Source organism: Rhinoraja longicauda, chromosome 3, assembly GCF_053455715.1.
Source record: "Rhinoraja longicauda isolate Sanriku21f chromosome 3, sRhiLon1.1, whole genome shotgun sequence".
Taxonomy (NCBI): Eukaryota; Metazoa; Chordata; class Chondrichthyes; order Rajiformes; family Arhynchobatidae; genus Rhinoraja; species Rhinoraja longicauda.
In genome coordinates, this window is record NC_135955.1 from 46,316,476 (window position 1) to 46,460,654 (window position 144,179).

Consider the following 144,179-nt stretch of genomic DNA (forward strand, 5'->3'; position numbering starts at 1 on the left):
GTCCTGCAAGCAGATATTAGGAAGGCAGAATAGAGGTTAAAAACACATCTCAAAGGTAAGAATCTTAGAATTGGTCCCAATGTCACCTCCAATAAGGACTGAAGTAAAAGGATAGAGCAAATTAACATGTGGTTAAAGAGATGGTGTAAGAACATTTTCATACTTTGGGGCAATTTCTGAAGCAGGTGGGACGTCCAAGTTGGGTGGGTTATGCAAAACAGAACTAGGACCAATATCCTTGCAGGAGGTTGCTGGAGCTTGTGGGGAGGTGTTAAACTAACTGAGCAGGTGTATAAGAAAAAAGACACAAAGTGCTGGAGTAACTCAGTGGGTCAGGCAGCATCCTTGGAGAACATGGATAGGTGATGTATTGGGTTGGGATCCTTCTTCAGACTGGTGTATGGGAATCTTGAGTGGTGAGTCAGGAGACAGTGAACAGATTTAGAAGTGAAAGTTGGAAACTTAGCAAGCAAAACAAAGGCAAGAAGCAAATGGGGTGAGAATGTGATAGCAATTAAAAGGCCGAGTATTAAAAGCATTATTTAAATATGTATTGCACCTGTATTAAAGGGAATGAATCAACATTACAAACAACTGTAAAAAAGTATGTTCCAATTAATATGGGCATAGGGTAACCAAAGCTGGGAACTACGTTTTCCAGGATATTGGATATTTAATAAGGATAAAGATGGAAAGAGGTGGGGATTGCTCCGTCAATAAGTTATTAAAGATGTGATAGCATCACATTTGGAAAGTGGGGAAATCATCGGACAAAGTCAGCATGGATTTACAAAAGGCAAATCATGTCTGGCGAATCTTATAGAATTTTTCGAGGATGTAACTAGTAGAGTGGATAAGGGAGAACCAGTCGATGTGTTATATCTGGGCTTTCAGAAGGCCTTCGACAAGGTCCCACAAAACTTAAAGCACATGGTATTGAGGGTTCAGTGTTGAGGTGGATAGAAAATTGGTTGGCAGACAGGAAGCAAAGAGTAGGAATAAATGGGTCCTTTTCGGAATGGCAGGCAGTGACTAGTGGGGTACCGCAAGGCTCAGTGCTGGGACCCCAGTTATTTCCAGTGTATATTAATGATTTGGACGAGGGAATTGAATGCAACATCTCTAAGTTTGCGGATGACACGAAGCTGGGTGGCAGTGTTAGCTGCGAGGAGGATGCTAGGAGGCTGCAGAATGACTTGGATAGATTAGGCGAGTGGGCAAATGCATGGCAGATGCAATATAATGTGGATAAATGTGAGGTTATCCACTTTGGCGGCAAGAACAGGAAAGCAGAGTATTACCTGAATGGTGAACGATTAGGAGAAGGGGAGATGCAACGTGACCTGGGTGTCATGGTGCACCAGTCATTGAAAGCACGCGTGCAGGTGCAGCAGGCAGTGAAGAAAGCGAATGGTATGTTGGCATTCATAGCAAGAGGATTTGAGTTTAGGAGCAGGGAGGTTCTACTGCAGTTGTACAGGGCCTTGGTGAGACCGCACCTGGAGTATTGTGTGCAGTTTTGGTCTCCTAATCTGAGGAAAGACGTTCTTGCCTTTGAGGGAGTACAGAGAAGGTTCACTAGATTGATCCCTGGGATGGCAGGACTTTCATATGAAGAAAGACTGGATAGACTAGGCTTGTACTCGCTGGAATTTAGAAGACTGAGGGGGGATCTTATAGAAACATATAAAATTCTTAAGGGGTTGGAGAGGCTAGATGCGGGAAGATTGTTCCCGATGTTGGGGGAGTCCAGAACCAGGGGTCACAGCTTAAGGATAAAGGGGAAGTCTTTTAGGACCGAGATGAGAAAACATTTCTTCACACAGAGAGTGGTGAGTCTGTGGAATTCTCTGCCACAGTAGGTAGTTGAGGCCAGTTCATTGGCTATATTTAAGAGGGAGTTGGATGTGGACCTTTTTGCTAAAGGGATCAGGGGGTATGGAGAGAAGGCAGGTACAGGTTACTGAGCTGGATGATCAGCCATGATCATATTGAATGGCGGTGCAGGCTCGAAGGGCCGAATGGCCTACTCCTGCACCTATTTTCTATGTTTCTATAAGGGATGACATCACTAGGCGGTTGGAAAGGATCTTGATTTAGCAGATTGTGAGACTGTTAGAATCAGCTTGGATGAACAGCAGAGGGCAGAACACATTGGTGGGAACTGTTCAGAGGGGGATACAGGACTGCAATTGTCATGTTGAGCAGGATGTAAATAAGGAAGTCGGTGCATGTAACAGGTAATAAGGTAATAATGGAGGATTTAAAAGCTACATGTAGACGAGGCGAATTACTACTAATAATGCACAGGATGAATTCCAAGAGCATTTAGGAGATGGATTTCTAGACAGTTTAAGTGATTTGTTTTTATTTGGCTAGATTATTAAATTAAATGTCACGACGTTTTAGTTAACAGGACTAAGTTTCTTTCAAAATGATTACTGTAGTGTTACTTCACGTACTTCTGCCGCTGCATTCTGTAACATCTAGATTTTGTGAGCACGTGTTACTTTCTCATCCAAGTTAGTGTAAGAAAATAACTGCAGATGCTGGTACAAATCGAAAGGCATTTATTCACAAAATGCTGGAGTAACTCAGCAGGTCAGGCAGCATCTCAGTAGAGGAGTGGGTGACGTTTCGGGTCAGATCCTTTGCCCTCTCATTTACTGGGTGATTACGTTTATTGCAACCACCTCCTATTAATATCGATGAACACAAACACATAAAATCACGCGGTTCGCAACACCGCCAACCTACAACGTGGGATATGTCTGGACTATCTCCCCAGTGCATCCTACCCACCTTCATTGTGGGTAGGAGGTGTGCATCCACCTCCATTTTTTTCAGGGGAGGGGAGGGGGGGGGGGATGAGGTTAAATCTGACTGCCAGACTCTCGTTGCATTGCTTCACATTGCATTGCTGGCAGTGATTCATTATGATCGATGCGATTTGTTTTGAGCAGGTTTGTTGAGTTGCAGGTCTGTGCTCGGCCCCGGTGCGGTGCGTGCAGGCGGTGCAGTGCGTGCAGCAGCCGGAGCCCGGGCCGGCGCGGGCGCGGGCGCCGCGTCACTGACACTGCACTGGGATGCTGTTTCCACCAGCAGGGGACGGAAGGTGCCAGCGGATCTCCCCGGCAAAACCCGGCGCTTCCGTCCTGCACAACTCGCTGCGCTGCTGCCTCGCAGGAGGCGTCGCGGTGCTTTTGTCTGTGCCTCGCCTGTTATGGCCAGCTCGGCGCAGCAACAACAGCAACAGCAACAGCAGCAGCAGCAACAACAGCAGCAGCAACAACAGCACAGCGTCTCCTTGTTCTTCGTCAAGGAGGATCCGAAGGGAGGAGTTCAGTTTTCCAATTCGCTGCGGAGTGAGCAGCAGCTGAAACTGCTGGTGGAAGCAGAGGAAGAGGGAGCGGAATTGCGGGTGATTGACGGTAAGTTTGCTCCTGTTAATTGCTGCAGGGTTGCAGGCTGCCGGCGCCCCCCCCCCCCCCCCCCCCCATCATAATCATCAGTAGCAGCGTGCAGCCTCAGCCTCCCCCCCAATCATCATCAGCGTGCAGCCCCCACCCCATCATAATCATCAGTAGCAGCGTGCAGCCTCAGCCTCCCCCCCCCAATCATCATCAGCGTGCAGCCCCCCCCATCAGCAGCAGTAGCAGCGTGCAGCCTCAGCCTCCCCCCCCCCCCCCCCATCATCATCATCAGTAGCAGCCTCAGCCTCCCCCCCTCCCTCCTGCAGACCTTCATTGTGTTTGTTCAAAGTGCTTATGAGGTGAATGAGGGCGGCCGCCTTAATCAATGTACGCCACTGCCAGAGGTTAGAAAGTTCCCATCTTACCCAGACAGAGTATTGCTGAGTCCACCTCACCAGGCCCCAGATAGCAGGAATGCCAACGGATTCTTCCCACCCCTAACTTTGGGAATCTCGACCAGTGGCTGAGCCTGGGTCGCTCATCCCAGCATAGCACATGGATACTCCCCATGGCGCCTCCCAGCTTTGTTGTGAATGAGTGTTGTCACTTCATGAGCCATCGGCCCACTCCAACATTTTAAGACACTTACACAAATTGAGTAGACTGCACTTAAATTTTTGGAAAAAAAAGTCACAAGATCATGGGACATAATGCTGTGGCTTTATACGGTACTGGTCAGACCACATTTGGAGTATTGTGAACAGTTTTGGGCCCCATATCTCAAGAAGGATGTGTTGGCATTAGAGTGAGTCCAGAGGACGTTTACCAGAATGATCCCGTGGATGATTGGGTTTAACATGATGAGCGTCTGAAGGCACTAGATCTGTAGGCTTGTATACACTGGAATTTAGAAGGATGAGGGGGGATCTTATTGAAACATAAGATAATTAGGGGATTGGACACATTAGAGGCAGGAAACATGTTCCCAATGTTGGGGGAGTCCAGAACAAGGGGCCACAGTTTAAGAATAAGGGGTAGGCCATTTAGAACGGAGATGAGGAAGAACTTTTTCAGTCAGAGAGTGGTGAAGGTGTGGAATTCTCTGCCTCAGAAGGCGTTGGATGCTTTCAAGAGAGAGCTGGATAGAGCTCTTAAGGATAGCGGAGTGAGGGGGTATGGGGAAAAGGCAGGAACGGGGTACTGATTGAGAGTGATCAGCCATGATCGCATTGAATGGCGGTGCTGGCTCGAAGGGCTGAATGGCCTACTCCTGCACCTATTGTCTATTGTACTCGCTGGCGTTTATAAGGATGAGGGGTGGAGACCCCATACTGAACATGGAAAGGCCTGGGTAGAGAGGATGTTTCCATAAGTGGGGGAGTGTATATCCAGAGGGCACAGCATCGGAATAAAAGGATGTACTTTTAGAAAGGAGATGAGGGGGAATTTCTTTAGTTAGAGGGTGATGAATCTGTGGAATTCATTGCTGCACACGGCTGTGTAGGCCAAGTTATTTGGTATTTTTAAGGCAGAGATGAACAAATTCTTGATTAGTAAGTGTCAAGGCTTATGAGGAGAAGGATTGAGAGGGAAAGATAGATCAGCCACGATTGAATGGTTGAGTAGACTCGATGGGTCGAATGGTGGAGTTCTGCTCTTATGACTTATGAACTTATGATCACATCAATAGGAGGTCATGAATCATCCTGCATTTGGGTACATGTTACAAATCCCCTTCTTCGCAGCCTCCCATCCACCTTTACTGAAACAACAGATTTGCCTTTGTCACGCTTTGCAGTTGTAATCACGACTAGCTCTCAGCTGCCATGGTGTGGTGAAACCAACAGCAACTTCTGCATTTCTGTGTTGAATGAGCACCTGCGGCCTCTGGGAATTGCTGTTAGTGATTCTCTGCTGCACCAAGATCTGTGCTCTAAACTATAATCTTCAGTTTCAGTGAAACATAAGACATTTATAAACTATTCATTTTGTTGAAATATTATATTTTAAATTGAACATAAGACTATAAGGCACACGAACAGACCTATTGGCCCACACTCTGCCAAACATGATGCCAAGACCAACTCTCATCAGCCCGTATATAATCCATAGCCCTCCATTCCCTGCCTGTCCATATGCCTACTCAAATATCTCTTAAATGCCATTGACATATCTGCGTCCACCAACATCTTCAGCAACATGTTCCACGTAGTCGCCACCCTCAATTTTAAAAAGAACTTGCTCTGCCCATCTACTTTTTAACTTTGCCCCTCTCACCGTAAAGCTATGTCCTCTAGTTTTTAGGTTTTAGTTTTAGAGATATAGTGCGGAAACAGGCCCTTCGGCCGTCCGAGCCCGCACCGACCAGCAATTCCCGCACATTAACACCATCCTACACACACTAGGGTCAATTTACATGTATACCTAGCCAATTAACCAACAAACCTGTACATCTTTGGAGTGTCAGAGGAAACCGAATATCTGGTTGGCGGAGTTCCCCAGGGGTCGGTGCTGGGGCTGCTACATTTCATGTTGTATATTAATGATTTGGATGAGGGGATTGAAAGCTTTGTTGCCAAGTTTGTGGATGGCATTTGACGACGCTGGGCCTGTACTGCTGGAGTTTAGGATGAGGGAGGACCTCATTGAAACTTATGGAATTTTGAAGAGTCTGGATAATGTTGATGTGGAGAGGATGTTTCCACAAAGGGGAGAGAGTTAAGACCAGATCAGAATAAAAGTTTGTACCTTTAGAAAGGAGATGGGGAGGAATTTATTTTGTTAAAGTGTGGTGAATCTGTAGAATTGATTGCCACAGAAGGATGTGGAGGCCAAGTCAATGGATATTTTTAATGTGGAGATTAACAGATTCTTGATAAGTATGTGTGTTTGGGGTTATGGGGAGAAGGCAGGAGAATGGGGTTGAGAGAGAAAGATGGCTGAGTAGACCAGTTTATGGAATTATAGACCAGTTAGCCTCACCTCGGTGGTGGGGAAGATGCTGGAGTCAATTATTAAAGAGGTAATAATGGTACATTTGGATAGCAGATAAAGGATTGGTCCAAGACAGCATGGATTTATGAAGGGGGAAATCCTACTTGACTATTCTTCTGGAACTTTTTGAGGATGTGACAAGTAAAATGGATGAAGGAGAGCCAGTGGATGTAGTGTATCTAGACTTTCAGAAAGCCTTTGATAAGGTCCCACACGGGAGATTGGTGAGCAAAATTAGAGCACATGGTATTGGGGGTAGGGTATTGACATGGATGGAGAATTGATTGGCAGACAGGAAGCTAAGAGTAGGGATAGACGGGTCCTTTTCAGAATGCAGGCAGTGGCGAGTGGAGTGCCGCAAGGCTCAGTGCTGGGGCCGCAACTATTTACAATATATATTGATGATGGAATTAGAAGTAACACCAGCAAGTTTGCAGATGACACAAAGCTGGGTGGCAGTATGAATTGCGAAGAGGATGTTAGGAGGTTGCAGGGTGACTTGGACAGGTTGAGTGAGTGGGCAGATGCATGGCAGGTGCAGTATAATGTAGATAAGTATGAGGTTATCCACTTTGGCGGCAAAAAAAGGAGGCAAATTATTATCTCAATGGTGTAAGATTAGGTGCAACGAGACCTGGGTATCCTTGTACACCAGTCAGTGAAAGTAAGCGTGCAGGTACAGCAGGCAGTGAAGAAAGCTAATGGCATGTGGCCTTCATAACGAGAGGATTTGAGTATAGGAGCAAAGAGGTTTTCTGCAGTTTGGAGTATTGTGTGCAGTTTTGGTCTCCTAATTTGAGGAAGGACATCCTTGCTATGAGGCAGTACAGCGTAGGTTCACGAGGTTAATCCCTGGGATGATGGAACTGTCATATGAGGAAAGATTGGAAAGACTGGGCTTGTATTCACTGGAGTTTGGAAGGATGAGAGGGGATCTTATAGAGACGTATAAAATGATAAAAGGACAGGACAAGCTTGATGCAGGAAAAATGTTCCCAATGTTGGGGAGTCCAGAACCAGGGGTCACAGTCTAAGAATAAAAGGGAGGCCATTTAAAACTGAAGTGAGAAGAAACTTTTTCACCCAGAGAGTTGTGAATTTGTGGAATTCTCTGCCACAGAAGGTAGTGGAGGCCAATTCACTGGATGAATTTAAAAGAGAGTTAGATAGAGCTCTAGGGCCTAGTGGAATCAAGGGGTATGGGGAGAAGACGGGTTACTGTGTGGATGATCAGCCATGATCACAATGAATGGCGGTGCTGGCTCGAAGGGCCAAATGGCTTCCTCTGCACCTATTTTCTATGTTTCTATGCAACCGAAAGAAGCAAAGATCTTTGGCAAGGCTCCCACAATCTCCTCTCTTGCCTCTCTCAACAATCTATGATAGATCCCATTATATCTTGGGAATTTATTTATTTTAATGCTCCTCAAGAGCCCCAATGCCATCTCCTTCTTTATCACAAGTTGCCCCTGTGTGCTAATATTCTCCACACTGACCTTGCTGTCCTCCTTGGTGAAAACAGATGCAAAGTACCTGTTTAGTATCGCACCTGTATCCCCAGTCTCCAACCACAAATTCACTCCATTTTCCTTGTGCGGTCCTACCATCTCCCTACTTGCCCTTATATTTCTCATGTAGGTACAAAAAACTTTTCCTCAATCCAACTCACCAAAGACATTTTGTGGACCATTTAAGCCCTTCTAGTTGCTGCATGAGTTATTTCCTCCTTTATATTCCTCAAAGGGCCTGTCTGATTCCATCCTCTTAAACCTTAAATGCACGTCCTTTTTTTTAAAACCAAATTTACAACCTCTGGTCATCCAAGGTTCCCTTACTTTGCCATCCTTATCCCTCCTCCTTACTGGAACATGCCAGTTCTGAACTTCAATGAACTGGCCTATAAATGACTCCCACATGTTAGATGTGTACTTGCACAATATAACCGCTCCTTCTCGTGTATCCTCCCGAGCTCCTGCCTAATAACGTTGCAATTTGCCTAACTCCAAGGTACCTTCCTGCAAGGTCCAGCCTTCTCCCTATTCAAAACAATCTTTCAAACTTATGGAATTGTGATCACTATTCCCAAAATGCTCTCAGTCACCTGGCCAGGCTCATTTCCCAACACATGGTCCAGCATATTACCTTCTCAGGTTGGGCTAGCCTCGTACTGTTTTAAGAAACTCCTGTATATACCTCACAAATTCTGCCCTGTCTAAGCCTTTGGCACTAAGGAAGTCCCATTCAACGTTGGGGAAGTTGAAGTCGCCCATGAAGATAACCATATTGCTTCGGCTTCTTTTGGTAACCTGTCTACATCTCTTTTCCTCTATCTCCCACATGCTATTGGGAGGCCTTGGTGGGGGGGGGGGAGGGGGGAGAATATAGTCAAATTCTATTAGAGTGCTTAAACGTTTCTTATTTCTAACCTCTAACCATATAGCGTCAGCTGACAAACCCACCAATCTACCCCCTCTGAGCGCCACCGTGACAATCTCTCTGATTAGTAGTGCAACTTCTCCACTTCCCTTGGCTCCCTCTCGATCACGTCTGAAACATTGAAACCCTGGAACATTAAAATACCAATCGTGTCCCTCTCGCAATGATGTTTCTGTAGTTGCCACGTCGTAGCCCCAAGCACCGATCGAGACTCTAAATTCATCTGCTTTTCTCCACAATACTCCGTGCATTAAAAGATCAGGTTAGATTTCCTATCATTGCATGCTGTTAAGCAAATTCCCTAGAATTGAGATATGAGATTTGTAACTTGTATTTTCAAAATGAATGGATTATAAATCTTTTTCAATTAGGTAATTGTTAGAATGTATTTCATCATTTGCCTAAATCTCTCACAACGTTCAATTCTTCAACCAACCTATTTGAGAGAATTATGTGTTGGAAGGAACTGCAGATGCTGGTTTAAACCAAAGATAGACACATAAAGCTGGCGTAACTCAGCGGGACAGGCAGCATCTCTGGAGAGAAAGAATGGGTGACGTTTTGGGACCTCCTTCAGAATGCAGTCTGCCAGTCCTGCTGAGTTACTCCAACTTTTTGGGTTTATCTTGAGAGATTTGTGTTGGGCTGTGTGCTGGTGAAGTGGCAATGTATGTGGTCAGATCATCACAATGCTGCTGATGGAGTAGGGATCCCAGTTCCGTTCAAGATCTTGCTTTCATGCATAAACAAGAGACAGCAGGTGCTGGAATTTGGAGCAATAACCTATCTGCTGGAGGAACTCTTAAGTGGAGTAGCAAATGTGGAAGGAAAGGAATGGTTGACATTTTGGGTCCAAATCCTGCATCATTTTACACACCTAGAATTGTTTCAGTTGGTCATTTTTCAGCTTGGATGTTTTTCTATTGTTATTAGAGTACAGAACAGCACCTTCCATTTGGAGACATTTGTACGATGTTGGAAATATATCAAGTGTGAGAGATAATGCTTAGAAGAGTAACATGGCTTTGTAATGCTTGGATAACACTGGCTGATGGTGAAAATTAACTGTGCCAAAGTTGCATGAATCAGATCTTGTATTGCGATTCTACAGTTTAATTAGGAAATTGTGGAGCTGATGGAGGGCGGGGCAAGTATCAGATCCTGTACTTAAAGAAGTTGTTAAAAACTATGAAGAAAGCTTTTGCTTGACCCTGTAAACCACTTATAATTGGCTCCACAGAGCTCCATTTTCTCGGACAGGATTGTATCTTTTCTTTCAATCGATTGTGTAATGGAAGCAGTCAATATGAGATTTAGAGTCGCACTAACTGCATTCTCCCTCAGCAAGTTTCATTACATCATATACCTGTCAAAAGATTCCCATTTGCTGGTATAGTCGAAATATAGGTACATAGCAAAGAGTTAAAAGCCATTGAGACAGATACATGGATCAGAGAGGTTCTAAATACATTTACACAGTACATAGATAGCAACGGTTTAAAAGAAATTGAGACAGGTACATGGATATGAAACGTTTAGAGACATACGAGCCAAACACTGGAAAATGGGACTTGCCTAGATGGGCCATCTTGGTTGGCATGAATGAGTTGGGCTGAAAGGCCTGTTTCCATCCCAGATGTCTCATCTCTTGATTTTTATCATCCTACTCTTTTTCTATGAATAAATGCAGATATACAATCATTAGAATCAACTTCAATAACTGACAATTAAACAGTAAAATGCCACAAAATTTTAGAAATAACAGTAAGTTTAAGTATTATTCACCAAAATACTCTGGTGTGAATACAAATGTTGTAATACTGCAGTCTTAATATTGCAAGAAATTTTTAGATGAAGCCCCTCTTAATATTTCAATTTACTGGAGCCTCCATAGAATAAATCAATGCGGTCTATTTAATCCATCACATGCTCCTTTTATTTTTCTTCAAATGCCTTGTGGAATTTCCAAATGGAATTCAAATATCTTCAATTCTTGTTGTGGAAATGTCAATTATTTAAATGAAACTTAATTTGATTCTAAAAGGTTTATTGATTCTGCTCTCCATATGTAAATTCAAGTTCAAACTTTCACTTCCTCCAATGCTCTTGCAGCGTGCCAGATATGTCTGCTCTGTTTTAGTGTAGGGAAGTCCAGCTGTTTCTCTCTTGAGCCTGCCCAGTGAGTGAAATATTGCCTATCTCTCTTCTCATGGAATGGAAGGAATATTTGAAATTTTCTGAGATTAATTTTCTCTTTTGTCTTTCAAGGAAAGCAATGGTTTAATTTTAAATTAATTTAATTTAAGAGAAAAGCATAGGATTAAAGCAAAGATTAATTGTCTCTTTAGTCAGAGGGTGGTGAGTCTGTGGAATTCATTGCCACAGACGGCTGTGGAGGCAAAGTCGATGGATATTTTAACGCGGAGATTGGTGGATTTTTTATTAGTATCGGTGTCGGGTTATGGGGTGAAGGCAGGAGAATGGGGTTCAGGGGGAAAGATAGATCAGCCATGGATACCAGGTCCTACCGAATAACACTGTTCTCACCGTTTTTAGACGTTTTTTTTCTCTATCAATTGTATAGCTTCACCGTTTTCCACATTATATTCCATTTACCATGGTCTAGTCCTTTAATCTCATCTGTCCATTATCATGTGAGGCCATTCTGCATCCTCCATGCAACCGATCGCACCCTGCTTTGTATCCTCAACAAACTTGAATTATTATATTTGGTCCACACACACAAATGATTGATATAGGCTTTGAATAAATATGCCTTGGCACCAGTCCTTGTAATATTTCACTGATCTCCTAAAATGACTACAATCAGTTTATTCCGTTTGATCATTTAGCCAGCCTTTAATTCAAGACAATATATTTGTCCAATCCCAAACGTTCTAATTGTGTTTAGTAACCTTCAGTGTGGCATGTTATGAAAGGCCTTCTGAAAGTTCAATTACACCACATCTACCCATTATCCTGCTCGTTAGAACATTTGGCAAGAATGTTTTCCCTTTAGTAACTCCATGTTGGCTCAGCCCAGTTCAAGTGGTATTTTCTAAACAGTACCAGTACAGGATCAGACACTTTGGCCCATGGTGTCTGTTTTTAACATAATGCCAAATTAAACTAATTACTTCTCCCTGTATGTGATCCATACCCCCTACATATTCATGTACCTATCTAAAAGCTGCTTAAATTCCACTATCGTATCTGCTTTCATCACCACCATTGACAGCATGTTCCAGGTACCCACTACACTGACCTCCCTTGCATTTGACGGAAAAAGTATCACACCTAGCACTGCGCCACGGCAGAAGGAAGACCTGGTGGGCTACCTGCGGCCAGGCCTAGCGACAGGCCTAGCTCGGGGGGGGGGGGGAGGAGCCTGCGAGCCTCCAAGCTCGACCCTGAAGACCAAAGGGTCAAGAAGGAGGGAGCTGCTGGTGACGACAGATGCGAGGTTTGGGCCGTAGGAGAGAGACCAGGGTATTGCCTCCAGCGCTGTCAAGGTCAGCTGCAGTGGGCGCCCCTGGAAAACAGGAGATTGGGCAAGGAGAGGGACATTGGTTTCTTGGGTTGAACTGGTCGAAGGCGACCGGCCGAGGAAGCATGGCGGCAACCTGGGGCTTACCTGGATCGGGAGCAACACCAGTACATCAAGCACGCGGACCAGTCTGTGGACTTTTTGGAAATGCAACCAAAATATGGGGATGTCCGTGTGTGATCTAGGCAAAAAGAATTTCACGTTGCAATGCACTCATGACAATTAAACTCCATTGAACTTGCCTGGACTAATCTCCACCTTTGTGACCAATTCCTTAATAATAATTCCATCATTTTCTTGACTGCTGATTACAGGTTTGCTAGTCTGTAGTCTCCTATTTATTCTGCACCTCTTTAAAAAAATAAAAATAAAAGTATGTTTAGAGTTTGAACATAAAATAGGTCAACCAATTTTTCTGGTTGGTGAGTAGCCAGGAACTAAATGAGCAGAGATTAATTTTAACATGGAATTCACTAAAAACTAATAGACAAATGCACAAAATGCTAGGAACATGTTTACTTTTAAGTCAATGCGGCTAGATTTCACAGCGGGGAGAGTGCATAACTAAAGCTCCACATGGGCCATATTTAGTGTTGAGATTGGAGATTACACCTCATGGGTGCTAAAAGTGTATTGGAGGGGAAACAATACAATCACCAGATTATAGACACAAAAAGCTGAAGTAACTCAGCGAGTCAGACAGCACCTCTGGAGGAAAGGAATAGGAATACTTTATTGTCACATGTGACTGGGCACAGTGAGATTCTTTGCTAATAGGCGACGTTTCGGGTTGAAATCCTTCTTCAGACTGTTACCTGGGATGACTGAGTTGAGTGAACGTGTATTGTTTGCGCAGACTAGCCTCAATATTCCTTGGTAGTCTAAATGACTAAATAAAGAGTGATCTCATCGAACTAGTTAATGGAGCTTAAAGAGTAGATCGAATCAAATCAATTGCCTTTCACATGCGAACCAAAGGGCCATAAATTTAAAGTTAATGGCAGGCTGTTCAGGGATTGTGACTGAAAGTACTTGAGGCACGAAAAACATGAAGAATTTTCCCCTTCCCACCAAAGTTAATTATTTAAGGCTCGAGGCCAATTGAAAACTTTGCTTTGGAGATTGATGGTAGTTTGGATCGATGGAATGGTGTAACAGTTTACAAAACCACGATGGGTACTGTGTTGCAGATGAGCCATAATCTAATTTTAAAAGTGGAATAGATTCACAAAGGGGCCTACTCCTGTTTCCATGTTATATTGGATTTTTCAAATTTGGTTCCGCCAGCAAGGACAATAAATTATTTAGCGTGGCAGTGGTTAGTTTTCCTTCATCAATCAAAATCCCAGGGCGAGGGGTTACAAAATGAAGCAGTTAGCATAAAATTGGTAACATCAGGTTCCTTGGCCACGTGTTTGATGATAAGATAGTTTGAATCACTTAATTTTTAATAGAATTAGAATTGTACAGAATTTATCACTCATTATTTTTGCCATACAGACTTCTTACCTTTATATCGCGCATCAAAAATATCCCTCTATTCGTTTCTCTGTCATCTGTTCACCTGGTTTAAACCTGCTATCCACCTCAGCTACTCCCTGCAACAATGAGTTCCACAATCACATCCCCGAGTAAAAGGTTTCTTCTGAATTTACTTATATAATTGTTAACGTTAATTTGCATATTTATGACATCTTGCTTTTGAACCCCTCTCGCCCCATCAATAGTGGATGTATCTTCACCATGACTATCCTGTTGAAACCCTAAATTTTAAGGGCTTTGATCAGTTTCGTCGGTGGGGGAAAAAAGCATAATTGTATCATTTATTGCTGCCCATCCCTTTTTTCCTTATTTACCAGTAGTATCTTCTAATCCATCTATTTTTCTCTGCAAAATGACTGGGGCACTGTATTCCACAACAAATAACACAAGGTGTGACTAAAACAGAAACTGCTCAGCTGCCAGGCAGCATCCGTGGAGAGAGAAACATTGTTAAGGTTCCACAAGTTAAGAGTTTTCTGATGAAAAGTCATCGACCTGAAATGTTGACGCTTTTTCTCACTCCACAGATGCCAATAGACCTGCTGATTGTTTACTACAGTATTTTAAATTTCAACTTCCACTTTTATTACTTTTTAACAAGGTGAGATGCGTTCCTCCGAGTGCTTTTCGTCATAGTTATAGAATCATACAGCGTATAAACAGCCCCTTTGGTCCAATTTGTCTGTGCCAACCAAGGTGCTTCTGACACACTTATTTGCCTGAGTTTGGCCCATATCTCCAAACCTTTCCTATACATGTAAGAACCTGAGTGGCTTTCTCTTTTTTCAAATTCATTTATGATCACATAAATTGTGCACAAAATAAAATCTTGACGAGGCACAGTTCTTTCATATTTCATTTTTCAAATATCCTTGACTGCCATGAATTAACACAGAATTAACATGATGGACACTATATGTCACAAATTCCTGGCTTGGATTTCTGTGCAATACATGGACATGCCACACATTAGAGATTATGTTTTTCTGATGATAGCTTAAGCCAACCGGTGATGAAGGGGGTGTAGGATCATATAACAGGCTGGAAGGAGTATTGTCTGGAATTAACAAAACACTGACACCCCAGTTTCTGTGCTGTAAACTCAGTGTGTTTTTCTTGTGCTTCAATTCATCTGTCGAGCTCCTGTGATTGACCTGGGCAATATCAATAACCAATATCAGCAAAATCACATCTGAAAAGTTAGATATTGCTAGCATGCCGTTTAAATGTCCACATTTATGGGCCATACTTGAGTACACCAGTTAATTGTGTGTATGAGAAATCTCCAAAAATAATATTTGAAAGAACAGTTCAAATGTTCTCCTGTGTCCAGCATTCACTTTTCTACTACTTATTTTTATTACGTATGCACTTGTGTGTTTCCAGCGTGTTTAGATACAGCAAATACAAAAGAGTGGGTAGATGTGAAGTGCAGATGCTGGAGTAACTCAGCGGGTCATACTACCGTTTACCCCAGTGACTTTCATTACTACATAACCTGAAAACCCTCAAACTAGGATTTTGCATCAGATTGACAGGAGGATATTTAGCACAAGCTTACTTCTATTTGTGGCTCTTGGGGATGGTGTGGATGTTTAGATCTGTGACTCATATTTTCTTTAAAATGCAATAAGGATAAAAATAAGAGCTATTAAAGCTCAAAATAATTTGATTACAGCTTTCGTTGTCTAGGTGGAAACGGGTCATAAAATGCCAAACAGGAGAATATCATTGGAGGGAAACGTATTCAAATAGGGAACAAAGTATTTTGACACTGCCATTTTCTGGGATTAGGATAATTCTTTCAAGGTTGATGGGCTGCTTCGGGAATTCTTTTATATACCCCTTGAGCTTTAGATTGGAAAAATTGAAAATGTCATTTAAAATATCTGTTTATAAAGAGAAAGAGCAAGGAAAACATAGCAGCCCATGTTCAATTATGGAGAAGTTGAATCCATCAGCAAAGACATATTGACAGGGAATTTGAAAGATGTCAGCTGACTAAAGAGTGCTCCCATGGATATGTTGCAGTAAGTCATGTTTGTTTGCTACAGTTTTATCTTTTTAGGAGGGTTTATAGCTTGATGAACAGGGCTGTGTGAAATTACAGGATGCATTGATTATGGCACCATGAGAAATTAATTATAAACAATAGACATTTAGCTACCGGTAGTAATTTTAATAAATGCAATTGGAAGGTCGGAGAGGAAGAATAAAGGGAATAATAATTCATCATTTAAATATTTATGAATGGACATTTGTTTATGTCACATTGAACAGTAGTTTGCACGAAAATGAGAAGGAAGTTGCAAGAGAACATAAACTATCTGAGTGGGAAAAGTTATGGAGCTATGATTTAATGTAAAGCATCAAGGCCATTCTCAATGGATCTGAGAGCAATATAGTGCATTTATTTTGTAAATGTGAGCCTCTTAGAACTGAAATTATTTGAGAGTTCACATAAACGATTAAAAGAAAGAACAGGGGTACAAAGAGTTTGTGGAGAGCCGTGTTTCAGAATTGGGCATCAAATCAAAAGAAAGATATAAATTCTAATGAAAGGTCCCCATCCTGAAACATTGACTCTGTTTCTCTTCCCACCTGCTGAGTGTTTCCAGCATTTTCTGATCTTACTTTGGATTTCCAGCAGCCTGCAGTTTTTTTGTGAAATTTAAATGGTTTGGGGAGAGTATTCACATAATGACCAGAGAAATATCAGGATTTGGAGCCTCGAGTTATAATGAAACACAGCATAAGCTTATGATGTATTTCTTTGAATTAAAAGGTTTGAAAGTTGAATCGGTAATGAGATTCAAGACAGAAAAGAAATGTCTCTTGCTCCATCAAGTTCACATGACATCAAACACCCAATTACACTAATCCCATTTAAACTGGTAAAAGGATTTGACAGACCATATGTGGAAAAGCAAGAGGGCACAATAATAACTGGAATTCTGCTGTCTGGGGATGAAGTCGGTAAGTGTTCTGTTTTAGCACTACCGAGTATTGAGTATCTGAAATACTCTGTATTCTGAGTCAATCGGCGTATTCCAGTTACGGTTGTTTGTTAATTAAGTTTATCAAGAAAAATGAAGTCGAGATGCATTTCAGCCATTTCCTAAATAAAAGAGGCATGATTGCTTGAGTGCACCATTTTAGTTCTGGTGTGAATTCAAATGACTTTGGACTGAAGTTTCCATATTGCTCGTTTGCGAGGAAGGGTAGCAAGGATCCAGGAATGGTGCTGGAAGTTTTATCTGTCGTTTTGTTTTGTATCTCACTCAATTGTATTTTATTTTGTTTCTGTTGCAAAATTATTCATTTCCTTTCTACTAGCTCAGAAGCCATATAAAAAGCTTGTTTGCCTGGAACTTTGATTTCTCGATCCAAGGTCACCAAACTACTTATTCATAAGGTCTGTCTGAGCCTTTCAACCTAAGCCCTGGACATTTACATTTTCAAAATGCTTGGAATTTAAAAAAAATCATGCTGACCACTCAGTCAGAATAAATACAACTTTCTGTCCAATGACAGATACCAGCTGCGTGGTACTATACTGTTCGAATGTGATATACACTGGTTTTCTGCAAGTTTTGTGCTGTGATTAGAGCTGCATGCCCCTTCTGATCTTTTAAATGTGGAGAAGATGAGATAAGCACATGGCAAATCATTAAAAAGGAAGGCACACCCTGCAATGATCCAGCAATGATCATGTGATCCAGGATGCTCACAACTTAGAAATACATCTCCCTGAATCAATGCTTCCAAAACCCGATGGCTACTTTAAATTCTTACCTCGACGGAGATGTACATTTTTTTTCCCCTATCGTATCTCCGTCCGCACGGCGGCCTAACATCGAGGAGTTGGTGGCCTTTGCTGGAGACCGACTTTGAGAGCTCCACTGCGGGAGCCTGCAGACTTAACATCACTGAGCTCACGCTCCCTGTCTGGGATCGATTTTGTGGCTCCAACCACGGGAGCCTGGGGACTTTAACATCGCGGAGCTCACGGTCTCTGATTAGAGACCGACTTCGGGAGCTCCAAGCTATGGGAGCTTCGACCACCCCGACGTGGGGGTTTCCACCGGTTCGACTGTCGCGACTGCGGGAGAATAAAAGAGGAAGAAGGTTGGACTTTATTGCCTTTCATCGCAGTGAGGAACATGGAATCTGCTGTGGTGGATGTTTATGTTAACTTTTATGTAGTAGTGGTTTTTTTAAAAAAAGTATGGCTGTATGGTAATTCAAATTTCACTGTACCTTCATTGGTACATGTGACAATAAACTGACCTTGAAACCTTAAATGCATCTTCAGCACTTGATAAGGAAGCTCTGTACCTCCTTAATTCCACGGTAACATATAATGTGGGTTTATGGTTAAGAATTGTCGGGATGCAGCAGTGCTTTGTGTGCAAATACTGAGATGTGTAACTTAACAAATAATTAGCAGAGAATTCCCAGTTCCCAGTATTTGCAGTTGAACATTAATTTTAACAGTGAATCTTGCAATAGAATGATAAATATATGTAGAGGAAAGATGAGAACAAAAAATCAAATTACTAAAGATTACGAGAGAACATTTAAAAATCAATTTATTTCATATATGATTTCATATTTTTAAGTATACTTAAGAAGATAGAGAGGGATGTTAACAATTTACATATTTTGCATTATTTTCTGTATTATGAAATGCATAATATTTATCTCATTAGAATTAAACTGAGGCAATTCATTCTCCAGTTGTAATGGATGCAATGTTTTGCAGCTTCAATCATGGATGTTAAATTTGCTTCATTTGGTCAGAGGAATGCATCCAAGGGTAACTGTAAAGTGGGTATAATCAAAAATGGTGGGTAATCTCCCTAGTTTATCATTTTATTTCCATACCAGGACAAGATTTTGGCAGGAGTTCTGTATTTCTTCATGTTGATAGAAAAGGATAACATTTTTTCTTGTGATCTTGGCTTTGTTTCTCTGGAGTGGCCCAGAATATGCTCTCAGTCAGGCAGAAACTAAGGAGTGGCAGAACTGTATAAGAAATAGGTTGATCTCGTAGGGCGAGTATACCTCTCACAAATGCTCACTTAGTTTGAATATAAGCTCTGAAAAATATTATTTTGGAATAAAATTGGCAGGTGTCAGTGTGGTCCTGCAGTGACATTTTCAAATGTGGGATGTCTGCAACTGAGTTCATTTCATTGCCCTCCTGGTAACTTAACAGCTATTACAGTGGGACAATGCCCATTTCATTAGACATTGAAATTAATTATTGATCATTTCTGATCTATTGGTAATAATGAGGCGGATTTTATAAACTGTGTGGATGGCACAGCCCCCCACTCAGCCTCGCAGGTTCAACACAAGAACGGGTTATTTTGTCCACCTTGTTCATCCTGTCCACATCAATACCATTTTCCAACATTTGCCCTGTACCCTTCCATGCTGGTGATGCAAGTGTCTGCCTTGGTACTTCAATATTATTAGAGTAGCTGCCTCCAGTTAATGCATTCTTCAATTATTTTCTGAGGAAAATGTCTTCTTCCTAAGAACGCCACTAAACGCCTTACCATTTTCTCAAATCTATGGCCTCTGCTTTTATACACCTCTGCTAAGGGGGTAAGATTCAACTAACCCAATCTCTACCCCTCTTAATCATCACAACTTATTTTGGGAACAGCTCTGTCCAAGATTGCAAGAAATAGCAGAGTTGTAGATGTAGCCCAGTCCATCACAGACCAGATATCCTACCATTGACTCCATCTAAATTTTGTGATGCCTCAGAAAACCAGCGGACATAATCAAAGACTTATCCCCCCTTGTTCATTCCACCTTTTCCCTGCTCCCATCAGACAGAAGGTACTGAAGCTTGAAAACATGCACCACCAGACCCAGGACCAGCTTCTTCCCTTCTATTATCAGGCTTCTGAATGATCATTCCATAAGCTAGGGTACTGTCTGATTTACCTTTACCGTATTGAAAACTTTTGGCTTTATCTATAGAGTTGATGCGCAGCAATGCCGAGAATTATATTCTGTATCTTCTCCTTTTGCTCTGGCTATTGCACTAGTGCTGGACTTGATTACATTTATGTATTGTATTATCTGATCTCTGGAGAGCATGCAATATAAAGCATTTTACAATAATAAACATAAACCTGGTAATATGTGCTTTCAATCTTTTGCCCGACGAGGGAGGATAGAAGATAGAACAATCGGTATAGTATTTGCTTTATTATCACTTGTACTGAGACACTGAAAAACTTTGCTTGTGTGCTATCCAGTCAAATCGTACCAAACATGAACACAGTCAAGCCATACACGAGTACAAAGAGTAAAATAGTCAGAGTGGTAGATTTTGTGTTACAGCTACAGAGGGAGCAGTTAAAGTACAGTGGCACAATGAGGTAGGCTGGGAGATCAGCACTGTGCCCTTAGTTTATAACAGAACCATTCAGTGTGATAACAGTGAGGAAGAAGCCCTGGTATTGAAGCTTTTGTATCTTCCACCTGATGGAGGAGGGAATAAAAGGGAATGACTGGGGTCCAGGCAATCTTTGATTATGTTGATGTTTTTTCTGGAGCATTGAGGATTTATACTTTCGATCAGGTCTACCTCTCTACAGTCTCTATTCCATGGAAAAGAAACATAATCTATTTAGCCCATCCTCATAACTGAAACATTCCATCCCAGGCAACATCCTGGTGAATCTCTTCTGAAACCCCTCCAGTACAATCACATCCTTCTTGTGATGTGCTGATCAGAATTGTACTCAATAGACCAGATGTGACCTAATCAATGTTTTATGGAGTTGTACCAAAACGCCCCTATTCTTCTGTGCAAGTAAGTATCCCGTGAACATTCTTAATCAGTGTCATCGTCTTCAGGGATCCTTGGATTTATATACCGTCTCCTCTGTTCCTCAATACCCCTCAGGGTATATTCATTGTATATCGCAATGAATATATATTCATTGTATGGTAACCATTCATTGTATATCGCATAACCTTATTAGTCCTCCTGAAATGCATCATCTTTCACCTATTGGGATTAAATTCCAAAGTCTGCCTGAAGAAGGGTTCGTACCAGAAACATCACATATTTCTTTTCTCCAGAGATGCTGCCTGATCTGAGTTACACCAGTATTTTGTTTCCATCTTTGATATAAAGAAGCTTCTGCAGTTCCTTCTTACGCAGGATTAAATTTGATCTGCGTTGCTTTGCCCTGATTATCAATTACTCAATGTTGTCCTGTAGCTAAAATTATGCTTCTAGCTATTAATGGCATCAGCATTTTGATGTGCCATCTGCAAACTTGCTAATCATACCTCCTGCATTCCCATCCAAATTGTTAATGTATTGGTGTTCAATCCCAATGGTACACTATGGCTTTTAATCACAATAGCAGCCTTCCAGAAGAAGGGCATCGACCCAAAACGTCACCCATTCCTTCTCTCCAGCGATGCTGCCTGTCCCGCTGAGTTACTCCAGCTTTTTGTGTCTATCTTCAGTTTAAACCAGCATCTGCAGTTCCTTCTTACACATTTCCTCCATTCCCCTCTGTCTCTTATTACCAAGTCAATTTTGGATCCAGTTTAATACCCCTGTATACCATGGGCTCTAACATGTTGGACCAGTGAACAATCTGTGAACTTATCAAAGGCCTTGCTGGAGTCAAAATAGATTACGTAGGCCACATTGCCTTTCTCAGTATACTTCGTCACCTCTTTGAAGAATTTAATTCTAACAAAGCCAGACTGACTGCATCTAATTAATGTTTGACTGAGATATCCTAAATAGCAACCCCTCATTTTGAACTGTTGGAGATTCTCCCACAAGAGAAAACATACACCTCATTAACCCTCAAGATATTGCATGTATTAATCAGATCTATTCTCTCACTTCTGAACTCCAAAGGTTTATAAGAATAGTCTGTCAAACCATTCCTCAGAGGAAAACTTGCCGATTCAAAGTATTATTCCAGTAAACGTTCTCTGAACTGTTTTCAGCAAATTGTTCTCAGGGACCAAGGTTTAATCCTGACTTTGGGTGCTACACATATGGAGATGGATACTCTGTCTGTGACTGTGTTATTCCCTTTGGGAATGAATGCATTGCTTGCTTACTAGCTTGGTTTGGGAACAGCTCCATCCAAGACTGCTAGAAATTGCAGCGAATTGTGGACGCAGCCCAGACCATCACGCAAACTAACCTCCCTTCCATTGACTCCATTTATACCTCCCGCTGCCTCGGCAAGGCCAACCAGTATAATCACCCTGGTCACTCCCTCTTCTCCCCTCTCCCATCAGGTAAAAGGTATAGAAGTGTGAAAACACACCACCAGATTCAGGGGCAGTTTCTTCCCAGCTGTTATCAGGCAACTGAATCATCCTACCGCAACCAGAGAGCAGTGCTGAACTACTTTCTACCTCAACAGGGACCCTTGGACTATCCTTAATCGGACTTTACTGGCTTTACCTTGCACTAAATGTTATTCTCTGATCACCGGGTGGCGCCTTATAATGGCTGCCTCGCCAACAGTCTGTCTCGTCCCTTTCTCTGTTGTTTTTTAGTCTAGTTAAATGTTGTTTGAGTGTATCTTTAGTTTTGTATTATGTGGGGGGGGGGACTTTTTAAATCTCTCCTCGACTGTGATGCGACTTTTTCCTTATATCTTCGTCTGCACTGCGGCCTAACATCGTGGAGCTGGCGGCCTCTTGCTGGGGATCAATCTTGGGAGCTCCAACCATGGGAGCCTGCGGATTTAACATCTCGGAGCTGGCGGTCCCTTTGCGAGGGATCAACCTCAGAAGCTCCAACTGCGGGAGCTTGCTGACTTTAACATTGTTGAGCCTGCGGTCCCTGGTTAGGGATCGACTTCGGGAGTTCCAAGCCACAGGAGCTTCGACCGCCCCGATCATGGGAGCTTCGAATGCCCTGATGTGGGAGCTTTGATCGCCGGCTGCGGGAGCTTCAATGGCCCCGACTGGATGGTTCGAGTCCTCCGACCGCGGTAGAAAAAGGAGGATAGAAGATAAGACGTTATGCCTTCCATCACAGGGAGAAATGTGGAGGAGCCGCTGTGATGGATGTTTATGTTACATTTTTATGTGGTTACATGTTTTGTTGCTTTTTCGGTATGATTGTATGGCAAATCAAATTCCTCGTATGATTTACATACTTGTTTTCATACTTGGCTAATAAAATCAATTACAATCATAATTATCATGTATCTGTACATTGTGAATGGCTCGATTGTAAACATGTATTGTCTTTCCGCTGGATAGTTAGCACGCAACAAAAGCTTTTCACTGTACCTCGTTACACATGACAATAAACAAAACTAAATTTCTACAGCTTGTTCACACGTGTCATTGGTAAGAACTGGGAACCGTGTTGTAGAGCTACAATATAGGAACAAATCATTCAGTCAATTGTGGCACATATTGCACTTTGTGCGTAATATATTTTGGTCCTGGTGTGTTCAGCATAATCTTAATGTGGTTTATTGGATGCATTTATGCTGTCTGCCTTTAAAAAGTTATTGTCATTCATTTTATAGTGAGTTCCACCGTCTGACTATGTTGGATAAAGAAATTGCTCCGGAATCCCTTATTGGTTTTGCTGATCTGTATTTATGACTTCTATTTGATTTTTCTTTAAGAAAACCTTTTTCTTTTTCATTAACCATTTCATAATCTCAAAAGCCTCTGGGCCTTCTCTTTACAACAGTAATTACTGGATTATGTGTTTTGTACAAAACGAATACTCCTCAGTCAACCTTACAGGAAGGCTCTATGGCAATTGCAAACATTGCTTTGACTCTGTAACAACATCTGCAGGGTAATGAGGTGCTAATCCATGCATGAAAATAAATATCCCAAATCAACCCTAAACTCCGATTTACACAAGAAGGCCACACAAATATTAGTCAGTCAACAGAGCATTTGTACAGTGGAGAAACAAGGAACTGCAGATGCTGATTTAACAAAGAAAATCCTGAAGGGTCCCGATTTGAATCGTCGCCTATCCATGTTCTCTAAGAATGCTGCCTGAACCACTGAGTTACTCCAGCATTTTGTTTATTTGATTTGTACAGGAGTTAGCCGTGAGGATGCCAAAGAAAATAGCCTGCTCTTTTGTTGAGATTATATATTAGCAAGATCTTGAATGGATAACAGGCATTGCAGCACAGATTCAAATGAGAACTGATGTTGGTGTACTAATATACGCTTGCTTTCTTTCAGGAAATGGTGTTTGTGTGTTTAAATGCTCCATCAACCGGGAGACGGAAAGCTGCCGGGTGGGGAAACAGGCCTTCCTCATTACAGTGGGATGCAACAGTGTGTTACTTCAGTTTAACTCGCTTAATGGTGAGTATGTGATGCAGAGCTTGTGTGGTCCAGTCCAACAGAGGTTAGTTTTGGATGTCTTCCTTGTAATGCCTGGGTATTTTACAATAACCTGAACCAATATATCATCCAATTGCTTATTTTACATGAATTGCTTAGTGCCTTTTTGGTTCTTCGTGTAGATTTGCTGCGACATCCTCAATTTGGATTCAAGCTAGTATCTTCTATCATATCATCATATCATATCATATCATATATATACAGCCGGAAACAGGCCTTTTCGGCCCACCAAGTCCGTGCCGCCCAGTGATCCCCGTACATTAACACTATCCTACACCCACTAGGGACAATTTTTACATTTACTCAGCCAATTAACCTACATACCTGTACGTCTTTGGAGTGTGGGAGGAAACCGAAGATCTCGGAGAAAACCCACGCAGGTCACGGGGAGAACGTACAAACTCCTTACAGTGCAGTACCCGTAGTCAGGATCGAACCTGAGTCTCCGGCGCTGCATTCGCTGTAAAGCAGCAACTCTACCGCTGCGCTACCGTACCGTACCGACACCTATCCTGGTGTCTTGAGTGTTGTGCTAATTTAGGGAATCATGACACCCAGTACAATTTATCACTGAAAATCTGAACAATACAGACTCCTAAGTGTTGTTCTTTGATGGTTCCCTCCTCAATATAAATGGACAAATATCTAAAGACATAGAATCTCATCAGCTTTATGGTGGAAGAGAAAAATGTTCTTTCATAACAAAGGCATGGGACGGTGCACAGGGTTGGCCCATTATTCCAGTCACTGAAATCGATCTCAGTCCCACACAGACCAAGAACTGTTGTTTGCAATTCCCCCTTGTGTGTGTTCGTCCGTCCTCCAATGTGGACTCCTTGGGAGAATCTATGTACTCCAGTCTGTTTTTTTCTAGCTACATCTCTTAGATATTGTGTCATTTCTTATCAAATACTTAATTAGTTTGCTTCCAAAGTAGTAAAAATCTTTCCCCCTATTTTGGTGATATCCCATGCTATAATATGGACTGGATTTTATGGACAATCAAAAGTAACTTCATACCATAAAATAAATCACAGTTGGGTTTGATGAAAATAGGCAATGTTTCATTAGAATTTGCTGAAATAATTTTTGGTTAGGTAGGTGGAAATGTTTGTGTAGTCCTGTTAAAACTTGGCTTTGTCATGACTTTTCTGGACATGAGAGTAGTGTATTTCTCACATTTATTTTATCATTTGTTTTTTACTTCTTGCATTGAAAACTATTTCTGCAAATAAAACAAATGTCACAACTTAAATGTCCCGGATATATTTATACAATTTTTATTTAATCTTCTGAAAGTTTACTTTGAAGAAAGATAAATTTCACTCTGCTTTATTTATATTTGTGTCTGTTCGTTTCCCCGAGGTACAGTGAAAAGCTTCAAGGATTGACAGGCAGTCCTTCAATTCACAAAGCTCTGTTTAGTTGTTCGGAGATGTCCATCTGCTTGTTCTTTCTCAGGTCAGCTGCTAAAGATAGTTGATATGTACAAATGGAAATGTATCACCTTGCAAAGAAACAGTAATTCCTGGGAGATGTTTGGACCTCTAGTCCAAAGTCTCACCATTACACCACCCTCTGCTGTTGCCTGAAGCCTGTTATGGACTCTTTGACAGATTGATTTTTATAATTAGCCAACACTTCCTTTGATACGTCATGTGGCCAGCAGATAGAAAGTAAACTAGATTAGTTATTAGTTGTCTTTACCGTTGCAGTTTCAATGTTCCTAGATTAATAAATGGCTACATTTTAAAACTACTTTTCATTCTATTGCACAAGCTAGCAAGTTCAATTGCAGTAAATTTGGGTATCTGTAAGGGGAGATGGATGATGGCTTTAGCGTGGTGAAGAATTAGTTTGGTTTTTCAAAAGTGAATTGGATGGTCAAGGAGGCAGATAATTCGTAGAGTGGCAGGGAAGAAGTAGGAGCATGAACTGAATAGATTTTTGTGTAGAGTGTGAACTTGGAACTGTCGGGTCAAATGCCCTCTTTGTGCTCCAGTGATTTCATGATCACATGAGCAAAATAATACTAGTGTATAACATGGTCTAAACTTCCTGGCCATGTACAGGACTTTCAATGTGCTGGTCTGTGGAGTGGCCCATGTTATCAGAAAATAATGCATCATGCACCAGTAACCATGCACGATGATGGGGTCGGCAGACCGTGCCCCTAAGCCCAGGACTTGAGATGCTGCTGGGGAACGTGTCCTTATGCCTTGAGCCATGGGAATGCAGTGTAGGTTCACCAGGTTAATATACGATGAAAGAATGGGTCGACCGGGCTTATAATCACTGGAATTTAGAAGGATGAGAGGGGATCTTATAGAAACATACAAAATTCTTGAGGGATTGGACAGGCTAGATGCAGGAAAAATGTTCCTGATGTTGGGGGAGTCCAGAACCAGGGGTCACAGTTTAAGATTAAGGGTAGGCCATTTAGGACTGAGATGAGGAAAAACATTTTCAGCCAGAGCGTTGTGAATCTGTGGAATTCTTTGCCACCGAAGGCATTGGAGGCCAATTCATTGGATGTATTCAAGAGAGTTAGATATAGCTCTTAGGGCTAACTGAATCAAGAGATATGGGGAGAAAGCAGGAACAGTGTACTGATTCTGGATAGACACAAAAAGCTAGAGTAACTCAGCGGGACAGGCAGCATCTCTGGAGAGAAGGAATGGGTGATTCAGGTTGAGACCCTTCTTAAGACTGGTTAGGGATAAGGGTAACGAGAGATGTGGACGGTGATGTGGAGAGATAAAGAACAATGAAAGAAAGATATGCAAAAAGGTAACAATGATAAAGGAAACAGGCCATTTTAAGCTGTTTGTTGGGTGAAACCACTTGGATGGGGGAGGGATAGAGAGAGAGAGAGAGAAAGAGAGGGAATGCCGGGGCTACCTGAAGTGAGAGAAATCAATATTCATACCACTGGGCTGTAAGGTGGCCAAGCGAAATATGAGATGCTGTTCCTCCAATTTGCATTTAACCTCACTGACAATGGAGGAGACCTAGGACAGAAAGGTCTGTGCAAGAATGGGAAGGAGAATTAAAGTGTCCAGCAACCGGGAGATCAGGTTGGTTCACACGGGCTGAGCGAAGGTGTTCCGCGAAACAATTGCCCACTCTGTGTTTGGTCTCACCGATGTACACATCTTGAACAACGGATACAGTAGATGATTCTGGATGATCAGCCATGACATATTGAATGGCGGTGCTAGCTGGAAGGGCTGATTGGCCTACTACTGCACGTATTTTCTTTGTTTCTATTATCTTAAAACCAGCATGTTTCAACAGCCCTCGATGGTCAGTAATTTACAAAATCAGTCAACTTAAATGCCAAGTAGAGCCCCTGGTGAACCCTGGGGGAAGGTGTTGAATGATGGGGAGCAGATTGCAGGTCTGGAACAGGCTGCATTGTTGAAATAAACCAATTTATTCCTTGCAGAAATAAAACAAAATACAGCAAATATTCATCAGGTCAGGCAGCATCTGTGGAGGCAGAAACATTTAACTTTTGAGTTGATGAAAGGCATTGGCCCGAAACATTCATTTTGTTTCTCTCTCCTGGGGTGCTGTCTATTCTGAGTGTTTCCAGTTTTTTATTTCAGATTTCCAATATCTGTAATAAAAATTGAAAATACTGGAAAAGAATAAACAAAGGATTTTTTTATTTTTAATTCCTTGGTATATCTGTCGACTTCTATGAAAATGATCAGTAGTGGTCCTGATGTGTAGGAAAATAACAGCAGATGCTGGTTCAAATCGAAGGTAGACACAAAATGCTGGAGTAACTCAGCGGATCAGACAGCATCTCAGGAGAGAAGGAATGGGTGACGTTTCGGGTCGAGACCCTTCTTCAGACTGACGTCAGGGGAGGGGGCGGGACAAAGATAGGATGTAGTTGGAGACAGGAAGACAGTGGGAGAACTGGGAAAGGGGAGGGGAAAGAGAGGGACAGAGGAATTATCTGAAGTTAGAGAAGTCAATGTTCATACCGCTGGGTGTAAACTGCCCAAGCGAAATATGAGATGCTGTTCCTCCCATTTGTGCTGGGCCTCACTATGACAATGGAGGAGGCCCATGACAGAAAGGTCAGACTGGGAGTGGGAGGAGGAGTTGAAGTGCTGAGCCACCGGGAGATCAGGTTGGTTCAGGCGGACTGAGCGAAGGTGTTGAGCGAAATGATCGCTGAGCCTGCGTTTGGTCTCGCCGATGTAGAGAATACAATAGATGAGGTTGGAGGAGGTGCAGGTGAGCCTCTGCCTCACCTGGAAAGACTGTTTGGGTCCTTGGATGGAATCGAGGGGGGAGGTAAAGGGACAGGTGTTGCGTCTCCTGCAGTTGCAGGGGAAAGTACCTGGGGAGAGGGTGGTTTGAGAGGGAAGGGACGAGTGGACCAGGGAGTTACAGAGGGAACGGTCTCTGTGGAAAGCAGAACGGGGTGGAGATGGGAAGATGTGGCCAGTAGTGGGATCCCGTTGGAGGTGACGGAAATGTTGGAGGATAATTTGTTGTATACGAAGGCTGATGGGGTGGAAGGTGAAGACAAGGGGGACTCTATCCTTGTTACGAATGGGGAGAGGGGGAGCAAAAGCGGAATTGCGGGATATAGAGGAGACCCGAGTGAGAGCCTCATCTATAATGGAAGAGGGGAACCCTCGTTTCCTAAAGAATGAGGACATCTCTGATGCCCTAGTATGAAACACCTCATCCTGGACGCAGATGCGGCGTAGACGGAGGAATTGGCAGTAGGGGATAGAGTTTTTACAGGAAACAGGGTGGGAAGAAGTGTAGTCAAGATAGCTGTGGGAGTCAGTAGGTTTGTAGTAGATGTCAGTCACTAGTCTGTCTAGATGGTGAGATCCAGAAACGGTAGGGAGATGTCGGAGATGGTCCAAGTATATTTAAGAGCAGAATGGAAATTAGTGGTGACATTTATGAAGTCAGTGAGTTCTGCATGGGTACAAGAGGTACCCATTAAGTCTGGAACTTTCAAGCACCTGTGTCTTCTCCCAGAATATAGAAGAAAGAAAAGGGAGTGGCCGGGTGGCAGGGATACTCGATATTTCCAGCCTTCCTGATGCGACGCTCTGTGAAGATCGATTGGATGGAAGGAAGTGACAAGCCTCTAACGGACTGGGTTCTGATTACCCCTCTGCAGATTCAGACAATCAAGAGCAATGCAGTTGTCACACCAAGGCGAGATGCAAATCTTTAGAATACTTTCAATAGCGCATCTGCAGATGTTGGAGAGAATCCTCATTGACATGCTGTATCTTCTTGGATGCCTAAGAAAGCTGATGTACTTTCTTAATCATGCATCAGTGTAAATGGAACAGGTGATATGGATGTTTAGGAAATTGAAGCTGTCGACCATTTGTACGGTAGCTCCGTCGATGAGGACATTGGACTTTGTCTATGGAACTGATGCACTGTAATGTGTTACAATGCTCAGAACTATATTCTCCACTCTGTATCTTCCCCTTTGTTTTATCAATTGTTCCCAAGTTTGATTTGATTATATTGATGTATGGCATATCTGTTTTGTTTGGATAGCATGCAAAACAAAGCTTTTCACTGTACCTCTATACAGTTGAGATTAATAAATGTAAACCCTGGGAGAACAACCATCTCTTCCGTTTTGCTGACTTTAAAAACTAGGTGGTTGTTCTGATACCGTGACACATGGTTCTTGATCCCTTTCCTATACTCGCACAAGGTTCCCAATCTTTTAATATGCAAGTTAAGTATTGTTTGATAGATCTGGTACGATTCCATTAACCCGAAAATTTATGCACCTACAGGTTTATGTTCATTAAAGGTCTTTGACAAATTTATGTTTAAATCTGCATTTTTTAATTTTGAAATTATGGGGCTGTATTCCCTTCCACAACCATCCATAATTTGATGGGATAGTGGAGCAGTATTGCAGTCTTGGAGCATGTAACTGTAACCAGCCTCTCATCCAAGACAAGCAGGCATGCAGCTCACTTGTAATTGAGCAGCCCTGAAAATTACGTCAAGCAGTCTGTGAATGCCGTTCTGCCTCAGGTGATCGAAGGCCTGCTGAATTTCAATAGCCACCTACAGATGACAAAGAGTGGTTGGCATGTCAGATTCACCCGGCGGATTTAGTTGGACTGTTCCATAGGAATGTCCTGTTTAAATCTATGGCTTCTGTGATTTGTAACTTTTTTTTTTTGCACTGAATTTTTTAACAAAATAGTTAGGAAAATAATTTGCCCCATTATGGTCTCTTTCCTATTTATTTGCATTAAATTCATCCAATCTACCTATTAACAAATGTTCTTTCAAACTTATCAAACAAGAGTAAAACAGTTTAAAAGGAAAATGTTAGCATGCATGTCAAGGCTGAAATGAGTTTGTTCAAGACTTGATAGTCCTTGGTTTCATAATGATAGTGCATGCAGACCTTACAGAGAGCAAAAATAACTTGTTAATCCTGTCCCATTGTGCAAACCTGCGATGTAATTTTATTGAGGTTAGTTTTATTCAACTAAATTGTGCTCTCCCTGAAATGACCTGACTGTTTGCATTTAATGGGCCTTCAAGCACTGAGCCGTTCCTAGGCCATTGATTGCGTACAAAAAGGAGCAGAAATCCTACAATAACGCATGCAAATAAATGGTGGTGTTTTCCAACTGGTGTATCCAACCAGGAGACCACCATTCCCGTGGTTCTGATGTGAACCTTATGACAGAATTAATGTTTACCTTTTATAACCGCCTTATCCAAGACAAATGAAAGTCAGTGCGTGCTTAATCTACGTAACAGGCAAAGGTGAGACAATGGGTCACTTTTTTAGGGCACTCCCATTTCATGTTCAAGGTTGCCGCTATCTTGCACTTATTGCAGACATAAGTTTTGGATCGTATGCTCCTTCTCCACTTTTCTCCTAAACGGGTAAATATTAGGCAATATGAAGCTGGTTTATTCAGTAATCAATCTTTTCCTCTCCTTGGTTCGTTCCTGCAACATAATAATAATAATGGCTTAACCTGTCCTTGAATGGTCTTGGCATATTACACATTAGTGCAGCTGATAGTGCTACTGCCTCGTCATGTCAGAAAGCCGGGTTTAACCCTGATCTCGGGTGTTGTATATGTGGAGTTTGTATGTTCTCCCTGTGACTGCGGATTTCCTCCAGGTGCTTTGGCTTCTTACAATGGCTCTAAGATGTGGGTTTGTATGTTAATTGGCCTCTGTAAAATTTCCCGTAATGTGTTGGGAGCGGATGAGAAAGTGAGATAACATAGAACTAGTGTGAACAGTGTATTGGTGATCAGCGTAGACTGAAGGGGCTGCTTCCATGCTGTATCTCTAAACTAAACCTGCAAATCTGAGCATTACCATCCAATTTTCTCTTTGTCAGCATGTTGTGAATACTTGCATGGTCTTTTAGCTAACAGAAATATGTTATTTTTATTTACACCCCCCCCCCCCCCCCCCAAGAGATGCAATTTTTGTGATCTGATCACGTTTCATCTGGCACCCAGTACCAAATGTGTCATTAATTTTCTTCTGGTCTCCACCTGATCACCGACCTTTCCTTTTGCTATCTTTACCACTATCCACGTTCTCAACTATTTTCAAACTTGTTTAATCCCTAACTTTTTAGGTCATTAACTCCTCTCTCCACTTATTGAATTCATATAACATTAAGAAACAGCTAAGAGAACTGGGCAGAATCCATCCCTGCTGTCATACAGAACAGGTCGAGCTGTGCTTCCAGCCAGGTCGTTCCAGTACAGTTGCAACACTGTCATCTACCCAACTGTGCTAGAAATTTCCCCGGTTTGTCCTGTTTACAAAGCAGGGTATATCCAAACTGCCCAATCAGTCGACTCTCAGTCCTCAACTGCCCAAATTTCTGAACCACACAGATTTCCAAACTGCACAAATGCTTGAAAATGCTCACATTTCCAAATTTACCTTCTGTCCTAAACTCCCCAAATTTCTCGGGTATAGCCTGTTTGCAAAGCTGGGGAAATCTAAACTGCCCGATCAGTCCACTCTCAGTCATCAGCAGAGTGATTGAAGGCGGCCCGTGCTCACCTGTTGACTGATGTCTGGTTTCAGTTTCACCAGGATCACCAGATTCCAGATCTGATAACAACCTCTGTGCAAACGTGGACTAAAGTACTGTGAGATAGAGTGAGAGCCTTTAACATCATGGCAGCATTTCTCTGCGTGTGGCATCAAGGGGCCCTGGTAAAACTGATTGGTGCATCAAGGGAATAGCACTCCGGTGGCTGGAATCATACCTTGCATGAGTGAAGATAATTGCAGGTGAATTACCCACAGCTCGCCTCAACTCACTACAGGAGTTCCTCTGGAAGGTGTCCAAGACCCAACCAACTTCACCTACTTTGTCATGGTCTTTCTTTTGATCACAAGATCAATGTTCAATTCCATCTGTGACTCCTTAGCAAATAAGACAATGTCATACAGCAAGACCCAAGAACAGGCAGACACTGCGGGGAGAGGGGGGAGGGGAGAGGGAGAGGCCAAGTGTACAGAGCGACGGCGTATGGAGGCAGCGGCAGTCGAACGGAGAGTGTACAAAGCCACCGCCAACAGCAAGAAGCAGCAATTGGTGAGAGGGAAGGGAGCCCCATGGTGACCGAATGCGTCCTGTCAATGGCAGTGACCTGAAGAAAGTGCTGTACCCAGAGGCTACCACATGAGCCGCAATAACAGCCATGTCACCAGACCATGCGGTGGGGGAAGAAGGGCTCGCTAGTGCACCTTGCGAGTCGGGGGTGGAGTTGGAAGCCGGGGATATAAGCGGCCACGAGCCGGGGGTGAATCGGCAGGTCCGTCCACCATATCCAAAATCTGGGAAGAAAAACTTGATTTTTCAGTTAAATAATTCAGTTAAATAAGATTTCATCAAAATGAGGAAAAGTTAGAAATCAAAGAAGTTCATTCAAAAAAGTTCATTAGATTTATTTGGTCAGAATTATTTATAAATCTCCGGATGCAGATTTTAACTGTTCCATGTTCCATCATTAGCTCCACTCCACCAGGAAGTCCAGATGAGACTTCTACTTGACACCTGAATTATCCAATTTGTCTGTTCATATTGAGCATTTGCCCTTTCAGGCATCACATCAGCAGCACTGCAAACCTCTGAGGGCCATCTAAATAGTTTTCCTTTCATTTGAGTCACATCACAATTGTTATAATGAGATTTCCCTGTGATGATGTAAATGTTAAAGATGGTCCATGATTCAACCTAGATGTGCAAGTTGATAATGCTTGGGTCAGATTGTACTATGTAATGTCAGGAGAGTGTTTCAAAGAATATTGTGCATTAGCAGCTATGAATATTTTACCCATCGGTTTTTATAGGTTGATTTGAATTATTTTGAAAGTAATGTTTTTCTTCTCTTGTTTTCAGAATTCTTTACCTTTCATAACTCCTTAAAGGTCTTCAAAAACTCCAATAAAGTTCCCTCAGCATTCAGTCGACGAACAGAAGATGCGTCTGCAGCACAGTACTTCCAGGTGAGATCTTTTCCTGGTTTGTCAGCTTGATTGTTGCTCATTCCTCGTCATTGAGCGAAACATTCAGTCAATCATTGAAGAAAAGCATTGGAAAATATATGCCTACAAATGAGCCACGTTTTGCCCTCAATAGATCAGGTGTCACTGTCCAATTTGCTGATGGGTAGTAGTTCAACTGAATGAGTCTATGACTCAATAACAGGGAATGGTTGCAAACAGTTCAAAGCATATCAAGCATGCTCTTTTGCAACCACTTTTTAATGTATAAATTATGCAAGTGTGTCTAGTTTCCATACTTTGTATGAATACAATTAGTTCAATAATGTGGATGAGGCCAGATTGCGACCTCGTAGGAATTTATAATTTAGGAACAGGAGCAGATCACGTGGCCCCTCAAACCCGCTCTGCCTTTCCTTTCTATCCACACCTTTGCTCATCCAGTGTTTGTCGACCTCCGGCTCATAAAGGACAATGGAAACAGAATCTTGGAATATTTGAGGAAGAGAATTTCAAAAACTTGCAAGAGAAAACACTTTGCTTCATCTCTGTTTTAAATGGACAACTGTTTATTTGTAAACAATAATCATTCATTCTAAGTTCATCCTCTACAATGCACTGACACCAATGGCATTCCACTGATTAAAATGGTTAGCAACCAGCACTGCTTTGCCAAGCACCTGTGCTTTGTCCACCATGGCCACCTGGAGCTCCTGAATGCTAGCCATTTCCATTCCATTCCCCATTACCAAACGTAAGGAACAACACCTCATATTCAACCTTGGTAGTCTAAAACGAACACGAACATTGAATTCTCAAATCTCAGGTAACCTCCTTATCTCTATCCATCCACACATGCCCTTCTTTCCCACTACAGTCCTGCTCCTGCTCACCTAGCTTGGAGTCATAGAGTGATAAAGCATGGAAACAGGCCTTCGACCCAACTTGCCCACACCGGCCAACATGTCCCAGCTACACTAGTCCACCTGCCCGTGTTTGATCCATATCCCTCCAAACCTGTCCTATTCGTGTACCTGTCTAACTCTTTCTTAAATGTTTGGATAGTCCCTGCCTCAAATAGCTCCTCTGACAGCTTGTTCCATACACCCACCAGCCTTTGTGTGGAAAAAGTAATCCTCTTCCTATTAAATCTTTTTCCCTTCACCTTAAACCTATGTCTTCTGGTCCTCGATTCACCTACTCTGGGGAAGAAACTCTGTGCATCTTCCCCTCCAACTCCATCTGCCATCACCCACTCTCTCTTGTCGGAGAAACTTCCCTGACTTCAAGTAACCCTTGCTTTCCCTCTCTCTCCATCCCTCATCCTTCCCAGTTCTCCGACCAGTCATACTGTCTCTGACTATATTTTATCTTTGTTTGCTTTGTTGTTACCTTGTCCCAGCTAACAATGATCTATTCTGCATTTTCTTAGATTTCCATTCCCTTTGTCCTGTTTTCATACCTTACACTTCATTATCTATGTACCTCCCTCTCCCCTGACATCAGTGAAGAAGGGTCTTGTCCCGATAATGTCACCCATTCATTCTCTCCAGAGATCAGCATTTTGTTACTACCCTCTCTCTCCTCCCATCGGGTCCCTTCTCATTGTCCCCATCTCCCAGCCTACCTCCTTTTGATTTCTGACAATCCTTCCCACTTCACAAAACCAGCTGAACATTCAATTGCAGCCTTAATCCCATTGCAATGTCAAGAGCTGTCAGTTCATGCTCTTTTATTTCTGTTTATGCCAAATAATTATGAATGCTGCATACCTTCAGGTAATGGGCGATTGGTTTTAGTAATTTTTTTAACTCTTTTCTGGTAACCTCTTACCTTTGTAGAACCTTACTCCTCCCTGATGCATTCTGGTCATCCTTCCCTGCACTATTCTCTTTTCTCTTTGCCTTTTCACATACCTTTTTGTTTGAACTGCTTTCTTCTATTTTTGGCTTGGCTTTTCTCTCTTAATGGAAAACAAGTGAAACCACAGATGCTGGAATATGAAACAGAGCAGGAAGAGTCCCTGACCAAAAACATTAATGAGTTTCTCTTTCCACAGATGCCGCTTGACTGACTTTCAGCATTTCTGTTTTTGTTTTAGCATTCCTCCCTACTGATTCTGCCTTTGGGTCCCATTGGGAAGCATTGAGATTTGAGCAGGGAAGAGCTAAAGATCTAGACCAAAGCCACATCTTTTTCAGTTGCCCTCTTTATATAAAAAGAACCCTTAATTATCCAATGTAAGGCTGTACATTTCAGCCACACAAATTTGACACACGAATTTATATTTTTATTTACATTGTAACTTGTTCTTAATACCCAAGTACTCATGAGAAATGCTGTAAATGTTCCTCAGGTTAGGCAGCATCTGGGGAGCAAGGACCAAAATGTTTATTCTGACGAAGAGTCTGAAATATTAACTTTTTTTCTTTTTGCGCAGTTGCCTAGCTGACCCACTGAGTGTTTCCAATGTTTCCTGTTTAATCAGAGCCATATTACTTATTCTTGGTCTATAAAGTTTCAGCCATTGCAACAAATTTCTGGATGTAAATCTGATACCTAATTACGGCTAAATTCCATTTATCTCCCTGGGGAAATTTATCCCTAAATCTCTTTCTGCCATCTTTAATGAAGGATAAAACGCTTGGGGGGTTGAGAGGAAAATTACAAATATTTCTTTTAAATTCCACGGGGAGAGTGGAAACGGAAAGCAGCAAAATTTAAGCACTTGCTTTCCTGAAAGTAAAACCATTTCAATTGCTATGATCAGTCGTGGGCATAACATGGAAGCCAATTTGAAAGATTTTCACTGGGAAAAGATCACTCTGTTGAATGGTTTGTAATACCCGACTGATCCTCTTTCTTATCACACACAAAAAAAAGCAATTCTGTGGAAAATAAATCTTTCATCTCTCAGCAAAATTTCCTTCAGATTAAGTGTTTAGCTGCGTATAAGAGAGGAGCATTTTTGTTGTATGATGCACTCAGAGTTTAATCAATATCCTTGTCATCTCTATCCATGAACAGGCCGACACTAAGTGAAAACAAGTGATAGAAATATAGAATATCCACGTTACTCCACTGTTTGCTCGGCAGCAACCTGGTAGCTAAAATTAGAACTCTGGATTCATCAACTCCTGACTAAAATCATGTGCTTTTGTTTTTTATTCAGTTTTATAGCAGTTTATCACAACAGCAGAACATGATGCAGGATTATATAAGAACTGCCACTTATCAAAGGGCAATACTCCAGAATCACGTCGATTTTAAGGATAAGGTGAGTGTTCAAAAGGTGGAGTTGGACAGGACTTAACCTCTTCATTATTATGTGATAGCATTTAACCCCTCAGTTTTCTCAATCCTAAATTTACTTTCAAATTGTAATCGAGTCCAATAGCAAATGAGCATAGTCGCCACTAAACGTCATCTTCTGCAAATTTGCTGCTTCAGAAAATTAAGTTTTTCATTTTAAACTCTTTATTATGAGACTCTTGTAGTCTAAAATGCAACAATTCGTAGCACTTAAAGAATGGCCACAGGCACTCAGATTGACTGAGATCTTAATGTGCAAATAGAACTCCAAAAATTGAGAAGTCTATACATCAATTCCATCATTAAAATGCTGGAACAATAATTGTTGAACATAACCAACAAAAAGGCAAGCTTAGCTCAGCCCCAGGTGAGTGTCCATGGCTACACCTTTAGTTTGAAAAGAGAAAAGTTATTGAGGGTGAGGACAGAGTTTTAGTAGAGGGAAACTGATTGGGTCTCCAATGGATCAAGTTTGCTCGAGGGATGATATGAGAAAAGAGGTAAAGTGCAAAGGTGGGGTTGGTGATAATGAGACCAGTGCAAAATTAATTTTGTAGTGGTGGAAACGAGAGCAACAAAATCACTTGGATAATCAAGAAATTTGGGAAATTCTCTTTTATCCAATAATCCAATCAAGAACTTGCCAACCATTCTCCATAAGGATTAATATGTTAAAAAATGATGCCTGAAAAATAAAGCCTGAAAATGTATCTCTCCTTAATACCCATGAATGTTATCTACCATTTTACTCTACTGCTATCATATCATCATATCATATATATACAGCCAGAAACAGGCCTTTTCGACCCTCCAAGTCCGTGCCGCCCAGTGATCCCCGTACATTAACACTATCCTACACCCACTAGGGACAATTTTTTACATTTACCCAGCCAATTAACCTACATACCTGTACGTCTTTGGAGTGTGGGAGGAAACCGAAGATCTCGGAGTAAACCCACGCAGGTCACGGGGAGAACGTACAAACTCCTTACAGTGCAGCACCCGTAGTCAGGATCGAACCTGAGTCTCCGGCGCTGCATTCGCTGTAAAGCAGCAACTCTACCGCTGCGCTACCGTGCCGCCCGTGCTGAAAATTGATTCTAGTGGGCAACATGAAATTGAATATTAGGAAGAGCAAATTCATTGCAAAAACTTACAATTTAATCTTGGTATGTCCACTAATTTGCTGGGCTCAAAATTTGGGGTTGGAGGCCCACTGCCTGTCCCTGAAGGACCTGTTCACATTGCATTAACTTGTGTAAAGGGCGCTTGGAACTCATTCTGCACACAAGCATTTCCTGTGACTAAAGTTTAGCACAATTGGGATAAATATAGGTTTTGACTTTATTCTTGTTGTTTAAAGGTTGTTCTTGATGTTGGTTGTGGCTCTGGAATCCTTTCATTTTTTGCCATTCAAGCAGGAGCACGGAAGGTCTATGCTGTGGAAGCCAGCACGATGTCAAAATATGCAGAGGTACTGCACAGATACACTACATGGATTACTTATTAAGTAGCACATGTGCTCTTAACTTCTAATTATTTAACTGCTATTTTGTAAGGACCATTGAAAGGCAGATTAATTTACAAGAATTTGTAGAAATTGTGAATGAAATTTTTCTACAGATTCCTTTGCACAGGCTAACTTGAAAATATCTCATTTCTGAATCAAGAGGTTATGAACCCAATGCCAAATCTAGGCTTGAGCACACTTAATTTGGTGCCCCTTATTACCCCTTATTACCGATTGTCCGCTATAACTCCCTATAAGGGAGTTAATATGTACATTACTATTGGAAAAGAAACAGCCAAAAAAACGCATTGCACAATAAACAGTAAAGGGCAAAAAATACACAATGGGACCACGGTAGAGTTGCTACCTTTCAGTGCCAGAGACGCGAGTTAGATCCTAGCTTTGGGCGCTCCCTGCAGCAGCATGGGTTTCCAAAGGGTGCCGGGTTTCCACCTGCATTGTGGAGACGTGCAGGTTTGTGGTTTGGTTGGCTTCTATGGGTTGTGTGGGTTCTGTGGGTGACTGGTGGAGCTGCTGCCTCACAGCGCTGAAGGCCCGGGTTTGATCCCGGCTTTGGGTGCTTCCTGTGGCCTCATGGGTTTCCTCCGGGTGCTCCGGCGTGCACTGGTTCTATCCTACACACAGTTATGTGTGGGGTGGAGCATCTGTGCCGGGGCGCCATGAGGGTGGGGCCCGCGGGGACACGACGGGGACCCAGGGTCAGGCCTGTATTGTAGAAGGAAATTTGATTAAAATGTTTGACTCGTCCACATGATTCCTCTCTGCAGTAGGCAGGGGGAATCTTTACAAAATTAGTTTGGAGGGTTGTGGTTCCCCAAGGGTTATCATTTGTCATAGTTTGGCATTATATTTGCAGTATTACAGCATTATTCAAGGAGAGGGGAGGAATGTCCATTGGATGAAATTGGAGTTCGCACTAGACATTGATCCATTAAATAATAATCCATTAAAGTACACTGAAGCTTTGCTGTGCATATTACATTTTATTAAAGTAATAGAAAAGATGAGTGCAGTACTTGTCATCCATATGTATTTTCAGAAGGAATATGAAAATCCTATGTAAAAAGCTGGTTAGCAAAATTTAAGAACCATGGAATGAAGAGATAAGTGACAGTGTGGATTGGAGAAAAAAAGCCTCAAGAACAGAAAGCAGACTCATGATAGATGGTTGTTTTTCAGATTGGAGCATGTTGGGCAATGCTGGGACTACCACCATTTAAAATAAAAACTGTGTGTTACAGCTAGTCTTTGAAAGAGGTCTGAGACTAATGCACAGCTTCACTCTTGTGAACACATTTTAGTTTCATAACTGTTCCCTTAATGCAAAGTGAGTCAACTGGGGTGGGTCAGTGTTGGCAATGTTCAGCCCCTTAGCAGCTACTGTTCTCTAATTGTGTTCATGCCTCTGACCGAATTGCAAGTGCTGAAGAGTCTTAATGCTGTTGAAAGAGCCTGGAAATACTGAACAGGAAGGGAAGGACATAATGCCTAATGAATATCTTTTGGAATTGTCCGTTCTGTGACAGTTCAGTCAATTGCATTTTTCAGATCTTTTCATATCCTGCTCTTTTCATTTCAATCATGTTTGCATCTTTCTTGTGCATCATGTTTATAAATGATACTTGGGTTATTCATAGTTTAGATGGCTGGGCTCATGGAAGACATGACCTCGCTAAGATGTGACTACTAATTAGCCACAGGACAGAAGAAATCAAACATGTAATGGGAAGATGATTGATGGTCGCAGATGAGTCAACAGGTAAAGTCAAAGCAGATAAAGAAAGAGCTGTTAGCATTGGCAATGTACAAGGAGGGTAATGAGAGTTGATGGTATCAAGTGGGTAGAAAGGATCTTGCTGCCAAAACAGTGCATGGTATAAATACTGTCATGAATGTCTTCAAACCACATTTTCCTCAGATGTTCTGTGACATAAAACCTGCCGTCAAATGTTTACTCCATTCCGTATCACGTATCCCACTGTTTGGGATTTGAAGAGGAAGAGTAAAACGGGACCCTGTCGAGTACGACAACAATAGAAGATGAGAGAGAACTGGATTTTTTTAAAAAAAGAATGTACAATTTTTTAAAATTCTAATACCACGTCCTTGACACCAAAGAAGTAAGATAAATGTATTACCTTGTTTTCACACCATACAGAGGAAATTAACATTTTACCAGGCTACAATTTTCCACCATGTGTTGCCAGCCACATGCTGTGTCCAAATCTAACCACTCTCTTCATGCAGTGAGTTAGAGGTTGCTGTATGTCACAGAGCAGCCTTTCCAATACTTGCACATTAAAAATGTAAACTACTCAGTTGTAGGGACATACGGATTGGCGGGGGGGTCTCGAGCCCTCGGTTGGGCTAACGGGTCACGTGGTGCGGGAGCGCGAGGTATAGGAGTGTCTGGCACCAAACTGGAGAGATTAGATTAGATTATATTAGCTAGTTAAGTAGTGTATGTCCAAAGTAAGTGCGTTGCGTTTTGTCACGGTTTTTACCAAGAATAAAGTCTTTTGATAACATCGCTCGATTTGGACTCACTACATTGGTGACCCCGAACGTAAAATCTGAAGCGAACACGCAGAATGTCACAGGTGGGAGCGAGCGCGGGCGAGGTTCACCTACCGCCGTTCTGGGCCCATCAGCCGCACCTGTGGTTTGTGCAGGCGGAATCCCAGTTCCATCTTAAGAGGGTGGAGAAAGACCAGGAGAAGTTCCACCACCTGGTGAGCTGTCTGCAGTCGAAGGTGGCTGCGCGGGTCAGTCAATACCTGACCAGTCCACCCCAAACGGAGCAGTACGTGGGGCTCAAGAGGCTCCTACTGAGGACTTTTGGCTGGAGCCAGAACCAGCGGGCTCTGAAGCTCCTCCATTTACCAGAGCTGGGGCAGCGGCTACCGTCGGAGTTGATGACCAAGATGCTGACCTTGGTTGCGACCATCAGCCGTGCATGGTTTTCGAAGCGGCTTTTCGGGAGAAACTACCCCGGGACGTCAGGCTAGTGTTGGCCGACGTCTCGTTTGAAGATCCGGTAGCGTTCGCCGAGAAAGCCGACGCGCTCGTCAGGGAGCGACACACCGTAGACGACTCGGTTAATTGGGTCTCGAGGCCCAGCGGCAGTCGGTGGAGCAGCCGAGAGAGCGACGCATCGGCCGCTATTTCGCAGTCAGCCCGCCAAGAAGGGGCTGCGGAACATGTTTATTGGTCGCGGGCTCGAGCAACAGGGCCAAATAGGCGCGGCTGGTGTTTCTTCCATCGGCGGTGGGGCAGTGAGGCTCGAAGCTGCAGAGCCCCGTGTTCGTTTCCGGGAAATGCCTGGGCCGATCGAATGTAGAGCCAGTCTCGATTGGCCGTAATTGCCGCCTCTATGCGACGGACCAAGGTACCGGGATCGTTTTTCTGGTGGATTCGGGAGCGGTTGTGAGTATTGTGCCCCCCTATGACTGCGAAGTTCAAGCGGGGGGGAAGGGGCCGCCCCTCATTGTGGTGAACAGTAGCCCCATCCGCACTTACGGTAAAAGGGCTATGTCCCTGTCCTTCGAGTCCAGGACCTACCGTTGGGATTTCATCGTTGCGGATGTGGGCCAGGCCATTTTGGGTGCGGATTTCCTATGGGCGTTTTCGTTGGTCGTAGACGTCCGCGGGTGGGGCCTGCAACCCTCGGCTAGCGTACGGCCCCGAGGTACGGGGCCTGCGGCCCCTCCAAGCGCCGCCCCACCCAGTTCAGCGATCCAGGCCATTACCACGGCCCCCGGTCAGTTCGATGCGGTCCTAGCGGTCTTCCCGCAGCTTCTCGTTCAGCGGTTCGATGCACCTTCCGAGAAGCATGGGGTCGTGCATTTCATACCGACCGAGGGGCCGCCGGTTTTTGCCTGGGCACGGCGCCTCCCACCCGACAAGCTGGCCATGGCTCGAGAGGAGTTCCTGAACTTGGAGAGGCTGGGAATTGTGCGGCCTTCGAGTAGTCCGTGGGCCTCCCCCTTGCATATGGTTTCCAAAGCATCTGGGGGTGGAGACCATGTGGGGATTTCCGACGACTTAACGCGGCAACATGGCCGGACCGCTACCCGATTCCGCACATACAGGACTTCTCAGCCAGCCTGGAGGGGGCTACAATTTTTTCTAAGATCGATTTAGTGCGGGGATATCATCAGATCCCGGTCCACCCGCCGGACATTCCAAAGACGGCTACCATTACTCCGTTCGGGTTGTTTGAGTGGTTGCGCATGCCTTTCGGCCTTAAAAACGCAGCTCAGGCATTCCAGCGTCTGATGGACCGTGTGGGTCGAGGTTTGCCGTTCGTGTTTATTTACCTCGATGACATTTTGATTGCCAGCCGTTCGGTCCAGGAGCACTTAGTCCACCTCCGCACTGTATTCCAGAGGCTGCAAGACCACGGCCTGATTCTCCATCCGTCCAAATGCCAATTCGGCCTGTCGGCGGTAGATTTTTTGGGTCACCGGGTTACACCGGCCGGTGCCACTCCTTTGCCAGCTAAGGTGAACGCGGTCCGCTCTTTCCCTCGCCCTACTACCATCAAGGGTTTGCAGGAATTCGTGGGCATGGTGAACTTTTATCACCGGTTCGTGCCTGCAGCAGCTCGTGTCATGCGCCCCCTTTTTCAATGCCTCGCGGGTAACCCGCTGAGTTGGTATGGTCCGCAGCTGCAGAGACGGCTTTTGTCGCGGTCAAACAGGCCCTCGCCAACGCCACCATGCTGGTGCACCCGCGCTCCTCCGCCCCCACGGCTCTGACGGTGGACGCCTCATCCTGGCAGCCCCTGGCGTTTTTCAACCGGCAGCTCTCGCGAGCCGAGCTCAAATATAGTGTGTTTGATAGGGAGCTCCTGGCCCTCTATTTAGCAGTCTGCCACTTCCGTTATTTTTTGGAAGGCCGCTCTTTTGTGGCCTACACGGATCACAAACCTCTGACATTCGCTTTTGCTAAGGTTTCTGATCCGTGGTCGGCTCGCCAGCAGCGGCACCTCACCCTGATTTCGGAGTTTACCACCGATGTCCGTCATATTGCGGGTAGGCTTAATGCCGTTGCTGATGCCCTGTCCCGGCCGGCCATTCCCTCCGTAGCCGTGGTAGACGGACAGGTGGATTTCCAGGAGCTAGCGGAGGCTCAGCGCCTGGAAGGAACTGCCGGGGTGTACGCCTCCACAGCCTCGGGACTGCGTTTGGAACAGGTGGAGTGTGACCCCACAGGTACCAAGTTGTGGTGTGCCGCAGGGCGTAAGGTTTTTGAGGCCATTCATGGCCTGGCACATCCGTCCATCAGGGCGACTTCAGCCATGGTGGCCGCCCGGTTTGTCTGGCACGGCCTGCGGAAGCAGGTGGCGGCCTGGGCACGTGCCTGCATTCCGTGCCAGACCTCCAAAGTTCATCGCCATGTCCTGCCCCCATACCAGAGATTCGAGGTTCCCCCCATTCGTTTTTTCCACATCCACGTGGATTTGGTGGGTCCATTGCCCTATTCCAGGGGTTATACTCATCTGCTGACGGTGGTTGATCGGTTTACACGTTGGCCGGAGGCGCTCCTGTTGTCGGACACCTCGGCGGCCTCCTGTGCACGGGCCCTGGCGTTGCATTGGTTGGCCCGTTTCGGCGTCCCGGCTATCATCACCACAGATCGGGGAGCCCAGTTCACCTCCTCCCTCTGGGCCGCGTTGGCACAGTTGTATGGGTCTCGCTTACAGCAGACCACCGCCTATCATCCCCAATCCAACGGGATGGTTGAGCGTTTCCATCGGCAGCTGAAGGCGTCCCTCTGTGCCCAACTGACCGGCCACGATTGGGCTGACCAGCTGCCTTGGGTGCTCCTCGGCATTCGTACGGCCCCAAAGGCTGAGCTAGGCACATCCTCGGCTGAGCTCGTCTACGGTTCGCCCCTGCGGGTGCCGGGTGACATTCTCCCTTCCGCCCCCGCCTTGCCGCCGCCCGTCACGTCGGTGTTGGGTTCCCTCCGGGCACGGGTGGGTTCTCTGGCTCCAGTCCCGACCTCCAGGCACGGAAGCACGGCAGTCCACGTCCCGTCGGACTTGCGGGACTGCGATTTCATGTTCCTTCGGAAAGATTCCCACCGCCCCCCTCTTCAGCCGGTTTACCAGGGCCCATTCCAGGTGCTTAAAAGAGGGGCTGTCACCTTCACCTTGCAGGTGGGAAATCGCCAGGAGCTCGTTTCGGTATCCCGGTTCAAGCCGGCCCATTTGGACCAGGACCTCCCCGTGTCGGTGGCCCAGCCAGCCAGCGGCGCCCTGTTTGCCACCTCTCGGCCCCCCGCCGCCTATGGTTGGGCTCGGGCCGCCGTTGCCGATCAAGCGCTCTCCGTCACCTACACCCTCCGCTCCCGTGGCCCCTCCATCGCCGCTAGCGGCGGCGCCCTCCCCGCCTCCTGTCACGTTGGCGGTGTCGGTTTCCCCCCCTCCGTACGCGTTCCGGGAGGGAGGTCCGGGCGCCCGTGAGGTATGGTTTCGAGGGTTCTGGGGGGGGGTCATGTAGGGACATACGGATTGGCGGGGGGGTCTCGAACCCTCGGTTGGGCTAACGGGTCACGTGGTGACGGAGCACGAGGTATAGGAGTGTCTGGCGCCAAACTGGAGAGATTAGATTAGATTATATTAGCTAGTTAAGTAGTGTGTGTCCAAAGTAAGTGCGTTGCGTTTTGTCACGGTTTTTACCAAGAATAAAGTCTTTTGATAACATCGCTCGATTTGGACTCACTACACAGTTGTGATTTAATTTCACACAGTACAGGGTGTTGGCCTAATAAATAAACTGAATTGGATTTTTTACACTCAGAATTCTTAGTTTTGCTTTCTTTCCCCACCAGAGAGCAATGACTTCATTCACTGGCTTTGTGAAGACCAGTTGTTGGGAAATGGCATAATTGGTCAATTAGCTCCAAGTAAACATTCATGAGTGGATGATAATTTATCCTAATGTAGCTGAATGGAACCTGGATATTTCACAAACAGGGTTCTAGTAGATAGGGTATTAATCAACTAATGCAAGAATTACATTTTATAATTTTATTGAACTACGGTCAATGTTGGGAGAAAATCAGCCCCATGTATGCTGCAAGTTAAAGTTACATGTTCTTCAGTAACTTTTTTTAGCAAAGAAGGGATTTGCTTTCCAGATTAGAGTTTGAAAATGCAGCAGTTTATCTTGGATTGCAAAGAAAACTTTCAAATTATTAATGTTGACCTTCAATCGGTAATCACATGTCAGCAATGGCCTGAGCAAAATACAAACTGCAGGAGGAACTCAGCGGCTCAGGCAGCATCTGTGGAAGAAAATCGGGTCCCTCCTTCAAGATGGGCAGCATCCTCCACAGCTGCTGCCTGGCTCAAGAGTTCCTTCAGCAGCTTATATTTTTGCTCAAGATTCAGCATCTGTGTCTCCAGTGGTGTCACTGTGAACAATTCTGACTCATCTACAAGACGGCAACAGCTTATATTTATTTTCTGACTACCTTTATTCCCATGTTCTTTTTTCTTTGACTGAATGTGCTGCTTGAACGGATCGGTACGATGACTCATTCCATGAATAAAAGAGCCAAGTAATCCAGGACAAAACATGCAAGCATTTGAATAAACAGGAAATGGATACATGGGAGGGTTAATTTAAGGCCCAGGAGAGACATTTTAGCATTGAATCACTGACATAAAACAATCAAACCTTTCCTGAACCAGGTCTAATGTGAGTGAAGTTCAGAACATGTCTTCAACTAAAAGTAAAGGAACATGATAGATTTATTACGAAAACAAACTGCAGGGGCTCTGCTGTCAGAGCAGTGCAGTTAGTTTTGTTGCCTGGCATTTTCCCTGCGGTGATGCAAATTTTGTTTCACATTCTGATCCAATTTTGTTTTGAAAACCATGCTTGTCAGGAAGAGAATTCCTGATCAAAACCTCTTGCTCTGTGTTGAGGTTTTTTTCAACCCATCTTATTTTGTCATTATCTTAAATTTGTGTCCTCTAGTCTTCTGCCATTTGGAACAATTTGTTTTCAATTACTTTGAACATTTTTACTCAAGAGAGAATAATTCTAGCTACTTCAATCAATTTATTCAAATTATGTAAGATTTCGAAAGATGTAAATCTGGGGAGAAAAACAACAGAAAATGCTACAAATACTCAGCAGGTTAGGCAGGATCTGTGGAAAGATAAGCGATGAACATTTCAGGATTGAGACCTTTTGTCAGAACTGGGAAAGAGATAACTTAGGTATTTTTTAAATTGCAGAGAAGGTGACAATAGAGTGTGATTAGGTCCATTCGATTTTGCGATGGTTAATGAGTGATTATGCTGTTTTATTTACATTATGTTGCTGATGCCAGGGCTGTAGGAGGTGTCCCCGGTAGCTTAGACATCAGTTACTGAAGTAAGCATGCAGGTACAACAGGGGGATGAAGAAAGCAAATGGCATGGTAGCTTTCAAAGCCAGAGGATTTGAGTTTAGGAGCAAGAGCTGCCAGAATTTCAGGTTCGATCCTGACTTCAGGTGCTGTCTGTGTGGAGTTTGCACATCGTCCCTGTGACCACGTGAGTTTCCTCTGTGTGCTGCAGTTTCCTCCCACATTCCAAAGATGTGTAGGTTTGTAAATTGTCCCCAGAGTGTACGGAGTGGATGCAAAAGTGGGATAACATGGAACTAGTGTGAACGGATAATCAGTAGGCCAGAGGGCATGTTTCTATGGTGTCTTTCATTTCAATCAATTCAATGCACCAGTATAAAGTAACCAATTCATTTTGCTCATTCATTCTTCTCTGCTGTTAATTCATTTTATAACTATAATGTGTTTTGACCCATAAGAAGCCAGAATGTTTGTGATATATCTGTGCTAAGATCTTGGTTTTTGTTTATACCTTCAGATTCTGGTGAAAAGTAACAATCTTTCAGAACGGGTAATGATCCTGGAAGGGAAAATTGAGGAAATAACTATTCCTGAGAAAGTGGACATCATTATTTCAGAACCTATGGGATATTTGTTATTTCATGAGAGGATGCTCGAAAGCTACCTCCATGCAAAAAAATGGTTGAAGCCAAATGGTAGGTCAACATATATTGAAGCATACAACTTGTAGTCAGACTGTTTACAAGGCTGTCTGGGGTGAGGTTTGAGATCAGTGGCGATGACATTAGTGCCAATGATATTGAGAGTTGAATAATCAAAAGAATTTGGCTCTTGTAAATATAAAAATTGATTATTTGTACATCATGGAGCAAAACAGCAATACTTTGAAGGAGGGTGGTTTTAATATTTTTTGTAGCTATATCTATATGTTGAGAGTCATTTTGTATTTTGACAACCCCTGAAGGCATTAAGAGCTCTGAAATCATGCCAGGAATTAGACTGGCTGCAAAGTGTACGCTGTTTTGTCACAATAGCTATCTTTTTAATGGTTGAGAAGAAATAAACCTCATGATTTCTTTACCCAACAGCCATGTGTGCATTCCTTAGGAAAGCCATATAATTACAAAGTTGTGTATGGTTTTATATAATCTGACTTTTCTAGTTTCAAAAACAGTTGAGTTCACCATATTTCATTTCACTTAGGACCCTTGCAGCGGGTGGCAACGGGTAAGCTTTAAGTGTTGGCTTCATTAAGGCAATCTCACAGATGAAAGTAGAATATTTTAACCAATGCTAACCTCAGAGTCCATTCTTCAAAAAGGAACCAGTCTGAAAATGTCACTTCTTGCAGAACATAAAATATTTGTTTGCAAGGATTGAGCTTTAACAAAGGCAAACTTGCTTTTCTTTATAAAAAATAGAACTTATGACCTGCTGTGGCACTGGAGCTCCGTAATAGTACCCATGCTTCTACCCATGACATTTTTTTAATGGCCAAGGAGAAAAGCCAAGCAACCTGCTCATTCATGAGAAGGCATCAGAGGAATCAGATGTTCTGTTTTCCCATACCTTCATGCCTTAGTGAAAACAATGAAAATGTTAGCCATCCCTTTAAAGTAAGGCACTATTTATTATTTATCACTATTATAGCCCTGTTTAAGATGGCGTGTTTACCCCACTACTGTGTATGTTTTCTTAGGGATGATGTTTCCTACTTTTGGTGATGTTCATCTAGCTCCATTTTCTGATGAGCAGCTTTACATGGAACACTACACGAGGGCAAATTTCTGGTATGTCCTCAAGAGACTATGGCAATGCTTGGTATCACCATCTGTAAACCTTTTGGGTACGACTTGTGTTCTAAGCAACATAGGCAGGTTATTTCTATTTCAGTGGATTACCAGAGAGAAATGAAATATGTTTTGTTTTAATTTATCCCACCCAAAAGCATTATGTAATGATCTTGGAAGATAAGATGCAGTTATTGTTCATTTGTCTGTTTAAATGAGGACACTTTATGACGCTGATTTGTGGTGACAGCTTTGAGCAGGTTTCCCAGTATCACAACACCACAGTGCATTTTGTTTGTTTGTTTGGAGACAGCAGAGGCTGCAAATGCTGGAATCGAGCAAAAGACACACTGCTGGAGGAACTCAGTGGGTCAGGTAGCATCTCTGGAAGGAATGAACAGACAATGTCTCAAGTCGGGGCCCTCAATGGATAGTCTGCAGAAGGTTTCTAACCCAAAATATCGTTTCCTCCATTTCCATTTCCCTCCACAGTTGCTGTCTGACTCACAAAGTGCTTCTTTGTGCGCAACAGGCGTGTTTGGCACCAAGGCATCAAACAACAATACTATGCCACTGCAAGCATAGTGTGAAGACCAAGACAAACTTTCCAAATGTAGGGATTAGAGAGCAATGATAACTGGTTCCAGATGAAAGAAAAATAAAAGATGAATATGGAGAGGGACAGAGAGGAAGAAGTAAGACTACAGAAGAGCAAGAGGATGGGAAGGAACTGCAGAAAATAACCAATTGGTGCATGGCATATAAACAGAAAATGCTGCAAACACCCAGCAGCTCAGGAACCAGGAACAGAGTTAATCTTTTAGGTATTTAACAGATGGGAATGGGTGCTGCATTGTTGAGGAGAAATTCGTTTTTACAAGTGTGGGAAAGGAAAATTACTTCTTGGTGGGAGTAAGCTATTTTGTACTCGAAGGTGATGGCGCTGGTTACAGCTGGACTAGAGGAGGCTGAATGGTGGTTGTTATAAGATGGTGGAGGACAAGGCTAGAAATTGGATTTGTAATCATGATGATGGGAATAAGTTTGTTTTTTTCCAAATCCTATTCCTTTGTAGGAAAGTATTCCTTTGTGGAGGAGAAATCTTAGTGTTCAGATGTTGGGAATTGAGGGTTGTCCAAACAAGGGTGATTGGTGGCGGTATTTTTCACAGTAAAAGACGAGTTTTCATGACCTTCATGAGTAGTTTAGAAACAGATTGGTAGGTGAGAGGTATTTAGGTCACAATTTGTTTAATAGATTATTAACAGGCCTGCATTAAACACCAAGTCTGATACATGACAGGAAGAAATAAATTATCTAAAAACTATTTCTTCTGCTGTTTATAAGTTGGCAACACTATTAAAGATGTAAAAGAGTGAAGCAGGGTAAATGATCCATTTCAGGAATTCAGTTTCTGAACAGAGCATGGTAGGCTCCACATCACTTCTATCCACTGGAGCAGAAATTTCTAGCATTGCAAATATTCCAAATAAGCTTTTCATCTCCTTATGACTGACATTGTACGCATTTAATGCTCAAAACTCACACCACTCCTCAGGATTATGAATAACTTAATTTCATTGGTATCATCTGCAAGCTCAAGAAATTCTAATATAATAAGCTTGTCATTTAGATTATCATCTTTAAACAGAATTTTAACAGTGAAACTATATCCCGCATGTGAGAGGCCAGCTATAATTATTGTCCTTTTTATAAGAGAATACTAAGGGTGCTGATGGTCTCTTCCTATCTCGAAAGTCCAAAATCCTTGTGATAATAGTGCAAAAGTTTTTTCATTGTCTTTTATGGAAAAAAATTGGAGAAAGATGCAAACGAAGCTGTCAACTCACTTTCATCCGTATTACTTTATCGTGCACAGGCAAAATCTCTAGAGATCATTGTCGAGGACTAAGTTGTGAACGAACAGGCATGTATAAGTGATATTAAACACATTCTGCTGTCTCTTTGTGTAGTGGTTAATAAAATGTTTAAAAAATGCCAAACCCATCTCACAGGCGTCATCTCAGGAAGTTTAGTTCAGAGATATAGTACGGAAACAGGCCCTTCAACCCACCGAGTCCGTACCGACCAGCGATCTCCGCACATTAACGCTATTCTACACACACTAGGGACAATTTACACATACACTAAGCCTATTATGCTACAAATCTGTACGTCTTTGGAGTGTGGGAGGAAACCGAAGATCTTGGAGAAAACCCACGCGGTCACGGGGAGAAACGTACAAACTCCGTACAGACAGCACCCGTAGTCGGGTTGAAATCCGGGTCTCTGGCACTGTAAGGCAGCCGCTCTACCGCTGCGCCACCGTGGCCGCCCAGTGGTAAAAGAGAGTCATGGAGAAATTGCAATTAAATTATTTTTGTTTTTAAAGCCATCAGTCCCGGTGACCTCAGTCATTCTTTCTGACATCTTTGTAAGATTGGCAGTGGATGTGAAATACGTACCCCCAACAATCGTCCACCAAACTTCTGACAATCAATCTGAACATCGAACAAGAAATTCCTGAAGTTGGTTAAACAAATAAATAATTTTATACAACACGTGTCATAGGAAGCTCTTATCAGGCACAACGCATAATCTTGTACAGTAAATAATATTTGGAAAACATATTCCTGAAGTTAATGCCATAATTTAAGTTTATCTGAATGACTTAATGCATTAATGTTTTGTGAGTCTGATGTCAGATTATGTAAATGTTTTGGAAGGAACCTTCCACTCGATTTTAATATTTTATGTTAGGCACTGATTGTTACCAGATGTGATTGTGCTATGCATCTTGCATTTGCTTTGAAAGATTTTCTGTGAAGCATGAAGCAATTGGTGAAATGATTTCAAACTGCCTAAATGAAGGTTTGTTTGTCTACCCTAATGGCAGAAAGTTGTATTTTAAAATGGGTCAAGACGGAGATTAGGTGTGCTGAGGGTGAACCAGGAAAGAAATTGGGAACAAAAGTGAAACATAATGTGAAATCATTTTTATGCATTATTGAACTAAATGAATTAAAAAAACTCATGAGAATTGAGTATGAAAGATTAGGTTGGATTTGTAATTAGTCATGGGGATAAAGTTCATGGTCATTACAGAGGGAACTGTACCAAAGTTAGGATAGTATTGGTCTGCACAGGGTGCTTTGGGGTTGTTAGAACCCTTCTAAAAGGAAGGACCTGCAGGGTTTTTCAACTTTGAAGGGAGGTATTTCAAAGGTACATTTAAAATAGTGACCTATCATCTTTACCAGCAACAACGGTTTCAGAAATTCCAAAGCTGCCTCACGTGAGAATGCTGATGTTGGAGGGATGAAGGTTAGGCCTCAAGACATTTCTTCACAGATAATTATTTTCTGGAGGTGGTTATGCTTGGACTCTGGACCCACTCTCAAAAGAAAATCACACGGAGATAGGAAAAATTGCATTTTGAGTAAATGGCTGAATGGTTGGTTGTTTTGTCACAAACATTTTGTGCAGCTTCGCAGTGCCTGTGGCATTTCCTGTTACTTCATTACCAAACTCGAATGCTGTTTGCTGAGCTGCTACGTAAGGTTTGATCCAAAATCTGGCTCAACTCAGTTGTGAAAATACCTTAAAATGGCTTTTTGCAAGGCATGCCTTTATTATAATACCTCAACAAGATATCTCGGGCATCTCTCAGTGCCTGTGAGAATGCTTGCACTCACTGATTTAATTGCAGTTATTGAAATATTTTCTTTAATCTATTGATCTTCCTTCACTCCAGGTACCAGCAGTGTTTCCATGGGATTAATCTGACAGGTCTTTGCAGGGCTGCTATGGATGAGTACTTCAGGCAGCCAATTGTAGTAAGTGCCACTGTCAATCTCTATGAACAGCATGAATGCCAGGGATTTTTAATGCCAAACTCTTGGGACTGATATTTCTTTTAAACAAAGTTGGGAAAAATTGTGATGAGTTTTTGGCTGAAGAGTAAAATAAGCTTTCCTGTCGGAAAACATAGAATTAGTAATTGACCAAATTGAACATGCGAGGGATTAAAGTTATTAGCCCTGGATCCTGATTCAGAAAGTTACTCCCACTAGTTTGACCTGATGCCTGAATTCGTGCTGCCTGCCCTCGTTAATGATTTTTGATGTGCAGCCAGAGCCAGGCGTGACATAAAGTGCTCCAACCTGTCAGCACAAGCCTCAGTTTTGTAAGTCGTTTGCACCATTTCAAAGCAACGTACTCCTTGAAGTCAGCCTGAACCTAATAAAAGAGTGATGGAGCAGGTGCTTTAAATCATTAGTCTAAGAGTGATACAGTGTGAAAACAGGTTCTTCAACCCAATTTGCCCACACCGGCCAACATGTCCCAGCCACACTAGTCCCCCCCCTGCCAGTATTTGGTCCATATCCCTCCAAACCTGTCCTATCCATGTACCTATCTAACTGTTTCATAAATGCTGGAATAGTCCCTGCCTCAACTACCTCCTCTGGCAGCTTGTTGCATACACCCACCACCCTTTGTGTGAAAAAGTTACCCCTCAGATTCCTATTAAATCTTTTCCCATTCACCTTAAACCTATGTCCTCTGGTCCTCAATTCACCTACTCTGGGCAAGAGACTGTGCATCTAGAGACTCTGTGCATTCTGGTGAAGGTGTTGGTTTGCTGAAAAAGTGGCACAGCAAGGGGAGCCCCAGTGTTGGTTTGGGTGATTCCATGTGAAAGAGGAACACTTTATTTACATTTGATTGCTAAACTGCATATTGACACAGTTCACAACATTCTGCCAATGCACATCATTTTCCCATTAAGTTATATTTCAACATTTTAATCTTCAGATCGGAAGTTAAATTTACTGTACACTACAAATTGCTGAAAGTTACAAATTACTTTATGAACTTTAGAAATAATTTGTGCCTTCTCATGAGCTTAAAAAGATTTGAATAAATATCAGGCCATTGGCTAAACATGTTTAAAATTTCCTGTCTTAGGATACCTTTGATGTAGTCATTCTGATGGCACGGTCTGTCAAGTACACTGTGAATTTTCTGGAAGCTAAAGAAGATGATTTGCATCGGTGAGTTGATGATGTAGTTAGTGTTCTAACTTTTTCTACAATAATTGTTAAAATTAATGATTGATATTAATCAATGGAAATTAATAATAATGATTGCTAAAGTTAAGATAAATGTGCACAGAGTATTGAATGCATTGGTGAGTTACTAGGTTGAGGCAATAGAAATGAATTGATTCCTTTCTCACAGGTAATGTCATCGATGGTGCTTTCCATATTTTGCATCCATTGTCAACATTTAATGTTAGATGCAACATAGTGCTCCTTTTACCTTGCCTTGCCATTCTTAATGGTAGGTAATTGACCTATAGATAGACACAAAATGCTGGAGTTACTCAGTGGGACCGGCAGCATCTCTGAAGAGGAGTGCTGGCTGTCCCGCTGAGTTACTCCAGCATTTTGCGTCTATCTTCGATTTAAACCAGCATCTACAGTTGCTTCCTACATGTAATTGACCTGTATCTGTGTACGAGTGAGATTATCAGTTTAAAATCAGCTTTAAACCTTTTTGTTCTACATGCACATAGAGTGGTCGAGTCAAGGAGTGATACAGTGTGGATACCGACCATTCAACCCAACTTGCCCACACCGGCCAACATGTCCCAGCAACACTAGTCCCACCTGCATGCATTTAGTCCATATCCATCCAAACCCGTCCTATCCATGTAATGCATACCAAGAATTAAGTTCAAGACTATGCAATTTCAAAAAGAAAGATGCCCAGGGTCATTTTATACTTCTCCAACCGTTGCTTTGCTCATCAGAATAGCAGAATAGTCTTGCTAAAATTGTGCCAAAGTCACAAAAGACTTTCAAGCTTGTTTGTAAATAGCCAGAAAATCACATGCATAATCCAAACAAATTTTTGATATTTCCTACATGGGCCCAAGTACCTAACATGAAAAAGCCTTTTGGCATTTGGCATGCTTGCCATCATCGGTCAAGGGAGTAAATGCAAGATTTGGGATGTCATGTTACAACTATAAGATTGGTGAGATCACTCTTAGAGTATTGTGTGCTTTTCTGGCCATCGAACAATAGAAAGGATGTGACTAAGCTGGGGAGAATGCAGAGAAGGTTCACAGGCATGTTATAGACAATAGACAATAGGTGCAGGAGTAGGCCATTCGGCCCTTCGAGCCAGCACCGCCATTCAATGTGATCATGGCTGATCATTCTCAATCAGTACCCCGTTCCTGCTTTCTCCCCATACCCCCTGACTCCGCTATCCTTAAGAGCTCTATCTAGCTCTCTCTTGAATGTATTCAGAGAATTGGCCTCCACTGCCCTCTGAGGCAGAGAATTCCACAGATTCACAACTCTCTGACTAAAAAAGTTTTTCCTCATCTCTGTTCTAAATGGCCTACCCCTTATTCTTAAACTGTGGCCCCTGGTTCTGGACTACCCCAACATTGGGAACATGTTTCCTGCCTCTAACATGTCCAACCCCTTAATAATCTTATACGTTTCGATAAGATCCCCTCTCATCCTTCTAAATTCCAGTGTATACAAACCTAGTCGCTCCAGTCTTTCAACATATGACAGTCCCGCCATTCCGGGAATTAACCTAGTAAACCTACGCTGCACGCCCTCAATAGCAAGAATATCCTTCCTCAAATTTGGAGACCAAAACTGCACACAGTACTCCAGGTGCAGTCTCACTAGGGCCCTGTACAACTGCAGAAGGACCTCTTTGCTCCTATACTCAACTCCTCTTGTTATGAATGCCAACATTCCATTGGCTTTCTTCACTGCCTGCTGTACCTGCATGCTTCCTTTCAGTGACTGATGCACTAAGACACCCAGATCACGTTGTACCTCCCCTTTTCCTAACTTGACACCATTCAAATAATAATCTGCCTTCCTATTCTTACCACCAAAGTGGATAACCTCACACTTATCCACATTAAACTGCATCTGCCATGCATCCGCCCACTCACACAACCTGTCCAAGTCACCCTGCAACCTCAGCATCTTCCTCACAGTTCACACTGCCACCCAGCTTTGTATCATCGCCAGATGCAGTGGCACAAGCTGTAAAGAGAGACTGAATAGACTGGGGTTTTTTTTCCTGGAGCATGGGAGCCTGAAGGGTTACCTGAAAGAGGTAAATAAAATCATGAGGGGCATAGGTAAGGTGGATGCTTACAAACCTTTTCCCATGGTAGGGGAACATTTTCACACAGAAGATGGTGGGTATGTGGAATGAGCCGCCGGAAGACATGTGTAACATTACAACATATGTCCTTTATTTGGATTGAGAGATATGGATTAAATGCAGGCAAATAGGACTAGCTTGGGTAGGAAATGTGGATGGCATGGATGAGTTGGGTTGAAGGTCCTGTTTCCATGCTGGATAACTATATGATTATCTATGAAAGGTCAACAGATTGACAATAAACAGCACTAATAATGATCTTTAAATTTGCCAATGTAGAATGGAGATCCCTTTTACCTTCCGAATTCTTCAATCTGGGCAAGTCCATGGCTTGGCATTTTGGTTTGATGTGGCATTTGTAGGTTCACAGTAAGTATATTTTAGTTTTCCCATCTCCCATTATGCTTTGTGCTTGCATATATTCTCCATCTGTTTTTTTTTGTGAAGGGATCTTCAAAATTCTCTCTTAATATCTATAAAGTTTTGTATTTACATTGCCTCTTCAGAAAAAAAAACACCAGCTGCAATAGCTTCAGGTTTTACAGAGATTTCTAATAAGAAGGCAAAGGAATTTTGCAAACTTGGGTCACGTTTTGAACCAAAACATAGTCATTGGTCATAGTGCAAGAGGGTGCAGTGGATGGAACACAGGTATGGTTGCAGGTGGAAAAGAGAGCAAAACCTGGATCAGAGGAATATACATTTCCTGTAGTCATTGGAGAATTGGAAGAGATGAGAGATTATGATGGAGCAGAAAATGAAGGAATTTGTGCACTAAGATGAGAATTCCATGTCTCTGCAGTTAGGACAAGATTAATTGGAGGTACTGCATAAACAGGACTTGGTGAGATATAAGATATGGGGTGAGGAGTTTTGTACAAGGTAAAATCTCTTGTAGAAGTCCAAAAGAGCAATGAAATAATCATGATTGATAGGAAAAAAGTCCTAGATGAGTATCACACCTCTAGACAACTGCAGGTAGACAGGCAGTGAGTGTACAGTGCATGCAGAAAGTATTCAGACCCCTTCACTTTTTCCACATTTTTGTTACGTTACAGCCTTATTTTTAAATGGATTAAATTCATTGATTACTTTGCAAAAATTTCTAAACACCTGTTTTCGCTTTTTTATTATGGGGTATTGTGTGTAGATTGATGATTTAAAAAAATGAATTTAATCCTTTTTAAAATATGGCTGTTATGTAACAAAATGTGGAAAAAGTGAAGGGGTCTGAATACTTTCTGAATGCACTGTATGTAGAGTCTTGAAGCTCAGATCAGTATCAAATTGAATGCTGAAATTGTGAGCAGTCCAGATCAGTCTGAAAAACAAAAAATGGCATTGAGAGTGCAGTGTTTGTGGCTGGGGAAGAAGTCGCTGCCCTGAGTAAAACTGGTTATTGAACTGACTACCTGAAAGCATAAGGATATTTGAAAATAATTGGTGCAGTGATGGAACAGAGTTTTTGCATTGTTTATTTGGACTTCATATCTGTGCATTTTTCTTATTCGTTCAGGAGATGTGACGGTGACTGGAAATGCCAATTTTCACAGTCCAAGGTTGTAGTTAGGTGTAGGGTGAGAAGCCATTTCCGGATATGCTGTTGGTATAATCACCGGCTAATTGTGAAATCAAGCAAGGAAAATTCCACCATTTTGGATGACAAGAAAACATTTGGGAAGATGATGAAGCAGAATACCTTATCAAAGATTGCAGATGCAAAGGATAAAGATCACTAATCATTTGTTATTTGATGAGGAGAATTTTAATATAGCAGCTTGTATGAAAATCTTATTAGCATTTCAGATATGTAATTATAGGAAAGATGGCAACACATTTGAGAGGTGATAATACTGAAAGATTTGCTGAGTGCAATCTTTTCTATTTACTTTGTGGTCAAGTTTTGCCCTTTATGTATATGGATTAATGCAAAACATAACCTGGAGAAGAATGTTTACTTACAATTTAGCTATGGAGCTGAGAGACATTGCCCATCCTCTTCATTAATAATCTGTAATTGGATATGAGCCAACATACACTTCAGATACACTTAATTGACTATGAAACCGATTGGAGTGCCTGAAGTTAAAAAAAAACTTTATGCATGAACATTTTTAAAGTATTTTAAGCATCTTTAATGAAATGTTATTTCCACCTCGCATTTGCATTTTTTTCCCTTTTTTCCTCCTATCCCCTTTAAAACCCGTGAGAGAAACTATAATCCAAAGATTAGAGAGAATTGAAGAAAGAATGATGTATTTCCTCTTCCACCACTTTCTCCAGTGCTCTCCGTCACTTCTGATTGCTCCACACAATGCCACCACTCACTTGGCTCATAATTTATCTTTAGTATTCCACTTTATTTTCATTCTCTATATAGAAATTACAACACATAAAACAATCATACAAACAAATTACAGAAACTTGTGCTAGCTCTTCACTGAAGTTCTTTACTCGCAGCCCTTAATATTTTTCTCAAACTTGCTCCATTGGTTTTCTCTGCTATCGCCGTATCAAATTAAGTCTACGTTCAGATTTGTGATTTAATGTATTTTCAAAAAATCCAAAATACTGTCTCTTTCAGAAAAACAATTTGGCTGTCGACTTCTCCTGCTGAACCTTTGACACATTGGTACCAGGTGCGCTGTCTCCTACAGACCCCGCTGTTTGCTAAAGAAGGCGAGACATTCTCAGGGAAAGTTTTACTCGTGGCAAATAAACGGTGAGGCGTAAAATGCACTAGATTGTAATGGCCTTGATGTGTCTTATCACTATTTGATATAGACAGAATTTAAGATGAATGAGTAACAAATAGAAAAGGTGGATCTCCTAGATGGAAGATAGGGAAAAATGCACCATAATCAGCTTAAATGTGAGACATGTGGAGAGGGGAAGTGGTTTGCCTCAGCTTAGCCAGAGAAATAGAAAATTGCATTGACGCCCAAGCTTACCTGATGTGATTTACAAGTGGGCCTGTAAATGGACAAGCATTCTTCCCATCTGACACAGGCTGCTTAGTGTGCAAATTTGGACTGTGGGCTTACTTTCATTTACATAGTGCTGAAGGAGTTGCCTGAAACATTACCAAAAAACATAGTTTGTCTTCCCATATACATTGGCAACAACATGTACTACCACAGAAGCATCTGTGTTGATGTATCTGTCTCCAAATTCTCTGCCACCCTTTGATGGATAAATCACCTCCCATCGATAGTAAGGAGGATATGAGCCATTGTCACCTGTCCTCACCACAACCCCATTCCAAATCTATCAATTCTATCGAAAGCTGGAGTAACTCAGCGGGTCAGACAGCATCTCTGGATTAAAGGTGTTTCGGGTCAAGACCCTTCTTCAGACTGAGAGTAAGGGAAAGGGATTATATCTCTCTCTGGCAACCAGACTGTTTACAAACGTGAAGGTCTTTTTGACCACAAAGATCGCTTTTGGCATGAGACATCTGCACCATTTTTGCATTGTATTACTACACGACCCCCAGTTTTAAAAACTGGTAAGTAACCTGACTAAATATTCACCCATCCATGGTGATGCTTCATCAGCTGAATGAAAGAAATGAACACTCCTTTAAATCACTTCTGTTGACAGCAGTGCCAGAGATCACCTTGGATCTTATCTGTCCAGATGAAAATGACAATATATGTTTTTAAATCAACTGTGATATACAATCACGAAATCTTGTACGATGGCCCACAGAATTACGCGCTGTCTCTCGAATATATGAATGTAATCATCTTCTGTATCTTGCTTTACAAAAAAGAACTCAGTGTTCTCACTTGAGAAATGAGGGTGAAACAATTCTTCCACATTTGTGTTATTATTGTTAGTAGTTGAAATGTTTTTCTTTAAATTGTAATTATTTTGAAGGTCTTCATTCTTAATTAGTACGGGTGTCAGAAGGCAGGAGAATGGGGATAGGAGGGAGAGATGGATCAGCCATGATTGAATAGGCGGAGTAGACTTGATGGGCCAAATGGCCTCATTCTCCTATCACCTATGACCTTAAGGTCCTTGTTAAAAGAACAGACATGCTTTGTTGGCGGCGCGCACGGACGCAGCGGCTCACAGCTCTCCCTTTCGGTGCGTTTTATGTGTGTTATCTGTGTTATGTCTGTTAGTCCATTTTAGTCATGCAAACCAGGAAAATCAGGCAAATCCTACCTACAACCGAAAGGACCTTCTGATCATCGGATTCCAGTGCAATCGGGACCTTGTGCGCGAATTTCCACACCCGCGAAATATACCGGAAGAGATAGCCAGGACACCGGGCGCTCCGTGGATAGTTGTCGGCGCGAACAGGCGTCGCAGGCGGAGGAGAAACAGGAAGCAAAAGCGAGGATGCCGGTCCGGTATACTTGCCAAGCTAAAGAGACAGCCACACAAACCACCGCTACCCAGCATGTTTCTCACCAACGCCAGATCCATCATCAACAAAATGGACGAACTAAAACTACAGATATCAGCAAACAAACTCGTGGAGGACTGTTGCATTCTCTTAGTAACAGAGACATGGCTTCATCCACTTATCCCAGACGGAGCCATTGAGCTAGCCGGGCGTACAGCGTTTCGTTGGGACAGAAACATCGACTCCGGTAAGAGCAAGGGGGGGGGGTTATGCATTTACGTGCACAACAGCTGGTGCACTAACATCCAAATCATAGATAGCCACTGTTCTCCTGATCTGGAGTCCCTAACAGTTAAATGCAGGCCTTTTTACCTTCCTCGCGAATTTACAGGGGTTATAGTAACAGCAGTCTACATCCCACCGAATGCTAACGCTAGCACAGCTTTAGGCTACCTGCTCGGTGCAATAAACTCACAACAGAGCACATATCCAGAAGCAGCCCACATCATAGCCGGGGACTTCAACCATGCAGACCTAAAGTCAGTTCTCCCGAAACTTGAACAACACATAGGTTGTGCTACCAGGGGGAAAAACACACTAGACAAGGTTTACTCAAATATTAAGAAGGGTTTCAGGTCAGCACCACTACCACGATGGGGCAGTCAGATCACCTGTCCATATTCCTAACTCCAGCATACACCCCACTCAGGAGGAAAGCTCCAGTCACCATAAAGACTGTTAAGACATGGCCTGAAGGAGCTTCCTCGCAGCTGCAGGATTGCTTCGAAAGGACCAACTGGGATATTTTTGAGGATCAGGACTTGGAGGAGTACACATCAACTGTACTTTGCTACATCCAAAACTGTGTTGACAATGTCACCGTCGACAAACGCATCCGGTTGTATCCCAATCAAAAACCCTGGATGACAAAGGATGTCAGGTCTCTCCTCAAGGACCGTAACACCGCCTTCAGGTCTAGTGATAGAGCTCTATACAGTGCTGCTAGAACCAACCTGAAGAGAGGCATCAAGGATGCCAAAGCGTACTACAAGAGGAAGATTGAGGACCACTTTTCCAACAATGACCCACGGCGGGTATGGCAAGGCATCCAGCACATCACCAACTACAAGACCAGCAACCGCACGACTGCCGACGGCGACGCCTCGCTGGCTGAGGAACTTAACTGTTTCTTTGCTCGTTTCGAGGTGAAAGCTACAGTGGCAGATATTACACCCTCTCCAGCACCTGACAGCAACACCTTCACTGTGCAGGAGTATGATGTTAAGCGCGTGCTCAGAGCAGTGAATCCCAGGAAAGCTGCAGGCCCCGATGGTGTGACGGGCAGAGTGCTGAGGGAATGTGCAGACCAATTATCTGAGGTCTTCACAAAAATCTTCAACCTGTCCCTTTTAAAATCCACCATCCCTCCCTGCCTGAAGTCCGCCATAATCATCCCACTGCCGAAAAAGTCTGTCATCAGCGGTCTTAACGACTACCGTCCGGTAGCACTCACACCGGTCATCACAAAGTGCTTCGAGAGACTGGTCCTGCAGCACATCAAAGCCAGCCTCCCACCCACCTTCGACCCACACCAGTTTGCCTACAGAGCAAATAGGTCTACAGGGGATGCCATCGACACTGCTCTTCACACTGCACTGACCCACCTTGAACACCAGGGGAGCTATGTGAGGATGCTCTTCCTCGACTTCAGCTCTGCCTTTAACACGGTCATCCCGAGCAGACTGGTCACCAAACTTTCCGACCTTGGATTTTCCCAAACCATCTGCCAATGGATCAAGGACTTCCTGACCAACCGCCCCCAGACCGTCAAAATAGGCCCTCACCTCTCCTCCACCATTACACTGAGCACCGGCTCACCACAGGGCTGTGTGTTGAGCCCCATCCTTTACTCCCTCTACACTCACGACTGCGCCCCCACCCATCCCACCAACACCATCATCAAGTTCGCGGATGACACGACTGTGGTTGGACTCATCTCAGAAGGAGATGAGACAGCCTATAGGGATGAAATCCAAAGGCTGGCAGCATGGTGTTCAGTGAACAATCTGGTCCTGAACTCCTCCAAAACAAAGGAACTTATAATTGACTTTAGAAAAACCAGTGGAGATTACGACCCACTCTACATCAATGGGGTCTGTGTGGAAAGGGTACCAGCTTTCAGGTTCCTGGGTACGCACATCGCAGAGGATCTTACCTGGTCTACCAACACCATCACCACAGTAAAGAAGGCACAGCAGAGACTCCACTTCCTGAGGATCCTCAGGAAAACCAACCTGCAGGAGAAGCTCATGTTGTCCTTCTATCGCTGCTCCATCGAGAGTGTGCTGGCATACTGTATAACCACATGGTATGCCAGCTGCTCAGAAAAGGACAGGAAGGCCCTTCAGAGGGTCATCACGACGGCCCAGAAGATCATCGGCTGCTCACTGTCCTCCCTGGAGCACCTGTTCAGCCTACGCTGCCTCAGTAGAGCAGGCAAAATAATAAAAGATCCATCCCACCCCGGCCACCGTCTGTTTGTTCATCTGCCCTCTGGTCGACGTTTCAGGTCGATCAAATCCCGAACAAACAGACTTAAGAACAGTTTTTACCCCAGGGCCATACGAGAACTGAACACTACCTTTGCACTAGGCAACACCGTTAAAAAATCTTGTACTTAATATAATTGTATTTAATTGTATTTATGTATTTATTTGTTTTTGCATTTATTGCATATATGTTTGTACGCACCGTCAGGATTGGCTATTTTTTAAATTTCGTTGTACTCGTTGCAATGACAATAAATGAATATTATTATTATTATTATTATAACTGCATTTTTTACATATTTTTGACGAGTGAAAGTTGTCTTATGGTTCTTTAACATTGGGTAAGCAGTGAATGTGAGCTACGTTCTATGGGTACAAACTAATAAATATTCCCACCTGTGCTTCAGTCCCTGTTTCCCAATTCGAACCATGTTTTGACCCTGACCTCTGGCAATGCTTCTTGGTTCCACTCCTAATTCCATTCCCCAACTCCTGACTAATCTTTGGCCACTAACCTAGTCTCATTGCAAACTGCATCTCATCTGCTCGCCTGATCATGTTTTTGAGCACACTTTTGTTGTGATCCCACTGTCGGAGGGGTAGGAGTGTACCCAGCCACTTGCTGAGGGTGGATGACTAGCGTAGAAGCAGGTGTGTCGCTAGCTAACTGGGTTTGAGCATAGTATGTACATAGTTGTTCAGTGCAATGGTCTTTCAATCTATGGGAAGAAATTAACCATCATTATTATACAATAACCATCATTATTGTACTGATTAATAACCAAATCAGGTTATCCTTTTTAGTGAAATGTGACTGATGCCAGAAGAGTCATTGGATAAACCTTAAGGAAAGTTTATGGTAGGATTTATGTTGCACAACCTGCCAATCATGGGAGGGTCTAGGAGAGGACTTTTTAAAACTAATAGAGACTAAGGTAACAAAAAATGCAGACTTTTGTTGAATGTTAAATTATTTTGCAATGGATACAGCATCCAAATATCTCAACTACATCATGAAAGGGTTGAACTATCTGTATGAAGCACTATTGGTATCTTTAGACATAGATCAGTAATAACTCAACGTGCATTGTGACCATCAGTAGGTCTACTATGGAGATGAGACGACAGTCAAAAGGTTCTTATAAAAACGTATTGCTATCAGTTTAGTTTAGTTTAAAGATACAGTGCAGAAACAGGCCCTTCGGGCCACCGAGTCCACACCGACCAGAAATCCCTGTACATTAGCACTATCCTACACACTTTTACATTCTTTTCCAAAGCCAATTCACTACATACCTGAGCGTCTTTGAAGTGTGGGAGGAAACCAGAGCACCCGGGCAAAACCCACGTGATCACGGGGAGAACGTACAAATTCCACACAGACAGCACTCGTGGTCAGGGTCGAACTTGGGTCTCTGGCGCTGTAAGGCAGCAACTCTACCGCTGCACCACCGGTTGTATATTTCCATCAATGTCCAGGCTCTAATAAATAGATCAGGGAAAATGAGTTTGGTTTACTTGGGTTTTCTTCTGCCTTCACATTGCAGGCAAAGTTACGACATTCATATTATGGCTATGGTAGACCAGACAGGCTTCAAGTCTGGGAACCTACTGGACTTAAAGAATCCTTTCTTCAGGTAAGGCATTCAGTTCTGCACGTTTTTTAAATTGCTACGGTCCAAAGTTATAGTATTGATCAATATTATTGCCCTATAAAGCATGGGCGCTTGAACATGATTAGATATGCACAGTAATGCTTTGTGAAGATAGACATATCTTTGGGAAGATATAGTCGTAAATACAAGATTTTGAATTTTAATGAATCAATGGTTAATGATGCTTGTATTGTGATATAATTAGCCAGTACACATTCAAACATACAAGAATGATATTAATCATTACTCATTTTCTTTTCTACTTTTTCTCGCATAACTAATGTTTATATTCTGGTGCGTCACCTGTGCCCAGACTTCTATCAACTGTTCTTTGGTTTCAAGAATGCAGATATTTTCCCCCTCCCTTTCCATCTCCATCTCTGAAGAAAATATTATATTCCCACAACCTCTAGTCTGATACCTCTTCCTGGGATCTGATGCCTTTGGAGTGCAAATTGTATCAGAAAGCTTCCAAGAAAAGGTGTGGATCTAAGTCCTGCCCTGAAGATGGGAACCTACTGGACTGATATGTGAAGGGGAAAAGATTAGTGAAGACAAATGTAGGTCCCTTACAGTCAGAAACAGGTGAATTTATAATGGGAAACCAGGAAATGGCAGATCAGTTAAACATGTACTTTGTTTCTGTCTTCCTTAGTGAAGACAGAACCAATCCCCCAGAAATACTAGGGGACCGAGGATCTAGTGGGAGGGAGGAACTGAAGGGAATCCACATTAGTCAGGAAATTGTGTTAGGTAAATTGTTGAGACTGAAGGCAGATAAATCCCCAGGGCCTGATGGTCTGCATCCCAGAGTACTCAAGGGGGTGGCCCTAGAAATCATGGATGCATTGGTAATCATTTTCCAATGTTCTATGGACTCTGGATCAGTTCCTGTGGACTGGAGGGTAACCACACTTTTTAAGAAAGGAGGGAGAGAGAAAACAAGGAATTATGAACCAGTTAGCCTTACATCAGTAGTGGGGAAGATGCTTGAATCGATCATTAAAGATGTAATAGCAGCAGATTTGGAAAGCAGTGATGGGATCGGTCAAAGTCAGCATGGATTTATGAAGGGGAAATCATGCTTGACTAATCTGGAATTTTTTAATGATGTATCAAGTAGAATGGATAAGGGAGAGCCAGTGGATATGGTGTATCTGGACTTTCAAAAAGCCTTTGACAAAGTCCCACACAAGACATTAGTATGCAAAATTAGAGCACATGGTATTGGGCGTAGGGTATTGACATGGATAGAGAACTGGTTGGCAGACAGGAAGCAAAGAGTAGGAATTAACGGGTCCTTTTCAGAATGGCAGCCAATGACTAGTGGGGTGCTACAAGTCTCAGTTCTGGGACCCCTGTTATTTACAATATACATTAAAGATTTGGACAAGGGAATTAAATGTAACATCTCCAGGTTTGCGGATGACACAAAGCTGGGTGGCAGAGTGAGCTGCGAGGAGGATGCTTTGAGGCTGCAGGGTGACTTGGATAAGTTGGGTGAGATGGCAGATGTAGTACAATGTGGATAAATGTGAGGTTATCCACTTTGGTGTCAAGAACAGGTAGGCAGACTAATATCTGGATGGTGTCAGATTATGAAAAGGAGAAGTGCAATGAAACCTGGGTGTGCACGTGCATCAGTCACTGAAAGTAAGCATGCAGGTAACAACAGGCAGTGAAGAAAGCTAATGGCACGTTGGCCTTCATTGCGAGAGGATTTGAGTTTAGGAGCAAGGAGGCTCTAGTGAGACCACACCTGGAGTATTGTGTGCAGTTTTGGTCTCCTAATTTGAGGAAGGACATTCTTGCTATTGAGGGAGTGCAGGGTAGGTTCACCAGGTTAATTCCCAGGATGGCGGGCTTGACATATGATGAAAGAATGGGTCGACTGGGTTTGTATTCACTGGAATTTAGAAGGATGAGAGGGGATATTATAGTAGAAACCTATAAAATTCTTAAGGGATTGGACAGGAAAAATGTTCCCCATGTTGGGGGAGTCCAGAACCAGGGGTCACAGTTTAAGAATAAGGGGTAGGCCATTTAGGACTGAGATGAGAAAAAACGTTTTCATCCAGAGAGTTGTGAATCTGTGGGATTCTCCGCCACAGTAGGTAGTGGAGGCCAATTCACTGGATGTTTCCAAGAGAGAGTTAGATTTAGCTCTTAGGGCTTACAGAATCAAGGGATGGGGAAAAAGCAGGAATGGGGTACTGATTTTGGATGACCAGCCATGATCATATCGAATGGTGGAGCTGGCTCAAACGGCCGAATGGCCTACTCCACCTATTTTCTATGTTTCTATGGAACGCAATAAATGAGGGGGTGCTGTGTGTATAGAGATTGGTTTCTTTTAAATGGGGTAAAGGAGTTATTTCCAGTCTTTTAGTTAATTAATATTCCTAAAAATAAATACAGGTTGTTGTATTGTTTTTTCTTACATTTTGTGGCCTTAGAATTCCAACAGCTATATTTGGAATTTACTTCATCTATAGAGCACCCGGGATCGATTATGCTGGACGTGTTCAGTTTAGAGATACCATGTGGCAAGAGGACCTTTGGCCCACTGAGTAGACCAGCGATCATCCCGTACACTAGTTCTGTCCTACTCACTCACAACAATTAACAGAAGCTAATTCATCTACAAACCTGCACGTCTTTGGAATGTGTGAGGAAATCAGAGCACCTGGAGGAAACCAATGTGGTCACAGGGAGAACATGCAGGTCTCTGGCGCTGTAAGGCAGCAACTCTACCAATGTGCCACCCTTTTGTGTAAAAAGTGATGCAAGCCCTTCTTTTAAATGTTAGTGGCATTACAACTTGAGTCATAACCAAGAATTCCAGATGAGAGGAATTTTGGACAGAACATAAGCTGGGAAAGAATAACAAGTGACATTGTTTCCCCTTTAGCCCTAACCTTACGCTCTAGTTTTGGACTCCATTCTCGGGGGGGAAAGAGTGGACTGCTTGATTTTTCAATAACATAATACTGTCAAGTTAGTTTGCACCAATCTCCAGGGAGAGAGAGAAGCAAAAGACTGCAGATGCTGGAAGTTGGAGAACAAAACGACTTGCTGGAGAAACACATTGGGTCAGGTAGCATCTGAGGAGGCAAAGGCATGGTCAATGTTTTAGGTCAAGACACTGCATATCCCTTTGCTGCCTGACCCACAGAGTTCCTCCAGCACCTTGTTTGCTGTCTAAAATCTCAATATATAAATAGTTCAAATGAGTAATTTTATAAATGAACACATATTTACTGTATCTTCGTGCATCAAGGTTGACATTATAGACCCTAAAATTATTTTGTATTCGCAAAGGAAAAGGAAAAGGAGAATTTGAGGTGTTGGAGACTGAAAGCATATCTTGAAAATGATGGTGAAGGACATGAGTAGAGATCTGTTTGAATATTTTATGTCTGTCTTTGCAAAACAGGTGATCAGTACTAATATTAATTGTTAAAGAGAAAGATTGTGAAATATTGGTAATCATATCCAATATGAGGGGGAAGAGCTATTAAAGTGAAGAGTAATAACAGAAATTTTAGTGCCTGGTTTTAATGCAGTGATTCTATTGCACTATTAAATTCCTTGCATCTTGTGGTAAATATTAATAATTTGCACTTAAACAAAAGGGCCATAATTAAGAGATTTATAGAGGATAACAAAATCGATCAGAAGATTAACGGTGAGGAAAATGCGGCAAAGTGGCGCAGCAATAGAGTTGCTGCCTTACAGCGCTTACAGTGCCAGAGACCTGCATTTGATCCTAACTACAAGTGTTGTCTGTACGGAGTTTGTACATTCTCCCTGCGACCGCGTGTGTTTTCTCCGAGATCTTCGGTTTCCTCCCACACTCCAAAGATGTACAGGTTTGTAGGTTAATTGGCTTGGTGTAAATGTAAATTGCCCCTAGTATGTGTAAGATAGTGTTAATGTGCGGGGATCGCTGTTTGGTGTGGACTCGGTGGGCCAAAGGACTTGTTTCCGTGCTGTATCTCTAAACTAAACTAATTTAAAAAAGTTCTGGACAGCCAGAAGATATTGGTCAGATGGGTGCGACAAAAAAAGTTGGTACCGTACTTCCATCCCTACATGTACCTTTACCCATTCTTCGGATGCTCCTTCATTCATAATTCTCCGACTAAGCTTGTGGCCATCTGTCCTGATATCTGCCGATGTAATTTGATGATATATTTCACCTTTAACCTCGCTTGTGAATCATCTTCAGATATTCCTGAAAAAATCATTTGCACCTCACAGAAACTAATACGATCTTGCAATATATGTGTCGGAGATACAACTACATTTTTTTTTTAATGAGTTCATTTGGGTATGTGAAAGAAAAAGTTTTACAATCTTAACTTTGAAAATATGATTAATCGTTGCATAATAAACATTTTAGCCAAATGTAAAAACCAGATAAATACTGATGAAGGATCTGATGAAAATGTTAGTTCTTTTATTTTTCTATCATTTTTCATTTTATCCTTTAGTTTTTACGAATGACAAGTTATGAAAAAGCTCAGTCCAAACTGACACCAGCATATCTTCTGAACAAGATACTCAGGTGACTGCAATGCAACAATATCAAGGTGGAACTTGAATCAGCATTTTTTGATGATGCCTCCTAATTGCAGTATCCCCTCTCTAGAATATTTTATCAATCTGTATTAATGAATGAATTAATAAATGCACAATGTGTCAACACAAGTGTTAACAATGTGCGAACACTTGTGCAAAACATCAGATACAGCCTGAGATTTTGAATTGACCAAAAGCAGCCAGATATACATCTGTTGTCAGCTGCATGGAATAAGAATAATATCATAACTGTGTAGCCTGTTTTATACATGTATATGGTATATATGAGTGTGTACATGTAAGATGTTACTGTGTAGTAGGTCAGATACAATTAAGAATATTGTGTAAATAGAACAGTCATATCAACTTTAATAATGGTTAAATTGCAACTTTAATGGATAAATTGCAAGAAATCGTTTCAATACTTGCCTAAAAGAAATTATTTTAGAATTAAAACGTTCAATAAGTATGGCTTATTTATATCTCCAGCATTCTATATGAAATGTAAAATATATTTTTCACTGCTCCATGACCTGCAACCAAGAATTATTAACTATTTTCACTGATTAAATTGCAATTTCTCCATACTTGGGCCTGTAGCATTGTTTTGCCCAATATCGAACTTGTATCTGGATTAGATGTAAAATAACAATATAGCGGACAAAACTCTTTACTGTCCAACAAATGAGCCAAAGTTGAGGATGATCTCCAAACACACAAGCTGCTGATTGCTTGTTCCTGACCAGTCATCTTTGCAGTATTTTTAAACTAATTTTAGTTCTAGCCTGTATCAAGTTATGGCTGGTGACATTGGACACTGCCACGTCTGTGAGAAGCAAATGACTACATCAATCATCTCTGCCAACTATGCCATCAGTATAGAATTATTCCTTTATTGTTATTTTTGAAAGTTATTTAAATGTTACCCAATTACACACTTCAACAGGAAACCAAGTTTTTAGTAGGTATTTAAATGATTACACATGTGAAAGAAAAAGAGAGGCTTGAGACGAGTGGTGTTCTTTGGAAAGGGTTTTTTAATAAACTTTCCAACTATGTTTATAAATCATACCTCGTAATATTTAGCAGATTCACAGTCCCAAACCAATCCATGAAGCATCTGCAAGAATCTGCTCCCAAAAGGATCAGATCCTGCTCTGAATTAAGCACACACATTAATGAGGAAGGAATCCTTAAGACCCTGCTACACTTTATTTTCCACAGAATTTTGCAATGAAAGGATCGGAGTTTGCTAGAATACTCAAATGCCTTTCTGGAAAGATATGTTGTACTCCAACTGCACAAAAAAAGATATTTCCTGGTAAGTGAAGAAACAAATATTAGAACTGAAAATTTAACTCCTGCAGGTATGATGGCACAATTGTGCCTAGTTCATAGAATGGAACATTTATATTCAGACTAGCCTAAGCTGCAACACACCTGTTTAGTGTCAGGACAGATGCCTGCTTCTCACTAGACAGCAGCAAGCTATTTCAGATTCGTCTGTGAACTGAATGATCTGTGGAAAAAGCTACCTCTTACACCGTGGCAATGGTAATACCAGTTAATAGGAAGAAAATGAACTGTGGTCTTGGATTGTTAGGGTTGTTTTATTGTCAATCGGAGAGACACAACACACAATTTAGAACCAAAAAACACACAGTTGGAAAAACTCAGCGAGTCAGGCAGCAACCGTGGAGGGAAATGGATGGACGATGTTTCGTGTTGGTACTCTTCAAGATAAGCAGCATCTGTACATTTCCCTCCACAGATGTTGCTGACCCGGTGAGTAGAGGGGAGCTAGTTGGGAGAATGAAGTGAGAGTTAGGGGTAGTGCAGGAGCTGGCAAGTGATAGGTGGATGTAGGCAAGGATGAGTTAATTGGCCATTGGCTCGGGTGGGGAAGTGAAGGGTACAGACAGTCACACAGGCTTGAAGTGCAGAACCAGAGATCAGGATGATGGGTAGAATACAGGGGGGGGGTTGGAATAGATAAATAAAGGACCCTCGGTAGGGAATAGTGGATGATGAGCAGATGGAGGATGGGACAGAAAGTGCGTGACATAGGCAGGGGGAGTGGAAAGAAAGATGTGCAAGGGAGAGGAGCTGGGTAGATGTGGATGGGGTGCAGTTAACCCGGATTTGTAGAATTCAATGTTCATGCCATTGGGTTGTCGGGTACCCAAACAGAATACGAGGTGCTGCCCTTCCAGTTTGCATGTGGCCGTGGAGGAGGCCAAGGCCATATGGTCAGAATGGGAAGCGGAATTAAAATGTCCAGCATCTAGGAGCTCCAGCTGGCCCTGATACGCAGAGCGCAAGAGTTCAGCAAAGTATTTTCCTGATCTATACTTTCATCTCACTGATGTGGATATGGTGACACGGAGAACAATTAATGCAATAGACAAGGTAGGAGGAGGTGCATGTAACCTGTCTCACCTGAAAGGGCAGTTGGGGTCCCCAGTTGGAGGTGAGGGAGGAATTACAGGGACAATTGTTTCATCTGCGGTTGCAAGGAAAAGTGCCTGGGAACAGATGAGCAAACCAAGGAGTTGCAGAGAGATGTCATTAGTATTTACTTGACAATTGCTTAAATCTGTGTTTAACATTAAAGATGTACCTTTTTATCAATGTCAAAGTGTCAGCATCTGGATGATGAGAGTTTTATATTCCATACATATAGCATGTATAGTTTGCCTTTAGTTTGAGTATAGAGTTATATATTTAAAGTACGTCTTATTAACCTTTGAAAACCTAGGACTACCCTGTCCCTACAGGAAGTTACTTTCCCAGTGACTTAGCTAAGCTCCTGACTTAGTTAAAAGTAAATTTGTTTAAATGTATGAGACAATCAAAACCCCCCCAAAATAATGACAATGCAGGAAAAAAATCATAATGACACACTTTAAAAAAAATTAAAATCTAAATTTAATAATACTTCCTTGCAGTCATTCTTCATTGTAATGGATGAATTTGCAAGCACTCCATGGGATACTCTTACATAAAGCGTAGCAGGAGCCGACTAAAGTCAGTCATATGAAGTCGAGTTTATTGTCAGATGCTCAAGTACAGTGAGGTATAGGTACAATGAAAATCTTGCATCACAGGCCCACAGCCTCAGACAATACACAAAACATAACATATAAGACCGTTGCTCCTGCTCTTTCTGAGCACTTCGACCAATATTTCTTTTAGCATGTTTTACCCAGGTGCTTTACTTTCGAGGCAAACTAAAGGACACGATTTGGATCCCAGTGCAAACAGCTTTATTCATGCATTCTCATACACGGTTAATCGTAATACTTAGGCTCTAGTGCGTGATCGGTCGAGTCCCAATCACTATCTATTGCACTTGCTCATCGGTGTCTTCACTGGGCCCCTGGAGTCCAGGGTTTTCTGCTCATCACAAAGGTTGGGCCCCTGCCTCGTGTGGTGCCAATGCTGTCTTCACTCCCTTGGCTGGAGCTTGCTTTGGCCTGTACTGACTGATACTCAATGGATTCACAGGCTGCTGCCAAGGTTCTGCAATGCTGAGCACAAAATGCAGTTAACATTGCCCTTGGCTTGCTGATGGGGAAGCAGTTAGTTATACTGTAGCCGTGGCCTTCCAGAAACCTGTCAGCTTGACCAATTAGACGTCAAGTTGGGAGGACCACTACTCATCACTTTAAAGGATAATGAATTTGGGTAAGTCTTTGAAAGCAATCCTCCAAATAAGGTAGACACCAGGAACTGCAGATGTTGGTTTACCAAAAAGGTTTCAAAGTATTGGAGTAACTCAGCGGGTCAGGCAACATCTCCAGAGAACATAAATAAGGCAACATTTTAGTTTGGATCCCTTCGAGTCTAAAGAAGAGTCCTGACCTGAAATGTCCACCTATCCATGTTCTCCAAAGGGTACTGCATGACCCGCTGAGTTACTCCAGCACTTTTTCTCCAAATAAGGTCCAGACATGAAACCGAGATTCCACACCATTCATTCTGTGTCTCTATTGTTGCTCTTTCTGCGGACTGACGTCAAATATTCGTTCACTGATCAATGGGTCTACAGGAGGTCAGTAACACCAATTCTTCCACAGTATCATGAACCTGTGAGCTCAGACTGAATGTCTGGCCCAGCCAGTTTTGAGGTGGATTAGATCTTCCATTTGTCCAATATCAGTTTGGCCAAGCCCCCATGAATCTCAGCTTCTGAGAGCCGCTTGCCCACAGTGAAAAGAAAAACAGGTGTTGATTTGTGCTATGAACAACCACTTGAAGCACTTCACTACAGTGTGAGTGCGACTGGACGGTAGTCATTGAGGCAGGTCACCATGCTCATCTTGGGCACCAAGATGCCTTTTGAAACAGGTGGGAACCTCCGAAGCAAGAGGTTGTGTAATACTTCAGCCAGTTGATCCACACAGGTCTTAAGCACTTGGTCAATATGCCATCTGGGCTGGACGCTATGCATGGATTTAGCTCCTTGAAGGATGCTCCGACGTTGCTTCAGAGACAGATCTCAGGGTGGAAGCACATGCAGGTATGTCATTTTTCTCCTTTTCAAAGAATGCATAAAAGGCATTTAGTTCACCTGGAGGTGATTCATCAGGGTGTGTAGGGGATTGAGCAACATACTTGAGAAGAACATCAGGAGGTCAAAAAGAGGACATGTGATAGTAGTGGGAGATAAGATTAGGAGAATCCAAAGCGATCTTTTAAGAACATTAAGATAAAAGGGATAATTAGAGAGAGAAGGGCAGCACGGTGGTGAAGAGGTAGAGTTGCTGCCTTACAACACTTTCAGCAGCACAGACATGGATTCAACCCCGAGTACAGGTGCTGTCTGTGCGGAGTTTGTATGTTCTCCCTGTGACTGCGTGGCTTTTCTTCGAGATCTTCGGTTTCCTCCCACACTCCAAAGACGTACAGGTTTGTAGGTTAATTGGCTCGGTATGAATTTAAATTGTTCCTAGTGTGTGTAGGGTAGTGTTAATGTGCGGGGACCGCTAGTCAGTGCGGACTCAGTGGCCAAAAGGCCTGTTTCCGTGCTGCATCTCTAAACATAAACTGAGCTTAAACTTAAATAGGGCTCCTCAGAAACCAAAGTGGTCATGTATGTTTTAGTCTTAGTGATACAGCACGGAAACAGGCCCTTCAGCTCACCGAGTACGCACCGACCAGCGATCCCCACACGTTTACACTATCGTACACACACTAGGGACAATTTACAGATATACCCAGCCAATTAACCTGCAAAACTCTACGTCCTTGGAGTGTAGGAGGAAACCGATGATCTCGGAGAAAACCCAATGGGTCACAGGGTGTACATACAAAATCCGTACAAACGGCACCCGTAGTCAGGATTAAACCCGGGTCTCTGGCGCTGCAAGTGCTATAAGGCAGCAACTCTACCACTGTGCCACCGTGCCGCCCAAATGTGTGGAACAGCAAAATCTTTTTGTTATTTTTTAAGGGCCCTGCCACCAATATCTTAATAATGGATTCCAGAATTTCCCCCACTATTGATGGTGGGCTAATTTGCTTTCTGTTTCCCATTTTTGTCTATCCTTTCTTTAAGTTCTAAGTTTATATTTGCTACAAATCTGAGGGATCCAATCTAGAACGATGGCAACCAGTGCACTCGGATAGCCAAATCTTTCAAAACTGATGCGATTCAGTCGGTCCTGGGGATCTAGAAGTTTTTCGTTCTGTACATTTTTTGAATTTTTATTTAGAAACTAATGCTGGCTTTTTTCAGCTGTTTGTTCATGCCAGACTTTTTTTTTCACTGCTTTTTCTATAAAGTGGAGGAATGATGGAGACATTTACTTTCGTATAGTTTAAGACGTACCTAGATAAGCACTAGAATTGTTGAGGCACGGAAAATAAAGGACAAGATAAGTGCTCAGAGAACAACCTGTCCCTAAACACCTCTAAGACTTCAACTTCCGAAGGTCACATAATGGGGAATACGCTCCGATCTTTATCAACGGGGACAGTATGGAGAGAGTGCCCAGCTTCAAGTTTCGGGGCACTCACATTTCGGAGGACCTCACATGGTCCACTAACACCGCTGCACTGGTCAAGAAGGCGCAGCAACGACTGTTCTACCTGAGCACACTGAAAAAGACTGGTCTGCCCCAACAGCTGATGTCGACCTTCTACCGCAGCATCCTAACGCATGGCATCTCTGTGTGGTATCTCAGCAGCACGGAGGCAGAGAGGAGAGCTCTTCAGCAGGTAGTCTACAGAGCTCAGAAGATTATCGGGACACAGCTACCAGCCTTGGAGGGCATCTACAATACACAATGCCTCAGGAAAGCCACCAGCATTCATAAAGACTCCTCACACCCCTGCAATAGTCTGTTCGAACATCTACCATCTGGCAGACGCTACAAGGCCTTCTACGCCCGCACCTCCAGACTCAGGAACAGCTTCATCCCCAGGGCCATAACTGCTCTGAACCGCTCCTTCTGAGTCAGATGGTCACGTCGCACATTGACCCAGCACAGACCTATTTGCACTTTATTCTGTATTAACTTTTAAATTTTGTTTCTCTGGGTTGTCTAAATTTCTGTTGATTAGCTAATTAATTTATTGCATCGTATGGAAGTCGCATTAACAATCTCGTTGTACCCCTGTACAATGACAATAAAGATATATTGTATTGTATTTTGTATTGTATTGTATTGTACAAAGTGCTGTTAAATGGGGTTAGTAACGATAGGCATGGAATTGATGGCACCGAGGGTCTGATTGTGTGGTATTAGATTCTATAACTTGGATTTTTTGTATTTTCCAGGAAGACGGACATAAAATCTCGCATTTATCTCGAATTTACTAATTTTCCAATATAATTTCTCCCATTTCAGTGGACTCACTTTCATTTTTGCTAATCTTATTTCCTTTATGTAATTGTATTTGGTTCAATACAAATTGCTTTTTAGAAGTAAATTCTGAAGAAGTCAGCAAGTACAAAATGTTGAAAAGCTGTTATTACTGGCCTATAATAAGAAACACACAAAATCAGGAACATCACATGAATCTTACATTGCACATGATCCTTTGCAAATCTGACATCTTCATTTATATAATGTTTACAAGGTCAAGGAAAACCAGAAACTAAAAGCAGAAAATGCTGGAAATATTCCTTAGGTCAAGCAAAATCTGTGGTGAGAGAAATGGAGATCAGATTTCAGATTAATTACTTTTTGTCAGATTTAGAGTTCAAGAAAATGTTATACAGAAAGGGGAGAGGCGAGAGAAAACACAAGGGAAGGTCTGTGTTGGTGTGGAGATCGGGTCTGATTGCATGATATGGTGACAGTGTGGGCTGAAAGAGAATGATAAAGGTTATTGGATGACTCAATGTATGTCTTGAGGAGGAGTAAACAGGAGAAAATGAATGAAATATGAAATCAGGAGAGAAAAAAATTAAATGTTGAAAACTGATATGCAAGATAGGAAAAGCTGATTATCCGAGATTGTTAGATTCATTCATGGCTATGGAAGGCTGGAATATGATATTGAAATCAATAATAAAAAGGAAAAAATAATTGAAATATGTGAAGTTTTCATGAAGAAAACAGTAATTGTTCTAGTTATGGACTCCTATATATCGGCGAGACCAAACTCAAACTGGGTGATCGTTTTGCTGAACACCTGCATTTAGTCCGCCTTGGCCTACGTGATATCCCGGTTGCCAAACGCTTTAACTCCCCTTCCCATTCTGAACTTTCTGTCTTTGGCCTTCTCCACTGTCAGAGTAGGGCCAATTGCAAATTGGAGGAAAAGCACCTCATATTTTATTTGAGCAGCTTACAACACAGTGGTATGAATATTGATTTCTATAATGTCAAGTAATGCTTTCATCCCCTCTCTCTCCGTTCCTCCCCCACCCTAGTTGTCGTATTAGTTTCACTTTCAGCTGAGTTTCGCTGTTTGTATCACTCGTCATCACCTTCCCCACAGCCAACAATGAACCATTGTGGGCTCTCATTGATCGTCGTTGCTGGCTTTGATTTATTCTATGTATCTTTTCATATCACTCATTTCCCTCTTCTGTGACTCTCAGTCTGAAGAAAGGTCTCAACCTGAAACGTCATCTATTCCTTTTCTCCAGAGATGCTGCCTGACCTGCTGAGTTACTCCAGTTTTTTGTGTCTATCTTCAGTGTAAGCCAGCATCTGGATTTCCTTCCAACACAACTTTGTTGTTGAGCTTTGAAAGACTCCCTCTCGTGTTTGATGTTGGAACTGCAGCCATCAGTTCTGAATGCCCTGGCTTGTTGGCACACAAAAACCTTTTATCATGGCAGTTAAATTCTTTGATCAGCATCAGTAAATCCAGGCACCCATCTAGGTCCTTGTTAGGTTCAACCATAACTCTACAGGTGTAAAAAGGTTGTATAAAAATGTCATGTGATTGTTTCCAGTGATCATTTTTTCAGCTGGAGCCATGACATCAATTAGTGCTCATTGATTTCAACAGGTTTTATTTATTCAGTCACGTCATGTGTATGCCTTGGCAAAATCTGCATAAATTAACCACCTATAACTGCCTCATCAATTCAGAGACAATTCAACATCAACTGCATAAGCCACACCAGAATCATATACTGGCCAAATTATGTCCCTTATGTGAACCAGTTGCACTTCTAAGATAATTCCATGATTTCATGATTATCATTACAGATATAGGAATTCTGGATTCACATTGCACATGAAATTACAAGATTTACAAGAACTAATGAGTGGAATTAATACGATTTGCATTCAAATAGAGAATTATGGCACATGCCCAGAAAGAGGCGCTTTGGCCCATCAAAGTGGTGCTGACTCAGTAAAGTAGACCTGTCAGTCTCACTAATCTGCTTTTTCCCCACAATCCTGCGTGTTAGCTTCTCTCACGTCCAATCTAATTTGTTATTGAACGCCATGATTTTGTACTGTTTCCACTGATCTTACAGGAATTGCGTTACAGACACATGAAAGAAGGCTCTAAGTCTGTAAATAAAAACAGAAAATGCTAAAAAAAAAAGTCAGCAAATCCGGCAGCATCTGTGGAAAATTGAGTTAATTTTTTAGGTCAAAGACTCTTGTTCACAGGTACAAAGAAAGCAAGCTACAAATATAGTGGGGGTGTGATCGTCAGGATAAGGGAATACCTTTGATAGAGTGAGGTCAGGCGTGGCCAGGTTTCTTCAAATGTTTATACAACCATATAATAGGACAATGAGGGTGGTTGAGAAGAGAGCAAATAAAGTGGCATGTAAAAGTTGTGAAATGCATGCCAGGACTTTTGCTAAAACCTGAAACCAAAAGGATAATCCTGAAAATGTCCAATGAATCAGATGGTGTCTGTGAAGAGAAGAAAAATGAATTAATATTACAAATAGGTCATCCCACAGCAGAACTAGCCTGTTCTGGTAGTGAGGAAAAGCAAATTCCCTGAAATTATTGAGAATAATATTCAGTCCTGAAGTCTACTATATGCCCAGATGGAAGACATGGTACTTTGTTGGTAGACACAAAATGCTGGAGTAACTCAGTGGGACAGGCAGCATCTCTGGAGAGAAGGAGTGGGTAACGTTTCGGGTCAAGACCCTTCAAACTGATTTCAGAGGAATGGGTGGGACAGAGATAGAATGTAGTCGGAGACAGTAAGACTGGTAGGAGAACTGGGAAGGGGGAGGGGATGGCAAGAGAGGGAAAGCAAGGGCTATTTGAAGTTAGAGAAGTCAATGTTCAGTCAATGTTGGGTCAGTTTAGAAGATCACAGATAGATACATCTCTGGTCTCAGTCCTTGAACATGCTGCTTATGAAAATAGCAGCTTCCAATTCCCCTATCTGAAACAGATATATTAAACTCTTCAGTCAAATATCCTCTGGATTTTCATTGCTCAAAGATATCAAAGAAACACAGCTTCTCCAGCTAAACCTACCACTTATCTCTTGTATAAGAGGTATGAATGGGAATTGTTTTCTAGTTCAATACCATTTCATACTTGTTTCTTTGGTTAGCACATTTCTAGCTCACATCAAAAGCTCGTCAGGTGGTGTGTAATTGAGTTACTGAAACAACTGATTAGATTTAAATTATTGTAATTCCTTTTTATGCAATTTGGATGTTTATTGTTTGTGTCCCTTCCAGAAAGAGAACCTTTTTCACGAAGCTACATTTATTGCTCTGGAAACTAGGACACGATAATCCATCTTTAACTCCATATATTAAATATATATATATAATCACCGGAAAATATTAATAGATTCGAGCTAAAATTGTGATTGATTCGAAATTTGATGAAACAATTTGTTATTATTATCGGATAATCTTAAATTCTAGAACAAATTGTTTGAGACGTGGTGGGCTTTATTCTCCGATTATAATAACATAATTGACACCAGGTTTGGGACTCTGTGACAGAGAAGGGGGTTATTAGCCGGATACTCTGCCCGAGTTACCTGGAGCCAGTCGGACCATGAATCTGTTGCACCAATCTCGCCCTCTGTCGGGCGATCGCGGCGGCAGCGCTGGTTTATTTCCCATCATTGCCACTCGGGGTTCATTTCAATGCGGACGTCGCCGCCTGGCGACAGAGGAGAAGAGAGGAGAGGAGGGAGGGCATGACGTCACGTTACGTCGCCGGCGATTGCGGGTGCAGCGTGCTGACGTCAGACAGACTGCGACCGGCGGCGACGACACGCGGAGCGGGTGAGCGAGAACATGGGGGGGAAGATAGTGACACGGGGGGGGGGAAAGATAGTGACACGGGGGGGGAAGATAGTGACACGGGGGGGGGAGATAGTGACACGGGGGGGGAAAGATAGTGACACGGGGGGGAAGATAGTGACACGGGGGGGGGGGAGATAGTGACACGGGGGGGGGTAGAGACACGGGGGGGGGAGACGGGGGGGGGATAGAGACACGGGGAGGTAGAGACACATGGGGAGACAGAGAGAGTGAGGGGGGGAGCAATGAAAGTGGTAGAAGGGATGGTGTCGGGGGGGGGCAGTGGCGACTTCGTGGGGGGATGGGAGGTAGAGGCGACAAGGGGGAGGGGGGGTGAAAGGGACCAGTTGGGGGAGGGTAGAGGGAAGGGACCGGAGGGTGAGAGGGGACCCAAGGTCCGGTCCCCCCCCCCCCCCCCCCTCCTCCAGACGGAAAGGGGTGGAAGGGACTGGAGGGAGCGTGGGACCGAAAGGAGTGAACCAGAGGATAGGAGCTGGTGGGGTAGAGCGGACTGGAGGGGGGATGTGATAGGGACTGGAGGAACGGGAGTGGGTAGAGGGGACCCAAGGTGGTGGGGTAGGGGAGGTAGAGAACCTCTGGCACTCCTACACTCAACCTCTGACAAACCAGAAAAAACATTACAAGTTTTGTCAACATTTCCTTATAACTAATACCCTCTAACCCTGGCAACATTGTGGTGAACTGCTTCTGCACTCTCTTCATAGCCTCCTGTAATGGGGTGATCAGAAATGCACAAAATACTCCAAATGCGGACTAACAAATGGTTTATAAAACTGCAATGTGATTTTCTGACTCTTATATTCACTGCCCTAACCGATGATGGCAAGCATACTATATTGCCGTCTTTATCTCTCCATCTACTTTTGTTGCCATTTTCAGGGAGTTATGAACTTGGTCCGCAAGATCCTGTACACCGATGATGTTAGGGTCTTTTCAGTGTGAAAATGGGGCTTTGCAAATGCCTAGCAAGATGCCTATCTAAACAAATCCATTTGCCTGTGTTTGTCCAGATCCTTCTAAACCCTTTCTATCCATGTTCCTGTCCAAATATCTTTTAAACGTCGCGGAGCCCTACACCACAGAAACTGGCCCTTTGGCCCACTTTGCCCATATTGACCAATGTAGCATACTGGCCTAGTCCCATTTGCCAGTATTTCACCCATAACCATCTAAACTCTTCTTATACATTTATCATATAAATGACATTAAAATGTTTTTGTAGTTGTATCCGCTTCCATAACTTTCTCTGACAACACATTCCAGATGCAAACTATTCTCCGAGTGGAAAACGTTACCCCTGAGGTCCCTCTAAAATCTCTCCCTATTCACCTTAAGCCTATGGCCCCTCGTTTTAGAATTATCTACCCTTTATAAAAAGACTGAATAGTCACTTTATTGATACCCCTCATGATCTTGTACACTTCTGTTAGGTCACCTCTCAGCTCCTCCACTCCAAAGAAAAAAGTCCCAGCCCATCCAACCCTTCCCTGTAAATCAAGCCCAAAAGCTCAGGTAATATCCTGGTGAGCAAACACAAAGTGCTGGAGTTGCTCTACAGGTCAGGTAGCATCTGTGGAGGGAATGGATTGGCAAAGTTATGGGCTGGGACCTGTGACTTGACCTGTTGAGTTACTTCAGCACGGTGTTCTGCTCAAGATTCCAGCATCTGCAATTCCTTGTGTGCAACATCCTGGTTAATCTCTTCTGAACCCTTTCCAACTTAATGATATCCTTTCTGTAGCTGAGCGAGCAGAACTGCAACTATTTACAATATATATTAAAGATTTATATGATGGGGTTAAACGTAGCACTAACAAATTTGCAGATGACACAAAGCTGGGTGGCAGTGTGAACTGCGAAGAGGATGCTAGGAGGTTGCAGGGTGACTTGGATAGATTGAGTGAGTGAGCAGATGCATGGCAGATGCAGTATAATGTGGATAAATGTGAGGTTATCCACTTTGGCAGCAAGAACAAGGAGGCAGATTATTTCCTCAATGGTGTCAGATTAGGAAAAAGGGATGTGCAACCAGACCTGGGTGCCCTTGTACACCAGTCACTGAAAGTAAACATGCAGATATAGCAGGCAGTGAAGAAAGCTAATGGCATGTTGGCCTTCATAATGAGAGGATTTGAGTAAAGGAGTAAAGAGGTCCTTCTGCAGTTGTATAGGGCCCTGGTGAGACCACATCTGGAGTATTGTGGGCAGTTTTGGTCTCCTAATTTGAGGAAGGACCCCTTTGCTATTGAGGCAGTGCAGCATAGGTTCACGAGGTTAATCCCCGGGATGGCGGGACTGTCATATGCGGAAAGATTGGAAAGACTGGGCTTGTATTCACTGGAATTTAGAAGGATGAGAGGGGATCTTATAGAAACAAAATTATAAAAGGACTGGACAAGCTAGATGCAGGAAAAATGTTCCTAATGTTGGGGGAGTCCAGAACCAGGGGCCACAGAATAAGAATAAATTCTCCTTTGACTCCTCCCACTTCCTCCAAACCAGAGGCGTAGCTATGGGCACTCGCATGGGTCCTAGCTACGCCTGCTTCTTTGTCGGGTACGTCGAACAATCCCTGTTCCAGACATACACTGGCCCCATCCCTGAACTCTACCTCCGCTACATCGATGACTGCATTGGTGCTACCTCTTGCACCCATGCAGAACTCACTGACTTCATACACTTCACCTCCAATTTCCATCCTGCCCTTAAATATACCTGGACTATCTCCAACATCTCCCTCCCGTTTCTGGACCTCACCATCTCCATCACAGGAGACAGACTAGTGACGGACATTTATTATAAACCCACTGACTCGCACAGCTATCTGGACTACACTTCTTCCCACCCGGTCCCTGCAAAAAGTCTATCCCCTACTCCCAATTCCTCCGTCTACGCCGCATCTGCGCCTGGGATGAGGTGTTTCACACTAGGGCTTCCGAGATGTCCTCGTTCTTCAGGAAACGGGGCTTCCCCTCCTCCATTATAGATGAGGCTCTCACTAGGGTCTCTTCTACATCCCGCAGCTCCGCTCTTGCTCCCCCTCCCCCCACTCACAACAAGGACAGAATCCCCCTCGTTCTCACCTTCCACCCCACCAGCCAGCGGATCCAACATATCATCCACTAACATTTCCGTCACCTACAACGGGACCTCACCACTGGCCATATCTTCCCATCCCCTTCCCTCTCTGCGTTCCGCAGAGACCGTTCCCTCCGTAACTCCCTGGTCCACTCGTCCCTTCCTACCCAAACCACCCCAACCCCGGGCACTTTCCCCTGCAACCGCACGATATGCAACACCTGTCCCTTTACCTCCCCCCTCAACTCCATCCAAGGACCCAAACAGTCTTTCCAGGTGAGACAAAGGTTCGCTTGCACCTCCTCCAACCTCATCTATTGCATCCGCTGCTCTAGATGTCAACTTATTTACATCGGCGAAACCAAGCTGAACACCTGCGCTCGGTCCGCATTAACCAAACTGATCTCCCGGTGGCCGAGCACTTCAACTCCCCCTCCCATTCCCAGTCTGACCTTTCTGTCATGGGCCTCCTCCAGTGCCATAGTGAGGCCCACCGGAAATTGGAGGAACAGCACCTCATATTTCGCCTGGGCAGTTTGCAGCCCAGTGGTATGAACATCAACTTCTCGAACTTTAGATAGTTCCTCTGTCCCTCCCTTCCCCTCCTCCTTCCCAGATCTCCCTCTATCTTCCTGTCTCCACCTACATCCTTCCTTTGTCCCGCCCCCCTGACATCAGTCTGAAGAAGGGTCTCGACCCGAAACGTCACCCATTCCTTCTCTCCCGAGATGCTGCCTGACCTGCTGAGTTACTCCAGCATTTTGTGAATAAAAATAATAAAGGGGAGGTCATTTAAAACAGATGAGAAAAAACTTTTTCACCCAGAGAGTTGTGAATTTGTTAAATTCTATGCCACAGAAGGCAGTCGAGGCCAATTCACTGGCTGGATTTAAAAGAGAGTTAGAGCTCTAGGGGCTAGCGGAATCAAGGGATATGGGAAGAACGCAGGCACGGGTTACTGATTGTGGATGTTCAACCATGATCACAATGAATGGTGGTGCCGGCTCGAAGGGCCAAATGGTCTCCTCCTGCATCTATTTTCTATGTTTCTAACCATTCCTCACCCCACCTGGCCAATCGATTAAGATCCTGCTGCAATTTTTCACAACCATCTTCACGATCTGCAAAACCACCCACTTTTGTATCATCTGCAAACTTGCTAATCTTGCCGTGTATGCTTTCATCCAAATCATTGATATAGATAACAAACAGTAACGGGCCTAGCACCAAACCCTGTGGCACATCACTAGTCACATGCCTCCAGTCCGAGAAGCAACCTTCCACCATCACCCTCTGCTTCCTTTCATGAAGCCAATTTTCTATCCATACAGTAACTCTTGAATCCCATGTGATCTAACCTTCCAGAGCAGCCTACCACGCAAAACCTTGTTGAATGCTTTGCTGAAGTCTTATTTTAGATTTGCCGCATCTGCCCTTTTTCAGTTTCTCTATCTTTCTTTGTACATAATGCCGGTGTTACCAGCTTTGTTCATGGTTTTAGATCAGTTTTATAATCCAACAGCACAGAAGCTCTAAGTTTCCAATGTAGACTGAGGAATGTCTGAGGAATGTGTACAAACGTTACTCTTACTCTACAGTTAGAGTTCCTTCTTCATTTAATTTTTTTGGTTTTGTTGCTAAAGCTGTTGATGCTTCATTTAATCCCAGGGAAGATTCCCAAATTAATTTTGGTCATTTTCAATTATGCAAGTATAATTGTGCCATTTTTGTGCATTTTTGCATCGATCGTATACTTTAAAAATGTATTGTTATTTTATAATATTGCAAAGCTTTATGCTGGTATTGATTCAGTGCTGTATTCCATTTGTTCTTTCAGGTTTCTTTGAGCTCAGTGACAGTATGGTGCTTAAAGGTAAAAAGTTTTCTGGAAAAAGTGGAGGTGCCCCATCTAGGAAGGGCAAAGTTAAAAAGTTTGATGGATCTAAAAGTGTTTCAGCAGGTAAGACCTTGATGTCACTAGAAACAAATGGGTGAATTCATCTATCCATTTTAATCCAGAAATCAAATTTATATGCTCCCACATTCTTATTATACGAAAGAGCTAATCTTAAAAATAAAATCTCTACATAGAAAAATGCCAGCTGCTTTCACGAACACAATGTATCAAAAAAAATGAAGTGTCCTGAAAAAACCCTCAATCGTTGCAGCAGTGGTACGAGAGGTCAGAAATACAGAAACCATAGTTGGCAATGTCTTTTATTTTAAAGGCATATTACCATTCTTCAACTCCTATTTGCCATTGTGTAGTTCTTCAATTACTCACCAAATCCAGTTTCCTGCTCAAATATTTCCTAATTCCTAATTCATCACATCATTCTCTGACATTTTCGAGATCCCACCACCAGTCACATCTTCCCGTTCCGTTCTCCTTTCCGTAGAGACCGCTCCCGCTGCAACTCCTTGGTTCACTCCATCCCTTCCCACACAAACCAAGTCCTTTCCACTGCAACTGTACCTACTCCTTCACATCCATCCAGGGACCTCAGCTGTCCTTCCAGTTGCGACAGAGGTTCACATGCGCCTCAGATAGATACAAAATTCTGGAGTAACTCAGCGGGTCAGGCAGCATCTCTGGAGAAAATCAATGGATGCCGTCTGAAGAAGGGTCCCACCCAAAATGTCACCTATCCATTTTGCTGCCTGACCACCTGAGTTACTCCAGCATTTTGTCTACCTTTGGTATAAACCAGCATCTGCAGTTCCTTTTTGTTTCACATGCACCTCCACTAACTCATCTGCTGCATCCAGTGTTCCCAATGTAGCCTCCTGTACACTGGTGAAACTCGGCGAATGTTTCATGAAACATGTGCTTGATATATCAAGGCATACAACATCTCCTGGTTGCTTTCTGAGGCCCAGGATTGAAGTCAGTATGGGAATGGGGAGAGAAGTTAAACTTTTTTATTCTGGGCCTCCTCCATTGCCAGAATGAGGTAACACGCAAACTGGACGAACAGCACCTCATATTCTGCTTGGGTAACGTACAACCCAATGGTATGAACATTGCATTCTCCAATTTTGGGTAACCCGCAACACCCTTCTTTGGGCCATGTCAGTGCTTGTGCTCCTCATGAGCTTCTTTCCCTGCTTCCTCATCCTATCCAATGAGTATAATCAGATTTGTTTTTAATGCACCTTCCTTCACTTTGCTATAATCTTGTTAACATGTCGTAATAACTGGCCACAATAATCCATAAATTGGGAGGTTCACATGTACCTCCATAAATCAGAGTCTAATGCTTTATTTCCCAAATTTAATTTTGAAATTTGTAATTAGATTTATTACAGCAACTACAGGCATCTGTGTTAACGCCCTGTTCTTTTTATTGGGTTTTAACACAGATGAACCCGGGAAACACAATTCAAAGTTCAAATTTCAAAAGTTGGAGAACAAGGCAAAGTTTAATGGCAAGAAGTTGGCAAACCCTGGTGGAAAAATGGAAACATTTAAGGGAGAAAAGCAAGCTGCAAGAAAAAGGAAACAATTAGGTGGAAATGAAGACGGTATGTAGCTTTTAGTTTAAGAGAAATGTAAGCTTCATTTGTACACATTTTAAGCAGTGTGTAAAAGTAATCATGGAAATTATTTCTTAGATTTCTGATAAATTTAAGCCATTTGTCTAATCTACATGTAATAACAGGTATAACAGGTATAACAGAGCTTTATTTGTCGTTCGGTACCGAAGTACCGAACGAAACTACATAGCAGTCATAGAAGAAAAAAAAACGAACACAAGACACATAACCCCAACACAAACGTCCATCACAGTGACTCCAAACACCCCCTCACTGTGATGGAGGCAACAAAACTTCCACTCTCTTCCCCACGCCCACGGACAGACAGCTCGTCCCCGACCGACCCGCACAGTCCCCGCACCGGGCGCTGAAACGTCTCGCGGCCGAACCGGGCGATGAAAGGCCCGCGACCAAGCCTTGCGCAGCTAAGTCCCGTGGTCGAGCCGCACCGGGCGATGTCAAGTCCGCAGCCGAGCCGCACCAGCGATGAAAAGCCCCGCAGCCGAGCTGCACCGGGCGATGTTAAGCCCCGCGGCCGAGCCGCACCGGGCGATGTTAAGTCCCGCAGCCGAGCCGCACCAGCGGTGAAAAGTCCCGCAGCCGAGCTGCACCGGGCGATGTTAAGTCCAGCGGCCAAGCCGCACCGGGAGATGTAAAGTCCAGCGGCCAAGCCGCAGCGGGCGATGTTAGGCCCCGCAGCCGAGCCACACCCCGCGCCGTGAGGAAGAGAAAAGTTCCCCCCCCCCCCCACACCCACCCACCCACACCCACCCACACCACCACCCCCTCCCACACATACACAACCAAAAAAAATATATAAAAACCATCCCAACACCGACACACAACAAAAAAAGGGGAAAAAAAGACGGACAGACTGCTCGTCAGCCGCTGCCGTTAGGCGCCGCCACGTGATCGTAGCTACAATTTATCAGTAAGTAAGTCAAATTTTCTTCATATGTTTTAGTTCATCATTTTAGGCAATGTTTTAATATTCTATACTAGACGACCAGTGGACCAGACCAGTTGGGTTCCCATTGTGACGCCAGTGATCTCAAAATGTTAATCACATCATGTATATATATATATATATGGACGACCCGTGGGTTCCCGTTGTGACGCCAGTGATCTCAAAATGGCGATCGCATCTTGTGTGTGTGTGTATATATATATAAACATAGCACAAAAAGTAAGGAAATTTGTGTTTGGTAGATTATTTCTTTGTTGTAACAATGCTTCTTGGCAATAAATCTTATACCGTTGGAAAGCCTGTTTATTTCCCTTTTAAATGGTGCCACATTTGTAAGGAACATGCATTTGTGGGATGAGCAGCAGAGCTGAGTATATGGGTTGCGCCCTTGAAAAATTTACCAAATCTTCTCTGCCAATGCCAAACATTCTGCTGTTGCTATTGACTCTTGTTTTGAGCTTCTGGTACCCCCAGGTGCTGACAATCTGGTGCCTGATTGGCACCTGATTGGCAGCATCTGTGAGCATGGGCCCTGCTACAGTGGTCAGTAGGTGTCTGCTCCAAGAATCGGCATGCCACGTTTGACTGATCTGGATAGGGCCCGTGCGATAGGGCAACTTCAAGCTGGTGTTCCGCAAAACCAAGTTGCGGCATTATTTGGAGTGAGCCCTAGTACCATCTCCAAAGTGAAGGCCAAGTTCCATATAACGGGGGATGTCAGACACAGGCCGCGAAGTGGGCGTCCCAAGAAGACGACACCCGAAGAAAACCGTTTCCTCACCCTGTCAGCACTTGGGAACCATAGGCTGTCTTCTACAGATTTGTAGTCAAGGTTTGCAGGACGATATGGCCGACGGCTCTCTGCCCAGACAATTCGGAACAGACTGCACGCAGCCGATCTCCGGTCTCATAGGGCTGCCAGGAGGCCTGCCCTTCACCATCAGGCCCGTTTGCGCTGGTGTCGGCAACACGTGCACTGGAACCTGAACATGTGGAGGAACGTTATGTTCAGCGATGAGTCCAGATTCTGCCTACGGCAGTTGGATTATAGGGTCAAAGTGTGGAGAAGACGCGGAGAACGCTATGCTGATTGCTGCACCGATAGAGTAACATCTTTTGGTGGAGGCAGTGTGATGGTGTGGGGCGGCATCTCCCTCACTGGAAAAACAAGGCTTGTCATCATTGGAGGCAATCTCAATGCAGAGAGATATCGAGATGAGATTCTGCAACCAGTGGCAATCCCATATCTCCACAGTCTGGGACCGAACTCTATCCTCCAAGATGACAATGCTCGCCCCCACAGAGCAGGGTTTCTCAGAGACTACCTCCAGAATTTGGGAGTGGAGAGGATGGAATGGCCTGCCAGCAGTCCTGACCTCAACCCCATTGAACACTTGTGGGATCAGCTTGGGCGTGCTGTTCGTGCCAGAGTAACCAACACAACCACGTTGGCTGACTTGCGACAAATGCTGGTTGAAGAATGGGATGCCATCCCACAACAGTGTGTGACCAGGCTGGTGACCAGCATGAGGAGGAGGTGCCAGGCTGTTGTGGCTGTGTATGGTTCTTCCACACGCTACTGAGGCTCCTGTTTATTAAATGAATAAATTGTTAAATTGCCAATATGTCTTGTTTCTTCAGACTTCAATCATCCAATCCACCAAACAACACCGAACAAGAGTCAATGGCAGAATAAGCTGTTTGGCATTGGCAGAGAAGATTTGGCAGATTTTTCATGGGCGCAACCCACATACTCAGCTCTGCTGCTCATCCCACAAATGCATGTTCCTTACAAATGTGGCACCATTTAAAAGAGAAATAAACAGGCTTTCCAACGGTATGAGATTTATTGCCAAGAAGCATTGTTACAACAAAGAAATAATCTACCAAACACAAATTTCCTTACTTTTTGTGCTATGTTTTAATTCCTGGAAAGTTCGATCTCAAAATATTTTGGAGTACCCCTACCAGAGGAATTGCTGTGGTACAAGATGTTGGCACACCATCCTCTTCTCAATGGTTAGTAGAAATGGTTGCCTCACTGGAATAGCACAATGCATGACTGGATTACAAAGACAGCATCTTCAAATATTTAATTTATAAGATATAATCTTTTCTGGCATTTATTGCCTATTCCTAATTACCCTTGTGAAGGTGGTTGTGAAACACTGTGGTGGAACTGCTGTTGTCCTTCCTGTGCAGGAATGTCTATAGTGCTGTTCAGGAAACAGTTCCAGGATTTATTCCCAACGATGATGGAGGTGCAGCGATAATTTTCCAAATCAGGATCGTATGCTACCTAGAGAGCAACTATCATGTGATGCTTTCATGCATGTTCCTTACAAATGTGGCACCATTTAAAAGGGAAATAAACAGGCTTTCCAACGGTATAAGATTTATTGCCAAGAAGCATTGTTACAACAAAGAAATAATCTACCAAACACAAATTTCCTTACTTTTTGTGCTATGTTTATGTATGTTCCCGAAATACAGCCAAAATGGTACACAAAAACGCAATAATTTGAACGAAACTTAATACTGCACACTGCAGGCGAAAGGTGAGTAAGGTGCTCCTAAAATTGTTGCGCTATCGTGTACCGTTTTGCCTGTATTTCAGGAACATACATACATACAAGATGAGACTTTCAGTTACATCTATCTATATACTAGAAAAGAGTGGACCCGTTGAGCCCAAACCTATCCTGCATTGGTCAAGTACCCTCCCCTCCCCCACTCCTCCTTCCCCTCTTCCCCCCCCACTCCTTCCCCCCTCATCCCCCACTCACCCACTCCATCCCCTTCAACCCCCACTCACCCAATCCATCCCCCCTCAACCCCCCTTAAAACTCCCCCAAACCTCTACTGCATTGGTCTATCACCATCCACTTCCCCTCCCCCACTCACCCACTCCACCCTCACTCAACCCCCCTTATCTCCCCCCCCCCCCTCCCGGGTCGCTGCCTTTTGCACCATCGCAAAGTCGAAATATTGTAAGTGGAAGCATCGTAAGTCGGGGAGCATCTGTATTAGATCAACGGGCCCCAACTGTGCAGGCGCGGACCCGTTGGGTTCCCATTGTGACGTCGAACAGGGAGGTATTACTGCGCAGGGCAGGGCAAGTGGAAAAGGGATTTATTAAAGTTTAAAAAGTGATTTTTAAAGTTTAAAAAGTGAATAACTTTAAAAATATAACAACAATTTGAACCGCAGGCCAATGGTGAGTAAGGTGGGCCTAAAATTGTTGCGCTATCGTGTACTGTTTTGACTGTATTACGGGTACCTACAAACGAACAAATATGCAAGACGAGTTTTAGTAATTACAAGTTGGGCCCGTTCCTCGTAGACAGGGGGGCAGGGTAGGGGAGAGAGTGTGAGTGAATGAGTCCTGGACCCAAAGCCTCTCCTGTATTGGTGCAGCACCCTCAATCCCCTCACTCAATCCCCCTTATCCCCCATTCTCCCCACACTGACCTACACCATTCCACCTACGAGCCCCCACTTGCCCCTCCCCTGCGCCCATCCCCACTTGCCCCTCCCCTGCCCTCACCCCCACTCCCCCCAGCCCTGCCTCCACCCCCATTCCCCCCTTCCCACCCCTATTCCCCCACTCTCCCCACCCCAATCTTCCCTCCTCCCCACCCCCACTTTCCCCCACTATTCCCTCCACCCCACCCTGCCCTCCTCCCCAGCCCCACTCTTCCACCACCCCCACTCTCTCAACCCCCACCCCCTCCTCCCGTTGGGCCCATTCCTCTTAGAGGGGGGCAGAGAAGGGGGGAGAGTGTAAGTGAGTGAGCCCTGGACCCAAAGCCTCTCCTGTGTAGAGGGGGGACAGGGAAGGGGAGAGGGTGTGACTGAGGTGGCCATTCGCTCCTCCCCTTTCCCCCACTCTCTCTTCCCCCCACCCCCCCATTCTCTCCTCCCCAGCCCCACTCTTCCCCCACCCCCACTCTCTCAACCCCCACCCCCTCCTCCCGTTGGGCCCATTCCTCTTAGAGGGGGGGCAGAGAAGGGGGGAGAGTATGAGTGAGTGAGCCCTGGACCCAAAGCCTCCCCTGTGTAGAGGGGGGGCAGGGAAGGGGGGAGGGTGTGACTGAGGCCTCCCCTTTCCCCCACTCTCTCTTCCCCCCCACCCCCCCATTCTCTCCTCTCCCAGCCCCACTCTTACTCTCCTCCACCCCCCCTTTCCCCACCACTCTCTCTTCCCCCCACCACCAACACCCCTCCCCCCCACCCCTGCTGTCCCCACCCCAGTCCCACTCTCCCTCCCACCCCTACTCTGTCCTCCCACCCTCCCCCCCACTCTTACTCTCCCCCACCTCACCAGCCCCCCTCTCTCCTCCCCCACCCCCCGCCTCCCCACTCTCTTCTCCCCCCTCCTACCCCCATCCTCCCTTCGCCTCCCACGCCCCCTCCCCTCCGTGGAGCCATTGGCGGCGAAAGGGACTTACCGAGCGTGCAGGGAGGAGGAGGGAGCGCCAGACTGCTGGAGACGGGCAGCGCGGCGGCGGCTGTGGCCTAGCCGAGCTGGGATTACCCGCGGCGGTTGTGGGAGAGAGGGGAGAGAGAAGCGAGGGGAGAGAGGAGAGAAGCAAGGGGAAGAGAGGGGAGCCCCTGATTGCGGGAGGCTCGGCTAACGGCGTCCATCTTGTTTGTGCGAGTGAAGAGAGAGTCCATGCGTGCCCTCTGGTGATGTCATACGCACAGCAGCCCTTGGAAAATGTGTTTAGAAATGAGATTTTTGAACTTTAAAATGTCTCTAAGTTAAATATAAGACCAATTTAAATAAAAGTTATAAAGAGTCATCGCGAGAGTGGTGATTAAGGTGGCGCAAAAATGGTGGCGTTTTGGCAAAATCACAGAAAAACATATTTACATACGGATATATATATATATATAAGATCTGAGTTTTAGTAGTAGTAGTAATAGGGATGGATGGATGGAAAAAAAAGAAATTTGTGGCTATTCATTTACTTCTCTTTTATACAAATTCCATGAGTGAATTTTATTCAGAATCTCAAATTTCGTGGTAATGATTTGACATCATTGATGCTTTTCTCATATTTTCATATTTTCTTTTGATGTAAAAAAGGCTATTTGATCCCTCAAGCCATTAGCTGTTTCAGCAATCCCATTCCCCCACTTATTTTCTTGTAACCTATCCCTTTCATATTCTCATAAACTCCATTCTGATTTTGTTACTACTCACCTATACTGCTGAGCCACAGGCTCACCCAGTAGATTATAGATTGAGCGTGTTAATGACATGGTGTATGGTGCACCGTCCATCGATTTTTAAGTCCATGTGATAATCAGTGCATGGTATTTTAATGTATTGAAGCTGTTATTTCTGACGGACATCATATGAAACTAACATGATTTTGTCATCTCAGGCACCATTTTGAAGAAACCTAAGTGGGATGATTTCAAAAAAGAAAAGAAAGAACTAAAACTGAACAGACAACAGGACAAGAAAACTAATTATGATTTAGTCATTCGATCAAAGCAGATCTGGGAAAGTGTAAGAAGGTATTTTTAACAAAGTTAAAATCAAATTTATCTTTTACACCTGCAATAGTTGGATGTCCACTTACAAAAGCAATGTAGCCTTATAGAAAGCAGTCTTAATGGCAGGTTGAAGACTACACTCCCCATGCACACCGCATCCCAATTCATGTACATCAAGCATAGTCTGCTTAGAAAGCATATATATGATTTTCATTATTGAACTTATTTGCACACTTTTCCATAAGATTTCTTGGTGCACTAGAAGAAACTAGAAGAGAGGTTACCTCATTTCACTTTAATTCAAATAGGTTTAATTCCGTAGATCCATTGTCGTCACTTTTTGAGATATCATTCCTGAATATCTGAATCAATCCAAGCCCACCTATGATTTTTTCCTCAATATATAAGCACTTAAAGGAAAAAAGGTACGGGCGGCACAGTGGTGCAGCAGTAAAGCTACTGTCTTTGGTATCCTCCCACAATCCAAAGACTTACAGGTTTGTAGGTTAATTGGCTTGGCGTAAATATAAATTGTCCCTAGTGTGTGTAGGATAGTGCTAGTGTGCGGGGATCGCTGGTTGGTGCAGACTCGGTGGGCCGAAGGGCCTGTTTACGCGCTGTATCTCTAAACTAAACCAAAACCAGAAAAGGTCGGGAGCAGAGCAAGGACGATCGTTGGCTGAGAGCAAAGTAAGTGTTAATTGCAGTGTGAAAAGGCAGTTTAAAAAGAGCGCCAAGAGGACGCTAGTAGTCAGTCAGAAAAGCGCATAACTCCAAGCTCGTCAGGAAGGCAGGATAGAAGTGAGTACGTGGATTGGTTGATCAATTAAAATAGAAGTTTGGTAAATTGGCCAATTAAGTAATTTAGTGACTGATATAAGCAAGACTTGCACAAGGGTTGCAGCTCTGTCCGGGTGCAGCCCTGTTGAGGGAAGTGCCCTGTGAGAAAAGTGCGAGTCTTTGGCTGCAAATCTAAGTGCCCTGTGAGAAAAGTGCGAGTCTTTGGCTGCGAGGCTTCAGCGAGGAGGCTGAGGTGAGGAGGCTACGCTTGTTTTTGAGCCTGAATTGTTTTTTGACACTAAAGTAATGGCGGACAAGTTGGTGTTGTGTGTTTCCTGCAGGATGTGGGAAGGTAGGGACTCAGCTGGAGCTTCTGGGAGCTTCACCTGCAAGAACTGTGTCCAGGTGCAGTTCCTGAATGGACGTGTGGCGGAGTTGTAAAAGCAGCTGGATGACCTCAGGGCCATCCGGGAATGCGAGAGTTTCCTGGACAGGACCTACTGTGAGGCTGTCACGCCAAGGGTCCAGGTCGAGCGAAGGGGGGAGCGAACTTGGACTACAGGAGACACCGGTGGCTGTGCCTATAGGCGAACAGGTACACCCTCTTGGGAGCTGTCGGGGCAGAAGACGCTTCCAGTCCAAGCAGCAGACATGTTGGCAGCTCTAACGCAAGCAAGGAAACTCGACCGGGGAGACCGAAGTCAGGAAGAGCCATAGTAGTGGGTGACTCCATTGTCCGAGGTACGGACAGTAGATTCTGTGGCGGCAGGCGGGACTCGAGGATGGTCTGTTGCCTCTCTGGTGCCAGGGTTCAAGACGTCACGGAGCGGCTTCAGAACATCCTAGCGAGGGAAGGCGATCAACTGGAAGTAGTTTTTTATCTTTTTAAGAAAGTATCTTTTTAAATTAGCAATTACATCTGGGTTTGATGAAGATTCATCGCCTAAATTTATCACTCTGCTCCTCCTCAGCTACTATCTACAGTGCCCCCCATAATGTTTGGGACAAAGACCCATCATTTATTTATTTGTCTCTGTACTCCACAATTTGAGATTTGTAATAGAAAAGAAATCACATGTGGTTAAAGTGCACGTTGTCAGAAATGGGGGACTATGTATAAACACTGCTGTAATTTCTACATGGTGAAACCAAAATGTGTAAAAATGGCCTTTATTAAAATCTGACTCAACTTTCTGAGTATTTTGAATGTTTTCAGTTGTATAATTTTAAGTGACATTGAAATTGATTTCTAACACTTTTTTAATGTTTCTATTCTTCCAGAAAAGACTGCAGTAAAGAAAAGAAAGCAGAACTTATGAAAGAATTACAGAAGCTTGTCCATGGAAATATTAAAAATGTATGCTGTGTTTACTTTTAGCCTTTCATTTCTTGACAATTAGTTAAGATCATATCTGTAGTGTTGAACACATGTCAGACCTCTTGTATCATACTTAGTATCAAAATATTTATAATTATCTTTACAGTTTTTAACCTGCAGTTTGACTCGTATATCATACCAGTACTTATTCCACCAATTATAGACTAAATACGTGGTGTGCCCTAAGCATAACATTCTTTACATTTCATCACAGATTAATACAATGGGGCAACATTTCCATAAAGTCCACACAAATGTTCAGTGGATATCTTCTTAATAAGACAGATCATAAGTGGAGGCTATGGGGCAGTGTCCCATGCAGCAGGAACTCCAGGATTTCGACTCCTTGTGAAGTCTAACAGGGCATTGTGAATCACCTCAGATTTCACATCGCTCTAAGTGGAAAAATGCTTGCTGGGGTCCTTCCAGGTTAACTTCGTGCAGGTATAGCAGGGAGTAGATTGCTGTCACAGGAGACCCATTGGCGTATGTGATTCCCAAAAGTACTTTACAAATTGCATTATTTTGGGAGAAAATGCAATTGAAAGTGCAGTATTCATTCCCTTTTTGATTCTTACTGGGAAATGTATGTTGACATCTTATTAATTCATAATAATCCAGCTTCAATAAACAAAAATTCTGCTATAATTATGTAGCTGGAGATTTTTTTAACAAATTACCTTATCTTTTCCAGATTGCATTTTCACACGATTCTGCCCGAGTAATCCAGTGTTACCTTCAGTTTGGTAATAAAGAACAAAGGGAAGAAGTCTTTGTGGAATTAAAAGGTACTTTAAAGCTTTGTGTGCTTTTCAATAACCTACTCGTTGACAATAGTTTGTATTTGCCAGGACCACTTGGTTCCAGTCTGGGTCCATATATTGATCAGAGAACTGAATTGCAGTGGTGATGTGTAAGTGTGTACCCTTGACAACAAGGCAGCATTTGCCCAAGTGTGGCATCAGGCTGCCCTGGTAAAAGGAGTTAATCTTGGTCCATTGTCCGAACCCCAATTATTTTCTGTGCTTCATCAGAGCCATGAGTGGAGATGCTGACGATTCCACTATATTTAGTTCCGTTCGCAACTCCTTAGCAAATGAAGCTGCTTCTGCCTGCATTCAGCAAGATCTAGACAATGTTCAGAAACGTGTTGATAAGCAGCAAGCAAAATTATTTCCACAAAAGCACTGGGGAATGGCAATGTTGGTTAAGAGATAGCCTAAGCACCTTTAAAACCCGGAGCGTCTACTACCAAGAAGGACATAGGCGGTAGTTGCATGTGAACTGCAGGGCAGCACAGTGATGCAGTAGTAGAGGTGTTGCCTTACCAGCGCCAGAGACCCCGGTTCGATCCTGTCTGTGGGTGCTGTCTGTACGGAGTCCGTACATTCTCCCTGTAACTGTGGTTTTTCTCCGGGCGCTCCTGTTTCCTCCCACATTCCAAAGACGTACAGGTTTATAGGTTAATTGGCTTCTGCAAATTGTCCCTACTGTGTAAGATAGAACTAGTGTATGGGTGATTGTTGGATGGCGCAGACTCGGTGGGCCACAGGGCCTGTTTCCATGCTGTATTTCTAAAACTAAAACCTGCGTCTACCTGACTTGGATATGTATTGGTGGTCCTTCATTGTCACTGAGTCTAAATCTTGGAACTGCCCAGCAGCACTGGGCAAGTACCTTTAACAGAAGGACTGCAGAGGTTCTGGATTATGGTTTCCCATCTTATCCTCAAGATCATTTAGGATTGGGCAATGAATCCTGGCCTAACCAGCAATGTCCAGATCCTGGAAATGAATATGAAAAAAAAAAAATCCTCTTGGGTTAATTTCACCTGGTAATTTCATTTCAGAGCATCTGGTTGAGTTGAGTAAATCCAAGTACGGCAGACATATTGTGAAGAAAATTCTAATGTATGGGTAAGTACAGTGTTGGAGATTAATTGTGAGGTAGTAGCAAAACATTTGCATTTGGTTGTTTCTGTAGGTGCAGGATTTATTTGTGTTCTTTGGTTTTAAAACACTGCATTAAATTGTGCTACAGACATGCTCTATCCAGATACTTCCCGACTTATGTAAGAGTCACGTTCCATAAACCCTTGTGCAAGTCAGATTTTAAGCAAATCAGAATCACCTTAAAACTGGATAGAAACAAAGAATTGTAGAAGCTGGTTAATACGCAAAACGACTGAATCAGTCTGAAGAAGGGTCTCAAACCAAAATGTTGTCTATCCATGTTCTCCAGAAATGCTGCCTGACCGGCTTGAGTTACTCCAGCACTTTGTGTAGTTTTGCCATAAAACTAGGTGCCAATACACAATAGGTGCAGGAGTAGGCCATTCGGCCCTTCGAGCCTGCACCGCCATTCAATGTGATCATGGCTGATCATTCACTATCAGTACCCTGTTCCTGCCTTCTCCCCATATCCCCTGACTGCTATCTTTAAGAGCTCTATCTAGCTCTCCCTTGAAAGCATCCAGAGAATTGGCCTCCACTGCCTTCTGAGGCAGAGAATTCCACAGATTTACAACTCTCTGACTGAAAAAGTTTTTCCACATCTCCGTTCTAAATGGCCTACCCCTTATTCTTAAACTGTGGCCCCTGGTTCTGGACTCCCCCAACATTGGGAACATGTTTCCTGCCTCTAATATGTCCAATCCCTTAATAATCTTATATGTTTCAATAAGCTCCCCTCTCATCCTTCTAAATTCCAGTGTATACAAGCCTAGTCGCTCCGGTCCTTCAACATACGACAGTCCCGCAATTCCGGGAATTAACCTAGTGAACTACGCTGCACGCCCTCAATAGCAAGAATGTCCTTCCTCAAATTTGGAGACCATAACTGCACACAATACTCCAGGTGCGGTCTCACCAGGGCCCTGTACAACTGCAGAAGGACCTATTTGCTCCTATTTGCACGGTAGCGCAGCGGTAGAGTTGCTGCTTTACAGCGAATGCAGCGCCGGAGACTCAGGTTCGATCCTGACTACGGGTGCTGCACTGTAAGGAGTTTGTACGTTCTCCCCGTGACCTGCGTGGGTTTTCTCCGAGATCTTCGGTTTCCTCCCACACTCCAAAGACGTACAGGTATGTAGGTTAATTGGCTGGGTAAATGTAAAAATTGTCCCTAGTGGGTGTAGGATAGTGTTAATGTACGGGGATCACTGGGCGGCACGGACTTGGAGGGCCGAAAAGGCCTGTTTCCGGCTGTATATATATGATATGATGATATGATAAAGGCCAACATGCCATAGCCAATGACCCTGGTCTGCTCCAGCGAGACCTTCTTCACCAGCAGCAGTAGTGTCTAGTTGACGCAGCTGTTGTTGCGGTTCATTTGTCGACCCTGGCCGACAGCGCTTTCTTCGACAGGATGCGCTTGGTCATTGTGGACTCCCATACCCACCAGCTGCTGCTTCTTCCTGTTGGCCAACACTTTGTCCGCTCTCCACTGCCATCTCCACCTTGTCCCCCGGTGTCCGAGGTGGAAGATGTCAGTGACTCTGGGGAAGGAGAGAAAGGACGGAGTGGACTAAGTGACGGGTAATAGGAAGAAGCGGCAGCTGATGAGGGGAGGGTGTCCCACGGTGACTGAGCGCATCTTGTCGTTGGCGGCGCCCTGAAGAAAGTGCTGTTGGCTAGATTCTACAATGTGAGCCGCAAGAACAGCAGCATTAACTGGACGATGCTGCAGCTGATGAAGATATCGCGGGTGCACCTTGTGGAAGCTGCCGACCACTTGGCCGGAGTTGCTCTCCATCGCCTCCCTCATTCTTGCTCACTCTTCTCAGTATTGCTGGAAGAGCAGCGAGACCTGGCGATACTTTTATATTTATGAAGCTGATGGCAAGCCTTTGTCAAATTCCCGTTGCAATGACACAAATCATTCAGGAAACGGAACCACCTATTGTGGATTGTTTAAATGTCGTCCATCACATACGTTGGAGAGTGCCTGTACTTTGAGTTTTGTTTGGGCCGTAACCGCAAGTTATTACTCTTGGTTAGGTGCTAACTTGCTGAATTATGGAGAATGGGAATGGTCTCTGCAAGTGATTACCAGATGATAAGCCTTTTTTAATATCACACCAGCAAGTTGTACTCCTGAGAACCTAGGACCAATAGTTCAGATGCAAGTGAAGCTATAAGTTAGAAAGTAATTTGAAAGTACGACCAAGGCTAACAAATAGCATTTACATTTTTGTGTTGTCAGAATTAGACAACTGTTATCCACGTTTGTTACTTTCAACTTTATCTTGATTCATTGCTACCAAGTATATTTTTTCAGTTGATTTTAATTCTTTTTTAACTATTTCGAAGTGTGAAATTATGAAAGAAAAAAAGTTGTTGCGATGTGATTATAGCGTAAGCCTAGATTTCAAGTGTGATTTTTTTTTGTTGCTAGAAATAAGCAACAAGTAGCAGAGGTAATTAAAAGTTTCAAAGGTGAAGTGAAGAAGTTACTGCGGCATTCAGAGGCATCAGGAATTGTGGAGTACGCATACAATGACAAAGCAATATTAGAACAGAGGAACATGCTGACAGAAGAGCTATATGGGAATATGTTCATGATATGCAAGGTACGTTTTGATCCATATGAAGTTTGTCAGTCCAGAAAAAAAAGATGCCTATTGTTTAATTCTAATTTGTTTTTAAACATTAACTAAAATTAGATTTTCTCCAAACATGATTTCTTTTTTTTCCTGAGTTATTATGGTTAAATATTTCGATCTATGTTATTGACCTGTGTGACTAATACCCATATTGGAGAAATTGGAAGCCAGTGCAGAACATTTTTTTACAGGATATCTAGATAAAAAATCATAGAAATTTATGAGGGCCAGTCTGAAACATGTCTCATGAAACGCAGCATGTGACCCGGAAAGGGCTTGTATTTGTAAGGTCCAGTCACTATTCAGTATAGAATGAAAAAGACAGTGTGGAATCACTGAAGCAAGTTACTTGCCTATGAACCACAGTCACTGAGCCTCCTCCGGATTGAACCATTACAAGGGGAAAAAATATTTTCCTGAGCAATTAATATTGCACAATCTTGCAGATTTTGTGAATTGGACAACATTTTACACAAACTGGTTAGAATCTGCAGGCTGTTGTGCTTCTTTAGTTCAATTTAGATTGGCTACAGTAATAAATGTGACCAGTACAAAGATTCATTTTCTACATTGTACATGGAAAGGTTGCAGCTTGTTGCAGATCATGATTAAGGATGGTGATTTTAATCACTATCACAATAGTGCGGCTTATTCTCAATGCGCTTAAATAACATTGAGTTTTTTCGATGTGACATTGTCTGGTTGCAGTAAGTGTATTCTCCTTAAGATCAAAATTGGAAATATCAGCATCCATAAAGAATTTTTGTTTATATAGTCATACAACATGGAAACAGGACCTTTAGTCCAACTCGTCCATGCCGACCAAGATGCCTACCTAAGCTGGTCCCATTTACCTACATTTGCCCCATGTCCTTTTAAACCTTTCCTATCTAAACCTAGAGCTCATCTACTGTATTTGTTATTTTTGGTGTGAACTTTCTATATATCGGCAAGACCAAGCGCAGACAGGGCAATCGTTTCACTGAACACCTACGCTCAGACTTCCTTGACCTATATGATCTCCCGGTTGCCAAATATTTTAATTCCACTTCCCATTCCCATTCTGACCTTTCTGTCCTGGGCCTCCTCAACTGTCAGAATGAGGCCACATGCAAATTGGAGGAACAGCACCTTATATTTTGCTTGGGCTGCTCTCAACCCAATGGAGTAAATATTAATTTCTCCATTGCATTCCCTCTCTCTCTCTCTCTGCCTCTCCCCATCCTAGTCATCCTGCTGGTCCCACTGTTTGCATCCATATATCCCTTCAATATCACCTCTGTCATAGCCAACAATGGACCAATGTTGGTTCCATTTCCTTGCTCATTGGTGCCGGCTCTGATTTGTTCAGTACCTTTTCATACCTCTAGTTTCCCTCTCTCCCGACTTCCCCGCCTGAAGAAAGGTCTTGACCCGAAACATCGCCTATTCCTTTGCTCCAGAGATGCTGTCTGACCCGCTGAGTTACTCCAGCATATTGTGTCTATCTTAGAATATTTGGACCAGCCATCTTGTCCATAACTGTGTTAAAGCTAATAGAACTATGGTCACTGGTCCCAAAAGGCTCGCCCATTGACACTTCAGTCATTTGCCCTGCCCAATTCTCTAAAAGTAGATACAACTTTGTTCTCCCTTGTATGGTTCGTTAGATATTACCTGAAGAAATTTTCCTTTATTGACTGGCACTATGGCAGTCCCAGTCTGTATTGGGAAAGTTAAAATCCCCTATTATGACAACACTATTTTTTAGTTTAGTTTAGAGATACAGTGAGATACAGGCCCTTCGGCCCACCGAGTCCGCACCAACCAGCGATCCCTGCACATTTATACAAAGCCAATTAACCTGCACGCCTTTGGAGTGTGGGAGGAAACCAAAGATCTCGGAGAAAACCCACAAGGTCACGGGGAGGACGTACAAACTCCGTACTGAACAGCATCCATAGTTAGGATCGAACCTAGGTCTCTGGCACTGCAAGGCAGCAGCTCTACCACTGCGCCATTGTGCCGCCCTATTAGTCTCAGTTGTCTGAAATCTCACAGAAAATGTGTTCCACTAATTTCCATTGACTACTTTGGGTCCAAAAGTACACTTCAAACAAGATGATCACCCCCTTGCAAATTTATTCAGGTACTGCTTTTTACTGTCCATTATTTCTTCCAAATTCAAAAAATGTCTTTTTCCTGGTGGTCAGATTGCTGCTTAAATGTGCACAAGTATTAAACCAAGTGTAAAACTTTAATGGTCTACATATGGAAATTCAAAAAGCTGATAAAGCAAATCTTTTGTCATAATTAAAAAATATCTAAAACTTTCCTATAAAAATTGTCAAAAGCGATTTCACGCTTTTGAAAAATAATATTGTGTGTGTTGATTTCATTATTAATATTACATTGTACCTTATACAATGTGACTTGGGCTCTATTTCTCTGGGTATTTAATGGTCTTCTTGAACTGGCTATATTGCATTGTACAACAGCATGTTTCCCTGCAGGAAGGAGAAAATAATAGCTTCTGTATTAAGTTTTATTCTGAATCTGATTCTTAAAAATTATTTTGGTCTGTTTTATTACAAAATTGTGAATTTTTTGTTTGTTTGTTTATTAGTCGTCTTTTTGTCCAACGTTGGATAAAGTTCTTGAGTCTAATCCTAATAAGCGAGAAGGAATAATGGGAGAAATTAAAGAGATCCTCACACCTATGGTACAAAAGTAAGATGACTATTAATGATTGTACGTTATGTTAATTAAATGTCATTGAAATCAGTGACCCACCTGTACTACTTTGCAAAATAATATTTTAACATATTAACGATGCATGTGAAATAACTTACTGACATTTGCTAATTTAATCCTGTTGACCAGCTGATCTAATTTTACCTTGTCTGGCGTGAAGATTTAAAAAAATCTAGCTCATAAGAGTCATAAGGTCATAACTGATAGGAGCAGAACTAGGCCATTCAGCCCATCAAGTCTACTCCGCCATTCAATCATGGCTGATCTATCTCTCCCTCCTAATCCCACGCTCCCTTCTCCTGCCTTTAATACTGCCTTTAATCCTGCCTTCTAGAAACATAGAAAATAGGTGCAGGAGGAGGCCATTCGGCCCTTCGAGCCAGCACCGCCATTCATTGTGATCATGGCTGATCGTCCACAATCAATAACCCGTGCCTGCTTTCTCCCCATATCCCTTGATTCCACTAGCCCCCAGAGCTCTATCTAACTCTCTCTTAAATCCATCCAGTAATTTGGCCTCCACTGCCCTCTGTGGCAGAGAATTCCACAAATTCACAACTCTGGGTGATAAAGTTCCTTCTCACCTCAGTTTTCACCCCATAACCCATACTAATCAAGAACCTATCTATCTCTGTCATAAAAATATCCATTGACTTGGCCTCCACAGCCTTCTGTGGCAAAGAATTCCACCGATTCACCACCCTCTGACTAAAGAAATTCCTCCTCATCTCCTTCCTAAAGGAACGTCCTTTAATTCAGAGGCTCTGACCTCTGGTGGAAACATCCTCTCCACATCCATTCTATCCAAGCATATATAATGTCATTTTGACATAAAAAGGTGAAGGAAAAGGGAAATCAGGAATGCTCATTTCTATAACGTTTGGCTCTTCTGTATGCTGTAACCATCTATTTTTGGAGTTCTAATTTCATGCTTTATTAAGCTAATAAGGAAATATGGCAAGAGCCTACAAGCAAAAAAAATCTGACCAGTCATTTTGTTTTCCAATTTTTTCAGTTTGCTAATGTAGCCAGTAATTGGACATACATACTCTATCACCTTGAATACCGTGTCAAAACAATCGTAAAGTTGTAAACATTTATGCCACAGAAGGGAGCTATTCAGCCATTTGTATCGTGGTGGCTAAAATGCCTTATTGCACTTTCCAACCCCTTGAACACATGAAGTGCTTAGCTGAGTGTTTTACTTGGTGTTGTGTATGTTACATCTTTGTAAGTGTTTTTTGAAAAGTGATTTTTCAGTTATGTCTTTTACTTGCACTAACTTCACTCCTTTATCTGATTCCAACGCTAATGCTTATTTGCTATTTTAGTGGCTCCCTGTTATTTTAAAGACCCGAAACATCACCCATTCCTTCTCTCCAGAGATGCTGCTTGTCCCGCTGAATTACTCTAGTTCTTTGTGTCTATGTTTGGTTTAAACCAGCATCTGCCGCATAGTCTTTCCACTGATTGGTTAACAGGCAACAAAAAGCATTTCATTGTACATCGGTAAACATGACAATAAACGAAACTAAATGTACCCAATATTCCATCCAAATCAGTGACGCAGGTGTGGTTTAACTAAATCATTCTTTTTGGTGATTTCTAGAGAGGCAGTAATAAAGCACACATTGGTACACAAAGCATTTTTGGATTTCTTCACGTACTGCTCTGATAAAATGAGAATGGTAAGTGTTGTTTGCATAACCAATCATGCAATTTTTTAAGGTTACTCTGAATTTACATTTAATCTGGAAAGAGAGACCAACTTTGTTAAACATGCAATTTAATCATGTGTTTTATATGGGTAAACGTTCAATGACCCTTTGTTTTAATCTTATTCAAACAAAATAATTTCAGATTGTGGTGGATAGGTTTTGAATAATTTTGAAGCATCTCCCCACCCCCTCTGTTTCCATCATCACATAGAGCACCCTGCTGTATTAAACAGTCTGGATATATATATATAGTAGAAATTCTGAGTTAACAATAGACATGTTTTAATTGTAAACTGTTCCTTAAGTAGGGTTCAGTGATGTAATATTTATGGTTGTCTTTCTATGTTGCCCTTTTTAAAATTTTGTATGGCAAGTGAGCCTTGACCATCCCTAAAGGTGCCTGAGGAGGTGCTGTTGAGCTGTATTCTTGAATCCCTGCAGTCTTTTTGAGGATATGCAACACTTAAGTCGGGAGTTCCAGTATCTTGATCCAGTGACCATGAATGATCAGTGGTGTATTTCATTCAATTTAATGTGCTATTAGCGAATACCTGCCACATTTGTCCTGGGCAGGAGAAGCATCGTGTGAAAGCCATTGTCAAAGAAGCCTTGCATTTGTTTGTATGATGTCTCCTTCGCCCTTTCAGAATGTCCCAAAGTGCTTAACAGCCATTAAACAATACTCACTGTTGCAATGAAAGAAATACAGCCAGCAACTTAGATGGAATAAACTCCCACAGGCAGTAATGTACATAAAATCTTTTGTTTTAAGGACTGGTGATTTTGATTTAATTTTTTTGTCCAAAAAAAGTATCTTCAATGTGCTGCACTGGAATGTGCCTTTGTTTAAAATCTCTGAAGCGAAACTGAAATGAGAATATTCCTATATTATAATAGTGACTGCGCTTAAAGGGTAATTGTTATAAAGAAAGACATGTCCCTCGGGATATACTGACAGGGATATGAATGACACTATTAATGCAAAGTTGCCTTTTCTAGCTGGGCGAGTGCCAGCTGTCACGCCACAAGTTTGCAGAGTTGCTGCAGTGGATATTGTCAACAATAGCCAACTATTGCCCTTTTCAAATGGAGACTATTTCATTACACTCCTGGTTTTTACGCAGTGCATTGTGAAAAGCTTTGAGGAGTGAGACAAGTTACTCTCCACACAATACCTAGTCAACTGATGTGGGTGACGGATGTGGTGTTGATTATACTGTGGAATGTTTGAAGAATATGGTTAGGCTCTTGAGGAATGGGCAATATCCAGCACATGCCAGTTATTAGTCCAAGTCTATTCTTGCTGCCTTATAGGCATCAACAACTGATAAGCTACTACTTTGAGGAATTGTGAATCTCCTGGACTGCACTGATTGACCTCTGCAAATATAATCTTATTTCTTTATTCCTTAATTTACCTCAGCCACCACAGAGTCTTCCTTTAGATTGCCAATGGCAGTTTAGTCAGGCTGTTTAATGTCAATGTAGTCAAATAGTAACTTGACATTAACAGAAGTTATTTTAATCACATCTTTGAAATTCAATGCTTTGGTCCAGTTTTATAATGGGATCCGATGCAAAGTAGTCCAACTAAAATCCAAAGGGAACAATCTTTAACTTGTTTTTGCGTCCTTCATGATAGTATTGTTTGTCAGCACCATCATCGCATTGGTGATTGAAAATAGTGATAATACTGTAATTTGCTGGTTTTGATTTGATTGCTTTGGCCATGCAATGAGCATTGAACAACACATCCAATCTCTTGCAATAATTTAAAACTTCGTCTGAGTCAATGCCTGCCTTGGCATATCTGCTGCAGAAGCCCTCAACAATATCTCTTGGGTGTAGTTTGGACTATTCGATCTTACTGGCAAGCTTAGCTTGTTTTAATATCCATAGCATGAGGTTTAAAGCTCTACTGGTATTCTAACTCGGGTCCCAATCATTCATCATCCCTTGCATTCTGAATTGCATTGTCTTTTAGACAGTACCCCAATTTTAAAACTATCATTCTTGTTTTGCATTCCGTATATGGTTACCCTTTGTAACATATAATTTTGTAAGAAAAGCAATATACTGCAAGGCAGTAAATCATTTAAACATTTTGGTTGCTTGACAAGCTATGAATAAATCTAAAGCAGTCTCAAATGTTCATTTGATGAGAATGCAGTCTTAAATACACTCAGAAATCCATTCTGAGCTTTTTTTTTTTGCCAATTTTTTTTTGTTTTACTCTGTGGCATGCATAATGATATCCAGAGTAAAGTATTAATAATGGTAATGTCATTATTATATCAATTTGTAACATATTTTCTGATTTTAGGAAATGATTGAATCAATCAGAGAAGCAGTGGTCTACATGGCGCACACACATGATGGGAGCAGAGTAGCCATGCAGTGCTTGTGGCATGGCACCCCTAAAGTAAGTCAAGCACAAACAATCTTTTGGCATTTATGTTACAGCCCTTTTGGACTTTGGAAACAATGAATTATTCTATAGAAGAATCTCATTGCATCCAAGGATTAAAAATATCAGAGGATTGTTCAAAAGATGCTGATTGCTCAAGAAAATATTATTTAATAGTTTACCTTCTTTTTAAATTTAGTTACATATTTTGGATTGCATTTTTCTAATCTAAATTTTAAATTTCTTGTGCAAGGAAGAATAATACGCTGTTATTTGCAGCATGTAATTGGGTAATAATCTGAGGAATTGATGAGGAACCTCCTGAAGGCTCAGTTGCGCTCCACCTTATTTAGAGCAGTAATATCCCACGTTCAATTCCCAGTTTCTGTTGAGATAGTTATCTTTCAAGATGATGGTGAGCATATGGAGATGGTGGTAGACAAATTACCTCTGATGCCTTGAGTTAAAGGTAGAATCAATGGCTTTCGTTGGATTTAGATATCCGTGGAGTTACATGTATTGGAATGTCTGGCAGGAACTCTTGATGAAATGCCTATTATCTTGTTTCAGTGTGGCCTGGTGATTCACCACTTGGGGTCAATGGCAATGCCATTCACATCACATGCAATTCAGAAGGGGGGAGGGGGGGGTATTCAATAAGGTAGAATAATGTATAACTGGAATAAAATCACATTGTTTAAAGTCCCGATAGGAGAAAATCTTGGGGGGGGGGGGGTGGAATAATTGATGGGGTAATTTTGATCACCGATTGAAGTTGATTTACAGTTCTTTATAAAATGTTGCTTTTTTCCCCCCTCAGGATAGAAAGGTTATTGTGAAGACAATGAAGACCTACATTGAGAAGATTGCTACAGTAAGATGCAAATCTATTTGATGTAAAATGCCAAGAGTTCAAACTATAAAAAAAATTTAGTTTCAAATTTTGAGGTGAAGTTGGAAAAGGTCAATCGGTCAATTGCAGGATGATACATTTATTACCTGTTATTTTATCAAAATGTAACTGTCTGACATGTTAAATATGAAATAATAATGGGCTATATTTGTTTGTTGTGCTGAACTGGAAAATATAGTTTGCCTCTCATCTATGACAGATCCTTGCCAGTACTAATTTAAAATTAGTTGCCAAAATTGAGTATGAGAATCAGCTAAAATGAATTTTCTACCCATGAGAATTTTAGCCCTCTTTGTTGAAGATTGAAAATATTGAATATGACAAATTTTTAACTCTAGATTTCAGGTCTTTTGCTATTACAAGGCAAATAATATTTCATTCTGCCCTGCATTTTTATTTTTACTGCTTTTGTGGTAATTTTAGGCTTTGTTTTTAAGCATTAATATTTATTAGAGTACAAATTGGGTTACTCTTTCGGTGTTATTTTTTAAAATGGTGGCGAGTTAAGTGTAGATCAGTGCATGTTCCTTTAACATAGTGACCTCACCACTACTAACCACTCCCCATTGTCTTTGGTATAATTGTAACTTCCCCACCTCCAGCTCGCTCTCTAGTGCCAGTGATGACCACGGACAGCTAGGGCATAATGTATGTGCAGTGTTATGAATAAACTTATATATATATAGTAAAAGACTCTGCCTACGAGTGGCATCCTTTTACATGGTGTCAGATCGGTAGACTTGCGCCTCCTGTTTATCGGTTTTTATTTTATTATTTGTTTCTCCCAATTGTGTCCCCTCCTTCCACTTTGCCATGTCTTCCTCGTGTCGTCGTCCGGACACGCTCGTTTTCGATGAGGACATCGTGCACCGCTGGACTGTCTTCCAGCGGGACTACGAACACTATATAGCCATTGCCCATCCTGATGCGACTGCTGCGATAAAAGCCCACCTGCTCCTCAACCTGGCTGGTCCGGAGGCAATGGAACGCTATGCGTCGTTCCAATTCGTCCCTCCAGAGGACCGCAACGACCCGGTATGTCTCATTGCTAAGTTCACTGCCCTGTGCGACATACCCACCAACAATATCATCGAACGTTTTAAATTTTTCTCGCGGCGTCAGACACCAGGGGAGCACGTTGACGCCTTTATTGCATCTTTAAGACATATGGCTCGGCGGTGCCGCCTTCAAACGATTACACCCGACGAGATGATCAGGGACGTCCTGGTCAACGGTCTCCTAAACTCTAGGCTGCGGGATGAGCTCCTAATGAAGCCTGACCTGTCGCTTACGGACGCAATACATGCCGCACGAATGGCCTCTGCTGTTGGCTCAGTATCCCGGCCGGCCCCCCAGGACATAAATTTCGCCAGCCGCCGGCGATTGAATGACCCACAGCCCAGGGTCGCCCCCTCCGCGCCCACTATGGCCACCCCTCGCAGATGCCCAAACTGCAACTTCTCGTCACACAGGTATAACATTTGCCCAGCGCAGGGCAAAACTTGTAATTCATGTGGGAAGCAGAACCATTTTTCTGCAGCCTGTCGTTCTCGTGGGAGACCTGTCCCTGCTCCTAGAGGGAGTCTACACAACCTTGCAAGCGATAACGCAACCGGTTCCCGGTACCAACATGAGGTCCTCGATGGCTCAGATACGACTTCCTCCCATGGAGACTCTCTGGTGTTTTCGCTCTTGGGAGCACCTGCATTGATAACGGATCCATCCGTGCAAGTTACAGTCAATGGACACTCCTTCCCTGCCAAGGTCGACACTGGGGCGTTTGCCAATGTTATGTCTGTGGGCCTCTTCGAGCAGATAAATTCGGGGGAGAGGGTTACTCCTGACAACTCCCGCCTTCATGCCTATGGGGGAGGCGTTCTGATTGCCGTGGGAAAGGCAACGGTTGTCTGTACTGTTCTGGATACCTCTCGGCCCCTCACATTCCTCCTGCTAGCATCTGAAAACGTCACCCTGCTGGGCGCCCGTGCATGCCAGGACTTTGGTTTGGTCTCATTTCACCGCGACATCCACCTGGTGCAGGCCCCCATGGACCCCCTGGTCGAGTACCCTGACCGATTTGATGACGTCCTGGGGAAGCTGCCCTGTGCCTACAAGATCGTTGTGGACCCGGGGGTCGACCCAGTGGTCAGACCGGCCCACCGTGTGTCTTTTGCCATGAAGGGCCGCGTGGAGTCCACACTACGTGGCATGGTGGACTTGGGCATCCTCAAGGAGGTGAGTGCCCCCACCCAGTGGGTCTCCACCATGGTGGTCGCTGCCAAGAAGGACGCGAGCGAGATCAGGATCTGTATCAACCCCAAGGACCTGAACCTGGCTATTAAACGCCCGCACTACCCCATGCGGACGGTGGAGGACGTCGCGGCACAGGTCGGTCCAGCCACAGTTTTCTCGGTCCTGGATGCCAAGAGCTCCTTTTGGCAGATCCCGCTGGACGCACGTTCCTCCTTCCTGACCACCTTCAGCACACCGTTCGGCAGGTTCCGTTTCCTCCGCATGCCTTTTGGTATCAACTCGGCAAGCGAGGTTTTTCAGCGCACGATGGAGCAGCTGTTTGCTGGGTTGCCGTGCGCCATCATCGTGGATGACATCCTGGTGTACGGGAGGGACATTGCTGAGCATGACCGACACCTCCGCCAAGTCCTGGACAAGGCTCGTGAGATAAACCTCAAGCTTAATCGAAGGAAGTGTCGGTTCCGCGTTGCGGAAGTCACCTACGTAGGCCACGTTTTCACGGCGGGGGGCCTGAAGCCAGACCCCGAGAAGACGGCGGCGATCACCGAAATGCCCGCTCCCACTGACGTGCCCGGCCTGCAGCGCTTCCTGGGCATGGTCAACTACCTGGGTAAGTTCATACCCGACCTCAGCGAACTAAGTGCCCCCCTGAGAGAGCTGACCAAGAAGGACAATGCCTGGGTCTGGCTCCCTCACCACCAATCGGCCTTCGTAGCCCTGAGGTCCAGACTCGCGCGGACCCCGACTTTGCGGTTTTTCGACTTAAACAGGCCAATTGTCCTCACCTGCGATGCATCTCGGTTCGGCCTGGGTGCTGCCTGCCTGCAGCTCTACGACGACCGACAGCTGCCCGTCTCCTATGCCTCTCGAACAATGACCCCTGCTGAACAGCGCTACGCGCAGATTGAGAAGGAGCTCCTTGCCGTGGTGTTCGCTTGCTCCAAGTTCAGAGACTACGTTCTGGGAAAAACTTTCACCATCGAAACTGACCACCAGCCGCTGGTCTCGATTTTAAACAAGCCCATCCACGCAGCATCGTCCCGCCTGCAGCGAATGATGCTGCAGCTGCAGCGTTTTCAATTCGAAATCGTGTACCGCAAAGGCAAGGAGATGTTCGTGGCAGACACTCTGTCCCGCGCCCCACTACCTTCCATTTCCCGCCATCCGTACGAATCGGCGGACCTGATGGTGTTGAACGTCAACATTGTTCCATCTTGGCAGCTGCAGTCCCTGGTCAAACACACTGCCGCGGATCCGGACCTCCAACAGCTTGCGGGCGTCATCCGCCGTGGCTGGCCTGAACGACGGTCTTCCCTGCCGGCTGGTGCCGTGCCCTACTTCCTGGTTCGGGATGAACTGGTGCTGCACGCGGGTGTGGTGGTGAAGGGTCACAAGGTTGTGGTGCCGGCTGCGCTGCGCGATCACTACTTCCACACCGCCCACAACGGACACCCAGGGGTGGAGGCCACGTTGTCCCAGGCCCAAGCACAGTTTTACTGGCCTGGCATGGTCAAGGAGATCCGGGACAGGGTCTCCGCCTGCGCTGCCTGCAACAGCCTATTACCTCATCAGCAGCGTCAGCCTCTCCTGCAGCAGCCGGCTCCCGAGTTGCCGTGGACGGCTGTTGCCGCCGATATTTTCGAGTGGCGTGGCAAACACTACCTGGTCCTGGTGGACTCCTACTCAAGCTGGTTCGAGGTGGACCTGCTGCCGTCCCTCACGTCTGCTGCCGTCATCGGGAAGCTTCGCCGCCACTTCTCGACCTTTGGTTCCCCGGCATCTCTCCAGTCCGACAACGGCAGCCAGTTTACCAGCGCGGAGTTTGCTGTTTTTGCAAATCGCTGGAACTTCCGCCACATCACCAGCAGCCCCGAGTACCCGCAAAGCAATGGACTTGCAGAGCGCGCTGTCCGCAGCGCTAAGGAGCTGATGGAACGTTGCCGGCTTGACAGTTCGGACTTGTACCTTGCCCTCCTCAACCTCCGCAACATCTCCCGGGACCCCGCGCTCGGTTCCCCTGCGCAACGCCTCCTGTCCCGCACCACTAGACCCCCCATCCCCGTCTCCCAGCAATCCCTGAAACCCACGGCTCGGAGCCCTGCCGCTGTCAGGGAGCGCATCACTGAGAAGCAGCTCATTCGGAAGCGCTCCTTTGACAAATCGTCCCGTCCCCTTCCACCTTTGTTCGCTGGCCAGGTTGTCCGGATGGAGTCGTCCTCCGGCCACCACCGGCTGGCCGTGGTCGTCGGCAATGCTGACTCTCCACGGTCGTACCTGGTCAACTACGAGGGTACCGTGTACCGTCGTACCCGCCAGCACCTGATGCTGGTAAACGAACCTGCACCGCCCCCCGCGATCCCGTATTCGCCTCCCGTCCACTACAAGGTGCCTGATGTGCCTCCTGCTCCGGTACATCCGCAGTCGCCCCAGCTACCTACCCCTCCCTCGCCTGTGCGTGCATCGCTTCCCAGTCCTCCACCTTCCCCTGGTTCCCCGGCCTCTGTACCCGCACCCGTTCATGCTGCTCCTTCGACCGGCGGGGATGGTGGGTTGCGCACCCGCTCTGGGAGAGTGGTCAGGCCGCCTGTCCGGTACGGTGTGTACGAGTAGTCTGTTTGTAGTTTGAGCCTAGCGCATGAGCCGTGGTCACTTTGTTTCCAAGAGGAAGGATGTAGATCAGTGCATGTTCCTTTAACATAGTGACCTCACCACTACTAACCACTCCCCATTGTCTTTGGTATAATTGTAACTTCCCCACCTCCAGCTCGCTCTCTAGTGCCAGTGATGACCACGGACAGCTAGGGCATAATGTATGTGCAGTGTTATGAATAAACTTATATATATATAGTAAAAGACTCTGCCTACGAGTGGCATCCTTTTACATTAAGGAATTAACACATGCTTGAGATGGGGTTGCAATTTTTATTAGCTTTTGTTTTGAGTTCTTGGCTTAAATCCAAATATATAATTTTGTAATTAATGTCAAAGTGGTTTGGAAGAAGATAATTATACATGTTATTAACTTCTGAAAAACTCGTCTACCATGCTGTTTTAAATTGCTTTGCAGGGTGAATTCTCACATTTGGTTCTCACAGCAGCATTTGACTGTATAGATGACACAAAACTAGTAAAACAGATAATACTGTCGGTAAGTACTTGAATTTTTTTTTCTATGTGGGAAAGAAGGACAAGTGTTTTTTTTTTTAATGCATCTCCATTTTTCCTTTGTAGAGGAAGAAAACCTTGTGTATTGATTTCATTTATCTTGGTGGAAATGAGACCTGCAGATAGAATTCAGTTTTACTATGGTCACATCGAAATAGCAATTTGTAGCAAGTGCCATGTAATTTGGAGGAACAGCACCTCACATTTTGCTTGGGTAACTTACAACTCAGTGAAATGAACATTGAATTCCCTAATTTTAAGTAATTTATACCTATACTTCCCTCCCCTACACCCTTCCTCCATCCTACTCGTTTAACCATATTGTGTCCCTCTTGAGATCACACCTTTTCTAGCCAGTCAATGGGCCTACCAGGGCACCACCCTGCCCAAGGTAATTTATGGTCCACCCTAATTGGTCCTGGTCTTTTCTCACCTCCAGCTCTTCACCCTCCCAACCCCTTCTTTCAGCCTGAAGAAGGATCCCGACCCGAAATGTCACCTATTCTTTTTCTCCAGAAATGCTGCCTGACCCGCTGAGTTGCTCCGCACTTTGTGTCCACCATTTGCACCTAGATTGCTTCCATTCCAACTGCTCGATTGACAGTAGGTTGACTTCAAAATTTGCAGCTGTCCAGCCAGAGGAATTTATACCATATCTTTGAAAATAATATTTACAGTAGATAATCTGCACACAAAATGAGGCAATGTAGCCCATCTTGTTTGTGCTGATGGAAGTAATAGTTACCGACCTCTTCCTCCTTTTAACAATGGCTCTCCAAGTGTACGTTGATATACTTCTAAAATATGATGAGGGTTTCTGCCACCATTACCCTTTCAGGCAGTGAATTCCAGACCCCTGTCACATTGTAGATTAAAAACATTATCCTTGTCTCCTCATGGGACTAGTATAGATGGGACATGTTGGCGGCCGAGGGCTAGTTAGGCCGAAGGGTTTGTTTCCATTCTGTATGTCTTTATGACTATCCATCAATTACTTTAAACACCCAATCTGTTTTTGATTCCTCAGCAAAGAGAATTACATGCTTCCTATCTATTCTACCCATTCAACTCATACTTCTTAATGCCTTAATACTTCACGGTAGCGCAGCGGTAGAGTTGCTGCTTTACAGCGAATGCAGCGCCGGAGACTCAGGTTCGATCCTGACTACGGGTGCTGCACTGTAAGGAGTTTGTACGTTCTCCCCGTGACCTGCGTGGGTTTTCTCCGAGATCTTCGGTTTCCTCCCACACTCCAAAGACGTACAGGTATGTAGGTTAATTGGCTGGGTAAATGTAAATGTAAAAATTGTCCCTAGTGGGTGTAGGATAGTGTTAATGTACGGGGATCACTGGGCGGCACGGACTTGGAGGGCCGAAAAGGCCTGTTTCCGGCTGTATATATATGATATGATGATATGATATTGCAAAATGCCTTTAAAAGCAGCTTTCAATGTAAAAGCCTTTGAATTTGTCCAAATGGACTCTGATTTAGACCTCCTTTCTGTCTTTCGATCATTAAATATGTGTGGGAATTTGCTGGAGTCCACGTCAATGAGAACCAATAAACATTTCAATATTTTGTAGGAAAGAAAATTGCAGATGCTGGTTTAAATCGAAGGTAGACACAAGATGCTGAAGTAACTCAGCGGGTCAGGCAGCAGCTCTGGAGAGAAGGAATGGGTGACGTTTCAGGTCGAGACCCTTCTTCAGGCTGATGTCGGGATGGGGCGGGACAAAGATAGGATGTTGTCGGAGACAGGAAGGTTGGTGGGAGAACTGGGAAGTGAGAGGGAAACCAGGGACTATCTGAAGTTAATTTCAATATTTAATATTTTGGTTGAATTTCTGCCCTTTCATGGCATCTAAACGTGCCTGTTTTCTAGTGGGAGCATCATTGGGAACAAGGGATCTGGTAGTCACATTAACCCAATTCACCATCAACCCAGTCTTGTAGCTTGCAAAATACTACTAAATTAATTAGTTGCTGATTTCATAAAAACATAATTCCAAATCTGTTAACGTCCCTAGCTGTAATTTAAGGCACCTTCCTATTTATGGAGCAGTTTGGGAGCTATCAGCAGTGAATCCAATGTGACATAATGTCAAGAGGGAAAATCTAAAATGAAGGATAAATTGAACTGGATGACTGAAATAACGCAGCAATTTAGTGACTAGGTTTGTTTTCTGTTACATTGTTTAAATGTAATGCTTGCAAAATAAATCTGAATAATTTAGTGCCATTTGGTGTCCTAAAACTGTCAATTTACAGGAGATCGTCAGTTCCTTGCCTAACCTAATCAACAATAAATATGGCAAGAAGGTGCTGCTTTATCTGCTGAGCCCAAGGGACCCTGCACACAGCGTGCCAGAAATTATTAAGCTTCTACAACAAGGAGATGGCAATGTTCACAGGTTAGAAATATTTACTTATTCAAATGACAGCACCTACTGTGATGTGGAAACCTTTTTGATCTGTTGATTTTTAATGAAAACATAAGAAGCATTCCTGGAGAACATGGATAAGAGCCTTTTTCAGACTGATTGTTGGTGAGAGGAAAGAAAGCTGGAAGTGTCCACATCTGCAGTTCCTTGTTTCTACAATCAAAATCTAGGGTTTAGAATTATTGGAAAGTTGTGAGAGTGAGTGAGCGGCTCAAAATGTAAGCAAATGCAAGTTCAGGGAGTCATACAGCACAAAGCTAGCCTTTCAGCTAACCAAGATTGCACTGGCCATCACACACCCATTTACATTAATCCCACTCTCTCTATCATACCCATCTGCCAGGGTCACTCTCTCTCATAGCCATCATCAATCGACTGTGCATGTAAGAAGGGGGTGAAGGCAAAGAGGTCGGGTATGGGAGAGATAGTAACTAAGGCTGGACATGATGAGTGGAGAAAAGGAGGCAAATAATGCAATTGATTAAAAAGGAAGGCGGGAAGTGAAATATAGAACCAAAGAGGGATGGTAGGTAGAAGGGTGCAGAAGAGAGAAGAGGAAAAAGATGGGGGACCTGAGGAGGGAGATGTGGTGATGAGCTGGTAGAGGAGGGCAAAGGAATTGAGGGACGAGGCAGGGAAAAGTTGAATGAAAAGTGTGCGTGGGAGTATGCTGGGCAGATAAGCAGGAGACGGGAAGGTGGGGGGGGGGGTACCTGAAATTGGAAAATTCAATGTTCGTACCATTGGGTTGCAAACTATCCAAGCAGAGTATGAGGTGCTGCTCTTCCAGTTTGCGTGTTGCTTCACTCTGACAGTGGAAGAAGCTGAGGGCAAACAGGTTGGTAGGGGAATGGGAGGGAATTAAAATGGCTCACAACTGGGAGCTCCACCTGACCTGGCAGACATATTCATAAATGGCAGATTCATAATCGTCGCTTCAGGGCCAATAGTGACCGGTGTGAGAGGGGAGATGAATACCGAGGTTAAGGTGTTGTATTTGAATGCGCGAAGTATAAAAAATAAAGTGGATGAGCTTGAGGCTCAGTTAAATATTGACAAGTATGATGTTGTGGGAATTACAGAGACATGGCTGCAAGAGGACCGTGGCTGGGAGCTGAATATTCAGGGGTATACGACCTATCGAAAAGACAGACAGGTGGGCAGAGGGGGTGGGGTCGCTCTGTTGGTAAGGAATGATATTCAGTCCCTTGCAAGGGGTGGCATAGAATCAGGAGATGTAGAGTCGGTATCGATGGAACTGAGGAATTGTAAGGGTAAAAAGACCCTAATGGGAGTTATCTACAGGCCCCCAAACAGTAGCCTGGATATAGGGTTCAAGTTGAATCAAGAGTTAAAATTGGTGTGTCGCAAAGGTAATGCTACAGTGGTTATGGGAGATTTCAACATGCAGGTAGACTGGGAAAATCAGCTTGGTAATGGACCCCAAGAAAGGGAGTTTGTGGAGTGCCTCCGAGATGGATTCTTGGAGCAGCTTGTACTGGAGCCTACCAGGGAGAAGGCAATTCTGGATTTAGTGTTGTGTAATGAACTGGATTTGATAAGGGAACTCAAGGTAAAAGAGCCATTAGGAGGTAGTGATCATAATATGATACGTTTTAGTCAGAGAGTTGTCAATCTGTGGAATTCTCTGCCTCAGAAGGCAGTGGAGGCCAATTCTCTGAATGCTTTCAAGAGAGAGCTAGATAGAGGTCTTTCAGATAGTGGAGTAAGGGGTTATGGGGAGAAGGCAGGAACGGGGTACTGATTGTGAATGATCAGCCATGATCACATTGAATGGCGGTGCTGGCTCGAAGGGCCGAATGGTCTACTCCTGCACCTATTTTCTATTGTCTATTCAGTTCTTCAAAACATTTTTTCCCTATTTTCTGTAAATGTAATTTCAAAGAGTGGTCAATGAGATTGTGGATAATCTGTAATTGAGTATGAGATATGAAAAATAAGAGAGAGGTGTATGCTAGAGTTAATTCAATATTCTGTAACTTGCTGTTTGATGCCTTTAAAATGTTATGTAACAAAGTAGTCTTTTTTTTATTATACCAGTAAGAAAGATACAAACGTTCGTCATTGTGAGCTGCTTGAGGCCATCTCGCCACATTTGCTGCAATATTTGCAGGAGAATGCTCGTGAAATGGTGATGCACAAAGCAACAAGTGTCATCGTGGCGGATATTCTTGGCTGTGCCATTGGTGACGTGCAGCCTTCCATGAAAGCTATAGCTAATGTCGCTACAGAATCATTTGAACCTGGAGGCAGCAATGGTGAGGTAAGGTACAAATATGCAACATTTGTTTCTAACTTCAATGCGTGTGGAAACAAGCATTCAACGTGTAGAGTCATTGGGCCTGTTGTGTTTTTCCCAAAGAATAAGTAGTACTTAAGATAGTCACAAAATGCTGGAGTTACTCAGCGGGTTAGGCAGCATCTCTGGAGAGAATGAATGGGTGATGTTTTAAGTCGAAACCCACTTCAGATTCTAATTTGTGATGTTTCAAGATCAATCGATGCACCTTAAAGGATCCTACAGCTGTTCTATATCTTATGAAGGACATTTTAACCAGTCATGCAGTTATTGCTTTTCAATGTTAGTGAGAGATAATTACTTTCTAACCTTGAGTAAATTTCACATTTGTTCTGCCATTAATCTTTTTGCAATGCTCAATCAAGTGCAGCAAAACTCTTTTCATGCAATGAGCAATGGATTAAATGATCAAAATTGCATTGACAACCAAAAGATTGTTCTTCCATTTTTTTCTGTCTGTAAAAAAGCAGAATACTTTTTAAATAGTGCTCTGAATAATTCCTGTGTAATTATTTAGCAGATTATATTTTTAGATAGAGTTGATCATTGAGATTCATTTCCCTTTTAAGAAAAAATTGCACTATTTGTGGATCGTTCAGGGTCACGTCATATGAGGCATTTAAAGGAGTCACAAGAGACTGCAGATGTTACAAACTGGAACAAAAAACAAACTGGAAGGACACATCTGTGGGGGTGGGGCGAGAAGAGTCGCCAATGTTTCTGGTTGAGATCCTGTAAGTCCTGCTGCTGCGTCTGGATCTAAAACTGACAATTCCTTTCCCACCTACAGATTTTGCTTGACCTGCTGAGTTCCTCCAGCAGTTTGCTTTTTGCACTGCTTTTAAAAGCTTCTGATTGTCAATTCCATTTAGATGAAAAGTGCCCACTGCCTAATCAACATTAAGTAGCTGGTTTCATTTAATGTGAATTATGCAAATATCCTTGGAGTCCACACTCATCCCTTGTGATAGCCTAATTGATTCTTGCCCATTAGTATTGTCGTAAATCCAAGCTTTGATGGGGTAAACCAGGCCTGATAAATGATGCTACTAATGAGCTACAAGATGTCAAGAGTACAATTGAAAAGATTACCCAATGGGGCATGTCATACTTTATTCTTGTTTTGGAATTTGTCAACAGTTCCAAGATAAACATAATGGCTGGTTTCTCCAATACTATTTTAAAAGTTAATGTCCTTGGTTCAAATGTCAAATATCTCTTTTATCACTTTTCAATTCATGGTTATAGTGGAATTAAAAGCTGTTTGTGTCTTGGAAGATTGTTAATCGGCATACTGAAATATGACTGGTTTCCCTTTTTGTCGTCTTTAGCTCCACATGGCAGAGCACCCAGCAGGCCATCTGGTTCTTAAATGGTTAATAGAGCAGGATGTAAAAATGAAACAACTTGGAAAGACAGGTAGGGGAAATCACATTGATTTTAATGTATGCTGTCTGGAACTTCTTGAATCATTTTGCAACAAACTGAAATGTTATTATTTTGGACAGTTCATTTTCCCAATTGAAAACATTTTGGATGGTGACAGATGGAAACAGGCATTTCAAATGATTTGTCTATAACCTTAAAGCAAGAGAGAAATTAAGTGATAGCTGTGTTCCTTCTGATTCTGTTTTACTACATATGTTGCCATCAGCTTATGTAATGAAGCTGTTTTTATTTCCTCTGTTCGCAATATTTACCCCACAACAAATTAACTCCTGCATTCCAGCCCGAGAAGTGAAATTAACTCTTAAGCTGTACAGCATTTATTTTTCTATTTAACACAGCTCAGCTGCCGCTATTGGGGTGTTGCCAGTATAAAACTATAAATCCTCCACCATTCCACTACTGCTGCTTGAAGTCCAACTCCCTTAACTCATCAAGAATCCAGTCCTTCCATACCCCAGAAATGTATTGCTGTTCCTTCATTTTCGTGAGGTAAAATTCCTGAAACTTCCCACATTCATCAGAATATCTGCATGAATTCAATAAGGCAGCTCACTGCTACTTTATTTAAGGGCATTTATGGATGGTCAGCGAATGCTGGCCATGCAAATTACATACTCATCCCATAAATCGTTAATTCAAGGAAATCCAAATAAAACATGGGTTTGGTCGAATGATCCCAAATCCTAAAACATGTATAACAGTATATTAGAGAAATATTTAGGTGTTTGGCCAATGCAGTCCAAGATTTTGTTTAATATCTGTCTTAACGCCTATCTATTTTGTCTAAATTAAGATGGTATGAATATGGTGCATGTGTGTGACTACTTAATACCAACAAAAAGTTGGTAATGACCCTCTGATATGAGCATAACAGAATACTACACATATGAGCCAAAACATTATGATCACTGACAGGTGAAGTGAATAACATTGATTATCTTGTTACAATGGCACCTGTCAAGGGATGGGATATATTAGGCAGCAAGTGAACAGTCAGTTCATGAAGTTGATGTGTTGAATGCAGGAGAAATGGGCATGAGTAAAGACCTGAGCGACTTTGACAAGGGCCAAATTGTTATGGCCAGACGACTGGGTCAGAGCATCTCTGAAATGGCAAGGCTTGTGGGGTGCTCCCGGTCAGCAATGGTGAGTACCTACCGACAGTGATCCGAGGAGGGACAAACAACAAACCGGCGACAGGGTGTTGGGCGCCCAAGGCTCATCGATGCGCAAGGGCAATGAAGGCTATCCCATCCGGTCCGAACCAACAGAAGGTCTACTGTGGCACAGGTCACAGAAAATGTTAATGGTGGTCACGGGAGGAATGTGTCACAATACACAGTGCATCGCACCCTGCTGCGTATGGGGCTGCGTAGTCGCCATGATGCGCCCATGATGACTCCTGTCCACCGTCGAAAGCGCCTACATTGGGCATGCAAGCGTCGGAACTGGACCTTGGAGCAGTGGAAGAAGGTCGCCTGGTCCGATGAGTCCCGTTTTCTTTTAGATCACGTGGATGACTGTGTACGTGTGCGCCGTTTACCTGGGGAGGTGATGGCACCAGGATGCACTGTGGGAAGACGACATGGTGGAGAGAGTGTGATGCTCTGGGCAACGTTCTGCTGGGAAACCCTGGGTCCGGCCATTCATGTGGACGTCAATTTGACACGTGTCACCTACCTAAACATCATTGCAGACCAGGTACACCCCTTCATGGCAATGGTATTCCCTGGTGGCAATGGCCTCTTTCAGCAGGATAATGCGCCCTGCCATATTGCACACTTTGTTCGGGAATGGTTTGAGGAACTTGATGAAGTGTTCACGGTGTTGCCCTGGCCTCCAAATTCTCCAGATCTCAATCAGATTGAGCATCTGTGGGATGTGCTGGATCGACAAGTCCGATCCACGGCGGCTCCACCTCGCAACCTACAGGACTTGAAGGATCTGCTGCTAATGTTTTGATGCCAGATATCACAGGACACCTTCCGGGGTCTTGTAGAGTCCATGCCTCAGAGGGTCGGCGCTGTTTTGGCGGCACACGGTGGACCAACAGCATATTAGGCAGATGCTCATAATGTTTTGGCTCATCAGTGTATTTTGTAACATATTGGCTGCTGCAGTATTGGATATTTTGCCCTCATTTGAATGTTTGATTTATCTTAGGATTGCATTGTATTTACAGTTGTAATTGTCCATAATAGACGGAGTCATACAACACAGAAACACACTCGTATTTGGCCCAACTCATCCATACCTGCCATGTTGTCCCTTCTTTGCAGATCCCATTTGGCCCTCTAAGCCTTTTCTATCCACGTACTGCCCAAATGTCTTTTAAATGTTGTTACTGTACTTGCCTCAAGGACTTCATCTGGCAGCTAGTTCCATATACCGACCATCCTCTGTGAGGAAGAAGTTGCCCCTCAGGTTCCCAATAAATCGCTCCCCACACACCTTAAATCAATGCTCTCTAGTTCTTCAGGCATGTGAATTTTCCGCGTTTCCGTGGATTTCCATGTTTTTTTAAATCTATTTTCCGCGCTTTTTGCTTGATTTCCGCATTTTTCACTTTGCCGAAGTCGCATTTACCAACGGAGAAATCAGATTCAAAAATAAAGAAAAGACGATGTGTAGACTTGTAATGAACACCAGGGTTCCGCTAGGGGTTCTGCGAGAAATCGGTCACTAGGGGTTCCGCGAGAAATCCCCCTGCCCTGGAAGTCTCCCCGAAAATGTGGCACCTAGGCTGGGCAAGGCAGCCAATCATGACCTCATCGGGGCTTCCACGACCGATCGGTGGATTGAATTCGCAACCTGCAGCCGGGGCTCTGGAACTCCAGCCCAGCTGGAGCAGCAAATCGATCCCCAAATCCGACTTCCTCGGCCGGCTCGATAAACCAGCAAAGCTCTGGAACCAAGAGTGCCAGAAAATCAGTGATGGAACTGTAATGAGTAAATATTACATTTAAGTGCAAGATTATATAACTAAATTAATTAAGACAGGATTAAATGCCTGTTTCTTGAATTCCTTACCCTCGGGAAAAGACCAACTTTCAGGAATGAGTAGGTTAACCTATGATGAGCTTTTGTCGGCACTGGTCCTGTACTTGTATCTTTGTCATCCAAAACTTTATTTAAAACCAGATTAAGCAAGGATAACTTACAGCACCTTATATTTCAGAGGTATTCTATAATGGGACCATTTAAAGATCAATCTGTCACAATTGATAATTTTCCAGCTAAAAAAGCACTAGACATTAAAATAAAAGCAAAATTTGAATTTAGTTTAACAAAAACATGATTCCATTTTATTCTGGGATGGTTTCATTTTTCAAAATTTCCCAATGAAAAACATGACAGACTTCTATGACTGACATTCATAATTTTTGGGACATTAATTCCATCAGCCTGCAGCCCATTGTACTAAAGGCTGTTGTGCTGGTATGCATAATTTATCACAACTGCAATGGGGACTTTTCTCCTATTGCAGATAGAAAACTGATAGAAGACCTATGTTGACTCAAATCGTGTTGCATTATATTGGTCAGTAGTCTTGTTTGAAATTATTAGCACACGGTAACCCCTACTCTAATCTTTTAGATATGTATTTTGGAATTGGATCTAGGTATTGAAATGATAAATTTATATTAAACTCACATCAAAGGTCCATTGCTTTCCAGCAAAGCGTAGACATTTATTCTTGGTATCAAGCTTCTGAAATCCAAGGCAGATTTCATTGACATATCAGTGATGTAAAGATTTAAGCTCTGCACAATGAAATTTTGACACTTTTAGAAATCTTAAGTTTTCAACCAAAATCAAATCAATTGTATTGGTTCTCCTTTGAATTGGCATTATAAAAATGTTGTTAAAGTTATTAATTATGTGAAGGCCTGTTGATATTGTGCCCTTATAATTTGTTTGAGGATCTGTTGTAATAACATGAAACTTTCTTTACAGCAACTGAAATGTAACTGATCTAGAATTCTATCAAATAAAAAATACTGAAGTATTTAATGTTACTTACAGAATGTTTTGCAGAAACATTAGTGGAACTTGTTGGCATTGAGAATCTACAGACATGGGCACAAGTAAACCGTGGAGCAATGGTACTTTGCAGGTAATAAGAAATAAAAGTAATTGTTTCAGTACAATTAAGTGCACTTTTAAGAGCATTGATAATTTACACCGTTTTCAGAAAGCAGAATTGTGTACTGATTTGACTGTGATTAACTCTTACATCATTTGGCTAAAGATATACTTAGCCACAACATGCCCAGTGCAATTCCCATTAAATGCATTTTAGGAAGCAATCGATTTTGAGTATAAACAGATTGAAAATTAGAGAAGTGGTCAAGGGTAGTAAAAGTGCATTTATAGAAGATGTTCCCAAGGAAATTACTGAAGGATTGGAGGAATGTTGTAATGAGAGGAAGACTTGAAGTTTATAAATGCAATTTATTGAACTGAAAGCTGTAATCTCATTGTTCTGATCATGATGATTGATTCTCCTGTGGTCACTGCACCAAACACTGGTTAACAATGTGGTGGCAAAAGCATCAACAATTTAAAAGCCACAGCTTTAGGGGACGTGAGATGCTAGGTATCCTATAGCAACAAAGCTACCATATGACTCCATATTTATTACATCGAACAAGTGAGAAGTGTGATTGGAAATTGCGTCTTGTTTGATTAAGTATGTTTGTTGCAACAATTGAGTAAGACGCCATCAAGAAATGCAGTTCATTAATTAGCACTGAGCTGAATCATTCATCAGCCCTCCCCTTGGCTCTCTGGAGCAGTTGTGTATGTTATTTACATTTTTTGTCTCATGTGCAATTCTAAAGCTAGTAATCTCCACATATTTGTGTAGATAGTAAATCATGTATTTCAAAAAGGTATGTTTCTTTAAATTGTTTGCTGTATACTTACACAGTTTCAATCTGCAGGGTTTCGTTATTCAATTCTATTGGGGAGAAGCATTTTTTATTTCCTCTAAGAGCAGCATCTATTTGAAATATTGCATGAATATCTAAGTTTAAGATCTAATATGTATTTCCTTTTTTAAGTCTTCTTCAAAGTAACAATGAGGACGTCGCCCTCAAAGTGAACAAAGGTTTAAAGAAACTCGTACCCAAGTTCAAGAAGATTAAAAACGTGAAAGGCGTGGAAATGTTGTTAGAAAAATTGACTGCAAGCAATGTAAAACCCTGAGTAATACCAGCTCAGAATGATTTTGTAAAACTTGGATGAAAACTAATTGACTGTTAAAATAAAGTTTTGAATATAGAGAAGGGAATGACTATTTTCTACATCCTAATGCTTCAAAATGTTTTCTCAGGCAACCTGTATTCCATTAGGCACCATATTTCACTAAACAGTGTATATAGTGTTTTTAAGAAGGATTCTTGGAAATGGCCACCACTACCACTGAGAGGTTGTTGTTGGAGCAATGAAACATTGATGTTACCATACATTGCAGTTTATAATTCATAGATTTGTGAATTAAGACAAATAAAGCTAAATTTTGGTATTAATCATTTCTTTTAAATATAAACTACTTTGGAAGCCTAGGTGCTACGAAAAGGGGACAGCTACCGACCGTATTATTGTCCGTTATATTAATTATGTTTGAAGAAGTTTCACCTATTGTACTTTTATAATTGGATACTGTTATTCTTTAATAAATATAAAGTATTCCAGTTATTTATGTTTAAAAATATTACTCTTTGGGTTTCTAATTGTATACAGTATCACCCATGGCATTATTTTTATTTTGGCTATTGTATTGGATTTTTTACCCTGTCTTGGATCAGTGGCCTTATTTTCTACTGTAATAAAAGTAAGTGACCACCACTTGCTTCTAGGCTTGTCAGTCAGGGAAAACATTGCAGAGAACCATGGAGATGTACATTCTCTCCGACCATTAGACACCTATCCGCACTAATCTCATCACCGATACCCTTGCATACCTAGGCAATTCATCTTGAGAGTCATTAAATGCTGTCTGAAACCCCACATCCACCACTCTCAGACAGCATTTCGGGTATTCCCACTCTCCTGTGTGGAAAGAAAAGTCCCCTTCAGCTCCCCTCTGAACCTCTTCCCCTTCCCCTAAATTCATATTTTCTAGTTTTATCTGCCTCTGATATGGGGAAAGTTTCCTGCAGTTAACAATCTATACCCACAAATTTTATCTCCCCTGCATCCATTCTATCGAGCACTGAAAAACTTTCATAAGTATCCATGAAATCTCTCGTTCTTCTCAACAATAGACAATAGGTGCAGGAGGAGGCCATTCGGCCCTTCATATATATACAGCCGGAAACAGGCCTTTTTCGGCCCACCAAGTCCGTGCCGCCCAGCGATCCCCGTACATTAACACTATCCTACACCCACTAGGGACAATTTTTTAAAATTTTATTTTATTTTTATTTTTTTTACATTTACCCAGCCAATTAACCTACATACCTGTACGTCTTTGGAGTGTGGGAGGAAACCGAAGATCTCGGAGAAAACCCACGCAGGTCACGGGGAGAACGTACAAACTCCTTACAGTGCAGCACCCGTAGTCAGGATCGAACCTGAGTCTCCGGCGCTGCATTCGCTGTAAAGCAGCAACTCTACCGCTGCGCTACCGTGCCGCCCTTTCGAGCCAGCACCGCTATTCAATGTGATCATGGCTGATCATTCTCAATCAGTACCCCGTTCCTGCCTTCTCCCCATACCCCCTGACTCCGCTATCCTTAAGAGCTCTATCTAACTCCCTCTTGAATGCATCCAGAGAATTGGCCTCCACTGCCTTCTGAGGCAGAGAATTCCACAGATTCACAACTCTGACTGAAATAGTTTTTCCTCATCTCAGTTCTAAATGGCCTACCCCTTATTCTTAAACTGGCCCCTTGTTCTGGACTCCCCCAACATTGGGAACATGTTTCCCGCCTCTAACGTGTCCAACCCCTTAATAATCTTATACGTTTTGATAAGATCTCCTCTCATCCTTCTAAATTCCAGTGTATACAAGCCTAGTCGCTCCAGTCTTTCAGCATACGACAGTCCTGCCATTCCGGGAATTAACCTAGTAAACCTACACTGCACGCCCCCCAATAGCAAGAATATCCTTCCTCAAATTTGGAGACCAAAACTGCACACAGTACTCCAGGTGCGCTCTCATTAGGGCCCTGTACAACTGCAGAAGGACCTCTTTGCTCCTATACTCAACTCCTCTTATTATGAAGGCCAACATTCCATTGTCAATAGGAAGGGGGCAGCTGGGAGTAAGTGCATTCCTGGAAGAGTTTAGGGAACTTACGAGCATGCTAAAAAAGGAAATCAGGAGGACATAAAAAGGACTGGAGATAGCTCTGGCAGATAATATTAAGAATAATCCCAAGAGATTTTGTAGGTACATTAAGGGAAAATGAGTAGGCAGAGAGAGAATGGGACCCCTCAGGGACCAAAGTTGAGCCACAGTAGATGGCCAAGGTCCTCAATGAGTATTATTCCTCTTTTTACCATGGAGAAAAGTTTATGGATCGGGAACTTGGGGCAGCCAATGGAAGTGTCTTGAAGACAGTGAGTATTACTGTCGAGGTGGTGCTGAAGGTGCTAATACGTATACAGGTAGACTAGTCTGATCCTGATGGGATATATCCAGACACTGGGAAGCTAGAGAGGAAATTGCAGGTACCCTTAAATACTGGTGAGGGTGGCTAATATGCCTCTATTTAAGAAGGGCTGCAGGAAAAAGTCTGGGAACTGTAGGCCAATGACTTAACATTTGTGGTCGGAAAGTTACTAGAGTATTCTGGGGGATAAGATGTACGTGCATTTAGATGGACAAGGGCTGGTTATGGATAGTCAGCATGTTTTGTACATGAGAGATCGTGCCATAAATGTGAGGGGTTTTTTAAGGCTGAACTATAGATGTTTATATGGATTTCGGCAAAGCATTTGACAAGGTTCCGCAAGGCTGGTCTGGAAGGTTAGATCGCATGAGATCTAAGGAGAGATGGTTGACTGGATAGAAAATTGGCTTGATGGAAGGAAGCAATGGGTAATGGTGGAAGGTTGTTTATCAGACTGGAGGCCTGCGACTAGTGTGTTGCAGATTTTAATCAGAGTTTTTAATTAATAAACAGATTTCCAGCAAAACGAACATTTAATTTGCTATGGGTTGTTTAACCTTCGAGAACCTTATATTTTGCCCATCAAATAGAATACATCTAGATTAACTTTTCATCAGGAATTATTTGGGATCTTGTGTGAAAAGGAAGAGATCGGATGGGAAGCAAATGGGTAGATTCTGCATTCCATACTTTTCAGGGAGAATGTATGAGGAATAATGAATAAAGATGGAAGGAATCATCCCTTAAAATATTGCAAAAGTTAGATGAGTTTGGTGGTGTCATTATGGTGGAGATGGCAAAGGCTGATTTGCTGATTCATGATTCTGGTAGGGTGAAAGCTGAGGTCAGAACAAATTCCCCACCATATTAATGGGAGAGGGGAGCAGGTGAGCCTAATAAATGGGAAGATGATGGTCCTTGTCACTTAATCTGGAGGAAATCACATGAGGAAATATACCACATTCTGAATGCATTTAAGTTAAAGTGATACTGTCTAGTATATGCTTTCATCCTTCTAAAACTGATGCAAAATAGTTTACGCAACTTTGTCATTTCTTCAGAACTGCAAGATTTCATTCCTCATTCTCCATGATTAATTGTTTTATTGACAATCCTTTTATTTTATGACAAGGCTTACTATTTCATTTTATGTTAGTTGAATTTGTTTCTTGTATATGTCTCAGCAGCATTGGTGATATTTTTCCTTTCGAAATGTTCATTTTCTGCATTGATCTGCATTTATCATATGTCTGTACTTAAGCAAGGAATCCCTGCCTTAGATGTATGCCCTTAAGAAAAATTCTAAGTTGCCATCTGTTGTCCTGTGGGATTTCTGTTATATCTTTTAGAACAGATAATAACTGGAGGGTCTGACTATATATTCTCAGAGGGGCAAAAATATATCACTGTGGCATTCCTTTGAAGATGAGCAGGGACGATAATTGAAGTGCTCTAGTTTTTATTAATAAATCCATCTGAGTATTTTGCATTCAATTTTGTGGGAGCTTCTTATGAAGAAATTGCCATTAAATTTGTGTATGTTGTGAAAGTGTTTCATTGGCAGTGTAGATCTGTGGGGTGGCTTGAGATTGCTTTGTCAGTGAAAATTCCTACACATCTCCTTAATGCACCCATTTTTATTATGTTTTTGTCCTTCACTCTTTTTTATGAAATCAGGTTTGTGAACTTGGCAAATGATTGCAAACAATGCAACCTGCAGAAGAATGAGTGATCTTGGCTGAGGTGAGATTTTGCAATATCAGTCCAATAGCTGGACTGATATTGGGGCGGAGGGTGAAAAGAAAAAAGGAGGAAAGAAAAAATAAGATTAATGTGGGATTAGTGTAAAATGGGTAGTTGATGATCAGTGTGGACTAAATGGGCTAAAATGCCTGATTCACAGCTACAGTGCCCTCCATAATGTTTGGGACAAAGACCCATCATTTATTTATTTGCCTCTGTACTCCACAATTTGAGATTTGTAATAGAAAAAATCACATGTGGTTAAAGTGCACATTGTCATATTTTATTAAAGGGTATTTTTATACATTTTGGTTTCACCATGTAGAAATTACAGCAGTGTTTATACATGGTCCCCCCATTTCAGTGCACCATAATGTTTGGGACACATGACTTCACAGGTGTTTATAATTGCTCAGGTGTGTTTAATTGCCTCCTTAATGCAGGTATAGGAGAGCTCTCAACACCCAGTCTTTCCTCCAGTCTTTCCATCACCTTTGGAAACTTATTGCTGTTTATCAACATGAGGACCAAAGTTGTGCCAATGAAAGTCAACGATGCCATTATGAGACTGAGAAACAAGAATAAAACTGTTGGAGACATCAGCCAAACCTTAGGTTTACCAAAATCAACTGTTTGGAACATCATTAAGAAGAAAGAGAGCACTTGTGAGCTTACTAATCGCAAAGGGACTGGCAGGCCAAGGAAGACCTCCACAGCCGATGACAGAAGAATTCTCTCTATAATAAAGAAAAATCCCCAAACACCTGTCCGACAGATCAGAAACACTTCAGGAGTCAGGTGTGGATTTGTCAATGACCACTGTCCACAGAAGACTAGACAATAGACAATAGGTGCAGGAGGAGGCTATTCGGCCCTTCGAGCCAGCACCGCCATTCAATGTGATCATGGCTGATCATTCTCAATCAGTACCCCGTTCCTGCCTTCTCCCCATACCCCCTGACTCCGCTACCCTTAAGAGCTCTATCCAGCTCTCTCTTGAATGCATTCAGAGAATTGGCCTCCACTGCCTTCTGAGGCAGAGAATTCCACAGATTCACAACTCTCTGACTGAAAAAGTTTTTCCTCATCTCAGTTCTAAATGGCCTACCCCTTATTCTTAAACTGTGGCCCCCTTGTTCTGGACTCCCCCAACATTGGGAACATGTTTCCTGCCTCTAACGTGTCCAACCCCTTAATAATCTTATACGTTTTGATATGAACAGAAATACAGAGGCTACACTGCAAGATGCAAACCACTGGTTAGCCACAAAAATAGGATGGCCAGGTTACAGTTTTGCCAAGAAGTACTTAAAAGAGCAACCACAGTTGTGGAAAAAAGGTCTTGTGGACAGATGAGACGACGATTAACTTATATCAGAGTGATGGCAAGAGCAAAATATGGAGGAGAGAAGGAACTGCCCAAGATCCAAAGCGTATCACCTCATCTGTGAAACACGATGGTGGGGGTGTTATGGCCTGGGCATGTATGGCTGCTGAAGGTACTGGCTCACTTATCTTCATTGATGATACAACTGCTGATGGTAGTAGCATAATGAATTCTGAAGCGTATAGACACATCCGATCTGCTCAAGTTCAAACAAATGTCTCAAAACTCATTGGCCGGCGGTTCATTCTACAGCAAGACAATGGTCCCAAACATACTGCTAAAGCAACAAAGGAGTTTTTCAAAGCTAAACAATGGTCAATTCTTGAGTGGCCGTCAGTCACCTGATCTAAACCCAATTGAGCATGCCTTTCATATACTGAAGAGAAAACTGAAGGGGACTAGCCCCAAAAGAAGCATAAGCTAAAGATGGCTGCAATACAGGCCTGGCAGAGCATCACCAGAGAAGACACCCAGCAACTGGTGATGTCCATGAATTGCAGACTTCAAGCAGTCATTGCATGCAAAGGATATGCAACAAAATACTAAACATGACTACTTTTATTTACATGACATTGCTGTGCCACAAATATTATGGTGCCCTGAAATGGGGGGGGGGACTATGTATAAACACTGCTGTAATTTCTACATGGTGAAACCAAAATGTATAAAAATGGGCTTTATTAAAATCTGACAAAGTGCACTTTAACCACATGTGATTTTTTCTATTACAAATCTCAAATAGTGGAGTACAGAGGCAAATAAATAAATGATGGGTCTTTGTCCCAAACATTATGGAGGGTACTGTATGTCTTTTTATGACTATAATTACTTTGCATAGGATGCAAATGATACAGTGTTGTATGAGTGCACTTGGAATAAGACTTCAAAAGAAACATTCGGGAATCATTCCAATCAATGCAAAACTAGCCAGCATTTCATTACTTTGAGCAGATGGGCAAATCATTCAGTCCACCAACCGTTTCCTGTCACCTTATTACACCCTGACGGTTACACACGAAGCTCTGAAAGCAGATCTTAAGCTTTATTTGATTGACCAGACTGCAGCTGAGGTTTATTATACATTGAAAACTTCAAAGGTTTTCATTATCACCTTTTCATTCCCACAAATTTATGCGCTGTTCTGGTTTCCAGTCTCTGCTGCTTTTGCGCTTCTCGGCCAAAGCCAGTGATTGTAGAACCAAACAAGATGTTTGCTGTCTGTCCAATTTGTATGTTTCTTTCCACAGATATAAGTTCTTAAAAATATACAATAATAGTATAGCAGTTATCGATGCATGTGGAAATCATATCAAACATGATATACCATGGCTTCATCAGTGCCTGAGACAAATTGATTTACTGCTGGGAGTGATGGTTTATTACGCTGTTTTAGTGCAGACTATTAGTCAATCCCAAAGGCAAAGATTGTTTCACATTGTTGATCTTTCAGTGAAAGTCGAATGAGAGTTAGATTACACAAAAGCTACAGAGTACATCAGGCCTATATATTGGGACTTCATGCTGTGTAAACAAATTGAAAAACACTTTAATTTTAGGGTTTATTGCATGTATTTAAAAAGTGTGGTTTAAGGTACAAATTAAGGTAGGGACAAGGAACTTGAATTTTTCTTGTTCACATTACTGTCTTCTCATTCAATAACAAAAATACCATATCAGTTTTCCCAAATACTTTTCCATTATCTGCCCAATACAAAGAATATGCAGCAACACCAGATTCACATGTAAACTTCATTGGTTTGCTTTGCAGTACTTCGAATTGAATTCATTTGTCACAGCTGGGATTATAGATACTGTGAATATACCCGGTTTGAAAGAACCACCTAATTTGTTTTATGTTGTTTTTGAGGTCTGAATCCTATTACCATGGTGTCATTATGCTGCTATTAATATTTTGGAAGGTTGATTAAAATGGAATCTTGCGGTCAATTTAGTTTGAACTGGGCTCTGCAAGAAATAAACATTAGAGATATGGGTGTTTCAGTAAATAAGGGTACCAACCTGTGACTTCCATCCCCCACAAGGATGGTTTCGAAGCCCTCCGTTTCTTCCTCGACCGTAGAACCAGCCAATCCCCATCTACCAACACTCTCCTCCGCCTAGCAGAGCTGGTTCTTACCCTCAACAACTTCTCCTTTGACTCCTCCCACTTCCTCCAAACCAGAGGCATAGCTATGGGCACTCGCATGGGCCCTAGCTACGCCTGCCTCTTTGTCGGGTACGTCGAACAATCCCTGTTCCGGGCGTACACCGGCCCCATCCCCGAACTCTACCTCCGCTACATAGACGACTGCATTGGTGCTACCTCTTGTACCCATGCAGAACTCAAGGACTTCATACACTTCACTTCCAATTTCCATCCTGCCCTTAAATATACCTGGACTATCTCCGACATCTCCCTCCCGTTTCTGGACCTCACCATCTCCATCAGACTAGTGACGGACATTTACTATAAACCCACTGACTCGCACAGCTATCTGGACTACACTTTTTCCCACTCGGTCCCCTGCAAAAAGTCTGTCCCCATCTCCCAAATTCCTCCGTCTACGCCGCATCTGCGCCCGGGATGAGGTGTTTCACACTAGGGCTTCAGAGATGTCCTCGTTCTTCAGGAAACGGGGCTTCCCCTCCTCCATTATAGATGAGGCTCTCACTAGGGTCTCTTCTACATCCCGCAGCTCCGCTCTTGCTCCCCCTCCCCCCACTCGCAACAAGGACAGAATCCCCCTCGTTCTCACTTTCTACCCCACCAGCCAGCGGATCCAACAAATCATCCGCCAACATTTCCGTCACCTACAATGGGACCCCACCACTGGCCATATCTTCCCATCCCCTCCCCTCTCTGCGTTCCGCAGATATCGTTCCCTCCGTAACTCCCTGGTCCACTCGTCCCTGGCCAAACCACCCCAACCCCGGCCACTTTCCCCTGCAACCGCACGAGATGCAACACCTGTCCCTTTACCTCCCCCCTCAACTCCATCCAAGGACCCAAACAGTCTTTCCAGGTGAGACAAAGGTTCACCTGCACCTCCTCCAACCTCATCTATTGCATCCGCTGCTCTAGATGTCAACTTATTTACATCGGCGAAACCAAGCGCAGGCTCGGTGATCGCTTCGCTGAACACCTGCGCTCGGTCCGCATTGACCAAACTGATCTCCCGGTGGCCGAGCACTTCAACTCCCCCTCCCATTCCCAGTCTGACCTTTCTGTCATGGGCCTCCTCCAGTGCCATAGTGAGGCCCACCGGAAATTGGAGGAACAGCACCTCATATTTCGCCTGGGCAGTTTGCAGCCCAGTGGTATGAACATCGACTTCTCCAACTTTAGATAGTTCCTCTGTCCCTCTCTTCCCCTCCTCCTTCCCAGATCTCCCTCTATCTTCCTGTCTCCACCTATATCCCTCCTTTGTCCCGCCCCCCTGACATCAGTCTGAGGAAGGGTCTCGACCCGAAACGTCACCCATTCCTTCTCTCCCGAGATGCTGCCTGACCTGCTGAGTTACTCCAGCATTTTGTGAATAAATACCTTTGATTTGTACCAGCATCTACAGTTATTTTCTTATACATGGGTGGCCACATTTGAAAGTTATTAAATCATAATGAAATACCACAGCATTAAAAATGGGCCAACCTATGATCCTTTTGTGATCAACATTGACCAAAATTTGCCCAAAATGTAATACTTTCAAAATTTGTGGAAAAAACAAGAAAAATAAACTTGTATATATTTTTTAAATATATACATTAATGAGAAAGAATATAGAAATCTTTCATCGAATTCGATGTTAATTTACTAGAATTTTGCCTGCAAACAAGAGCATAGATATATCTATTTATATTCTTGCATGCCCATTTGAGACAAGGAGTCAGATAAGTTTAAATTGCTAATCAGATGTCAACTGGAAACCAGACCAATTATGATCTTTCAAACAGATGATAGCTTTAATCATAGAACTGCAGACACAACTTAATGGGATTCTCAAGGAGTCTTAGAGTAATACAACATGGAGTAGTGCCCTTTGGCCCAACATCCATGCTGACCAAGATGCCCCACCTCAGTTACTTGTACACTTTTTAATGAACTGGCCAAATGTTTATTTATAAAGTATTTTAAATGAAGCAGAACAATTTTTTCTGCTTAGTTACAAGGAATTACATTGTGCACTTGGTGGTCTTTCCCTACATCCTAGGCGCATTCTATTTCATGATGGCTGCCCCAACTGGGAGTGCCTTTTACACCATGGGCAGCCATTATTTACTGGATGTTGATCAGCCCTATCCTGAGAAATACTGGAGTATTTGTTGCAGAACACAGGGTGCATTTTACATCCTTTCCCTCCCTTCTATGGAATTCCACAACAGCATTCAATAGGTAATCTTGAAAAGAATAGTTCAAATAAATGGCAGTGTCAAATATTTATTGTCTCCTTGTTGAGGAAATTTGTTGGTTGAAATTTACATTGAATTGTGTAATATAATAGCCAGCAAAAAGAGCTATTTTACAGAACTCATGTATGATAGTATTCATCTCTACATGTGTATCTTCCTATGCATTCAATTCTCTAAGTTTAACATTTATATAATAATCCATGTATAGAAATACCTCCTATATTTGCTATTATATTTATTTAATGCTCCTTTGTTCATACACAACCCCACAAATGGGAACTGTTTTTTTCTGAATTCTCATTCTTGAAACATTGTGGAATCTTTACATTTTATATTTTATATTCCTGTGGGAAAAATCACTGTTGGCTCTGTCTTTCTGAGTAGTTCTATCTTCTCAATTCTAATCATTATCTTAAAAGCGACACATTTTAATGAATGATCTTTTCTGTACTTTCTTGCATGCTGCAACAACCTTGTTGAATAGAGGGCAGGTCTGTGCATAGTAAGCCAGACTATGGGTCAAGTGTCAAGGGTCACCAGTGTGGCGGGTATGCAATAGGGCCCGGAAAGAAGGCAAGGAGTCAGGCAAATTCTGTAGAGGCTTTTATTACACACAGCACACTACTCACCGCTTCAGTGAGTGCCTGAAGACTGAAAACTAACCCCTGAAGGAAACCCCGTAGCCGCTGAAGAAAACCCCGTAGCCTGGGCCGCCCCAGGACCTGTCCATCACAGTGCCGAGGGGTTCGATGTGGGAGTGGCCTGACCCTTGAGAGCCGCCACACTGTATTCATTTGCATTATCTCGCTCCTTAGTATGTTATTTCTCTAGAAATCAGCACAATGTTTCATTTGCTATCATCAGATTTAATTGCAGTGCTACTCTTAATGATTTATATATCTGCATTCTAGAATCTCTCTTCCCTTTCCAACCCATTCGTTTATATCCTCCTCCCTACTAAATTGAATCGATTAAAACCTAATAATGTTGAATTTAATTTCCGATTTGCTGCTCAGCAAGCTTGTTTGTATTCTTATATTTCCAGATAATTAACTATTGGCCCTATTTGATATTATCTGCAAATCTTGACACCGTGTCTCCAATTCCGAAATCCAGACCACTTGTAATTGGTGAAGAACAGTGGTCTCAGTGCAAATACAAACCTCTTTTTTCCTGGCAGTCCTCAAAACCTTCCTTTGTCCTAACCCTGCATTAGAGTTTAAAAAAGGACACTAAGTGCTTGTTAACTCAGTGGGTCAGGCAGCATCTCTGGAGAATGTGGAGAGGTGACATTTTGGGTCGGGACCCTTCAGACTCTACATTTGAGTACTTTTCAATCTAATCTGGTATCTAATCTCCGAATACACATTCCCTGATTTACACCATGAATCTCATTTATCGCGCCTTTACGCTTACAAAATGATGCTTTACCCATGTGGTGCTGCATAATAAATGTTTCATCCAGCCAGTGCTTTGTGGAAGGAAAAACTGGTCCAATAAAAAAAAATTGAGAGTAGTTTCACTGTACGTTGAATGCAGAACTGTTTAAAGTACACAATACTTCCAGTTGTATTTTATCCTTCACTATTATGAGAATGTTTTCATTTGCTCCCTGCATTGTGGCGATGAAATATTTCTTCAAAACCGTGTTAATCTTCTAAAGAGAGAGAAGGACAGCTCATGTCACAGTGGGGCCCCTTTCAGCAGTTTATTGCTCTCTGGGCAAGTGGTGGTGCCTCACCCCTCCGCAGCACTCCGCAATCCTTCCCGAAAAATTAATTTGCCCTCTCTGTTTTGATGTAGTTGTATATTCGTAACTTTTGAGCTGTGAATAATAGTCTGAGAATTTATTGTAGAGGATGGAGATCGGCATACCATTTAAAATGATCCCAAAAGCAATGCAGCAGAAAGCAAAAGTCCTTCCGAGCGCTGTCTCTGGGACCACGTCTCCGTAGCCCACCGTGGAAATGCTGACCTGTAATCAAATTAAATCCTCATTTAGAGTCGGCATTGACAATGGTTATTTTTAACGTACTTGTGCCAGAAGAGAGTAATATTCTGTGACAAGGGATAGACAGCTTGCTTTGAATTTACATGAATGGAATAAACAACGAAAGAGACAAGAAGGTAAAAGTGCCTGAGGTAACATTAAAAAAAGAGCAGTAGGCAAGAAGGCCATTCGGCCCTTTCTATGTCTGCTTTTTCACTGAGCTAGCCAATTAGTCCTCAGGCACACTTTACCTCCAGCCTCACTATTTCCCTCCACTAGACATCTTGACAAAATTTTCTATTGAATTGGCTTTCAAGTTGTTAATTACAGTTGACAAAAATTGCTGCATAAAAGAATATTTCTTTACAACTGTTACAACTGTTTTGTTTTACCAATTACTTTAAAGTTACCAGCCCTCTAATCACTGTAAAATATCTCATTATTTTCACAATCAAAACAATTCATGATTTTGAACACCTTTAAAACCGTCTATTCAAATCTTCTCTATTCTGAGGCCAACCCTGGCTCTTCATGCAGTTTGACAATTTGGAGAGTATGAGGGGCACGGGAAAGATTGTGGTGGTTTCAGGTTTTTCTCCTTTTGTTATGCTAGGCTAAGCAATGACAGAAAGGATACAGATTAAAGCAATAACATGTTAGAACATAGAGCAGCACAGGAACAGGCTCTTCGGCCTATAATGTTTGTGCTGAACATGATGCCAAGTTAAATTGATCTCATCAGCCTGTACATGATCCATATCCTGCTATTTCCTGCACTTCCCTGTGCCTATCCAAAAGCCCATTAAACATCACTATCGTATCTGCCTCCACCACCACTCCAGGCAATGTGTTCCAGGCCCCACCACTCTCTGTGTAAGATGAACTTGCCCTGTGCATCTCCATTAAATTATCCCCCTCTCACCGTATAGTTATGCCCTCTAATGTTGGACATTTCTACCCTGGGAAAAAGGTTCTGACTCTCTACCCTATCTATGCCTCGCATAATTTTATTCACATCTATCAAGTCTCCCCTCAACATCTGATGTTCCAGAGAAACCAATCCAAGTCTATCCAACCTCTCCCTGTAGCTGAAACCCTCAAATCCAGGCAGCTTTCTGGTAAACCTCCTCTGCAGCCTCTCCAATGCCTCCACATCTTTACTGCAATTGGGTGCCCAGAACTCCACGCAAAACTCCAAATGCGGCCTTACCAAAGTCCTATAGAGTTGTTTATAAGATCAATATATTGTAATAATATCAAAAATACTATTTGATTACATGTGGAGCAGCTGAGTGGGTTACTTCAGGTCCACCATGATTTGCTTGGTTGAGCCAGAAGTGTGCAATGTGGCTCATTAACTACCCCTCAATGCGTATAGAGTTCCACAGTTTAGTTCAATAAATAGGCATTATACAGGGGATATGGAAGATATGCCTATTTTCTGTATCACGGGTCAGGGATGAGTTTAAGTTTAAAAAAACATATGGAGCCTGGTGTATAGATGTGTGGAAAATACATGGGAGCCAGGACACTTATTTTGTGATTTCCATGCCAGCATCTGACTGCACGTGGGAAGCTGAGCTTAAAAATGTAGGTTACTGATGAAGTAGTGCTGAGAGAATTAAATGGGAGTGTAAGACAAGTGGGAACATTAAGTGCAAAATGATTAATATATAAATAGGAACTGCAGAGGCAGACTTGTGCTAATTCAGGGTAGTGAAAGCAAGGAAAACCCCAAACAGGACTTGGTGTAGAATCATTTTACAATAGAGAGAATGAAAGATAAAACAGAGTGAGATAAAAAGGAACTGGATAAAAATAAATAAAACCGATACAAAACAATGGAACCAGGTAGAAAATAGAAATACATCTGGTATTAAAGAATTAGATTGTGGAATGAAAAGTGGAACTGAAAATAAAGAAAAATAGATACAGCTATACTATTAAATCAATACAATTTAGCCAAAAGAGATCAAGGCATGAAATTTCTCCATTTCCAGCATGTTTCCGCAGATATCTGCAAAACTGCAGATATCAGCAAAAATACAATTTTAAGCACAATTTTCCCTTGCCACAATTGAATTTTTCTAATCTTTTGTGCTGGTCTTCAAACATGAAAGCAGGCCAACCCATCAAACTAGCTAGGCACTGAAGGTGAATTATCGCCCCTGGGAGATTCTACAAATTATACTTTACAATCTTTCCAGAATGTTCCAAAATGTCTGTGGGCCAAGGACATTGATATTAAAATGCCTAATTTGGGGTTATGAAAATTCTGATTGTAGCATCGCAATATGTTTGAAAAATACGCTTGTATATTTTACAATGATTTTAAGCAATTTAAAATAAGGTTACTCAGTCAATGGAATGAAAATCTGATTTGTGATGCAGTTTTCTAAAATTAGCCAATTCTCAGCAGTATTAATCAAACTGTACAAAAATATCAACCTTAAATAACTTAATATGATGTATTTTAACATTATCTGTTTGTTTTCATTTTTTGATGTACCTGGCTGATGAAGATGTACGTCTGAGGGGAAACTCTGTGGGGGTGAGGGAATATTTTTCAAAGTGAGATCAATCTGTATTTTCTCACAGAATTACTTATTGGAACTTAACCAGAAACTCAGTCCATGGAAGATTTTAGATAAGTTAGCGTTTATTCAAATTAAGAACCTAACTGCTCTGCAATGACATAGATGATTTGTTACATTATCGGAAACTTTAACTACATTGCAGTGAATCACGATCAAGGACGAAGATTCCTGATGATTCTTTTTTTCGGCCTTCAGGTCAAGTAATCAACTTTAATTTAGTTTAATGATGCAGCAGGGAAACATGCCCACAGGCCCTTCTGCCCACATGGTCCGTGCTAACCATCAATCACACTAGTTCTAGGTTATCCCACTTTCTCATCCACTCCTTACACACTTGGGGCAATTTACAGAGACCATTTAACCGACAGAGCTGCATATCTTTGGGATGTGGGAGGAAACTGGAATACACACGAAAACCCACATGGTCACAGGGAGAACGTGCAAACTCAACAGGTGCTGTCTGCACCAGAGGTCAAGATTGAACCTGGGTCTCCAATGCTGTGAGGCAGCAGCTTTACCTGCTTTCTAAAGTTCTTTTTAAAAAGGTTTCTGTTTTAAAGTATGTACGAAACTTTGCTTTGGTAAATGTGGAGATAGCTTCTGAAACAGACAGATCTTTAAATGTGTGGGAGATTGCATGTAGTGCAAGTGGAAGTTGTCAGGCAGCCAATTCAAAGCATTTAAAATCTTAAACCAAGATTAAAACTTTGATTTGCCTCCTTTCAAATTGCTGTGTTCAGATTTGGTCCTTTTAGACAACGATTGATGCAGAATCATTGGAATAGATTTAGAGATAGTTTACAAGAACAAAACCCGAAATAGGATTAAAAAATTGAATACATTCACTTCAAAGATGTAGAGAAAATGGTCAAGCTGATAGAAGGGTTTAAGATTACCAAGAGTTTATATCATGACAGATTATTTCAAGTGGAATATAGGGAGTTTATTTGTATAAAACTCACATCATACCAAAACTATATAAAAAATAATTACGCAGTCTTTTCCAGTATTAATTTTTCATAGTTTCTCTTCTTTGCTGGTTTGCTTCCCTTCCCATTGTAGTCTTCACCTGTCGTGGACTAATGGTGACAGCCCCTCTCACTACCATAAACAAGGACATGGCTGAAAACAATCCAAATGTTGGACTGTTTCATCATTTCAAAACTGAATAGTCTCAAATTTAAATTCACTCCACGTTGTTGGTGCAGATCAAGGGTGTGCCAAGGGGAAAGGTCACATTTGGTTTAACATGTAATCCATATTAGCTTAAAATGGGTCAGATCTGCAGTACTCATTGCTTATAGAACACTCATACTTTCAGGGTATTGCAGAGGTGCCATTGACTCAATCACAAAATGCTGGAGCAACTCAGCAGGTCAGGCAGCATCTCAGGAGAGAAGGAATGGGTGATGTTTCGGGTCGAGACCCTTCCTCAGACTTCCTCAGAAGGGTTTCGACCGGAAACGTCACCCATTCCTTCTCCCCTGAGATGCTGCCTGACCTGCTGAGTTGCTCCAGCATTTTGTGATACCTTTGATTTGTACCAGCATCTGCAGTTGTTTTCCTACATTGACCCAATCACAGTCGGTTCATAAAGGATACTTTTCCTCGTTCGTACAATGATACCTCTTCCTCGTAGCACCCCTCACACTAACTTTAAGGTCTGAGAATAAACACTCTGCAAACAAATGACTGTTGTCCAGTAATTTAAGATTTTCATGTCTTACTCACCGCGGCCCACCACCAGGCGTGGGGTATGGATGTGAAGTTAGTTCCTGGAACGTCATGTTCAACAGAAAAGACCAGAGCTGAAAAAGAAAATATGCCCATTGCTATAAAGAGGAAAAGGCAGCCAACCTGCTGGTAACATTGCTTCAATGTGAAGCCAAATGCCCTCAGTCCAGTCGAATGCCGGGCCAGCTTTAAAATGCGGAAAATTCTCATTAGCCTCATGATCCTCAGCACTTGGCCAACTTTCCCAACTCTGCCCACCCTCTCGATATCCCGATCATGCCTCCCGTAGTCGTCATCCTCAAAACATTCCAGGGTGACCTGGAGGTAGAAGGGGAGGATTGCGATGAGATCGACTGCATTGAGAGTACTTTGTACAAATTTCTCAATATCAGGAGTGGTCAATACTCTGAGGGCATACTCTGTAGTGAAGAAAATGATGCAAATGGTTTCCACATGCTCCAGGTAGGTGTGCCCACTCAGCTGGCCAGCTGGACTCTTATACTGCATTTCTTTAACTGTGTTCAAGGCCATGGCTACAATAGAGACTAACACAAATATACTGGAAGTCACTGCCATCAGTTTGGCTATAACTGAAGAGAAAGGCTTTTCCACTAAGTTCCAGATGACTCTTCTCTGGCGACCAAAAATCAAGTCTCTGAAATGTTCCTCATCTTCTTCCACGTCCAGTTCCGCCTGGAGCTCTCGCTGCACCTTTAGATGCTCATTTAACTCATCTTGCCTCTCCTCAAAGGCGATCCTGCAGCACCTGTTGCTATTTTTGATCCGTATTCCCCAATAGTGGATCTCTTCAAGAAAGTTTCTGGGGCAGAGCTCATTTTTAATCCACAGGATTCCTGTCCTGTAGAAGTTAAAGATATGGTGAAAGATCGCAGGATCCCGATCGAAGAAATATTCATTATCTTTTACACTGTAGTCATCACACAGATCCAGTTTCCTCGAGGGATTGGTGTAGGTAGCCAATTTTCCAATTCTGGTCTTAGGAAAACGGGCAGCAGCACGGTAGTTGATCTGGAACATTTTGCCTCCAACGTTGAGATTCAAATTATAGTCTTTAAAGGGAGAGCCTGATTTGTACTGAGGGACAGTTGGTATCTCTTCATCAGAGTCTGTCTCGTCGTCATAGGTAACTTCATAATTAACCCCAAGTTCCTGCATAGAACTCCATCGTTTTAAAACACTTTCTTTCACCAGTCCAAAATCACTCTGTTGTTGCTGCAATGCATTCTGCCTTTGTTTGTAGTTTGCAAACAGACTCTGACGTCGTTGCTTGAATTTAAACATTTCTGCCTGCCGTTCCTTCTGAACAAAGAACCTGCCTGTCCAGTCAAAGTGACGAGTGAATTGAACTGTATTGTTTATTAAACGAAGGAGTGTTACAGTCGTGTTTGAGAATTGCTGCTGACCCCATTAATATGCTGACTGTGAGGATCTAAGAGCTTAGGTGGCTATTTAGATATTATCCCATTTCATCTGCTTCCACCCACTGATACTGACGTCTTTCTTGGCTGTTCACTGACAAATCGAATTATTTTGTAACGCAGGAGTTGGGAGGCAGAGGGAGGTTGTGATTAGGGAAGGAATGTTTTAGAATCAATAGTCTTCCAAATTATGTTTCTCATCCATGACCTGTTATCAACTGCACCATCATTAGGTATTTTAGGACACCTTATGCTATTAACTTGAACACAAGATACTAGATTATTTTAGGATTATTGATAAAAGTTTAATAATAGATGCTGTGATCGCACCACAGCAAAGGACTGATCATACAATAACCTGGATTGTCCAAATAGGCTTTCTGCAATACTTACAAGGTAAATATGAGGCCTTGTCAGAGCAATCCTAAAATGAGGTCATTTAGAAGAAGCCATGGTTACAAAATCATAAAAGCAGTGACTGCCCTTTTTTCCTCAGTCAACCGATTAGAAATAGTACGTGTCTTGTGCCATCTGTACAAACTAAGGATGGCGAGGACTGCTCTTGAAACTTGATCCTGTTTTCCGCCTGCCCTGTAGTCACAGAATATATTGAATTCTTATGCATTACATTATGTGCCTTTTGCAGCATGTTGTTGCTTGAGTTCACTGGAAACCAGTCTTGTACCCACTGATAATAATTGTGGCTCATAAAACACTGCATTTATGATGGTGAAACCATCAGCAAGTTAGTACATATTCAATGTTTCCTTTAGCAGGAAACATGCTGTTCTCTGTATTTGCATTACTGTGAGATAACAGCAATGTGACATGCCTGCTTCACAACAGCATAACAATTTCGCAGATAGTCTACAACATTCAGTTTGCACCAATGGTTAAAGACCTTATCACATGAATGATTAGCCTGGTGTCCTATTTATGAATCACAATCCCTTTACCTGTACATGCTATGTCCTTGAAGACATTTGAGTACCTATGTGGCTTAATGCAGAAATCTCTAAGATGTGCTTTTCTACAGACTATGCTTCTTGTAAACTTCTCCATCAAAATCTAGGGAAATCACAAAAGAGTTGCCTAGCAGCTGTTCCTGTCCATTTTAAAGAATGGCTTGATTGTAATCATGTATTGTCTTTCTGCCGACTGGTTACACGCAACAAAAGCTTTTCACTGTACCTCAGTACACGTGACAATAAACAAAACTGTAACTGTAACTGTAACTATAAGAATGGGTTTGTTGTTCTTCAACAGATGTCAAGCAGGTTCCCCAATGTAAGAGACTTCAGTGGAGTACAGAGATGCTGCCAGCAGCAATCAGGAAAGCACATGTCTGGGACTTCACACTTATACATGCCTGTAGGCAGTTACAAACCTCACAAAGGTAAACAAGAATTTTTATTGGAAGATTTGAACAATAGCCATTTTTTGCATTGTCACTTGCCAAAATCCTAAAATTCCCCGCCAAACAGCAGATTAAGAAGCAAACTAACCTCCCTTACATTTCATGTGCCTCCGAGATGGATTCTTAGAGCAGCTCGTACTAGAGCCTATCAGGGAGAAGGCAATCCTGGATTTAGTGTTGTCCAATGAACCAGATTTAATAAGGGAATGCAAGGTAAAGGAACCGCTTGGAGGTAATGACCATAATATGATTAGTTTTAATCTGCAATTTGAGAGGGAGAAGGTTAAACCAGGAATGTCAGTGTTGCAGTTGAACAAAGGGGACTATGAAGGCATGAGAGAGGAGCTGGCCAAGGTCGAATGGAAAAGGATCCTAGCAGGAATGCTGGTGGGACAGCAATGACAGGTATTTCTGGACATAATCCAGAAGATGCAGGATCATTTCATTCCAAAGGGAAAGAAAGATTTTAAGGGAAGTAAGAGGCAACCGTGGCTGACAAGGGAAGTTAGAGATGGAATAAAACTAAAAGAAACTAATAGCAAAGAGTAGCAAAGAATAGCGGGAAACCAGAGGATTGGGCAACTTTCAAAGGACAACAGATGGTAGCAAAAAGGAGAA

At 43.0% G+C, this 144,179-nt stretch overlaps 3 protein-coding genes across 4 annotated transcripts; 2 read left to right on the top strand and 1 right to left on the bottom strand.

The window, feature by feature from the left end:
* Positions 1-2,875: 2,875 nt before the first annotated feature.
* On the top strand, positions 2,876-71,791 carry carm1l (coactivator-associated arginine methyltransferase 1, like). 2 transcript variants are annotated; one of them, XM_078396067.1, is made up of 13 exons: positions 2,879-3,431; positions 24,178-24,303; positions 33,770-33,876; positions 37,046-37,150; positions 38,549-38,659; positions 47,604-47,781; positions 48,786-48,876; positions 52,631-52,712; positions 53,845-53,930; positions 56,365-56,454; positions 58,670-58,807; positions 64,542-64,631; positions 69,146-71,791. In XM_078396067.1, exons 1-13 carry the CDS (start codon positions 3,224-3,226, stop codon positions 69,156-69,158), a joined length of 1,425 nt encoding a protein of 474 aa, XP_078252193.1. In that variant the 5' UTR covers positions 2,879-3,223; the 3' UTR covers positions 69,159-71,791. The 2 variants fall into 2 exon arrangements, with proteins under 2 accessions (XP_078252194.1, XP_078252193.1); XM_078396068.1 differs by lacking the exon at positions 69,146-71,791 and having other exon boundaries at positions 2,876-3,431; positions 64,542-64,635.
* Positions 71,792-79,856: 8,065 nt separating this feature from the next.
* pum3 (pumilio RNA-binding family member 3) lies at positions 79,857-124,869 on the top strand. Its single transcript, XM_078396065.1, has 18 exons — positions 79,857-79,929; positions 84,884-85,006; positions 86,410-86,571; positions 92,944-93,079; positions 95,120-95,195; positions 95,911-96,004; positions 97,066-97,132; positions 99,615-99,789; positions 102,428-102,531; positions 104,165-104,243; positions 106,597-106,695; positions 107,501-107,554; positions 112,914-112,994; positions 115,281-115,423; positions 117,515-117,737; positions 119,105-119,192; positions 123,249-123,339; positions 124,289-124,869. Exons 2-18 carry the CDS (start codon positions 84,907-84,909, stop codon positions 124,431-124,433), a joined length of 1,917 nt encoding a protein of 638 aa, XP_078252191.1. The 5' UTR covers positions 79,857-79,929; positions 84,884-84,906; the 3' UTR covers positions 124,434-124,869.
* Positions 124,870-136,092: 11,223 nt separating this feature from the next.
* Positions 136,093-142,007, bottom strand: kcnv2a (potassium channel, subfamily V, member 2a). The gene is made up of 2 exons (XM_078396777.1): positions 140,703-142,007; positions 136,093-136,359 (listed from the first exon to the last, which is right to left on the bottom strand). Exons 1-2 carry the CDS (start codon positions 142,005-142,007, stop codon positions 136,093-136,095), a joined length of 1,572 nt encoding a protein of 523 aa, XP_078252903.1.
* Positions 142,008-144,179: the final 2,172 nt, after the last annotated feature.

Excerpts from the sequence above, each read along its gene's own strand:
- carm1l (XM_078396067.1), top strand. The coding sequence starts at position 3,224 with ATGGCCAGCTCGGCGCAGCAACAACAGCAACAGCAACAGCAGCAGCAG. Across the intron at positions 3,432-24,177 it reads GGAATTGCGGGTGATTGACG|GAAATGGTGTTTGTGTGTTT; the intron begins GTAAGTTTGCTC and ends GCTTTCTTTCAG. Across the intron at positions 52,713-53,844 it reads ACTTCAGGCAGCCAATTGTA|GATACCTTTGATGTAGTCAT; the intron begins GTAAGTGCCACT and ends TTCCTGTCTTAG.
- pum3 (XM_078396065.1), top strand. The coding sequence starts at position 84,907 with ATGGTGCTTAAAGGTAAAAAGTTTTCTGGAAAAAGTGGAGGTGCCCCA. Across the intron at positions 86,572-92,943 it reads ATTAGGTGGAAATGAAGACG|GCACCATTTTGAAGAAACCT; the intron begins GTATGTAGCTTT and ends TTGTCATCTCAG. Across the intron at positions 119,193-123,248 it reads GAAACAACTTGGAAAGACAG|AATGTTTTGCAGAAACATTA; the intron begins GTAGGGGAAATC and ends TGTTACTTACAG.
- kcnv2a (XM_078396777.1), bottom strand. The coding sequence starts at position 142,007 with ATGTTTAAATTCAAGCAACGACGTCAGAGTCTGTTTGCAAACTACAAA. Across the intron at positions 136,360-140,702 it reads ACGCCTGGTGGTGGGCCGCG|GTCAGCATTTCCACGGTGGG; the intron begins GTGAGTAAGACA and ends ATTTGATTACAG.